General features: G+C 34.1%; 7 protein-coding genes, 1 long non-coding RNA gene and 1 pseudogene across 21 annotated transcripts; 4 read left to right on the forward strand and 5 right to left on the reverse strand.

Annotated features, from left to right (window-relative positions):
- Positions 1 to 2251: 2251 nt before the first annotated feature.
- On the reverse strand, positions 2252 to 5366 carry LOC140834424 (E3 ubiquitin-protein ligase At1g63170-like; annotated as a pseudogene).
- Positions 5367 to 12861: 7495 nt separating this feature from the next.
- On the forward strand, positions 12862 to 16141 carry LOC140834425 (serine/threonine protein phosphatase 2A 57 kDa regulatory subunit B' kappa isoform-like). The gene is made up of 2 exons (XM_073199292.1): positions 12862 to 14790; positions 15563 to 16141. Exon 1 carries the CDS (start codon positions 13651 to 13653, stop codon positions 14434 to 14436), a length of 786 nt encoding a protein of 261 aa, XP_073055393.1. The 5' UTR covers positions 12862 to 13650; the 3' UTR covers positions 14437 to 14790; positions 15563 to 16141.
- Positions 16142 to 17598: 1457 nt separating this feature from the next.
- Positions 17599 to 23471, reverse strand: LOC140834426 (cyclin-A2-2-like). 3 transcript variants are annotated; one of them, XR_012118715.1, is made up of 14 exons: positions 23309 to 23471; positions 22038 to 22127; positions 21502 to 21854; positions 20991 to 21270; positions 20399 to 20532; positions 20012 to 20104; positions 19401 to 19534; positions 18983 to 19058; positions 18802 to 18878; positions 18672 to 18705; positions 18437 to 18586; positions 18173 to 18307; positions 17797 to 17983; positions 17599 to 17683 (listed from the first exon to the last, which is right to left on the reverse strand). XR_012118715.1 is itself a non-coding variant. In XM_073199293.1 (13 exons), the coding sequence occupies exons 3-13, from the start codon at positions 21847 to 21849 to the stop codon at positions 17930 to 17932; spliced, it is 1515 nt and encodes a 504-aa protein (XP_073055394.1). In that variant the 5' UTR covers positions 21850 to 21854; positions 22038 to 22127; positions 23309 to 23471; the 3' UTR covers positions 17599 to 17929. The 3 variants fall into 3 exon arrangements, 2 of the variants coding, with proteins under 2 accessions (XP_073055394.1, XP_073055395.1); XM_073199293.1 differs by having other exon boundaries at positions 17599 to 17983; XM_073199294.1 differs by having other exon boundaries at positions 17599 to 17983; positions 22038 to 22118; positions 23309 to 23446.
- A 4847-nt stretch (positions 23472 to 28318) lies between these two features.
- On the forward strand, positions 28319 to 32562 carry LOC140834428 (protein TIFY 8). Of its 3 annotated transcripts, none has more exons than XM_073199297.1 (6): positions 28319 to 28792; positions 29422 to 29606; positions 29762 to 30210; positions 30320 to 30410; positions 31854 to 32052; positions 32280 to 32562. In XM_073199297.1, the coding sequence occupies exons 1-6, from the start codon at positions 28591 to 28593 to the stop codon at positions 32294 to 32296; spliced, it is 1143 nt and encodes a 380-aa protein (XP_073055398.1). In that variant the 5' UTR covers positions 28319 to 28590; the 3' UTR covers positions 32297 to 32562. The 3 variants fall into 3 exon arrangements, with proteins under 3 accessions (XP_073055398.1, XP_073055396.1, XP_073055397.1); XM_073199295.1 differs by having other exon boundaries at positions 32302 to 32562; XM_073199296.1 differs by having other exon boundaries at positions 28320 to 28792; positions 30323 to 30410; positions 32302 to 32562.
- Positions 32563 to 33063: 501 nt separating this feature from the next.
- LOC140834429 (uncharacterized) lies at positions 33064 to 36320 on the reverse strand. 3 transcript variants are annotated; one of them, XM_073199298.1, is made up of 10 exons: positions 36181 to 36320; positions 35988 to 36041; positions 35282 to 35395; positions 34833 to 35012; positions 34391 to 34470; positions 34248 to 34287; positions 34057 to 34164; positions 33851 to 33931; positions 33305 to 33427; positions 33064 to 33210 (listed from the first exon to the last, which is right to left on the reverse strand). In XM_073199298.1, exons 1-10 carry the CDS (start codon positions 36313 to 36315, stop codon positions 33160 to 33162), a joined length of 966 nt encoding a protein of 321 aa, XP_073055399.1. In that variant the 5' UTR covers positions 36316 to 36320; the 3' UTR covers positions 33064 to 33159. The 3 variants fall into 3 exon arrangements, with proteins under 3 accessions (XP_073055399.1, XP_073055401.1, XP_073055400.1); XM_073199300.1 differs by lacking the exon at positions 35282 to 35395; XM_073199299.1 differs by lacking the exon at positions 35988 to 36041 and having other exon boundaries at positions 36181 to 36297.
- Positions 36321 to 37743: 1423 nt separating this feature from the next.
- On the reverse strand, positions 37744 to 47259 carry LOC140834431 (transcriptional corepressor LEUNIG-like). Of its 4 annotated transcripts, none has more exons than XM_073199302.1 (19): positions 47090 to 47259; positions 46674 to 46784; positions 45992 to 46089; positions 45790 to 45899; positions 44612 to 45025; positions 44447 to 44535; positions 44162 to 44214; positions 43971 to 44066; positions 43675 to 43724; positions 42883 to 43185; positions 42488 to 42751; positions 41635 to 41880; positions 41415 to 41550; positions 40666 to 40775; positions 40389 to 40538; positions 39725 to 39880; positions 39440 to 39556; positions 39098 to 39304; positions 37744 to 38609 (listed from the first exon to the last, which is right to left on the reverse strand). In XM_073199302.1, the coding sequence occupies exons 2-19, from the start codon at positions 46703 to 46705 to the stop codon at positions 38466 to 38468; spliced, it is 2775 nt and encodes a 924-aa protein (XP_073055403.1). In that variant the 5' UTR covers positions 46706 to 46784; positions 47090 to 47259; the 3' UTR covers positions 37744 to 38465. The 4 variants fall into 4 exon arrangements, with proteins under 4 accessions (XP_073055403.1, XP_073055405.1, XP_073055404.1 ...); XM_073199304.1 differs by having other exon boundaries at positions 42883 to 43104; positions 43971 to 44046; positions 44136 to 44214; positions 47090 to 47258; XM_073199303.1 differs by having other exon boundaries at positions 42883 to 43131; positions 43971 to 44046; positions 44136 to 44214; positions 47090 to 47258.
- A 2980-nt stretch (positions 47260 to 50239) lies between these two features.
- Positions 50240 to 96880, reverse strand: LOC140834432 (uncharacterized). Of its 5 annotated transcripts, none has more exons than XM_073199307.1 (3): positions 96415 to 96879; positions 95671 to 96082; positions 50240 to 50466 (listed from the first exon to the last, which is right to left on the reverse strand). In XM_073199307.1, exons 1-2 carry the CDS (start codon positions 96765 to 96767, stop codon positions 95701 to 95703), a joined length of 735 nt encoding a protein of 244 aa, XP_073055408.1. In that variant the 5' UTR covers positions 96768 to 96879; the 3' UTR covers positions 50240 to 50466; positions 95671 to 95700. The 5 variants fall into 5 exon arrangements, with proteins under 5 accessions (XP_073055408.1, XP_073055407.1, XP_073055406.1 ...); XM_073199306.1 differs by lacking the exon at positions 95671 to 96082 and adding an exon at positions 54834 to 55251 and having other exon boundaries at positions 96415 to 96876; XM_073199305.1 differs by lacking the exon at positions 95671 to 96082 and adding an exon at positions 54826 to 55251 and having other exon boundaries at positions 50240 to 50410; positions 96415 to 96876.
- Positions 61171 to 63395, forward strand: LOC140834430 (uncharacterized). The gene is made up of 2 exons (XR_012118717.1): positions 61171 to 62968; positions 63020 to 63395. It is a non-coding gene; the product is annotated as an uncharacterized lncRNA (long non-coding RNA).
- Positions 96881 to 136221: 39341 nt separating the features above from the next.
- On the forward strand, positions 136222 to 141050 carry LOC140835490 (uncharacterized). Its single transcript, XM_073200984.1, has 5 exons — positions 136222 to 136293; positions 136342 to 137094; positions 137227 to 137371; positions 139650 to 140141; positions 140332 to 141050. The coding sequence occupies exons 1-5, from the start codon at positions 136222 to 136224 to the stop codon at positions 141048 to 141050; spliced, it is 2181 nt and encodes a 726-aa protein (XP_073057085.1).
- The last annotated feature ends 3129 nt before the right edge of the window (positions 141051 to 144179 follow it).

Genomic DNA, 144179 nt, shown 5'->3' on the forward strand with positions numbered 1-144179 from the left:
GCTTGCTAAGGCTTGTCCCCCAATTTGATTCTCTCATTTGGCTTCACACAACTTCACAAGTACGAAAACATGCTTTTCCTTTCCTTGAAGATGTAACAACCAAAGATCAAGTCTTATGTTTCACCAGCCTTCTTTAAGTTGGAAACACATTCATTTCACTGAAGATACGTACCAAAATGGTCATGCAGTTCATGCATGCCAAATTGCCATATTTGGTTCCTTCTCTCCCTTTCTGCAATCTGGTGGTACTTGCTTACATTGTTTCATCCATTTCCTGATGATAAAAGAACCAAAAGTTAGATATTAACAATGACATTCCTATGAAGTGTTATGCAAAGATTTCATTAGTGGGATTAGAATCTTTTAATATTTTAAATTGATATACCCAGGGACGTAGCCAGGAAATAAGTCGAGACTGGGCTGAATAGCGACGGATCTTGCAAACACCGTCGCCGATCCAAATCGACGACGGTTTTGATTAAACCGTCGCAAGCTCGGCGACGGTTTGTATTAAAACCGTCGCTATATAGCGACGGTTTAGTTCTAACCGTCGTCATTTTAGCGACGGATTTATTAAAACCGTCGCTAATCATCCGTTTTTTTTAGTGGGCTATGGGTTCAAATTTTTAATAAATTCAAAAAATTTAGCGACGGATTTAGTAAAACCGTCGCTAATCCATACATATTTTTTAATAGACCCAAAAATCTAGCCTGGACTGGAGCCCACCCCAGCCTTTGGGGTGGCTCCGTCCCTAGATATACCCGTACTAATATCATATTATTTCAAAATTATACAAAATTTACACTTTTTTTTAAAAAAAAATGGGTCACCCGAGTTAAAGCCCGGATACAAAGGCATGTAGCTCAGCCCCTGCCTAGCACAACCATGTCTGACAGCTAGGAAGAAAAAAATAAAGCTACTGACAGAGATTAACTGGTTCTTCGTTTAAGCATAGTTTGGTACACATGATAGGATAAACATGTGATATATAATATAAAGATAAGTTGAGGATAAATAAGATGTTGGATATTATATTTAATGTTTGGTATGATTTTAATAAGAGTGATTAAATTTATATATTAGATTGTAATGACAAAATTAACCTTATCATAATAAATTTTATAATTTCAAAGTTGTTGATTGATTTCATATTTTTTATTTGTTCATGTGCCGATAGTACTTGCATGATTTATTTATTTTTACCTAATTTTATATATTATATAATATGATAATTGACCCTTGATTTTGTGAGTCAAGTCAAATATCAATTTTTAAGTATAGTAGAGTGATAATAATAATTTTATTGAGATTTATAAAAATTATTTATATAATTATCTCGAAATCATTTATATAATTATCATATTATATAATATATAAAAATAAATAAAATATTTATTTGATTTTAATTTCTACCTACTATCATAGATTTATAAAAAAAAAATCATTTATAAATTGAGGGTAATTAAGTCATTTATAGTGTATTTTATCATTTGATTAAAATTATCACACCTTCTATTAGGGATATTTTATCCTTCTAAAAAATTATTTATCAAGGGCCCATGATATTATCATGAGCTTTTTAAAAAGGTACCAAACATGGGATAATGAGGATTATTTATCAATCCCTCTCTTATCCCATGTACCAAACTATGCCTTACTATATTATTATTTATTACAATAATAATAATATTAAATAATTTTAATATATACTTAAGTTCAATTGTCTTATTTTATTCAAACGCTTTAACAAAATAAAATATCACATTTTATAAACTCCTAAAACAACTTATAATATATAGAAATTTATAAGTTGTTTTAAATAAATTTAATCAAAATGACATTTATGTATATTCGGGACAAGTTTTATGAGTTGGTCTCTTGTGACTTGTGAGATGGTCTCACGAATTTTTATATGTGAGACAGATCAACTATACCAATATTAATAATAAAAAGTAATACTTTTAACATAAAAAGCGATATTTTTTCATGGATTACTCAAATAAGATATCCGTCTCACAAAATATGACTCGTGATACCGTCTCACACAAGTTTTTGCAACGTTTTCTAGGAGATATCTAAAAAATTCAAGGCCGTTTAGCACCTTGCTCTTACACATTATGTTTAAATTTTTTGAATAAATAGATATGGATATTTCTAATTTGCTAAAGAAAAAAGTTGAGAAAAGAGTTTAAATTATACGTGATAATTAATTGACACCATATATATCTTTGATTTGATTGGTATCCAGCATGAAAAAAAGAAAATCTAACGCTTACATGTTATTCCAGCAATAGAATCAATAAACTAAAGCAACCAAATTGTAACCAAGAAAACATTTTGTTCAACCCATATCACATATCAACATTTTGTTCAACCCATATCACATATCAAGAATGTGGTGATGAACACTTGAACTTTGCTGCAATTTGTCTCATACTGAAAAATATTTGCCATATGCGAAATCATTAAAGGTAACAAAGTATAATCTAAATCAAAAGTGAAGAGGACCAGGGACCAATTTTTAGGTATCAATAAAATGAGGCACACACAAAGTGAGGCTCCCTCCATTGGTAATGAAACCAGGCAGAATATTTCTTCGTAGAAGTCTCATATTTTATATGGCGCTATTTCGCAGATTGATAGTTGCTTCGATAAGGGAACTCGAAATGGTTTGACCAACTTCGGCTTTGCAGAGTGGACATGATGCATTGATTCTCAGCCATTTGTCGACACACTCCTTGTGAAAGAGATGCAAGCAAGGCAGCTCTCTCAGTTCATCATTATTTAGGTACTTGGCTAAGCAGATACAGCATGCCTGTTGATCAGAAAAACCAAAGTTACTTTTCAGGGTTCGACTGAAGGGCCACATGCTGCAGGAACATAATGCAATTTAAATAAATGAGTCAAGAAGATAATGTACTCCAGAATACATGCAGATGTGGTTGACAGAAGTAGAAGCAATGAGGCTTGAATCCATAACGGTTTACGGAGATGAATTAGATTTCAAATTATCTCCAACCTCATATTTTCATTAATAACGAAGAAAATTGGGGGACAAAGCAGTCAATCATTGAAATCAAGCCATTTTCATTGACAAAATTTAATAATTCAATAGAATAAAATGAATCATACTGCATCCTCTCCTGATATTGCACGCTCATTCTCTGTTCCAACAGCCACTATCCCACCTTCACCTGCACCAGAGACGTTGTCCTTGCTCTTATTTTTCTTGACTTTAAATTTATAAGTTGGCAGAGTACTAATAGACTCTGGAGTAGCTCCTCTATTCTGAGACAAATCTTCTCTGAAGCCCAGAACCGAAAATAAACAAGGAAGGCAGCAGCAAATTGTAGCACAGAGAATGAAAGGCATTGCATAGCCAATACAGCTAAATGTGAGAAATACTATGCATAACCTGCGAGTGAAAAAGTTCGAAAAAAGTGTGAATTTAAAAAGAGACTGAACAAATCTCACTGTGAGTATGCTAAGAAAATGTAGCGTATTCTAGAAGTACCTATACACGTTTGGGCATCAGTGGATGAAGAGTGCCCTCCAAAAGTCCAGACATTCCCAACAACAAACCAAACAGCAAAGAAACAATCCAAACCCATCTTTAAGTATTCGACGAACACCTTAAGCCTTCAATAATAAGAATGGAAATTTAGTTCCCCACAATGTAATTATCAACTTCACGGTCCCAAACCATTAAGTTCAACATGAATAATTTGGTGATGCATATGCAGCAGTTACCTAGAATTTGGTAAACCATTACTTTGAGTGCCTCTGGTTGCTGTACTAGTTGACCGGCGATCTTCACCTCCAATGACTCTCCCTGTCAAAGAGCCAGTCATAGTGTTGCCCTGAGAAGAATCCTGACGAAGTTGAAATGAAACCTGTTCAGAACCCTGGTTCCGATATTTAAAACGCCAACATAGAAGAGGGAGAATCGCCAAACAGCCAGATGCATAACCCAATATCCATGTTTTCAAAGGAGCACCTGGTTTTTCGTGCTTTGAAAGAGACAACACAATAATAGCTGCAATAATTTGGCTTAGAGTCAACAGTAGCTCAACTGATATCCATAAACCAGAATTCAGTGGACTCCTTTGGCGGCCACGATTATTTCCTCTTCGCATCTGTGATGAGTTCCTTGTGTTTGATCCATTGGCAGTAAAAATTGGGGGTTGATAAACAGGAACTCTTGAGCTAGCACTCGGTTGATTCTCACTATGTTGCAGCTCCAAGGCCCCAAACGGCCTGTCATGGGAAAAACTAGACGAAGAAGCGTCACTGCTACTAGTAATTTCAATAACATGTTGATTATCATTGTGGTCATCGGCTCGCTCCATTAACATAAAGACTTTCTTGGCTTCGCTTTTATGTTGAATTCCCAATAACGGCAGAGCCATCCAAGTCCATCGAATGGACACGGCAACAAACCGAGGACATGGGACAATAGGCTAGTGAAAATATCTTCAGACCCCTTCCTATCAATGCCAAAAACTGAATGCCTGATAGGATTGAGTCACTTAAATGCCGCGGATTCCGACACTTCACCCAGCATACAAAATCATTTCTCCAGGACCCTGGTCAAGGAACACAAGGCAGGATATTGAAAACCACCTCATTCAGTCAGGATATTTCAATAATGAAACCTTACCTGAATTGAAAAGGAAACAAAAGTTTCACAATATTTTTTCTTATTGTTTTAATACATTTTCAGGAAACTGGGTACTTTCAAATTTCAGAGGCTAGAAAACAAATCCCAGCAGAGTAAAATGAACAATTACCATGATAACAAACAGCTACACCTCTTCAAGAATAATAATCCGTCAAGGCAAAAGGAAAAATCAAAACAACAAAAATCGTATACTACGTGCTTATAAATTCAAATTACAAACAATGCACCCATATGAGCAGCAGCATCAGTCACATGTTCTTATCAAAACCTTAATATTTAAATTAACACATCATTTCGTAATAAATTCTATCATTTCGGAATTCAAACTGAGAACAATTTCCAAATTCCACAACTCAGGAAACCAAAATCCCTAGCAGCAATAAATCGTTAAGCAACCATTTCATACGCGTCCTTCATAATTAACAAAATCTCTGAAATGAAAAGTCCACAAATAAATTCAAACCAAAACAAAATAAAATTATCTACAAAATAGCTAAAAAAGACGTAACTTGAAAATTCTGCAGATAATTATACACATTCAAGCGAACAAAATTCATCATTCTGACCAATGTTTCGATGAAGCGAAGATTTGAGTGACCAAATGAAAAATCTGTCAAAGCTTTTCTCTAAAAGATAGCTCTGAATCGTTCATTTCGAAGACTCTTTAGATGGTTGTCAAAATATTATCACACAAAATGCGAATACTTCACTATCATCTATTTAATTTCATTTTTATTTTTATTTATTTTTAAGTGATTTATTTTTTTTTCTTCCTGAAAAATGTAATATTGGGATAATTTTTTATTTCCAAATTATGGAGAATAGTTATTTTTTAAAAAAAACTTTCATATCATAATTATTATAAATATCTTTAACTATATTTGAAAATTTTATTATATTTTATTTTCTCGTTATTACGAAAATTGAAATGTTTCACAATAAATTCAACATGTGTTTAGAACAAAAAAATTGATATAAAAAAATTGAATCAATTTGATAACAATAATAAGATATATAACTATATTAATCAAATTAACTTTTGACTTTCGAAAGTACGGAAATAAAAACATTTTACTCGAGCTACCCGAATGTCAAATCTATCTACATTACAATCAAAATTAAGTTTCTAAAATTATCGTAATTTAACTATGTATTATGGTAAATAAATTGTTTATTTGGAGGTCGAATTGTTCATATGAGTAGGCATTTTGTGAGACGGTCTCATGAATCTTTATCTATGAAACGAGTCAACCTTAACGATATTCATAATAAAAAGTAATATTCTTAGCATAAAAAGTAATAGTTTTCATGGATGACCCAAATAAGAGATATGTATCACAAAATACGACCCGTGAGACCGTTTCACGCAAGTTTTTGCTTGTTTTTCTATTTAAGTTTATTTATTTTACTTTCAATTAATTATTTGGCATTTTGGCTTTCGAATCATTTTATGTAAACAACATTTTAGTTGTTAGAATTAGATTTTTTTTGTCAATAAAATTTATAAGATGATGAATAAAGAAACTATTTATTCTTTAAAAAAAACAGCAATCTCATTTTATTTGGATAGAAGTCGAAGCCTTTATTCTCAAAATCATAATAAGCGATCGTTCTATTATGTTAAAGATTCTCACTATTATATGATTATATTATTAAGATAAAGAAAGATATATACAATTCGATATAATAATATTTACTTTAGATAAAATATGTGTGATTTAATTAGTTGATATATTTACGAAAATAAAATTAAAGTGAGAAGTCCAAAGAAAAAAATGAAGGTGAATCGAGAGCCGCCACAACCAAATCACGGTTGACATCACAATTAGCTAATCAATTTTGTGAAATGTGAAAATCAAATAGTTCCATTTTGACGTTCTTCTTCACATGCGAAAGTCCATTAATTTTAAATCAGCTCTAAATCTTTTTATATAATAAATTCTAAAATGTTATTTTATCGTATATATATATATATATATATATATATATATATATATATATATATATATATATATATATATATATATATATATATATATATATATAGAAGTGTTACACTGCTCACCCAAAGGGTGAGCAACCATGAGCGACGCGCTATGTGGCCAAATATGTGGATTTTTTAAATACATGTGGACTTTTTCTTTTTTCTTTTTTTTATCATTTCTTTTAATTTGTAGGGGAACTTGTCGCTCAGCTCATTTTTCCCCCAAAAAGCTACTGCACTCATCGTTGTTCCTTCTTCCAACCGCAACCACAGATCTTCCTACCGCACCACCGTACCGCCTGCACAGTAGTACGAGCGCGACCACAGTTAGTCCTCGCCATCACCATACCGCGTAACCACCGCGCCACAACCGTCCGGAGACTAAAATTACCGGAGGATTCACTCACCGACGACATTTTATTTTGGTATTCCCGCATAAACTCGTCTTCGATTGTTGTAGTCTATTCCGGAAATTTTCTATGTTATCAAATGTTACTACTACTTCCGCAGGTTATTATCCATCTTTTCTGGCGTTGCTTAAAACTGAAGAAAATTAATAACTTTCATATCTCCAGAAATTTTTGATAAAATATGAGCAACAGACTGTATTTTTAAAAAATAATTCGTTTATTTTTTTGTAATTTGAGACATGACTTATTTTGGGTTATCAAAAAAACATAGACACGACCCTAAAGTTTTTAATTAGTACCAAAATTGTTGTAGAACGAGACACTTAAAATAGTTCTTTCTGATAGATATTTATTTTGTCAATTTTTTTTTTCAGAAATGGATCATTTTAGTGAAGATGAGCAATCATACATCCCCCAAGTGGGAGATGATCAGAAGCCAAGTATTGGTATGAGATTTGATTCTTTAGAGGATGCATTCTCGTTCTACAATCAATATGCACGAGAATCTGGTTTTAGCGCAAGAATGAGTAATAGCAAGAAAAGTAAGAAAACGAACGAAGTTGTCTGGAAAAAATTTGTATGCTTTAAAGAAGGACATACAGATGATATTCGATGGAACAAACAGGGCAAAAATGTGGAATCAAGAAAAGAAAGAGCGCGTGGCGAGACTAGAACCGGATGTTTGTCAAAGATTTCAGTTGTGAAGGAACAAACAGGTCCAGGTTGGGTTGTTAGTAACTTCATTGAAAGTCATAATCATCCATTATCGACTCCGTCAAAGGTGCATTTGTTACGCTCACATCGTAATATTTCTGCATCAAAAAAAGTGTTGAGTCAACAATTTGCAGAAGCCAATGTGCCTACTTGTCAACAAATGAGATTATTTGAGATAGAGTCGGGAGGGCCTGAGCATGTAGGTTTCCTAGAAAGAGATATAAGAAACTATGAGAAAAGTATCAGGGATGAGCATAAGGGTATTGATGCAGAGACATTGGTTGATTTCTTCGAATCTGATAAAGAGAAGAGTTCATTGTTCTTTTTTGATTATGAAACTGACTCGGATTTGGTTCTTTCTGTATTTCATATGTTGCTTATGAGGATGGGATTTGGTTCTTTCTGTATTTCATATGTTGCTTATGAGGATGGGATTTGGTTCTTTTTGTTTAGCTGTCCATCAAGAAAGACTCTGTTGCTTACAGAAACTTGGCAATCTTTGGGGAGACTCTGTTGCTTACAGAAACATGAAGAGATTATGTTGTCTACGGGGCTTATGAGGACTGGTACATGCTCAAAGTTACAAACTGATACACAAGCATCAACACTAATTGAATAATTCATATTAACTTTTTGAATAACAATACAACCATTCATCACATATTACAAACTGCACCATAAAGTTGTTGAATTACAATACAATCATCCGTCAAATATTATTTTTACCATTACAAACATATTGGTTGCAGCTACTGTCAATAACTTACAATAATACATCTATTAATCTTTACTAATGTTTAGTGCTTTCAAATTTTCTTGTATCACCTCCAAGCTCTTCAGTATTTCATCCAACTTATCGGCCTGCGATACTTTGACTCTAGAACTTGAAGCTGCATTTGAACTTTCGTTTACCGTATTTTGGGAGGACGTCGAGGCAGATTGGTTCACCAATGAGGCATTGTAAGCTTTCTCGGCCTCCTCTCTAGTTCTATAAGATTGGTGGACAGCACCCTTATACCCATTAACGTTAGAACTTGCTTCTGCCCACGTGTCGTAAATACCAGGATTACGCCCAACAAACACAACATATGTTTTTCCCTACGTTGTAACGAAAATTGTTTCAACATCAAGATCTGAATAAAGAATATCAATAAAGATTCAATGCGGCATTGTGCTGAATCTGATGCATGAGAGTTCTTCCACGAAGGCTATCTGTGAATCAATTAAATGATGAGAAGCAAAGGTTAAACCACTCTGATGCATCCGCCTTCTCCAAGTGAGTACTATTCAGTAATTTCCATTTCTTATAATTCATAATATTCTCCAAGTGAGTACTATTCTTATAATTTCCATTGGGAGACGATGCTAGCTTAATTTATGGCCAAACAACCTTCAATACTTAATATTTTTTTAATAATATTAATTTATTTCATTACTGTTTTTCCGATGTTGATGCAATGCAAACCTCATCAAATAGTTAACAGATCCAAAGATTCCAAAAAAAATTGAAAAAGTATGAATACCATTGAATTTTGAGAGACCGAAAGATTTCCCTGGGTTCCCTCTTTTCTGGCGTCGACAGGTGGTGGGAGGGGAGATTTCTTTGGTTGCTGTAAGCTGTAAATCCTCGCCTACAGATTTTCAAAACCAAATAATAAAATAGGCCCACTAAATACACATTTAAATAAAAGAAATGATAAAAAAAGAAAAAGAAAAACGATGAACTTGGAAGATCTATGGTAGCGGTAGGAAGATCTGTGGTGGCGGTTGGAAGAAGGAACAACGATGAGTGCAGTAGCTTTTTGGGGGAAAAATGAGCTGAGCGACAAGTTCCCCTACAAATTAAAAGAAATGATAAAAAAAAGAAAAAAGAAAAAGTCCACATGTATTTAAAAAATCCACATATTTGGCCACATAGCGCGTCGCTCATGGTTGCTCACCCTTTGGGTGAGCAGTGTAACACTTCTCTATATATATATATATAGAGAAGTGTTACACTGCTCACCCAAAGGGTGAGCAACCATGAGCGACGCGCTATGTGGCCAAATATGTGGATTTTTTAAATACATGTGGACTTTTTCTTTTTTCTTTTTTTTATCATTTCTTTTAATTTGTAGGGGAACTTGTCGCTCAGCTCATTTTTCCCCCAAAAAGCTACTGCACTCATCGTTGTTCCTTCTTCCAACCGCCACCACAGATCTTCCTACCGCTACCATAGATCTTCCAAGTTCATCGTTTTTCTTTTTCTTTTTTTATCATTTCTTTTATTTAAATGTGTATTTAGTGGGCCTATTTTATTATTTGGTTTTGAAAATCTGTAGGCGAGGATTTACAGCTTACAGCAACCAAAGAAATCTCCCCTCCCACCACCTGTCGACGCCAGAAAAGAGGGAACCCAGGGAAATCTTTCGGTCTCTCAAAATTCAATGGTATTCATACTTTTTCAATTTTTTTTGGAATCTTTGGATCTGTTAACTATTTGATGAGGTTTGCATTGCATCAACATCGGAAAAACAGTAATGAAATAAATTAATATTATTAAAAAAATATTAAGTATTGAAGGTTGTTTGGCCATAAATTAAGCTAGCATCGTCTCCCAATGGAAATTATAAGAATAGTACTCACTTGGAGAATATTATGAATTATAAGAAATGGAAATTACTGAATAGTACTCACTTGGAGAAGGCGGATGCATCAGAGTGGTTTAACCTTTGCTTCTCATCATTTAATTGATTCACAGATAGCCTTCGTGGAAGAACTCTCATGCATCAGATTCAGCACAATGCCGCATTGAATCTTTATTGATATTCTTTATTCAGATCTTGATGTTGAAACAATTTTCGTTACAACGTAGGGAAAAACATATGTTGTGTTTGTTGGGCGTAATCCTGGTATTTACGACACGTGGGCAGAAGCAAGTTCTAACGTTAATGGGTATAAGGGTGCTGTCCACCAATCTTATAGAACTAGAGAGGAGGCCGAGAAAGCTTACAATGCCTCATTGGTGAACCAATCTGCCTCGAAGTCCTCCCAAAATACGGTAAACGAAAGTTCAAATGCAGCTTCAAGTTCTAGAGTCAAAGTATCGCAGGCCGATAAGTTGGATGAAATACTGAAGAGCTTGGAGGTGATACAAGAAAATTTGAAAGCACTAAACATTAGTAAAGATTAATAGATGTATTATTGTAAGTTATTGACAGTAGCTGCAACCAATATGTTTGTAATGGTAAAAATAATATTTGACGGATGATTGTATTGTAATTCAACAACTTTATGGTGCAGTTTGTAATATGTGATGAATGGTTGTATTGTTATTCAAAAAGTTAATATGAATTATTCAATTAGTGTTGATGCTTGTGTATCAGTTTGTAACTTTGAGCATGTACCAGTCCTCATAAGCCCCGTAGACAACATAATCTCTTCATGTTTCTGTAAGCAACAGAGTCTCCCCAAAGATTGCCAAGTTTCTGTAAGCAACAGAGTCTTTCTTGATGGACAGCTAAACAAAAAGAACCAAATCCCATCCTCATAAGCAACATATGAAATACAGAAAGAACCAAATCCCATCCTCATAAGCAACATATGAAATACAGAAAGAACCAAATCCGAGTCAGTTTCATAATCAAAAAAGAACAATGAACTCTTCTCTTTATCAGATTCGAAGAAATCAACCAATGTCTCTGCATCAATACCCTTATGCTCATCCCTGATACTTTTCTCATAGTTTCTTATATCTCTTTCTAGGAAACCTACATGCTCAGGCCCTCCCGACTCTATCTCAAATAATCTCATTTGTTGACAAGTAGGCACATTGGCTTCTGCAAATTGTTGACTCAACACTTTTTTTGATGCAGAAATATTACGATGTGAGCGTAACAAATGCACCTTTGACGGAGTCGATAATGGATGATTATGACTTTCAATGAAGTTACTAACAACCCAACCTGGACCTGTTTGTTCCTTCACAACTGAAATCTTTGACAAACATCCGGTTCTAGTCTCGCCACGCGCTCTTTCTTTTCTTGATTCCACATTTTTGCCCTGTTTGTTCCATCGAATATCATCTGTATGTCCTTCTTTAAAGCATACAAATTTTTTCCAGACAACTTCGTTCGTTTTCTTACTTTTCTTGCTATTACTCATTCTTGCGCTAAAACCAGATTCTCGTGCATATTGATTGTAGAACGAGAATGCATCCTCTAAAGAATCAAATCTCATACCAATACTTGGCTTCTGATCATCTCCCACTTGGGGGATGTATGATTGCTCATCTTCACTAAAATGATCCATTTCTGAAAAAAAAAATTGACAAAATAAATATCTATCAGAAAGAACTATTTTAAGTGTCTCGTTCTACAACAATTTTGGTACTAATTAAAAACTTTAGGGTCGTGTCTATGTTTTTTTGATAACCCAAAATAAGTCATGTCTCAAATTACAAAAAAATAAACGAATTATTTTTTAAAAATACAGTCTGTTGCTCATATTTTATCAAAAATTTCTGGAGATATGAAAGTTATTAATTTTCTTCAGTTTTAAGCAACGCCAGAAAAGATGGATAATAACCTGCGGAAGTAGTAGTAACATTTGATAACATAGAAAATTTCCGGAATAGACTACAACAATCGAAGACGAGTTTATGCGGGAATACCAAAATAAAATGTCGTCGGTGAGTGAATCCTCCGGTAATTTTAGTCTCCGGACGGTTGTGGCGCGGTGGTTACGCGGTATGGTGATGGCGAGGACTAACTGTGGTCGCGCTCGTACTACTGTGCAGGCGGTACGGTGGTGCGGTAGGAAGATCTGTGGTTGCGGTTGGAAGAAGGAACAACGATGAGTGCAGTAGCTTTTTGGGGAAAAAATGAGCTGAGCGACAAGTTCCCCTACAAATTAAAAGAAATGATAAAAAAAAGAAAAAAGAAAAAGTCCACATGTATTTAAAAAATCCACATATTTGGCCACATAGCGCGTCGCTCATGGTTGCTCACCCAGTGTAACACTTCTCTATATATATATATATATATATATATATGAACTGTTTTGAATTTTAAATTACCAAATATAGTGGTGACATGACAAATCAGGATTCAGCACTTCAGTTTGGTTGGTAATTTTCACGGTTCACCAGTTTTTGGCTTGAAAACACAGATGAAAATCTCTTGAAATGTCAACGAGATCTTCAATCTGAATCCACACACACAACCAAACGGAAAATTCGACCCTGCCTCTGCAGGGACTGATCCAAGGGCCAGAATTTTTCTGGCCCTTGGTAACCAAACCCAAAATCCAAGCAGATTTATTGCTTCAGCCCATCTCTCTTTTCCAACATTTCAACGCCCATTTGTGTCAAGTTTGCAGTATCAATCCTCTGTGCAATCGCCTCAGGCACTATCAAAGATTCTAGTTTTTCCTTTTGTTGTTCTTTTTTTATCCCATTTTCTCTATGTTTATATCGAGGAATCTAAAATTTTTCATTTCATGTGCTCCTCATGCTCTAATAGACATGGTAGATTGGTTTGCTTTCAGATGAATGCGTAAATGTGTAAGGATTATTTTGTTACTTATTGTTCCTAAAATGGTGGGGTGTTGGTAGATTTTGCTTGATCCATCTGAAAAGTGTGGCATGCGTTAATGTGATTTCTAGGGTTTGTTTATACCTCTTTTTTTTTTTTTTTGTTAGGAACTTGTTTGAAGATCTCAGTTTTGTACATTATGTTGTAATTTACGGTTGGGGATTCTCCTAGGGGGTTCTTTTTCCAGATCCCTAAGTTTAAAAAGTATCATGCCTTTAGATTGAAACCGTAAACTTCCTGTTTTTATTGTCCAAAATTTCAATCTTTATCGAATTGAAAACCTCGAAATGTGGAAGCAAATTCTCAATAAACTCCCCCGGAAATCCCAGAAGCCAGATCAAGATTCATCTAGGAACCCTAGCTTGGGCGCTAATGTGCCATCTCAGGCTTCGAGCCAGGCCAATGAAGCGAACACTGCTGCTAAACGGGCTTCAGCTGCTGCAATCTTTCCATCTAATGTGATTGCTGGAATTGAGCCACTGCTAGCCTTCAAGGATGTTTCAGGTTCCGAAAAAATGAATCTTTTCATTAGTAAGGTAAGTCTTTGCTGTGTGGCCTTTGATTTCACGGATCCAGCCAAAAGTGTTCAACAAAAGGAGATTAAGCGAGTGACGCTGCTTGAGCTGGTGGATTTTGTGTCACAGAATCCACCGAAATTTTCGGAGCCTGCTATTTTAGCTTCTTGCAAAATGTGCTCCATAAATTTATTCCGTGCTTTCCCGCCTAATCGTCGGTTGAGTAATAAAAGTTCAAGTGAGAATTATAACGATGATGAGCCCACATTTCAGCCCGCTTGGTCAAACATGCAGATAGTGTATGATTTCTTGCTCAAGTTTGTGACTTCCACTTCGTTGGAAGCTAAGGCCGGAAAGAAGTACATTAATCATTCCTTCATTTTGAAAATTATTGAGTTGTTTGATTCGGAGGATCCTAGGGAACGGGACTGTTTAAAAGCAGTTCTGCATAGGATTTATGGGAAGTTTATGGCCCACAGGCCATTTTTAAGAAAGGGTATAAGCAATGTGTTCTATAGATTTGTGTTCGAGACAGAGAAGCATAATGGGATTGCTTAATTGTTGGAGATTTTTGGGAGTGTTATCACGGGATTTGCATTGCCTTTAAAGGAGGAGCATAAGATATTTCTTTGTAGAGCGTTGATTCCACTGCACAAACCGAAGTCATTGGGGGTTTACTTTCAGCAGCTCTCGTATTGTGTGATTCAGTTTATTGAAAAGGAACCTGTGTTGGCTTGCAGTGTAATTGAGGGACTGTTGAGATATTGGCCGGTTACGAATAGCCAGAAGGAGGTGATGTTTTTAGGTGAGTTGGAGGAGATTCTTGAATTGATCAACATGGCTGAGTTTCAAAAAATCATGGTTCCGTTGTTCTGGCGCATTAGGCACTGCATTAATAGCTATCATTTTCAGGTAACTTTCCCTTTTTTTTCTTTGTATCTTTAATTTGTCATGGCATTAAAATTGACCAGCAAACGTTCAATGCCTTTTAGCTTTTGTGATTATGTTACACGTTCATTAGTGTGTTTCTTATATGAATCTTCACGTCAGTTTATATCAGTACAGAGGTTTAAGAAGATGCTAGTTTAAAGCTGGAATTCTCAATAATTTTCAGGAATTGCTCCATTGAGTCCTTATGTTTGCTAAATTCCTCAGGAGCCCTTAACCACAATTATCACTAATGTCATTGCCCTGTGTTTATATCTGGAATCTGTTATTGAAATAACCTATAGAAGACTAGGATTTTGTGCGTCTCCTTTTGGAGTCTGGCCCAATAAGCTTTATTAAACTCTCAAGGTGGAGAAATGACTACTCATGAGAATGTGCAGAAATATTTGGTAGCTGATACAAGATTACTTTAATATCTAGATGCAAATATATTTAAACAAGAGGATGTTAAATTGCAATTAATCAAACAGCCCCCCGTTGGTTGAGCTATTGATTTTCATTGTCATGTGGTTGAGTCACATCATGTCTGTGCGGATGTAAAAATAGAAGGAATTTTGGGTTTATGTTATTTCTATAGGATTCTAGGAAATTTGGAACTTAACGAGATAAGGAAGTTTGAGATTGTGTTAGTATTCGATAGTTATTAGTGCATGGTCGCATAGAGCTCAAACCAAATTGGGTTCTCTACGAAATAACTCCGAATTTAATATAAATTCATTGTATTATTACATTTCAGGTAGCTGAGAGGGCTCTGTTTCTTTGGAACAACGACGGAATCATCAATCTAATCACTCATAACCGCCACATTATACTGCCAATAATATTCCCAGCTCTGGAATCCAATGCGAAAAACCACTGGAACCATGCCGTCCTGAACTTAACTCTAAACGTGAAAAAGATGCTGGTAGATATGGATGATGCCCTAGTCTTATCTTGCTCATTTAATTGCCAAGAAGCCCAAGATACTTCAAACTTGGCCATTGAAAGGCGGAAGGAAATTTGGGACCGTCTGAAGCACACAGCTAGTCTTCAGCCAATGCCAATGGTTGGAAATATTGCTGTTCTGGTTACTCATTGAACCCGTGAGCTTTGTAGCTGTCTGGCTTGTGTACTGGAATAGGTTTGTGCATTATGTTAAGTTTTTTGGTCTTGCAGGGCCAAATGGTAGATCTGTTGTATAATCTATTCTGTCTGCTGGGGTTTTGTTGTGAAATGGTAGTGTTAGGAATGTATTTTGCGAGATTACTGTCGAACACTCTTGCCTCTGTCAATATCATAGTTGTCAAAGGCGAGAGCCTCTCGCCTTTGGTCGCCACAGATGAGGACTCCCAGACGCAGCGATTCACTAAAGTGAGTCCCCTTTTTATTTCTCATCAAATGAATGGCAATTACTTGTTTAAAACCCAAACCCTAGCAACCCAACACCTTAACACTGGAATTAGAAGAAGAAAGCTCTGCACAGAAGAACGAGGTGAGCGCATCTAAATCTAAAACAACAACAAAAAATCGATTTCAAATTTTTTAGATGAAGATGAAGAAGAAATTAATGTTGATCGAGAAAATGATGAAATCCAAGAAGAACACAAATGAGGTCTCTGATGATTCGATGGGAGAAGAAGATGGAGGACTCAACCAAGAAATTTTGAATTACATTTGTGGGGATGTAAACGAGACAAATCGAATAATATAAAGCTCGAGTTTCGGATCGTTTGAAAATTATTAAATTTGCAAATAGTTCGAGATCGGTTTGTTCATGGCTCGTTTATCGTATTTAACGAGTCTGGTTCAAGCTCGACACGTTCTCGAGTTCGTTAGAAAGCTCATTTTATGAGAATTTAAGAGGTACAATTTAAAGGGTACAATTATCATTTTATAGGATTTCAATAACTTACATTTCAACGTAATAACAATGTGAGACAAAAATTCATGACCCAAAAAACTTGTCGAGCTCCAAGTAACTCGCGAGTAGCTTGATTCGTTTACATCTTTATACACTTGATAAATGTTTATAGTTGCGTTAGAAAACTAAGAAACTTCACAAATTTATTAAGGACAATGAAAAGCACAAAACAATCATATTTCTTTTTTTCAAATGTTTCTCTCGTTTTTTAACAAATGGAAAGGAGAAAAGAAGATGCAGGTTTTAGTATTACAGTCAATTGGTGAAATACATTGATTTTAAACTTTGTAAATTTAATATGTTGATTATTTGAGGAAAAGAAATCAAACTAAATCATCGAATTTTATCGTACATGTGTTTTAACATTATTCAAAGAATTTTAAGATGAATCGACCCGATTGTTTAAACGTACACTTTAAAATATTATTAAATTGAACAATTGATCCGAACAATTGATACACTATCGAGACGAAGGTGTCAAATATCAATTTTTTATGAGATTTCATTCGACAATTATTATAAAAAAGAAAAAAAAATTATGTGAGACAGTCTCACAGATCATATTTTGTGAGACGAATATCTTATTTGGACAATCCATGAAAAAATATTGTTTTTTATGCTAAAAATATTATTTTTTATTGTGATTATCGATATGATTGATCAACTCACAGATAAAAATTCACGAGACTATCCCACAAGAGACCTACTCTTAAAAAATCTATTTATTAATCATTTGAAAATTAAAAAATTTTTAATCTCCTCCTATCGAGTGAGTGTGTTTTTTCATTCTTTTTAAAATTTGAAAACAACACAAGTGGTGTAAGGCTCATTAAAATTCTAAATTGCAGCTTGATGTTAACACAAGAATCGAATGTCATCCAAATTATATTCATTAATCGTAAGAGAAGTTCATTCTTCAGAACAAATACAACTGAATAAAATTCCAGGAAGTTGGACCTATCATCCCAGAAAGTAAATGATTATTAATTCATAATCATAATAAAGAAATAAATCACTTCTTTAAATCTTTCTCGTTACAAAAACAGTCAAAAGAGACAGGAAATACTTACAACAACTGAGAAGTTGCAGTATTCTTGAGTGAAGAATCACAACGCTTTCCCATTCCCATCCAGTTAGTTATCAGTGATTCTCCAGATTAGAAGAAAGTCGATCATAGTCGTAATAAATATGAGTCTGTTATGCTTAGAACAGTGATTGAACAGGCTTTTGTGGGCGAAGAGTTGAAACACTCTTGAACTGTCAATCCAAAAACAATATCAGTGCAAGATTTTGGTTTAAATTTCTAACATAAGCATGTTTTTCGAAATTATGTATCGTGAAGGATTTTGTGGTGCCATTGATCCCATATTAGCATAGTTTGATGCGATAAAAAAATAAGAAATGTGCATTTATAAACACATTGTATAGAGGAATCGGATATCTTACTTTGGATTGCTTATATTTTTCACGAATGGCGTGAAGTGTACATGTCTTGGTGTTGAGCTGTAAATCATGCAACTCAAGAACTGCGTGTTTCAGGTCTGATGTTTTGTACATTGTATAATACTCTAGCGTTGGATTCTGCAAAGAGAAGCGTATAATCAGTTCACTAGTTGGTTTAACAGAATTTAAGTATTGGGTTTGAATAAAGTAAAGTGCACGAGTAATGAGTGAATAAAGGAGAAAAGAAAGAGGCACAAGAAAACCAACCCATGGATGGTCTGATTGATCAAGTGTCCATCTGGCTAGGAATACTGCTGAGGCAGCAATTAGGGAAGGAAGGAACTTCAGGAAACTGTACTCTGTTAGGGTTAGTTCTGCAAAATAATTCGCCAAGAATTCCAGCTCCACGGAAGGAATCTGGAAATGGGATGATTTAATCTAAACGAAAATGCCTTATTTAACAAATATCACTAAACATAAATGGAACAAGAATTTTATCTACCTCGTAAGAAATCTGTGCTGCATGAATGAACCTCCTACAATCAGCATTGAAGGTATGGAAAAATAAGAGGTGGTGGGTGAACTAAGCAAAACAGCATTAAGTAAAAAAGATTGCAAGGTGCATCAGGTACCTGAGGAACTTTTTCGTGGTGGGAATAGACAATTGAAAACCTAAATAGTTCAAAACACGCCCTTCCATTTTCAGTACCTGTCATTTGACAAGAAATGAATGTTTCGGATAAGAGTAAAAGTTGTCCTGACAAATCGGAAACACAAGCTCCGTTGCAAGGTGAATTTCAGACAAGCATGTACCTCTCCTTTAGTGTAGGTGTTGTCTGTAATAAAGCAAAATTCTTCCACACAAGGAGCACAAATTTCTTCGTATTTCCTTCAAACCATTGATAAATGAAGGAAGATTAACTACAGCTATAAATATAGGAACTGCGCTTTTTGATAGATGAGATTATGATTTATGAGAACACAGACTGTGATCAATTTTTTACTTTCCATGTGGTATTTACAGAAAAAATAAAAAAACTTCTCAACCCCACACTAGAATCGACATGCTCAAAATTGACTAGAAACATGGGATAATCATTGGCAGAAATATAATCATGATAAATGTGACAAGTCTTGGAAGGACTATAAAGACAGTTAACAGTTGTATTTAGCTAAATGAACTTGTGAAGCTAATATGTGCTCTACTTATAACTTATTGTATGTAACTTACGAAGCAATTAGCATGCATGTTACTCCAAGTAGTTGCAACTTTTGCTTCTCAATACTGATCGTTGATAGAAATCTATCTATAAGATTTACAGTTAAGTAAAGTGTATCAGGGATCAGCCTATATTCTTCAGAAACCTGGAAAAAAAAAGGACAACGCGTGTGAAATCACAAGCACAGATTAAATTATAGAATTTGAGGAAATAATTTTAGGAGAAAATGTTAAAAGTAAAAACCAGAAGGAAAGTTGCATAGTGGCCCTGGGGCAGCAAACTACCATCCCCTCAAACATGATTTTATATTTCTGTGAGCACTTAAAGCCGCTCTCCTAGCTAAGTTAACATTATTTTACTGAATTTTGTTATTCAATAATGTCAAGATGTAAATGCTAAAGAAAAATGTTAGAATAAAAGGTGAGTGGAGACAAAAAACGCAACGGAAGGTGCTGGTTTCGAATGATGAGGAACCAGGACACCAGTAGAAAGTAGCAACAAATCCAGGTGAAAATCTAAATGTAGGTCAAATAGACTCCCCTAAACCTTGAAAGAGTAATGGCTGGTGCCCCAAAACCAAAAACTTTGATTCATGAAGTAATATTTGATCGAGTAAACTAACCTCCACAAGCCAATCAACCAGAATACTCCTCATTGCCTCAGTTATATCACGCTGCAGCTTTTCCATATAGTCAACCGTAGGCCTTCGGTAAATCTGGAAGGGAAGTATAAAGTGAGAGCACGAAACAGTACTTCATTGGTTAATCAAAAGAAACAGCAGAGGTTTTGGAACGTCTACTTAGCTTCCACGGTTACAACAGAAATTTAAATATTTAAAGAATCCAAGTTGTGAGCTATTATGCTGTAGTCTCTTAATTGAATATGTTATAATTTGGTAGTGATGAGAGAAAACAATATGAACTGTGACAAGCTATCTGGAATTCAAGCCATAACATAAAGAACTGAGCTCGACAAAATGATTTAATAGAGCTATGGCAATCTTACGGACCTGTATTACTCGCAAATTAGAATATATGTCAGCTGCATACATGCTGCACATCAGCGGATGCTTTTCTGAATCTATGTCGGTGATGCCCCTATCACCCAAGTTTTCCTTCTTACCACTTAAAAACTTGCCATTCTCTGCATGATAATGCACAAACTGTTAAAATTCGTGAGCAAAAACTAGAGAGAGAGCACTTATTATATTTTGTAATCAATTTCCAAGAATAATAGCTCTTCAGAGATCTATGATACATAATGTGATGGCAAAGACAAGGATGTGCAGATTTTATTTTGAACCCGATCTTGTATCAATAAACATACTTGAATATTACTGACGTATTGATAACATTTGTCAGAAGAAGACTGATCGAAGAAGAAAGTGTCGTGGCAGGATTAATATCACCCAGACTTCTTTACGAAAATCACCCAATAACAGTCAATCTAAAGGTTTCAGAAACTTTTTTCCATTTTATATTGAGACGTGAATATAACTAGCAAAATTAAATTGTTCTTGTGCAATGTTGAGTTTATATGGTGTGAAACAATATTCAAAGTGCTCAAGTTTATATTTTGAAAATCTTAATACAAAGTCATACCTCTGTTGTATGGAGTTAGCTGTAGAGTGCGCCTACCGGGCATTGTATCCAAAGGTATCAGAACTGCTGCACTCGACATTTTGTCATCGACTACTTCAGTTGGTTCAATTGCCAAGTTCACTATGGGACCAATTTCTTGTGATTCCTCCACCTTTAGAATGTTCATTTTCTCTGTTACGTTTCTCCTTTTACACCCAGGAACCTGAAACTCTTCAGCAAAACAAGCAGTTACCACCTTCCCATTATTTTGTTTCGAGCTTTTACTTTCCTGGTTGCTAGTCTGAGAAAAGAGGCATGTTCAACATTCGTAAGTTTACAGGTTCAAATTTTGAATTCTACAGACAGCACTTCACAAAATGTAGAGTGATATCCCATGGACCAAAAATTTGAGATACGAATTGAATATTTGCTGTCGACTACTTGAGAGGTACGAAGATCATGCAAGAATATTCTTGAAATTGCAATATATTAAATAAATGATACACTTCCCTAGTGATGATGATTATCTTACCTGTCCTGCAGCTGCAGTGATGCAGTTTGTGTACAAATTATCACAAGTGATGTTAGTTATATCCTTGAGAATAGCCCTTTTCTTTTGCTGAGGACAAGCAGCTGAACTTGATTCGTTTTTGTTGTCATATGATGCTGCTCTTTTGGGGTTCGTACGCAAGACCCGTTTCCCATTCTGTTTTGCTGAAGGATGTAAAGGAGGCAATCCTCCTACAGAGCCTAAGGCTTTTGCCCGAGCTCGTGTGATTCGCAGATTTGACCCTGTGATTTTGGAAGATGTATTCTCATTATTCACGCCCTTTTGCCTCATTATATGACAGTTTGTAGAAGCTAACTGATGTGCCTTCATAATTGCTGCAAGTAGAAAATAAATGCAATGGTTATAACAAGCTAAATCTACTGTAGAAGCTGTATTTATGAATAAATTATGACGAAATTTATTATCATAACAGCATTAGCAGTGGAACTCAATGGAAACAATAGTTGCTGCGAAAAGTATTGGCACTCCAACATGTTTAGAGGAAATTGGAAATTCACCTGCATTGTCGTCGGATGAGGTTCTACACCGTTAAGCAAGTAACAAGCTATCCTTTTGACCACATAATGCCAAGCAGGAAACTGCAGCAGCTGTACCATATTTTACTTATATATTATATTTCTAAAAAGTGATATGACAGGAATATCACACTGCCTCCCTTCCAAATATATGCCAGTATCTATACGACATGAACTCAACATTCAGTTTTCCATCTCATTATTTGTTCTTCTCATGTTATAGTTTTATTGTATGCATGACCTATATAAATCATGATCTATATGAATCACACACGGCCAATATGCATAAAAGAAATGAACGGAAGCAAAATACTGTTGCAACAAAATATCTACGCTGAGCTTGAGTAAAATATACGAGAGACGCAATTATGCAAGGGGACAAATTTTGATTCATGAGCCCAAAATGCATTCTTTCTGGCTGTAGAGGAAGGTTAACTCAAAGTTGGAACCTTCCATCAATTGCAGGAAATATGAAAAGATGCCGCAAACAAAAAAAATGGCTGCTTCCAGGTGTTCACGATATGCTCTAGGAGCTACAACTTATTCTGGAAGTAGCAGAAATCAGTGCGTCAAATTAAATTTTTCGGTGACCGTACAATAAATTTAAAACCCCTGTTCAAGCCACCGAACAAGAAGTATTTTACAAGCAATCTGAATCCCTCATTCTTTAGACAATTCTACCAATATCCGCATGTCCCTTAAGTATTTTATCAATTTAGTCTCAAATTCAAAATAAATAAGAAACAATCTGAACCGAAGTCAATTAAAAAATCTTCCATTCAAATTTGAACACACTTTTCCATCGAAAATAACTACTAGAGTTCCGTTTTATGAATCCAAAATCCAGAACGCACTGACAGAATGGATAGTTAACGTCGACGAGTTTTTCTTTATAGCAGCCTTCCTACGAAAATAACGATCCAAGAACCAAAATCGGGGGAAATATGTCATCTGGGCTACTTTACTTTTACTAGGTGAACTTCGAATTCAAATGCCACCATATACACTTGTGAATCAATAATAAACATCCGAAGAACTAAAACCAGGAAATAAAATCAAAATCTCAGCTCAACTTCACAGATCTGCGTAATCTGTCACACTTTCAAAACAGAGCTCAAACGAAAACCGCAAAATACTCCAAAAAAAAACAATAATGCCTCGCCAAATTGGTCAAATCTACACATTACCAGCAGAAAAATATAAAACTAAAATGCAAATGCATTATAACGAGAGGAAAACGGAGCTGAGCTCACTCAGCATTTTCATCGGTAGCTCCGGCAGCTGAGCTACTGTTCCGATTCCGGCAGATCGATCATCCAACAGAATGAATAGATACAGAAGAGTGTATGTATAGCTATGGTGTGCTTTAATTGAGTGAGTGTGTGTGAATGGAGAAATAGGTGTATATTTATGTTGGGGGGTGGGTGAGGGAGCGTGAGAGCGGGGAGAAAGCCAGAGTTCAAAAAAAAGAACAATGTGCTATTTCCCCTCCTATTTTGCTATTTCCAATCACCTAATCAATTTTCTTTCTAAAATTGTTTACGTGTCTTAAGATTGCCGAGTCAAAACTCAAAACTGTCCTGAATTTTCTTAACAATAATAAACGGAAAGGGAAATAAATGAATGCACATTTGAAAATTATAACGGGAAAGTTTATGTTCAAATTAATTATTTGTTGAAAAAATTTAATTAATTATCATGTGATCCTTTTTTATTATTATTATTGGATCCCCATATATTTATTAATTTTTTTTAAAAATTATATCTTGCGTGATTATTTTTTAAAAACTACAAGATTATATCTCTCATTTATATTTATTATATTAGTTATTGAGTTTCTTATTCGTGTCAAAAAAGTATATGATTCAGTATTTTTACTTTTAACTTTTCTTCATTTAAAGCAAATCTGATTGTATTTATTATGAATATTTAGATTTTAAAATTAATCGCAATACTCAATAATAAACCTTTTTTAGTATTATATTACTGTTTACAACTTCGTAAAAATACAAGTTTCGATCATTTCTACAACATTGATTTTGCATATTAAATGTTATTATATAATAATAAGGTGCAAAAATTTGTGTGAGACAGTCTCACGGGTCGTATTTTATGAGACATATATCTTATTTGGATCATACATAAAAAAATACTACTTTTTATTTGTGAATATTAGTAGGGTTAACACGTCTCACAAATAAAGATTCGTGAGACCGTCTTATAAGAGACCTACTCGTAATGAGGATGCCATACTATCTTTAACACAATATATTAAAAAACACAAAAAACTCACATGAGATAATCTCACGAGATTAAGTCAAAAATACTATTTAAAAAATAGTATTTTTTTTATAAAAAAAATATTACTCATTGATTTTACATATTAAATGTATTATATAAAAATGAGGATGACATACTATCTGTAACACAAGATATTAGAAAATATAAAAATTCACGTGAGACGGTCTTATGAGATCAAGTCAAGATACTATTTAAAAAATATTACTGTTCATAATAGTTATAGATTGAATCAATCTGTTTTACAGTCAAAAAATTTATTAAAAAAACTATTGTTTGACCTATGGGACGAAGAAATATACATAACATATAGAAATGAAATATATAAAATAGTTTGCATGCATTTGTATGCATTGACTACTAAGGTCCAATTTGGTAGGTGGTATAAAGGTCGGATTGATTATTAACACTTTGTTTGGTCTAATTTTACGGATATGAGATTGACTAATTGTTTGACAATTATACTGTTTTGGTGGGAAACTAAATCCATGAAAAATGGAATGACAGAAACAATCCGGGTACCCCAAAAACTTTTATCACCAAAATACCACTGCTTGTAATAATTAGACAAATTGCAAGTGGTCTTCTCTATCACCACACACCGAAATCTTTACGAAGACTGGTGCCTTTGACCTCTGTCCACGATGTTCGAAATCGATGGGGAAAAACCAAATCCCCATTTTTAGCACAGATCTGAAGTAATTTGAAGGATTGTCGAAGGTAAAACTTGATAAAATTCGCATGCGAAACTATGTATAATTGCCGATGTCGGAACTCTTCCGTAACGCCTTGCGTCGTAGATGTATTGACAATTTTTTGTTTTCTGTTATCGCTTTCATCTTCAGATGTATTGTAAAAGCTGCTTTTTTTTATGTGGTTGCTTGTTGTGTGTGTTTCTATTTTTGTGCTCCGAATAATTTATTTCTACGAAAACCACAAAATTGGAGATTGTACTACATTGTAGTAGAAATTTCTTGGCTTTCTTTCTTGGGTTGTTGTACCAAAAAAATATTAATTTTTTTTTACATTCTAGTATTTCTTTTGTAACGTTACTGATGTCAATGGTATACAAGAGTTTTTGTTCAACTCGGAAGTACAAGATTACTGTAATAACAATTTCAAAAATTGTTCACAATACCTTCTTCTCACATGTAAATCTTGCTTTATAACAACGGATCGAACGACGTTTGTGCAATTAAGTTCGAATCTCACCTGCAAGAGAGAAAATATGAACTCACACGAAAATGCTCCAGCTTTCTGTTGCGTCTTCGGTTCACATCTTTGACGGATCTGAACTCATCAAATCTTCACGTTCGACGGGAAGGAAGATGGTTTCCAATTCGGCTCTGATTTTTGAGAGAAGAAGCCGTAGGTTGGGGGACTAAAAACGATATAAGAAAATAAAATAAATAGTAAGATGAAGGGTATTTTGGTCCTTACAACACTTATCATGACTTTATCAATCCTATTCATTTCACACCACACACCATATTACATAAATCTGAAATTAATTATCTTATCATATCAAACATTTATCAATCAAATTATTAATCATTCAACTATCACATCCTACGAACCAAGCGGACCCTAATATAATACACACCAACCTGATTCACTATATTATAAAACAAAGAAACATTCTAAATAATCAGATCTGCCAAATGTTTGAAGTCGCAAATTCAAATTCATTCGCTCGAATATTTATTTATAATCATCAATTGCTTGAAATTTTTAGGTTTTGTGTATGTAGGTCTCTCTGGATAGCTTAAAATAATAATAATAATAATAATAATAATAATAATAATAATAATAATAATAATAATACATTAAAATAAACACGTTTACAATTAATTTAATGCGTGCATGTAACTGTATATAAAAGTGGAATGTGGGATGAATCCCAATTAATTATTTCATATAAGATATAAATTTTAAGCGTGTCCATACACGCATTTTGATCTGGAGATGATTATTGTTAGTTTTAAGAATAAATTGTCCAAAATGTAATATATATTAATGGTAGAATAATATGAGAATTTTAATCCTCGAGTCGATTTGAGTAAAAATTGAAAGGGTCTTGTTGCTCATAAACGTACATGAAATTAAAATATTGTGTGTATCAGTAGTTAGTGTTGTGTGCAAATGTTGGCAACACCAACACACAACATGCAGCGGAAATTAAGTTTTAACATGACTCACGTAACTTGTAATGAATAAACACCAAATTTGAATTATGCACAAGTAGTTGGCTCATGGAAAAAATTCACTAGACAAATATGTAAATCGTTTTACACAACAATACTAATGAGAATAATAAAACTGAATTTTTTGACACTCCAATAAATTAAACAACATCAAAAAAATCAAACTAAAATTAAATGAATAAAACAAAAGAGGCATGTTGCTTGAAACCAAACGAAACCACTCTTCACTCAACACTTCACTCACTGTTGTACTTGAGTGTCGTCACCACCAATCAGCAACACGGTGATTACGTGAATCAATCACACAAACTTTTCACACGAATCTTCAATACTGAACTTGTGAAAGTTCAAAAAATCTCCAGCAGCTGTAGCGAATCCCATAAAAAAGCGTCACCATTCTTCTCTCAATATGCCATCTAACAAGTTGGATGAATTTCAAATTGAAATTTTAAAAATAAAATTAACTCTTCAATTGATTTGGAACGAAGTATTACTCGAATTTCATATTTTAGTTATACGTGAAGTTAATCAGGAGTAAAATATGAATTGAATTTGAGTAAATTTAATTTGTTTTCAATCTCTTCAATTTGAACTCCGTGTTGGAAAAATGACTAAATCTTGTAAGTGAACAAAGTGCTATACAGGATTAAAGATGCCTATATATATATATATATATATATATATATATATATATATCGTGCATAAATTAATACTATTAGTGTAACATATCAAAACTATATATATAAATCAAATTGGTTGAAATTATAAAATCTTTATTTCTGGAATATCTATTTCAAAAGCTACATATGTATATGTTACGATGGTGCGTGATATTAAATTCTAATGCCATTGAAGTCAAGGACTAAGACAATGCATGTTAGGTTTGACATATCTAAAAAAATCCAAGAGATTGAAAATGACATATGAGAAAATTTGTTTTTTTTTAAATATAATTATTATTTATACAATATATATATATATATATATATATATATATATAAAAAATTGTTTTTTAAATATAATTATTATTCATACAATATATATATATATATATATATATATATATATATATATATATATATATATGATGAGAAAATTTGCATTATTTAATTTACACACATATTGATGCCTATTACTACCAGATATCCCCTTAGCATATCCGAAAATTTATTTAAATGTAAAAATTTAAAAGAGTATAATTTTAGAATATTGGGAGAAGTTTAATTTTCAAAAAATATTAATTACGAGAATTGATATTTTCTTTTGATAAATTATTAAAGTGACATTAATATAAACGGATGGAGTCATTGTTTCATAGGCCCGTACACTTATTAATAAATACGAATTTTTTTCTTCCAATTTTCATAATAATTCTACATGCCCAAGCGTGTGTGGTATTCGAAAACTTTTTGCCTAAAGCTTTTAAAGAAGTAATCTTTTCTCTACCAAGAAACACAATTTCTTGATAATGTAAATTAAATTGAGTGCGACGAAATATCATACAATACTGAGCATGCTGCTCTCCATTGCCAATGGCATTGGCTGTCTTCATTTCTTTCCGCAAAAACAGACCCAGCAAACGAATCGACCCACATATTCACACTTGCAATTCAGTTGACTATTAATGCATAAAACTACCGATAGCTCACTCTAAAAAAAACCGTATATGTATATGTATATGTATATGTAAGAATAATATTGACAAGAAAGCACGTTTGTTAGCTGTACATGCCTCATAAAAGACGGGCTTTTTTCCTTTTTTAATCGCTTTCTTTCCTACACCTCAAAATAAAATTGTGATCCCCCTCGAGTGTTATTTTCTCCATTTCTTACCAAAGATTCCAACTTTACCTTCTTGAAACCCCTCAAGCTAACGCCCACGAACAACTTTTATCTTCGGAATTTTTTTTTTGGGGGATAGAAAATTGGTTTGAGATGTGAGATTCAAAAGGGGTGATTCTGGTGTTGTAAAAATTTCTCCTTTTTGCTGTTAATGTAATCTTTTGTATTATTATTGTTGTTGTTTGTATTATATGGCTCATGCTCAGAGCAATAGTAAGAATAACGAAGCAAATGGTAATATTAATGCTGGCGGTGATAGTGAAGTGAAATCAGCTACTTTTCATGACTTTCTTGGTAACAAGGGCAAACGGCAAGAGTCTGCTCCGGAGACCGGCGGGGGAAGCCGGCCGCCTCCGGATTTCTCGGCGTCGGCTACTTCCGAGCAGGCCTCTGGTAGGAAGAAACCATTAAAAACCTATTTTTACTTTGTTTTATTTATTATAGTATCTTGTAACTATTGTGTTTGTCGAGTAGCGCTTGTCTTTGATTCCTTTTATTAATTTGTAAAATTGATTTTATTTTTAATTGTGTGACAGTGAGTGCTCTAGATTTTTATCTTCAAATAATGGAGTGACCTCGGATCTTCAGCCAATTGGCAACTAATGCTTTTGATATGTTTACATTTGCATAAAAGTTGATTCTCGAGTTCTTTACTTACAAAACACTATTTTGATGAATTGGGAGGTTGGTACTTTTGGCAACGGAGTAGTTCTGTCTGAGGTACTGAGGTCATTCATTGATGGAGTAGTTTTCTTTGTACTGTTGTCTTGTGTACATTAAAAAATCGAAATGAATGCGATTTCAAAGAAGACTAATAAAGTGAAACGTGTGGACATTAAGTTACATTTCTTTAGAAAAAATTTAGCACACAATAGCAGTTGACATTTACTAAAGATCATTTAACTAGGTGGCTCCGTAGCTAACTACGTGTTGTTGGTACTTTTATGATCTCAAGATTATTGTGATTACTTCATGGATCCTTGATAAGTTAATGGTTAGTTTTTCTACACTAATCATGACAGAAAGACATGTAAATAATCATTTGGAGGGGATACCTTTCTATGGATCAAGAGGCGAACTTAGGCCTGAAACTAGCTACAGATTCGGTGGAAACAAGCGAAGTAACTCTGACTCCTTTATGGTGTCGTCAAGAGATAAACTGCCACAAGGACAACCAGATTCACAAGATAATCCAGTTTTGACAAAGGTGTGCTCTTTCTTATTTCTTCCCTTTATATTTTCCGTTGCCTCTCTTGAAGATTAGCTCTTACGAAAATTAGTGCTTAAGATTCTGATGCCTTTTGCGGGCTGATTTACATTGGCTCAACTTAATCACACATTGAATTTTCTGTTCAAGTTCAGCTCATGCGATATTCTGGGGGAGAACAACCTAGACAACCACATGACGAGGAAACCTTTGGTGCGCACCAATTGAGGACCATTCCATCCTCATTTATATCGCAGTCGTCCCATGGTGGTAGAACTGATGCTAACAATCCCAAGTGGGATCGAGCTATACCGGGGAATCTTGGACCAGGGTCGCAATATCCTCCACGTTCTGGTCAGGTCGCACCATTTGGGTACCAGGCACTTTCTAGTAAGATTAGAGACACAAATGTGGGTACTTCTGTTGTATCACAGACAGCTGCTGATGAAGGATCTAGAACTGGAATAAAAGGTTCAGGAATTTTGAGCTCAATTAATACAGTTGGAGGTATCTCAGGGAGACAGCCTTCAGGGGTGCTGATACGCAAGGGTGAACAAAAGTCTGGAATTTGTGTATCTGAACCAGAGTCTTCTATTTCTCCCAGGTTAATTTGGGTGACATGTTTTATTTGATCGCACTCTTGAGTATGCACTCCTGAATATTAACTTCAAGTCCAAATGAGTTTTGATTGTTCAATCTCTATTACTTTATAGCAGCCAACATGGGACCGAGTCTTCTGGTCGTCAGATGACTATATTTTATGGTGGTCAAGCGCACGTTTTTGACAATATTCATCCAAACAAGGTTTTTTCTACATCTTTTAGAAGTTATTACGAATATTGTCTATGTTTCTAGTGCTCTTTGATTTCTTGCTAATATTTACTTGGATGCACTTGACAACTGACACCTGTAATTAATGTGGACTTATCTGAAGCAACTATAAGCTCGCTCCCCCCCCCTTCCCGAAATAGGGATCTACTTTCTCCCCTATAGCTTGCTAGCGTTGAGCTCTTTTAGTGCTATATCATCAGAAAGATTTTTAAAACCACTTTCTTAAAAGCTCGAGCTTATGGGAGAGGATTTAACCAGAGTTTTTATATTTGACACTCATTCAAATGTAAGGCATAGATCTGAAATTAATATGCGGTATACACGTATGACAGATGGGTTTCGGACAATCATGCCAAATTGAAGACCAATCTATATCTATATACCTATAAAAGTGTAGATGAAAGGCATTGTTTTCCAATTGTGCAATGACAAAATTAACCTTCTATACACACTTCAAGATTAGAATGTAACTCCTATATTAATTTTATCAAATAACTGCAATGACAAAATTAACCTTTTATACACACTTCAAGATTAGAATGTAACTCCTATATTAATTTTATCAAATAACTCATCTTTATACTACATTTAAATCTTTTATCTTTTTAATTCTCTCTACATGTTTTTCCCATGATTTCATTGTAATTTTGTATTTATATTTTTATTGCAATTTCTAATTAATTAATAAATTATAGTATCACAAAAATATATATGAACGTCTACTTCTTTTGTTATATTTCAAATTTTAATGGTTACAAATATATATGAACGTCTACTCCTTTTGTTATATTTCAAATTTTAATGGATAAAATCATATAGTTTCAAATCTATATTTAATAATTATTATATGAGTCTATTTGATATTTACCATATAATCTTATTTGAATGTGTGTTTTTTTACATATATTGCGTTGTGTTTGAATATATAATTTTTTTAAAAAATTTTGTTTCAGTTCATTTTGTTTTACATATTATGTTCATTACAATTTATTATATAACATAAAATCAACTGCTTGAATTTTAATTTGGGAAACAATTTTGAAAGTAAGTTATATAAGTTCTTATAAATCGTCTAATATGATAAGAAATTACGCTCAGATAAATAACAAAATGATTCAAATTATTTTTTAGAAAATCATATTTTCTTTAATTTTTATAATATAATTGAAATTACGTGCGTTGCACGTGCATCATGCTAGTTTAATTTAAAGAAATCTATATAAGGGTTGCCTGTCAAAAATTCTGAACTTGCTACTTCATTCTGATATCATCATGTCAGAAATCATATTTTCTTAAGCTCAAGCTCGTGAAAGGTTGTACAACAATAGTTTTATGTTAACAAATCAATGTTTGATATCATTTATGATAACTGGGCATTATCTCTGAAAATTTATCGCATTCTCTGTGATATATCAGGCAGATGTTATAATGGCTTTGGCTGGATCAAATGGAGGATCTTGGTCTACAGCCTATACTTCTAATTTGGCAGTCAGACCCTCCAGCGGAGAAAACCAAATTCCTGGTGGTGGTGAGAACGACATGGCAGTTTCTATACTGAGGGAGTTGGAAGGGAGATCATCTGATAGAGAGGATGTCTACCGTGGTTTTAGCTCAGGTAATCAACAAATGTTTATCTATCCCATTTGTTTAGCTACTTGCACTATGACGTATGGTCGCTAGTCCTTAATCGAGGAAATGAAATGGTACTTCATTTCTTGTTTGAATGTGCCATCAATCAACCAGTTTTCGCAACTTTCTGAAAATTATTTTTCATTAAGACATCACCAGCTAAAGGTATAATTGTTTATTTTCTTGATATCGAATGTAAATATGTTGATGCAGAAAAACCACATTGTTGATGTAGGAAATTATCAAGCGGGCATCAGAACCAAGGAGAAAACTGCCTCATTCAAAGAAACTAAAATTGGTGCTGGAGAGAAACCCGGGTAGTAATGGTGACATTCCACCTTTTCAATTATAAATGACATTGGATACCAAATATGGTTCAAATGGACTCCATCTTCGATTATATTCTGTTGATTATGCTGCTGTTTCTCTTGAAATTAGGCATTATTAAGCTTTTATGTACTCCTGTTTTTTGAATGAAAACTTGTTTATGGTTCTATTTCTTTGCAATGCTAAGGTTGAACCATCCAAACGCATTAGAAATTCACCTTTAACTCTCTCCACTCATGCGAGTTCAGGGCATAGGGATTAAACTCCCACAAGTTATTTTTCCACCCAGAAATTCCAACATTATTGAAGCCACAATCATCAGATATGGGTATCTCACCTCTGAAAGGCTGTGACTGTCTATTTCCGAAATCCAAACTGGAACCACCCATCAATAAGGGCAATAGCAGAGCCAATACTTTGGTATGAAATAACAAATAAAAAAAATTGGAGTGGGAGATTTTAGGTTTTAGATCAGAAAACTACCATGAAAGCTAATATTTTTCGGTCTTACAGATGCCCCTGTTGGATCCATTCCTGCTGACAGGCTTCAGATACTAAAATTGCTTTAAGTCGAACAAGGGAGAAAATGCAGGGCTAACCTTCCTTGGTTCTATTTACACTTTAACAAAATTACCGCATATCTTATTCATGATGAGATTGGACAATCATATGAATCTTCCGAGGCACATTCACTATATATATTAATGTCATTAGAGATTCCATTCGACACACACCAATCGTTATAGACAAATTTCAGGGAATTGATCTATGTTCGAGTAATCTGAGCCCGGAGCCTCTCGTTTCTTGCACGTTCTTCCTGGATTTACAAGGACGCAATATGAGTATACGCGCACTGTGGTTAGTGGAATGACAGTAACAACAAAAAGAAGATACCAACATCACCACCATACCTGGAGAAGTTTCAAGAGAGAAGAGTTCTGCCTTTGTTCTGAAATTGCTGTTGTGCAATTTTCTTTGATAGAGTCACATATTTTTTCCTCAGATTGCAGTGTCAATTCCACTTTCTCCAGTTTCTGTGACGTCAGAAGAAAGTTGCTTTAGTTTAAGAAAACCAATCTTGAATTCGTAAGTAGCAAAGACACTATACAGGAAAAGATTATTAGCTTCTTATCATATTTCGACCTGCTATAAAACGAGGAAGAAAAGACGATATCTTTATAAATCTATATCCGCAACACATGTTCCTTTCTTTTCCTTCCATTAAAATCTCTCAAACAAGCCTATAAAAAAAAAATCTCCCAAACAATCAATTTTTTTTGAATTTCCTTTCCCTTCTTTTCATCCCAACTCCCAATCTAAGCCCAACGAGTTCAAATTCGGAGATAATTTCATGCGTAGACGCTAAAAGCGTGTGTGTCAAAATATTATTGGCACGGATGCATTAGCTTCAAATTCAAAAAGTCGAACTCGTTGATTTTTCACGAGGAAATCGGTACCTGTTGGGTTCCTTTCAAAATTCCCTCCAGGGAATGGATGAGTTTACCCCGCCCATCAACACTGCTAATAGCATCTTGAAACTGCGGAAATAATACACAATATGTATAAATGACAGCAGTGAGGGACTGCTCGAACATATGTGATAATAATATGACAGTTGAATAAAATTCAGCAAACAATGGAGAAATAGTTGAACAATTTTCACCTGCAAACTAATGGAGTTCAACAAGGATATTTCCTTAAGCATTAAATCCTTAATCTCCATCAAGGCATTATATGTGTCATAGTGCTTACAGGTTTGTCGATGCTTTTTCTGCGCAGCTAGGGCAGCTAATCAGTTAAGTAAAAAAATTGTATTTGTTAACACATAAAATCATTAGATTCTGATGTATTTACCTGAATCTGATTATCGAGTTCAGAAGATCGTATTTCATACCTACATCGTTAGATACAGATTCAAATCGATATACAAATATAAACCACCAACAAATTTGGAGATCTATTCGTAGGGCAAAGATTCTAAACGCTTTGATGTGTACTGTATGAGTTCATCTTGTGTCAGCACTTCATCAAGCTCCCGCTTCAATTTCACAACTGATCTTAGTTTTGCAGCAAGTTCCTGTCGAGAAACAGGAGAGACAACCATTTCATCAAAATATCAACTAGAAAACACGCTGCTCAGAAGACACGGAGCACCATGAAAGTAGGATGTTGTTCAATCTTTAGGAAATGCTGGTTGATGTGGGATTCTCGAGGACTGTTAAGCAAGTGAAGTACTAAACAATATCATTTGTATTCGATCACTACGAAACACCATTCAAATATCTAAGACAAAAGAAGAGAGTGTCAAATAAAACTGGGCCAGATTCATTGTCATGCAAAGAAGGAAATCAAAAGAATCAAATACGTTGACGAGGAAATTACCAAACAAAGCCATGAAGTATTCATTTGAAATAGAAAACTGTGTACTACCGAACTAACCTTCTTTCTCAAACCCAGCTTTTCATTGCAGTCTTGAAATGAACTATCAATGGCATCACCAAATTCATCATCATCTGTAGGACTATGCAAAATTTTATCAAGTTCCTCAACCTCCACCTGCAATCTTGACCACTCTAAATCCCACCGGGATTGAAAATCCGATTCTTGCCTCTCGAGCCCCTAAACAAACTTCAAGAAAGAGTCAGACATGGATAGTAATCTAACGGCAAAAACGCAGATGACCGGTTTAAACAGATGACGACCGGTTTAAACAGATGACAAAATCCTATCAGTTTTTGGTTGGAAAGAAATTAACACATGAGGGTAAACAACAAAAAGTTTGGCACAGAGTTAAACAAGAAGAACTTTCTCACTTAATAAAGCAACACAAATGTAGATAATGACCAGCTCAAAAGAAAAAAAAAACTTAAAAGATGAAGCAAAACAACCTCCAAGGACTCCAAAAGTGATATCAATCTCGAATACATTGAAGCATTCGGACAATATTTGTCATCTCTTTCAGGAATTTGAATGTCGTCCAAAACTGGAGCCTCGTTTCGTTTCTGTCAAGTAGCAAAATATCACCACCAATCAACACAGCTACTTCCAAGATACAACCCCGTCGTGAACAATTCGTTCCTACTTCATTCTTAATAATAAGCAAATATAAAATGTGAAAAGAAATCTTGTTAATTGAACTTTATGAATGAAAACTTAAACGATTGATATGTAAATTTCTTCCTTCGCACAAGGAGTAGATATCTGCGAAAACGGAAACTGATCCCTAGAATATACCACCAATTATATCCAGGCCATGGTCAAATGATTTTAATCCGGAAGGTCGAGATTTAATTAACTAAAAATGGAGTTTGATTTAATTTTCCAAAACTTGGCCTCAAGCTGAAGCACAAGACAGAGACTATGAAACTTGACGATCATTTTTTCTTGGATGCGATAAATTCATCAAATAAGTTGGGTTGGAGTAACACATCCCCAGGGCACCCACTTCACATGGTTACTCCAACAAAATGGTCGAGTAAACAGAAAATGCAATGATAAAATATTCAAGCAGACAGAAATGCAAAGATTACACATTCAAGCAAACAACAAATGCAAAATCAAACCGCAAGGTGAAATCTTTTTCCATTAACTGACCATTATCTCATGATTTTTCAGAGAAATTTCAAGATCAGGTGATCCCTTCTCAATCTGCGAATAATAATCTCGTTCAAGATTCGAAAACCAAATCTTCACATTCGTGTCGTTAACAGACTTTTCTTGAAAATCAACTCGGAATAATATTACTCAAATTCTCGAAATGAAAACGAATATGTAAGGATTGAACTACCTCTTCTTTGTCCATCACTTCGCGTATTCTGTAAATAAATTTGAAGAAATGAACAGTACTTTGTCTCGTTTGGTTACAAGATTTGAAGGGATGATTTATTTGGTGAAAAAAATCATGTAAAAAGGGATTTATCATTTTAAAAAAAATTGCGAATATGCAACCAAAGTTTCGTATAAAAATACTTCTGGATAAATGCGAAGATTTTGATTTTCTAATAATCAACGAATTTAATTACAAAATAGTATTATAAAAATTAATATAATCACTTGACATTTTAATACAAACTTGCATCCACACAATTTATTTTATCAATTATATTTAATTTAATTAAATTATTTAAAAAATCAATTTTGAAATAATTATGATCAAAAAATTTATCCAAGTGCAAATGTTTCTAAACTTGAAATGAATATTTAAAATAAATATATATTTTTTCCAACAAGTTCTCAATTTTATGCAAAAATAAAAATTATATTACATTTATAGAACAAAAATTAACAAGCTTAAATTAGTTTTTTCTATTCTAAGATTAAACAAGAAAGGATAATGCAGGAAAAAATATTTGATAAATATAGGTTATGGACTTATGGTATGAAAATACAGTGAAATGAGTTTTTTTAGGTTTTCTTAAAAAAGAAAGAGAAATGAGATTTTGATTAAATTTTTTTTTCGTAAGTTTTCTTGATATCCAATCAATATAATTAATAGGGAAAACTGCAATTTTTTGTGCTATGATTTTGTAATATTTTGTTTTTGGCTTTCTATGTTTTCAAATCTCGGTTTAACCTTGTATTTTTCATTTTTCGGAAATATTTTCATCCTAGTGTTGATATGACATTACGCACGTCAGTATCATATTAGTTTTGTATTGGTGTCACATCAGAATTTTTCGATTAAAATTGCCAAAAAAAACAAAAATAACGAAGTAAAACTGAAATTTATAAATACATGATTCATTTGATTTATATTTAAATGATGATCAAAATATAATTATAAGAAATAGTGAGAGATTACATTGTAATTTTGACATATGAATTAAAAAAATAAATAGAAAAAATAAAGGTAAAAAAAATAACAAAGTAGGAATTGAATCTACATCTACAATTTGATGTTTAGGAAACAAAGACTTTATTGGTATAGATAACAAGACTTTATTGGGGTCATGCAATAACACTTTGGACACTTTCGTTTTCCAATCTAACCTCGATTATGTAACAAGATATCATTTCTGGTGATCCTTGGGTTAGTTTAATCGTTAGTAAAAAAAAAAAGACGATTAATCGCATAAATGAGATGATCACTAAATTTAGGAATAAGGGTATTAAAAGTTATGAAGGTAGGAGCATAATATCATCGCCCACTTGCTCAAAACTTTTGGTCCACATTTAAAGCCGTGATGAGCAAGGGAGGACCTTTTATTCAAATTTTAAATATGGACTGGACAACGATGGCTCACCCACTTTAAGAATGGCAGCCACTCTGTCTATAAATAAGTCGTCAATTAGGGAAGGCATCATATGCTTCTCCAAATGTTTTGCGTGCGTTTCTCTCTTCTTTCCTAAATTTCTTGTGGTTTTTTTTTTTTTTTGAGCACAAATTTCATCTGGGTTTTTGTTCTTCATGATCAAGAATCCTCAAGGGACGATGATGATACACATAACTTGGTTCGCTCGTCGTGCATAATGGCCAAGCAGCCTTTGATGATATGCAAACAAGTATCTGAGTCCCCTTGTATTCATATCTGTTTGTGAGCAAAATGAAATGGTTGCTTCTTTTCAATGGTGAATGATTCTGACATTTGAAATAGACATTCAATGAATTACACACTATTTTTTATCCTTCGCATTCTGTGACTGTTGAGCATCGAAGATCCTCATGTGTTTAAAGCCAATCATTTCAAGACAAGTGAATCAAATATTTTAGATCATACATCATAAACTCTGTTAAGAGAACCTTGATTTTTGTAAAACATAAGTCGACTGGCTTGCACAATCTCATCCAGATATTAAATCCCTGCACAATCTCCAGTTTCTTTTTCTTTCTTTTTTTTAAAAAACACATCAGTTTCTAAGTTAGAAAAGTAACAAAAGACTTTGGACCTCAGATAGCACAACTTGACAGCCAATTCTTGCTATTTCCGAACTGTTATAATATACCAAAGAACGACACCAAACTAAGAAAAGTACAGAACAGTTGGGGTTCCTAATTCTTCTAGGATTCCATGGAACTTCGACAGGAAAACGAGGCACACCAGAAGTACACGGCTACACACCAAACAGTGAATGTTATTTCCACAACTTAACGGTCTTGTCGTGACTTGCAGAAGCAACTAACCCGGCTACTGGCGACACAGCCAGTGAAGCAATCAATCCTTCGTGTGCTGGAAGGGTCATGGTTTTGTTCTCCGACATGTTCCAAAGCTCGAGTGCCTGCAAATAAATACAATACTATTAACTAAATTTAGACTTTCTCACGTGCAGGGAAAAGTGAATCTTGAATCGAGCTAGCCCAGAACCACCAGCTACTTGGGAATTTCTCGAGCCGAATCGAATATTATATACATCCATATTCTGAATTGTCAAGCTCAAAACGTGCCCGAAAATGTCCGAATATTATTTCTAATCAAAATTATTTTGTTCCATGGTTCACCAGTTTTAATATATATAACAATAAGCTCTAGTCATATTTCTACTCTCTAACAGAGCTCAAAACTAAATTAACTGATCTCTAATTAAACTCTGAATTGAGACAAACTTGACCTCGTATAGTTCAATTTTTTAGTCTCTGGACCATATAAATTTTTTTCAGCTCGAGGTCAAATGAGTAATGTTAGTATTGATTCGATTCATTACAACCCTAATATTGATAACAATCTTCACAATTACTCAAAAGGTAAAAAAATAAGAAATAAACTTACCTGGTAACAACCAATAACAAGCAATGATGAATAGGTAGGATGGAACACACATGAATAGAATTTGTTTCCATTACAACTAAGGTTGTGCAAACAATCCCCTTCACTTCCAGACCTCATCGTCCAAACTCTAACCGAATCCTCGCTCACCGATGCCAAGAGTTCTCCAGATGGATCCCAGCATACAGAAAGAATGGGTTTTGTGTGACCCTGTGGCGATAATAATGACAATACAATAAGGTAAAACCGGTTAAAATAGCAACTCACAATTCAATATGTATGACATATAGCATGACAGAACGAAAAAAGAACCATCCAAACTTCAAGGAGATGAGAGAATAAGACCTTCAATGAGTTTCGACACACTTGAGTCTCTGCATCCAATATTGACACAACATTCTCAGCAGCAGCTGCAAGATATCTTCCCAGACGGGGTTGAAATCTCACTCGGGCCGTGCCACCCTAAACCAACAAGAGATTTTAAACGTAAGTTTACGTCGACAACAAATATATGAGTAACATGCATACACAGCCCGAAAGAGCTAGAGAATGAAAAAGTGAAATTCGACAATGAAAAGACTTGATTATGGAAGTAACTGATTAACTTAATTAATTATTTCGATCTTCCACCTTGAAAACTCTGGGACAGCTACCATTATTGATACTCCAGTATCTTATCTCACCATCTCCATCACAAGAACAGACGAGATCTTCTTTATTTGGATGAAAGTCTAATGACGTCACACCCGCTGAATGTCCAGTAAATGTTCGAAGTGAATAGCTAGGCTGCAGTAATGGCCATTAATAAAGATGACTGACACCAAAATCTCCAAATAAAAGAATATTCAGACAATATTGAGCCTGAAAGAGGTGATAGGAGCAATAGCCCTCCACTCTTAAATTGTCTTATAAACTCACATATTTTGTTTGTGTTACATATGTTTCCATACAAAAATATGATTGTACTCCCTGTAAATTTTTCAAGTTTTAGCTTTGGCTCCACCAATATTTTCAGAAGGGTCGGAAGCTAAAAAAAATTGGGAGAAAAGAAAATAATGTGCAAGAGAAAAAGAAAGTGCACGAAAATCTAAATGTCCGCAGGAAAAATTCTTTGCCGAGGACACAAGAAATACAAATGCTGTGAAATGCAACTGGAACACCAAAGGCATACACAAAAGGATCCTTATAATGAAGAAAACCTACAGAAAGGATCATGGCTATTGAATTAAAGGAAAATGAAATTCCTAAACTGAGCATAAGTCCATGCAAATGTGTGTAAGCATCATCAACTAACATTATCCGCATCCCAAACTCTGACAGTTTTGTCAAAAGAAGATGTGGCAAGGCGGGCCATGCTAGGACTAAAGCGAATATCAGTAATAAGTGACGAGTGTTCTTCAAGAGTGCTTTTTGGCTTCAATGTATCTGTATACCACAACACAGCCTGCATCATTTCAAACATAATTTCATATTATTTCTTCTGGGACATTAAGCTTTAAAGAGTACATACTATAGTTTGTTACATACTTGTTCTACTAGTGTAAATTATAGTTATCAACTGCAACTCTCACCTTCTTGTCATGACCACCACTAGCAAGTAACTTCCCATCAGATGAGAAGTGGCAACATACAACTTTACTAGAACTAGCACGAACTGAAATCACTTCCGTAAATGTAAACCCTGGAAAGTGCAAACGTCGAATCAGAACATACTGGTCTTTTACAAATAAGAATTCGCATTCAAATTTCTTTCAAGCTCATCAGAAAAAGCTTGAAAGAGTTCATGCTTCTGGTTTCATAAAACCAAATCACAATTAGCAGTCACATGACAGACAACACAAATCAACTCAAAGATTCATTTTTTTACAGCATATTACTGAAAAAAATGCACTCATATTGTAACTAATGTACACTCAATGTTGTCAGGTTTTGGACAATCTCCAAAAAATTTTGCTAGTCAAAATAAAATTTCCAAGTCATAGTTTCTTAATTGATACCAATAATCTAAGGTCTGGAAATAAACATCATTGTGCAAACTCATCCGCGTATTTGGCCGATTAGTTGGCGCAGTTGGAAGTTGCTACTCGAATTTTCGATATTCCTTTTTATTCCCACCCACCCCACACAGACACAAAACAAAAAGAAGCCAGTCAATGACACGAGAACATCATTGTTGATTAGAGGAACTTTGAAAATTTATACAATTGTAACAAAATAGAGTTGAAACACAATAAATCATCACCATAAATGCTTACAACTGTAAATTCCAAAAATCTGAATGCAGGCTAGAGAAGATTCCATAAAAAATCCTTTTACTTGCCTTTGCTAACATCCATACAACGGCCAGCTGCATCTCTAGGGTCGGCATCATCATGAGACAAAAAAGACTCAACATTGTCTTCAACATCATCCACAAAACGATCCGTATCAGCTTGAACAAGATCTTTATCATCCCACTGCCAAAGATAGATTCCAAGAAGAAGTTGCAGAAATTGAACTCAAACTTTATTCGCCAAAGATGAGACATGAGACACTCTTACCAATTGATTTGATGGTGATGTAAGACTACCAGTAGTGTCTGCTCCAAACATCATCAGGGGCTTCGAAGAACTGCCACTATGTGGCAAAGCAGAAATTGACATCACATCTCCAGGTGTATGAGTTGAGGGTGTTGAGGGAGCTGAACTTGGAGATGGACCAGCTGTGTTGGCAGTTCCTGAGCTGTTGGCAGGGCCGGAAGATGACACAGGCTGCTTTCTCTTCCTTCCACCATGGTTTTTTGAAACCTTGAATGCATGAAATACCATGTTAGGAAACTACACCATTTTGAAACTTCAGATGCATACCCTGGAAACACTCATCAAGAGCAACACAAGCACTGATGAGGGTTCCTTAAGAGCTTTTAGCAATATATTATCAGATCAAATTAAATTTAACTGGATATAATCTAAACTGTGATGTATTTTCTGTATTCATGAAAACACACAAACTAATTATCGTACAAAAAATTATCAATGAGCTAGTGACATTTTAACTCAACTAACAGGATAAAATACTCGAGCCTAACAACGCATAAGCTAGACTGAACACTAATAAACTGGTCAGTGCAAGGCCAGCAGTTTTCAAACATTGTCAGTATTGACCAGTTGATCGAAAATGGCTAAAGACTGATTCTGTATGTGCAATTTTAATTTCTAATAAAGAATATTTTCAAATCTACAAGGTGCATCAATTGATATGCTTTCACGATGTATAATTTTCCAACAGTCAAACCAGATCATCCTCTACATATCATGGCTTTTGAAATTGCATCACGGAGAAGGGAATAAATATTCCATATTACTCCAGGTATGCAGAATGAGTATATTTTCAAATAAGCGAAAATTGATGAACCTGATCATTTCCACGAAAAGAATTTGACATGCCGCCATCACATGTGACACTGGCGGTACCCATTATTTTCTCTGGCTGGAGATTGTGATTTGAACTCTGAGACTGCTGACCTGAGAAAGCATGCTGTTGAAACTGCTGCTGCAGCAGTTGATTACTGTTCTGTTGTTGTTGCTGCTGCTGCTGCAGTTGATTAATGTTCTGTTGCTGCTGCTGCAGTTGATTACTGTTCTGTTGCTGCTGCTGCTGCTGTTGTGCCATTCTCAACTACACAACATACAAACACAGTGATATATAGAATCCAAGAACCATGAAATAAATTTCATTGCTCTCTCTCCCAAAAAACATGAACAACCAACCATAAATGTAAAACCAATTATCAATCAAGGAAAAGCAACCTTCATTAACATCTCTGGATCTGTACGAGGCAAAGCTTGCAACGAGGCTCCAATGTTAGGAACTATATCGCCAACTGAATTAGCATGGTCATCTTTCCCCATGGACAAACTTCGGTTATTTAGAAGCATTTTCAGCCTTCTGCTCTCTATGTCACTGGCAGATGGGGAAGTTATATTCTGCTGTGCAAGCATAAGCTGCTGTTGGTGCTGGGGTGTCAGCATCTGCAATTGATGAAAAGGCTGAGAACCCTGCATAAATGACTTTGGCTGCTGGATAAGTCCAGAACGGAGCTGATCAAGATCCTATCAATGTAGCCACACAATATTAAATGAAAGATGAGATGATAATCGAGGAAACAGGTTGATCACAACATTAATTTGCAAAGCCTCGCTAATCTCATTCAAAATTCTAACATAAAATAACAAATGATTAAGGAATAGGTTGTTCTGGCAACAAAACCAAGGTGCAAATGCAGCTTGACAAATTAAAAGCCTAAAATAATATGCCAAAATTGACCTTGAACTTAAAAACTAGACGAACTATTAATTTGGGTTAATTACTATAGCATGTCACGGTCTGTTGACTAAGAACCAAACCACCGAAATATAATAACCTCAACGGGTACCTTTAAGGTTAAGAACCCATCTAACCACATAAAAGTTATCACGTAGGAAAATCTACCATGGTTATCAAGATCATGTCCTACGGTGTCACAACTGCTAAGTTCGCATAAAAAGTGGCCTAGTCGATTATATTCACAAAACAACGAGGTAAAGCCATAATATACTCACTGTAAGAGGCCATCCTTTTAGCGTCAAATTATTTCCACCTTGATTTGACCCTACAGCAATAAGAATCATATAATTGCAGCTTATACAAAACAAATCAATAAATTTATCAAACAAATGGCACTAATATGTTCCATCTCTGCCAGAGTTGTTGGCGTTCACACTCTCATCTTGATATAAAATAATACTCACAGTAACGACTTAATATTACTCATAACAAGAAGAAGAAGCGTCATAGTGCATGTGTTTAGAGTACAAACATAAACTACTCGTAGCCAACCAATCTGAAAAGAGTGTACCTGGGATTCCGATCAACGATCCTTCAGGGCCAACAGCTCTGGGGTTCAAGATGGGATTCATTTCACCCTTGATGTCCTGTTTATAGATATCTATGACTAACATCCATGCAAGTACAAACATTACTAGAAAATTTTTAGAAGAGAACAATAGAGGATGATACTGACTGGTGTAGACCCTGGAAATTGCTGACCTCGTGCTTGAACTTGGGGGGATAATCCACCAGCTGTACCGTGCAGCACTTGCCTGAGAAAATGGATTTGGATTGTTGACAAAAGCATACATGACAAAAATTCGCCTAAGGGGATACAGCTCACATTTGGGGTTTAAAATCTTACCAAGCTAAGAGCACCATTTAGGAAGCTTAACAAGTTCGTTCTCATGAAAATTAAGAATTTACACCCTCTTAAACCCCCTTATTCACTTTTACACCAGAGAAAAAAGAAGGCAATCTTATTATCGATCATACTGAGCATACCCAGAAGGTTGGCCAGCTGCTGCAGCTGATTTAAATATTGAAGTATGATTCTGATCCAAAATCTGTCCTACATTATTGCCAAATCTTTGCTGAAATTAAGCATTGCACAGTTAGCAATTGGAACTAAACTTTTATTTCCAGCATGCCCCTATATGTAACTTGTACCTTCATAGCCGCATCATCCAATGAATCTCTCTGAACAGGGAGCTTTAATTTCTCCTCATACATCTTGGTTGCCAATGCATTTGCAGTACCAGGATTCTGCCTCACAAGAGGATCATTTCCAGAGATGCCATTAGCAGTTCCATTCAGGAAGGGGGCATCCTCACGCCGTTGCTGCTGAGGTCCCTGTTGTTGATGTTGCTGCTGTGGCTGTTGTTGATGTTGCTGCTGTTGCTGTTGCTGATGTAGCTGTTGCTGTTGTTGATGTTGATGTTGATGTTGTTGTTGCTGCTGCTGCTGAGCCTGCCGCTGCAGTAAAAGCTGCTGCATCTGCATCTGCATCTGCAACTGCTGCTGCTGTGGGTGTTGCGGCTGTTGTGATTGTTGCTGCTGTTCCCTTGCCTTCATCAACTGAGACTGTTTTTTAAGTTAAGTGGAACAAAAAATAGATTTCAGCACTACAATGGTGCTAGAGACCAGACTGGAAAGTCTTGATTTTCCAATGAATGGTAGACTCTAAAATTTCTCAAGAATTATATCATTCCTACACCTAAACGCTTTGTTTCTGGAACAAATAATAGGTACATGGAGATGAGCAAAAAATATGTTGCACAGGGAGAAATTGTTAAACGAATAACACCATGTCTCTTATCGGTGATTCCTCGTAACTACTGCATATTCAAGTGATGAGAGCGTAAAATTCTGAAAATAGTTGAGGTAAGCAAATAGGGAACTGTTTTCTGTAGAAAAACATCTGTTAGATGTCAATATACCAAATGACATTGTGTTCTGCATCGAAGAAAGAACGAAAATATTCATACTAGTAACACATAAGGCAACGGAAACTAATGTTTGTAAATCAAATGTCAACACCATACATGTCAAACAAATTTGCATAGGTAGGAAAAGAAGAAACGGAAGAATACACTATTGTGGTCTTACTTGGAACTTCCAGGATATCCCCAGTATGGAAGTTAATGAAAATTCATTTCACTCGGAATTCAATTAAACATGTAAGCTTAGCGACATAAAACAATTAGCTAGGAAGTTTTTCAATCAAAATACAACATTATCTAAGCAAATTCATGCTGATTGGATAAAATTATATTTGTGGCATTAAAACAAAATTGAATTAAATGCATGGTGATTGATTGGACTAAAATTTTAGAGTTGCAGCCAACCTCAATGTAAGAAGCAGCAACATCGGAGTGTTTCTCATTTGTCCTGGCAATAAATATGTCCCAGAACACCGACCACCATTCAAAGAGAAAACCACCAGGAGCATCAATAGCTGAAGCGAGCACAAAAAATTAATAAACATTGACAGAGGAAAACTCCTTAAATAAGAACCCTATTATCCACAACTTGGTTTTGAAGACTTACCGACAGGGTCAGACGATACTTTTCCTTCGGCTTGAAATGCCTGAGCAGTGGCTTTTAAATCTCTTTTCACCAGATAATCATGTATATAGACATCCAGCCTATAAGTAAAAAAAATCAAAATGCATCAGTACATAATAATAGAGTACCACGGGTCGAAGAAGCTTAATTATATAGCACAAGAAGAATGTTCAAGGAAAAGGGCGAATGAACCAAAAGAGAACCCCAGTATCAATAAGACACGAAGGGCCGAGGACCCAAAGAATTTCACCGAACTTAGAGGCCGCTCATGTCTGTCTATCATAAAAATAAAAAAAAAATCAAACAAATAAACAACAAAGAGAAAAATGGTTTCGAAGCTTTTATTATAACCCTAGAATACAAATGAAAAATCTCGTGTTCTTCGCACAAACTGAAACCTCGGGGGAAAGATAACAACAGACCGTCCTAGCTGAATGGGTCAAAGAACTAGCAAGCACAGAGACGTACAAGATTCAAGAACCAAAACTTCATACAGAAATCGAACAATTTTTTTAGGGAATCTTACCCAGGAACGAAAATTTAATCCCTTCAACAAAAAAAGGATCGAAAATTTAATAGAAACTCCAAAAAATCTATAATACCGAAATTCTGACAGTAAAAAAATTCAGACGCTTAAAAACAGCACCAACAAAAAAGAACTTACATTTTATCAGCTTCCCAGTTGGTTTGAGACATGTTTTCCAATCCAGTTGCTCAGAATAAAATAATCCGACTAAAAGACGCACCTTTCCTTGGATCTCCACCGCTTAAGCTTCTGAAATTTGTTTATCACATCAAGCCCACAAAATATAAGAAAAATACGAAAGTTTCGATATTCTCAACAGCTGAAATACCGCAGACGAAGTAAGCACATAGAATCTAAGCCAGGCACTTTAAAGTTCAATCGGAAAAAAAACCAAGAAATCTTGAAACCACAACAGAAAAACAAAGATAACTATTACACTAAACATCAACACCATACACATGCACACATAAACATTCCATTAAAAATACAACAAATTTGTATTATTAGTTGGATTAAAAAACTGGAAACGAACAATAAAGACGCGAAGAGATTACCTAAAACCCACCCCAAAACAGCAAATATTCTTATTTTTTTCCTTAACTTGGGCATCATTTTTTTTAAAAAAAAAATATCGCAAAGAGATTCTTATTTTTTTTAAAATTATTTTCTCTGATTAAAGCTTTGTTGGTGGATTTGTGAGAGATGTTGCCGTCTTGCAAGTATCATTATGCATTTATGCCTATCAATGGAAATTTACCCGAAAGTCCTTTTCAGTTAGTCAAATTTCCTGTTTAAGACCATTCCTGCAGGATGGCGAAAATGAAATTGACCAAAATAGGCCTTGAGAGATATCCAGCGAGATTGCTTAAAATTGAGGGTTGAATTGTCAATAGACTTGGTCTCCAGCTTTAAGAACACCTTTTTAACTGTGAGACTTGTTTTGTTATTTCATTTTAGACCTTCAATTTTCGCACATTTTCATCCAACGGATGAACATATTTAATCGATCGGTTCGATTGGTAAAAAAAAAAAATCGATTGTTCGATTTTAATCGATTGCTCACCCCTTCACCCTCGCTATAAAACACATGTACGTGAGATGTAAAAGTCGAGGGAGAAGAAGAACTATTTCAAACTATTTTGCGAAATAAACATCAAAATGTTGAAATGAAAAATCAAAATTTTCACGTCATACTATAATTAAATATCATTTCAGTTAACATTAGACAGTCTGAAAATGTTTTTGAAAGAGAAAATATAAATGTACAGAGTCAAGATAGAGGATAATGTATAAACTAACTCAATTGAACAATCTCCTTGCACACACTCGGGTTCGCGTCAACCTCTTAAAAGTAGTATATACACCTCTTAAAAGTAGTTTTGAAATTCAGAATTTTGGGTCACAACATTCATTAATTTAAATAAATATTATTTATCTATTAGAGTTTGATATATACATATATATATATATATATATATATATATATATATATATTAACTCAAATTTACTCCAAGACCGTAAAAGTTAATCCTAAAATAAAATTACACAAAAATATATCAATTAAACATATCAGAGGTTGGAATAATGGGAAATATGAAAATAAAAATACTAATTATTACGAGCCTATTAAAATCTCCCACACCTAAACGATGCTTGTTCTCAAGCATAAAATAGATCAACTCATTATCTCAATTTTTCGTCCTCCTTCCGCTTCCTCTACTTATCCAAAACATTTTTTTCATGCAACAAGACATTTTAATTTCAGAGCATCTCACAAAATAACATCATGAACAATCACTGCAATCAGAATGTGTGAAATTAAAATGCATGGGATTTAACAACTCCTCACAAGATTCACTCATTAGTGTCTATGATATATATCAACAAACTCTCGTGTCAAATGCATTGAATTTTTTTTATCATAGACTTGCAAATATATCAACATCCTTCCACTAAATGAATGATTTAAAATACACAGAAAAAATGGCTATAAATTGGGTTGTAACTTGACTAGGGGTAAGGTAGGATAAAATGAGACAATGAGCTATGGAATTGAAGATATCATACGCACTTTTCACAAAAACAATTGTATCGAAATAATAACATCTTCAATCTCATTATAACATCCAAGATCATTTTTTTCTTCTTCGTTGCTCTTATTTTCCTTCTCATTCCGTCTTTTCATTTTTTTTAAGACAATGACTTCGAGCTTTAATCGCTCGATCACAACAATTTGCAATTTCTTGGCTCAAAACGATGCTAAATACGAAAAATTTGTATGATTTTCTAATTTAGGGATCAACTTGAGGAATAACCAAAAGAAAGTTATAATTCAGATAAGGATATGGAAACTGATATGATAAAGAGATTAATGAGCCAGATATATTTGCTACGCATATTGGGATCACGGTCTTTGCGTTAGCTAGCGATTTTGGTTGCAGTCGGACCTTCTAATACGAATTCATGATGAGTTTCGTTTTAATCGAGCTTACAAAATTATCTTCTAACACTTCTATTCATATTTCCATTATTACATTAATATTATGCGCGAGGAGAGGCACGTCATATTATAATCTTCTTGCACAGGTGCATGTGTTTTTTTCAAATGGAAATTTGCTTATACAGCTAGAGCATGTTTGAATACTTAATGTTTTGCTTCATTTTGTTTTGATTAGGGGCGATCAAATTTTTTTATTATTATTGTTCTTTTGCATGAGACAATTAGATCAATATAAATACCTATCGATTAGACCAACAAATAATTTTCAATATTTTGTATCGATTTTCATCAGAAAAAAACATGTAGACAATGGAGGGCAGAATTTTTTTTATTTTTTTTTTTAATCAGGGACTACAACCACATTTTTTTGATAAAACTTATCACAAATCTACTTTGAGTTTGGGGATTTAAAAGTAATTTTATTTTAATTGATTTAGATGTTATCATAGTTTATTTACCTTTGGAGTAAATGCATGTGCCATATCCAGCACGATTGCTTACTTTTTAAAATAAATTAGGATCTAAGACCAACATGAATATGTATGAATCATCTAAACAGACGACCATCAAACCCCCACCCCAACCCTTACTCCAAAGCTTCGGTGATGAGCTCTGGTGGGCTCTAACTCCAAGAGCGACATATCATTTTGATAACCAAGAAAACTCCAGAAAAGAAGGAAGCTCCAGCTACAATTGTTTCATCAAACTTGCACATACATTTTCAGAATAGAACGTGAATGTATTTTGGAGGAGACGCGACCACATGTTTCCTTTCTCTGTTGCAACTTGCAAAATTTTCATCTGTTTAATTTCTACTAATAATTGCCAACATCACATGTCTTCCCATTTACTCTTTCGCATACACTAATAATATGCATGTAAAGACCTTATTCGATGATCACCAATACACGTCAAAATTAGAATATTTCAAGATCAATATTGGGGTAAAAACATGCAAATCATTGCTCCAAAAGGTGAAATCGCTCACCTTAGGCGCCCCTCATCCCCGACCTGACAGGAATGTGAGAGGAAGTAAATCATGGTGACTCAGCCAACCAGCCGCAGCTAAAAACATGCAAATCATGATCATATATATGATAGATATTTCGAATAATAAGAAATATTTTTTTATCTGTTATCCAAGTTTTAACTTTAAATAAAGACAATTTTTTTATCACAATCAATCGTTATTTAACTATTACAATCATCACAAATAAGCTATCGATACCACATCAAAACAAACAAATAATACGAATAACAAACAAAAATAAATAAACACAACTCACGCATATCATTAAGTTCTCCACACAGAACATAAAGATACAAAAAGTTCTCCACAAACATGCAGCATCGACCTGGTACTATACATAGTCGCCTTTTTTTGTAGTAGTATTGCTCCATGTACAATAGCTTTCTACATGCAGCATCGGCCTGGTACGATATACATAGTTGCCAAAAGATCATGAGTTTAACTAGTATATATGTAAATGGGGAATGCATGGATTATATATAACTCTCTATTGCTGGCAAATCATGAGTTTCCAATCCATTCAAACCAAGAGTCTCGCAAATCTCTGGAGTCAAATTAACTAAAATAACTTCCCATTTGGCATCAACTCCACAAGACCATGGGTGACCATCTCTCTCATTTTTCCAGTACTCATCATTTTAATTCATTTCTTATATAATAATATTTATAGATATATATGACAGGAAAGAACATGGATGATTTAATAAAATATAGCAATAGACATAGGATTTAAGAGTGTAAGATCAGGCAGCAAATATTTGTGTGGCAAGTCCAGTATTTACAGACAACTTAGCTCCCTTTGATCTAATGGCACCATCCGATCCCTCTCTAAAATATATAGGAGAAATTAAAAGTTTTATTCCTATTGTTGTGACATCCCTTAGCACGTAGAGTAAAAAAAATAAACAAAGAGGAGCAAAATCACAAAGAGCTAAATATATATATAGGACCAAAAAAATTAAATTTTCCCGATTTATTAAAAACCTAATTTCTATATCAAAGTTTCTTTCCATTTTGTTAATCTAAAAAATTGATTAACAAAGTGTAATTAATTCAAAAAATTGAGTCTTGAACCAGGTCAAAACGATTATTAAAATATCTTAAAATTTTAACCAAACATTGTATAAATGTTTGATTATTCATCTATCATTGTTTCATCAACTCAACCAAACACACCCTTATAGTATAGGCATATACAGAGAGGGCATATCGTGACTAATTAACAAACTTAATTTGGATCTAATGTGGCTCTTTTCTAATCTATCTATACTAATATAAATATATGAATTGAATTGTGAATGTATATAAATATCCTTATTTTCATTTAATATTAATCATTAATACACATTTTCATATTAATCATTAATACATATTTTCTTTTTTATTTTCTATTTCATAAAATTAAAATTAATTAATTAAAATTTAAAATTAATTAAAATTAAATTAATCTATCCATCTATACTAATATCTATATATGAATGTGAATTGTGATTACATTGACATCAAATTCACACAAAATCACTTTATTTTATTTTTTTTCAAATTCACAGAAAATCACTTTATTTTTTTATATTACAATTTGTCATATTAATGGTGTTATTTAAGTCATTTTTTATTTTAGTTTAATAAGATCATTAATAGTGTATTTAACTCAATCAAACTAACTATTATTTTAATTTACTTTAAATTTAATTTTAAATACTTAAATTTATACATTGCCGTCAAATAATAATAGGAAGACAAAAGAGATGAGTCGGATTGAATAAAAATAAAGTATTAATAAATATTAAGGTCATACAAAATTTCTTTCTCTCATTTAGAATAAAAATATTTTCAGACTCCTCACGTGTCAATAGAAATATACGATTGAGAGAAATATTTTTCTGTAATAGATTTCAAACACTGTTTTTAAGTTATTTAGTCAATTTTTTTATAAATGCTGCTAAATAAATATTACTAAATAATATGCTCTATTTGATCATTTTTTGTTCTTGCAATGAGAGGAATTTTTTTACCCTAGCGTTAACATGTTTGATTGTTATATGTCATTTGTATTGATCATGTAATTGTGTTTGAATTGTTTTTGTTATTTGTTTGTTTGCACAAAGAAAAGAGAAAACAAAATCAAATATCCAACAAAAATGGTTATTTTTCAATTTTTTATTATTAAGATATTTTGTTATTTTTTAAACACATAATGCATGTTTTCTGTTTGCTTAGATTATTTAGTTTAAAGTGACTTAGAAAATATTAAAAAATTGAAATATTTCTTCGTTTTTACCTTATGTCTCATAATATCAAGAGATAATATTTTTTATTTATTGGGACAAATATATTTCCAAACTTCTGTCTATAAATCAATATTTAATTTTTTTACGACATTATTATATTATATAATCAATTTTTTTACTTAGATTGATAGAAGACATTTTAATTTGTGTTTTTATGTTCTTGTTTATATTATTTTTGTAATATTATTTATTATGAAAATAATAGGTGAACTACAAAAATTGGTAGGTCTAAGAGTCCTCTGGTAAACGACAAATATGGATAAATTATTAAAATATATAATATCCAGTAGATTTTTGCCATGCGATTTTGTTCTAATTCAATGATTATGCATGATTCTAAATTTTAATTATATCACAAGTTAACGCATGTTTTGTTGTTGCTACATATATTTTGTCAATAGTCTAATATTTTTCTATGGTTTAAGAAAAATTGTGTGACTTTGTATTATATTTTTACAGCTTCTTTTCTAAATGGTTATATTATGATTTCAAGGCACCATTTTTCATTTGTGTTTTTTAAAGAAGTGGAATGAATATCTATAAAACGATGACATTAATAAGACAGAAGAAAATTTGTTTTGTTTCAATTAATAATATAATATTATGTTCTAAACACAACAAATGAGATTGAAACTATATCATCCTCATGACATGATGCACGCAATCATTATTGCAAAGCTTCCAAAAAATGACGATCAAAGATGATTTTCTTGAATTGTGTCAAATTAAATGAGGACACAATTCTAAGATATAGTTATTTGAAGAGATTTCAAGTAATTTTTGTCACAGTGATTGAGAAATAGTTGTTGAAAATTTATTAATCTTATAGCTATAGACGATCAGATATTTGCTGAGCATACCAAAATAGTTATATGAATATTATAACAAACTAGGACAAAGACATGGGCGGATCCACTGTAGGGCCGGAGGGGGCCACGGCCCCCCCTGAACTTTTTTAATTTTTTTTTTACTATGTAAGATATATTTTATTATTTAGTATATATATTATTTTACCCATCAAAATTTTAAGTATCTATAATTAGTCTAATGGTTAAAGACTTTCGAGGTTTACACATATGGTCCATGTTTAATTCTTTTTATACGCTGTTTTTTGACATTGTTCTGCAAATTTTTTTTTGAAAACCTAAATAACGGGCTTTTACAAAGTCCCAACTTAAAACCTTTATAGTTGGTTAATACAAACACAATCAAGAAAGCCATTTGAAATAATAACCTTTTGCAAAACATCTGCTATATTGTCGACTGACGAGTGAAATATTGTGGGACGCGAGTTCGGAGACACATCAGAAGGAAAGACAAGGATTCTTGGAATTTTTTCTACGTTCAGGAATTGAGGTAGACCGGCCCCCCAAACATATCATTCTGGATCCGTCCCTGGACAAAGAGTTGTTGAGTTGTCAAAATCAACCAAGAAGCATATTGGAAAGTGTGTCAAGTGGATAAGATAATTTCTCTGATTTATATACCGTCTATGGTCAAATTTTTTATTTTTTATGGCTTAGTTTATTTCATTTGATAAATGTTATTAACCATGTTTTAATTCATTTAAATATTATCAAAATTCCGTACATATATTTTCAACAATTTAGGTTTTTACGTGCAACACACGTGCATTTTTCTAGTTCTTAAAATATCCCTTTTCTACTTTTATTTTATTGGCGTGTATTATTGTCACGCACCGAGCTCGGGCCCGCGGCTGCGTGACTGCACAATGGGCCCCTATAACAACTACTTCGTATTCGTCCTCGCTTTACGAAAATGATTAACCTAAGTTGCTATTTCATTGTAAGTCATTATAAACTCATTTTAAATCTTTCATTTTTAAGATGTGGGACAAGGGTATCACAATCGCCCCTCCTTCAGAACGCGACATCCTCGTCGCGGCCTGACCCCTCGATCAATCAGCACCGAGAATCTAGAGGTGGCTCCTATAAGTTCAAGAGGTGGCTCCTGTCATATAGCACTCTGCCTCGCAGGTTCAAGAGGTGGCTCTCATGCACGTTGCACATTGCCCCGCATAGCACTTATTTCCCGGTATTCCATGCTGGTGACCGGCTCTGATACCATTCTGTCACGTTCCGAGCCCGAGCCTGCGGCTGCGTGACTGCAGAATGGAACTCTATAGCAACTACTTCGTATTCGTCCTCGCTTTACGAAAATGATTAACCCAAGTTGCTATAGAAGTCAATTGTAAGTCATTATAAACTCATTTTAAATCTTTCATTTTTAATATGTTGGACAAGTGTATCACAATTATTTTGATGCCAACTTTTGATATATTTGATTTGATATGCTACTTTTCTTATTTCCTAAAACACTAATATTTATTTCGTAATCTAGAAAATACCTCTTTCTAATATTAGTATTAATTTTCAATTTATGTTACTCCCTTCATTCATATATTTATGCTTAACTATATTTTCACATATATTAAGAAAAGAAATTAACCGAAGTACCATCAGTGTAATCAGATCCAGCTCCGCCGCTCAACGCCTCGACTTCGCTTCGTCTGCCTTCCCAACCACCGTCTCTTTGATCTTCTTCGCCGTCTGCTTCGCCCGGTCTCCTACACTCTGCGGTGCGTCCGCTGCGCCATCCACCACCTTCTCGGTGTTCTCCTTCGCTCCATGAGCAACGCCCTTAGTCGTATCCGCCACATTCCCTGCAGCTTCCTTCGTCTTGTCCACAACCGTTCTCTCAACTCCCTTACCCCTTCCCTCCGCTTCGTGCGCATTATCTTTCGCTCTGTCGGCCGCATCTCCGGCGGAGGTCTGACTCTTGTTCTTTACCTCATCAGCCTTGAATCCGCAGCTCCAAACAGTAACCCTTTCCCTTTCCCTGTGACTGTAGTCTTTGACAGGAAATCCGAATGCCCTATAGCCCACAGCGAAAGCTATTAATTCATCGATCCTTACCGCGGTAAAAAATTCATGTGTGGAACTCAAAATCCTCACACACGCATGCAGAAATTGAGGTGGCTTTTAATGCATTGCTTGGTTTAATTTAATTATACTGCCAAGTATGGAACTCAAAATTCTCATTACCATTCAACAGAATTGTAATGCAAGAATTCTCTATTGAAATATATTGATTAATGAAGAAGCTGGGGCGGATTTTCAACAGGTATAGGGCATATTTATGTGTATAGATATTTCTTTTTTTGTACATAGAATTATAGTCTAATGTACTTTATTAAAATTTAAAGATCATCAACATAATAAAAGTCAGAATATTCCAAAATAAAAATTACTTTTTCTGTATAATCATCGGTGAGATTAGTATTCCAAAACCAAAAGATTTATCTCAGTGCTCCCAAAAAGAAAAAAAGAAGTAGAGAGAGCGACGGATTTGAAGACGTACCCCAAGCGTAAGATATCATCCGCCCCCCGTGCTGGAACTCCGCGCACGGTCAACGTTTTAGTGTCTTCATTCATCTCGAAAATTAGCTCCACATATTGAATAAAGTTCTCCGGTGTGAGGCTTCGAAGGGCTTTGTCTTCGCCAACAAAAATGACGATCTCAGAGCTACGGCGAGAATCTCGATTGCGGTCCTGGTATACTGTAGCTGGGAAGTCGCGCTTCACGCTCTTCGGATCCAGCCGTGTCTCATGGCCGTAACGACCTTCAGCGGCGGCCTCTTGAGCCTCCCTCAAGTAGACGATTTTGTTGATGTTGTTTCTCAGCACTAGTTGACGATACATCGCGGAGCTGAACTTCGAGTGAGAAATCAATCGGTGATCTTAAACAGAGACAGAGTCGAACACTAAGGGCATCTCCAATGAAAAGTCATTTTGGTGCAGAGTTGATTGCTCCAATGGGGTGCTCTCTTTTGCACTAAGCGCCAAATTTGAAGCAATAATTTTCATTTTTTTTAAATAAAATTATTTGTTATATTTAACATAAAAAAAATAATTATAATTATTTATTAGTTTTATAAGTAAATGTTTAATTATTGATTTTTTTTAATATTTATTTATTTATGTTAATTATTAATAATTAAAGAATATTTCGATAATATTTTTTTGTATAAGATTTGAAATAAATGAGTTAGAAATGGATATTATATTTATTGCAAAAATGGCATTATTTCAATATAAATTTTACATCAAAATAGATTTTATTGTTTGTAATTTGCATGTTTTTTAGTCCTATAACATGTGGTCATTTTGTTGAAAATCGATAGACAAAATAGGATCCAAAAAATAAAATTTACAAAATTAAAAATAAAAATTTATCATAACATGATTAAAAATGAAAATGCATATTTCTTATTAACATAACCAAAATTGAAAATCGAAAGACTAAAAATGTAACTTTCCTTATGCATTTCCTAATTTAATTATTCTTAAATTTAATACAGAAATATATAATACGTATTTATATTTAGATAAGTGCAATATTTAAAAAACTAATTTTTCAACCACAAGTTAACATAATCTAAAGAAGCAAATGATCCGCTCTCACAACTTATAATCCAAGTCTTGATTCGCCATATAATTTTCAGAAGTAGGTTTCTTGCGAGACAGTCTCACGAATCTTTATCTGTAAGACGGATCAACCTACCGATATTCACAATAAAAAATAGACCAAAAAACTTGTGTGAGACGGTCTTACGGTCGTATTTTGTGACATGAATATATTATTTGATTAATCCATGAAAAAATATTACTTTTTATGCAAAAAAATGTTACTTTTTATTGTGAATATCGTTAGGTTTGACTCGTCTCACAGATAAAGATTCGTGAGACCGTCTCACAAGGGTCCTACTATAAAAAGTAATACTCTTAACATAAAAAGTAATATTTTTTCATGAATGACCAAAATAAGAGATTCGACCCACAAAATTAATCATTGAGACCGTCTCACAAGAGTTTTTATAAATTTTCAAAAGTACTTTTATAATAGGAAAAAACTTGTGTGAGACGATCTCACGAGTCGTATTTTGTGAGACATATCTCTTATTTAGGTAATCCATAAAAAAATATTACTTTTTATGCTAATAGTATTACTTTTTATTGTGAATATCGGTATGATTAACTCGTTTCACATATAAATATTCATGAGACCGTCTCACAAGAGAACTACTCTTCTGTTAATATTTAACAATGATATGGAGAATAAAGTCGAGCGCAAACAAAAATATAAAAAGCACGCCCTTCACACATATACATTGTAGTTGTATTATTGCTGATATATATTATTGAGATTATGGGCCCGATCTGAACTCCTTTATAACACGGGATTGAAGAAATACTATTGGCCTATTTTATTTTTTTGTAATTGTTTCACAAAATTGATATGACTTTGGTTTGGATGGTCATTTCTAGGATCAAGCCTAGAAATTAGGGAACTTCTCCAAGCTCACATATGACTAACTATCAAGCACAAGAGACGATCGCCTAATAATGCGACACATCGACTAGTTAGACGGGTTCAGTCAACTTAAAGTGGTGAAATCAATGTTACTTTTTTAAAAAAAAAAAAAAAAACAACTGATTCCATCAATACGAGGAACCCTCCCAGATACATCCACCAAACTCATAATTTTAGAGTTTTATCTATAGAGCATGTTTGGTTAAAGAATTTCATTGGATAAAATATTTTTTTTTAAAAAAAATGCATGATTATGAAATCAGTTTTAAAAAACACTTTAAAAGTGTATTTTGTGGAAGCTGGAATTTATAGTTTTTTTACTTTTACTTTTAATTATTTTTTTTAAAAAATAAAATCAATTTTTTATATTTATCTAAACGTCAAAACTACGTCTATTTTTTTATTATTAAAAAACCAAAAAAAAACTGGACTTATTTAATATTTTTTAAGTTACTGATTAAGTATCGAAACTCACTCTTAATCATTTGGTAATATATTAAATTTACTAATTTTAATTTTAGATAAAAGTTAAAGCACATTTATGATTATTGTAACTCTTTGCTGCATGATTAATGAAATTTCTTTTCAAAAAAAAAAAAAGTTTTACAAAACAAAAAATTAAATGAAATATCATTATCTAGCTTAAAAGTTCACAAGATACAATAAAAATAACAGAAACCACCTACTTAGATCACTTACAGAATTTTGGCAGAAAAAAGGAATAGTAAATGAAAATTTGGAAAAATTAATTGTTTTTCTGTATTATTATTATATTTAATATAAAATTTTATAATAAAAATTTGAGAAAGTAGATAAGCCACATCCAATCTCCATCACCCAATTTCATACCAATTTTTTTTTTAAAAATAAAAATTTGAGAGAGACATCTTGCCGTAACCGATTAAAAGAATTGAGTCGGTTTTCGAATTTTTCTAACCGAATTGAAAAATATTTTATTCGTATTCGAGCTTATCGAATTTGAGCCGCTCTCGAATATATTCGAACTTTTTCCGAATCAAACTTGAACCCAAATTATTTGTTCGATACTTCGTGAACCATAATATTTTATTAATACAATTATATATTAAATAAATAAATTTTAAGCATTTGTGGTACTTATTTTGAGCAATAATTTGAATATTTCATGAATATTTTCGAATTTTTTGAACCGAACTCAAGCTTTACTTCGAATTGAACTCGAGTAAAAAATTTGAATTTCGAATCGAATTCCAATAAAACTAATTCAAAATTTTGTCATATTTGACTCGATTCGATTTGTTTACATCTTTAGTGTCCCCCAATACCCACCCAACTCGGTTCGAGGCTCTCTGGAAAAAACTTGAAACAGGATTGATTTGAGGATTTTTTGAATCCCAGGAACAATTTAGGTAGGTATGAATACAATTTTCATATTCGAATCCGTCGCGATAATAATAATAATAATAATTTTATTAATAATAAAAAAAACTCATTGACCAACTCGATGGATATTTGAAAAAAGACGAGGGCGAAGACGGAGATTTAATCCCACGAGGTCGGCGATGAGGATTTCCCGATTAGCTAGAAGCGAGAATGAAAACGAGAACATACTTTGAAAACAGAGATGGGGATGACGCAACGTCAAAACCCACATTCACCTCGCCACATTGTCAACCCTACACCAACAGAAGCACACATCTGCGCCACTCAATATTTTAATTTCATTGATTATTAGTCTAAAATTAATTATATTTTTTGTACCTTTTTCTTTCCTAATATTTGTTTTTTCCATCCTTAATTTTTTTTACCGACTTCTATTTTCTAACTTCGTCCTTGCTTACACCCAACCCGTTATTCCACCTTGTTCATGTGAATTTGTACTGCATACATCTATATATACACCAACCTTTTAAATTGATTAATTATTGAAACTTAACATTTATTCATTTATTCACGGGATGTCGGACTTTATTTGACTACAATAATTAGAGATGTCAAAATCGAACTCGACCCACCAAACAAACACAAATGGACTCGAAAAATTAGGTTTGAATTTTAAGTTTTTGGATTCGGGTCAAGTCAAGTTGGACCCAATATCTTACCCGAAAAAATAATCGGGTTGTTTACTCGAAAATTTATTTTTTAAAATATATATAATTAATAAATATTTCCTATGTTTTTATATATATATATATATATATATATATATATATATATATATATATATATATTGTACATTTTTTTAAAAAATATTTATTTAATTTAATAAATATACTTTAATTTTTACGATTAGACTTTCAAATTTAAATTATATATCATAGAGATTTTCTTATTATGAGTTTAAAATATTATTTTTATAAATTTTTTAAAATAAAAAAATCGGGTGGAGTCGAGTTAATCATGTTGAGTCAAGTTAATTGTGTCAGATAAGTATTTTACACATCTGTTTGACTTGTGATATGAAATGTTGAAAGAAACACAACTTGATTTGTGAGACGAAATAATAAATTGAAAAATAAGAATAACATAATTAATTTTTACCTATTTATATATTCTTCGATTACATCAGACATCATTATGGCTATCGATGGAAATTTACCCGAAAGTCCCTTTCAGTTGATCAAATTTACTGTTTAAGACCATTCCTGCAGGAAGGCGAACACGAAATTGACCAAAATAGGCCTGGGGAGATATCCAGAGAGATTGCTGAAAATTGAGGGTTGAATTGTCAATGGACTTGGTTAGACCATCTCCAACCCACTGCACTACATTCTACACTATATTTTGCACTACAATAGTATAACACTAAATTCATCTTCAACCTATCTACACTACATTTTACACTAAAAAAGAATATTCTCAAAATATTCTTATAATATTAATTTTAATTCAATAATAACTATTTATAATTCCATTACACAATTATACATAATAAATATAATTATATTATTTCATTATATCAGGATCTGGTTTATCAGATTACTAAATATCATTTAATAAATTTTATTGTTTGTATAGTAATTTTGTTGTTTGTTTGTTGTTGTTTTTAAAATTATTTCGTATTATGTTGTAAATTGTATCATTTTAATGTACTAGTAATATAATTTGGTTGTTTATTAAATTAATTTAATATCTATTTAATTTTTTTAAAAAAGTTTTAAAAAAATTTAAATTAATATTTATGTTTCAAGAAAAAATTATTTTAAAAATTAAAAAATAAATATATTAATTATATAATTAATATATAATAAAATATTAAATATTTATAATTATTTAAAAACAAATAAAAAAAATTAAAAAAAAGAGTGCTGCGCCACATCTAGAGTGATTTTTAAGGCAACTCCAGTCCAGCACCAAAAATGGTGCTGGATTGGAGTGAAAAACCTTGCTCCACAATGGAGCAACTCCATTGTGGAGCAAGGGTTGGAGTTGCCCTTAAGAACCCCTTTTTAACTGTGAGACTTGGTTTGTTATTTCATTTCAGACGGATGAACATATTTACTCGATGTGTATGTGTGTGCGCGCACACACGAGTATATGTACATATCATGATAAATCATACACATGATGAATTATAATAAAAGATTTAGTTTTACTGCAAACTTTGATTCTTTTGATTATCGTTTCGAAAACGAATTTTTGATGAAGAGGTAATAAATATTCTGATGTTGCTTCCTAAGATATGATTCAACAGAAAAAAATTAACATTCTCTGATGGACAATGCGTGGTCCAGTTTTAAATTTAAGCCCCTTCACAACATTTTTTCACTTGAATTGTAGGTGGCACAAGCTTCAGAAACAATGCGTAGGCGGACATAATGAGGACATAGTCAAGTAGAAATTCGCTGAGGATGGGAAAAAATAGACGTTTTAGCCAATGTTTCCATAGTTAAAAAGATAATAACTCATTACTCATGCCCAGAATTTCATTGATTGTCCATTTTATCAATTGGCGTGGTCTCAACCGTTCAAACTCAGTATTGATCTATTATCTGTTGTCTTTAGCAGAGGTAGATGATAAAAAACAAAACATAAAAGAAATCTGACATATGGAAAGGGATGTTAGATTGTGAGACCGTCTCACGGATCTTAATATGTGATATAGGTCAACCTTACACATATTCACAATAAAAAATAATACTCTTAGCATAAAAAGTAATATTTTTTTTTATTGATGACGCAAATAATAGATCCGTCTCACAAATGCGACACATAAGACTATCTCACACAAGTTTTTGCAATATGGGAAAGAGGGGTTAATCAAGTTGTTGTTTCCTTCTCATGAAGCCAGCAAGCTAGAGTCTGGTTTAGAATGAGTTGATTGTTCACTATCATGGTGTTTGGCACAACATGATCTAGAAATGTTTTTTCTGGAATACTGATCAGGGAGACTAAAACTTGATTTGTCAGAAAAAAATATACATAAAATTTTAATTTTTTTGTTCAAATATGGGAAGATATATATTCTTGATGATCTGAACTCTAAAATACATGATTTTTTTACATATATTTTATGTGAGAAGGTATCATGAGGATCTTTGGAATACAAGTAATCATTGGCTAATCATGAGATATTATATAGTTAAAATTTAAAATTAGGATATCCAAGAATTTCTAAAATCTATAGTAAACAAAAGAGGATCTTGTGTAGAACAAATTATATGTATGTTTCTAAATTAGTTATTTCTTTGGCTGTGGGCTTCAGGGAATTCGGCTTTCCTGGAAGAGACTGCTGCGGCTGCGGCGACCGGTCAGGGATGCCGATTCAAAGTGGAAGAAACTGAGAATGAGGGATATATGTCACGTACCTCTCAGGCCGGTAACTTACTAATTATGTGAACTAAAATCTACTTGTCTTTTGGCAACTTGGTGCCAGACGTATGCCGCAGGTGGAGAATTAATCATGTGAAGGCCAAAGATGAAGCACGTGGAGAAAATTAATATCAACGAGGTGGATCTGATGTTGATGCGGGAGGCTATGGAAAGGAATCAATTGTGGAGAACTAAATAACATATAACCGATTATTTGAAGCTGCCTTTATTTACGTATTTAGTACAAATTAAATAACAAAATTTACATTTACGATATTCTATTTTTTGTCATATCGTCGAACAATTCGCGGTTATATTCTACTAATTTACTAATTTGCACTTTTTGTCTTTTTTTATCGGAATATTGTCGTGATATCGTGCATGTCAACAGTTTCCAATGCCATCTCATCATATTTTGGTGTTAGGAGTCTCAGGGAGTTCCCACTTTCCCAGTTGGTACTAGAAATGTTAGAAAAAGTGAACGAAAAGAGATGAAAAACGATTAAAAGAAATATGTACAACAGAATACACATAAAAAAACGAAACACACACAAGAATATACATACAAAACGAAACACACACATAAGGATAAGTAAGTTTAGTCCAGGCGAGGTAGTAAGAAAAAGATGGAGCAAAGGTAAGGTAACAGAGATGAGACTTTTACAAGTTAGTCGAAGGTAGAGGATAATTTTGTGAACCTTTGGTTGCTTGTACGTCTCGAGTTCCACATTTTCCAAGCCCGCCCCACTTGTAATAAAAAAGAAAGAGAGAAACTGACCCTGAACTCCGATTAGAGGGTCTGACCACATAGTGTGCAAGTATGCAAAACTAGAACCGTAAATGATGTTAAGGCAAAGACCGTGATTCCAATATGTGCGTACCGTAAATACACAGCAAACATATCTGGTCCATTACTCACCTTGCAGGCCTTTAGCATATCGATTGCTGTTTCCTTACTTGAAGTACCCTTTGCTGCTTCTTCGGCATAATTTTCCAGATTCACCAAAACATAGTTATCACTTTGATCAATATAGTTCCTGTCTTGTTCATACTTTATTCGGAGGTACTTACTAATGGTGGTCGTGAAATTTAGCCCGAAAACAACCGCGAGCGAAACCGAAACGAAGAAGAGTTTCCACCAATTTCTACAGTGGTAGGCCGATGGGTTCGAATTCGAAAGGTAGATAAGCAACTGGGATGCAAAATAAAACATGGAAAGATAAGTTGCTTTTGTTTCAAGAAACCTGAGCTGTTTCTCTTGTTTGTCAATTATCATCGTCAGTTCTCTGTAATTTTGGCTGCATTTTTTCAGAGCTGTATCCAACATGATTGCAAGCTAATTGTGCTTGTTTAGTTCGGACTTGAAAAAATGGTGATATGTGTATATATCTGAGAAAAGAGGTCCCTCATGGAAGGTCAGAGGACATGATTTCAGCATGAATATTGTGGATATTGTCTCTCTCCACTTGCAAGGAACGTGCAAGGAAGACGAGACGAAACGATCTAAATAATTTTGAATCGATCCTACCTGTTATTATGATGTATAGTACTAATTATTAAAAAAAATTATATTATATATGTAAGAAAGTTATTCTCACGTGGTTAATTATCCAATGGTTAATTATCTAAAGTTATTTTTTTTATTTTTTATGCAATAAAAAAGTTGATTTACGGCCTGAGATTCAATAATCTATCTGCCAACAACATATTTAATGAGAGGTAGCTTGATTTACGGTCTGAGATTTAATAATCTATCTGCCAACTAACTTATTTAATGAGAGGTAGTTTGAATTACGGCCTGAGATTCAATAACCTATCGGCCAACTACCTTATTTAATGGACGCGCTTTCATCTTCTTCTTCTTCTGGCGAATGAAAGGACCACGAACCTAACATGGATCAATGTTTGGGGGCAAATATTTGTGTGAGACGGTCTCACGGATCATATTTGTGAGACGGATCTCTTATTTGGGTCATCCATGAAAAAGTATTATTTTTTATACTAAGAGTACTACTTTTTATTGTCAATATGGGTAGGATTGACCTGTCTCACAGATTAAGATCCGTGAGACGGTCTCACATGAGACTCACTCATGTTTGGGATCCCTCCTCTTCGATATGTGATGAAGCATCATCGATAATGAACTCTAATATTACGATCACGTTCAGGTAATTTTTCTGAAAAAAATAATTTACTAAATTTTTTAAAATAAAGGGTTTTCTTAAAAAAGGAAACAACAAAATTATATATTACACTATTATTTTGTTGGTGTTTTTGAATATATATTTTTATTTCAAAGAAAGACAAACAAACGCACCCATTTCATTTACAGTTTTTTTTCCAAAATTATATTTTAATTACCCTTTCAACTTATCTTATATGATCACTGTTTTAATTCAATTGTCATTATACTCATAATTAATTTTGTCATTATTTTGAAATATGCAATTTAACCAAAATTTAAGCAACTCAATAATTTATAAAATGACTTCATAATTATTAAAAATGTCCTCATTTCAAAATTTTAAAAAAAACAAACAAATTTCATTGCCTCTCTTAATTCAATTTTCAAAAATATATTTTTTGAAGAAATGTTTTCTACAAATGAAACTTTATCCGAGGGACAGTGGTGAGTTAAATGTACCTTATAAAATTTTGCTTAAAACCAAATAAGATTGAGTTAGTTTTGATTATTAATGTTTTTATTGACTGTAATATCACGTTTATCCATTCTATTTTCTTTTAAAAAAAGTAATCATTTACCATACTTTATTTATCCAACATCCTTTTTAATGTAGGAGTAAATTTTATACATAGCTGAATGGTGAAGTCGTGTATAAAGTGTTGGTCTCATGTACAGTAATTTCATGAGAGGATAAATATAAGAATAAAGAATAAATTGGACACCAAGATTTACGTGAAAAATTCTTAAAAATTATTAAGGTAAAAACCACGGACAAGAAGAAAATAATTCCACTATAATAATTTATGGTGTACAACCACTCTCTGTGTTTCGAAAGAGAACACACACTCTCTTAATATAGGAAAACAAACACTTCCCAACTATTATAGAACTAAGAACTCAAATGCTATAAGATGAGAGAAAACTCGAAAAAAGAATGATATGAAATGAGAAGTTTTCTAAAAAGCCCACTTAAGCTCCGCTTAAGCATGCTTAAGCTTGAGCTCGACAAAAACGGCATGCTTCGGAGAAAAGCAGAAAAAGCGGTTAAACTGTAGTTTGACCGAATTAAGCATAATTTGGTGTTTAATTAAGTATGTTTAAGCCAAATTAATCATATATATTTATTTTTAATTTTTTATTTTGAAAGTATGTCTTTTTATTTTAAAATAATAAATTAGGTTTAAAATTTAGATGTTTATTTTTTAATTTTATGATTAAACATGTCTGATAATGATTCGACAAGATTGTAATTTTGAGATTTTTATGCTTTTATAAATATGAGAATTAATGCATCAGACTTAAATTTATCATATTTATGTATTATTTTATCTATTTATTGGTTTGAAATAATTACAATTACACTAAAGATAAAAAATGTTTTTTCACGCTTAAGCATGTTCTAATCTCGCTTAAATTTGAAAAGATTGGAGCTCGATATCCGCGCTTCGAGACGCTTCACACTTTTTAGATTAACGTTGGAAATGAGGGGATGGAGCTCGCAATTTTCGTCCGTTTAAAAATGCGTTCTCGTCTGAATTTTCTCGTCAACCCACATTTAATGCACGAGCTTTAATTTCTTCTTCTGCCGACATGAAAGACCACAAGCCTAACATGGATCGATGTTGGGATCCCTCTTCGATATGTGATGAAGCATCATCGATAATGATCTGTAATATTACGATCACGTTCAAGTAGTTTTTCTGAAAAAAATATTTTACTAATTTTTTTTAAAATAAAGTGTTTTTTAAAAAAAGGAAACAAAAAAATTATATTACACTATTATTTGTTGGTGTTTTTGAATATATATTTTTATTTCAAAGAAGTACAAACAAACGTACTCATTTCATTTACAATTTTTTTTCCAAAATTATATTTTAATTACACTTTCAACTTATCTTATATGATCACTGTTTTAATTCAACTGTCATCACTCATAATTAATTTTGTCATTATTTTGAAATATGCATTTTATCCAAAATTTAAGCAACCCAATAATTTATACAATGACTTCATAATTATTAAAAATGTCCTATTTCAAAATTAAAAAAAAACAAACAAATTTCATTACCTCTCTTAATTACAAAAATATATTTTTTCAAGAAATGTTTTCTACAAATGAAACTTTATCCAACGGACATTGGTGAGTTAAATGTAGCTTATATAATTTTGTCTAAAAACAAATAAGATGGAGTTGGTTTTGATTATTAATGTTTTTATTGACTATAATATCACGTTTATCCATTTTATTTTTTTAAAAAAATGATCATTTACCATACTTTATTTATCCAACATCCCTTTTATTGTAGGATTAAAATTTTATACATAACTGAATGCTGAAGTCGTGTATAAAAAGACCACGAGCCTAACATGGATCAATGTGATTTTGAAATTTTAAGATTTATGAAATATATATTTTTAATTAAGGATTTTAAAACAATTTTACATCAATCAATCTCATGGATAAAGAAGTGTAACGAATCATAAACACATTTAATGGAACATTTATAGAATACAAGAAAATGAGTAAATATAAAATAGTTATTAATTTCATAACAATTTACCATCAATCCAACGCAAAACTAACATTCCATTAATAATTGCATGAAACAAGATATTAAACCGCGTAGCAAAACTTCATGCATTTTGAGGCGTTGCAAAGCTTGAAACATTCTAAATCCTCCTTGTATTGCCTCGAAACCTTATCATGCTTGCAGATTATACGCCATGGACCCGAAAGCATCACCGCTGTAAACCCCACAAAGATTGCCAGGCACAACCCTAGAACCACACATCTTTTTACCTGAGAAAATTGGTCTGTCGGGTTACGATGGCGATCTTCGTCGTTACTATTTCCTTCTGTCGGGTTATGATGGCGATCTTCGACGTTATTATTTCGTTTCAAAGCATTGTATTCGGACCAGGTTTCATCATGCAAGTTCATGACCCGGACATACTTTTTTCCGATCAAAAGGAGAGCGAAAAAGTTTAGAACGGCAGCCATAAGAGAGAGTGAGAAAACGAACCAGGCATCGGAGCACACGAGGGTAGTAGTGTTGGATATTGCGGCTAAAATGACGCCCTGGAAAACGAAGTAATAGTTGGCTAGTTGGAAGGAACTGTTCTGTAGGGTTTGGATCCTAACTTCCTGTTCTCCGATGAATTTTCTCAACTCCTTGAGTTTTCGGTCTTTGATTTCATTTGCATAATTGGCTTCCTCATCGGACGCAGCCATGCTTCTTTTCTTTCTTTTTTTTTTTTCTTTTGGAATGATTTTTTTTTCTTTTTTGAACAAATAAATTAGGAAATATATTTTTGGATAGGAACCTAGAGTGTGTCTATATATATATTGGATTAATCCAAGAAGACGAGAATGTGATTATGGTTTAATAAATTCATGTTGGTGGAGTTGAATGAGTACGAGGGCTCGGACATTGCTAACATTAATGATAAGGATATAGTTGAGAGTAATTAATGTTAATTTATTAGCATTAATGTACTCAAGATTTTAGCTTCTATTTTTGTGGAATAATCATAATTTCAAATCTAATTGTCATCGTATGCCGTTTGAGATATATTGCTCCAAAAGGTGAAATCGCTCACCTTATGCGCCCCTCACTCCCCGGCTCGACAGGAATGTGAGAGGAGGTAAATCATGGTGACTCAGCCAACCAGCAGCAGCTAGACCTTATGCTACGCCGCGCACAAGGAGCTCCCCCTCATTGGAGGGAATTTAACTCCCACACTGCCGCTTGTGAGACTCAATCTCTGGTCATTGCTCCAAGATTTACTGCTGCTGACCAACTGAGCTAAGCCCATGCGGGCGCCGTTTGAGATATATTGAGTACACTAATTCTTTTTTTGTAAACATTGTCATAATTATTTTCTCAATCATACTTGAATTTTATGTATAGTATTTGAGTTTGGGAAAATAAATCAAACTTTGAAAATCATAATGTACTAAAACTCAAATAGAAAAATTTAGTGAGCCAAAAAAATTATTTTCTTATTTGAGTCTCATATGTATACGATAAAATTATGATTGTGTTTGCATATAATTAAAATTTGATTAGTTAGTTGGATGAATTTGAAATTCATTGCAAAATGAGACCTTGAGTTTACAGGAGATGAAGTTTAAATATGAAAGGATATGTTGCTCATAAACGTACATGAAATAATTGTAAACTAGTATATCAGAATTTGGTGTTATACTTGGTGTTGTCAACACCAGCACAGAACAGTGCAACAAAAAATAATATTCAGTACTCTCGTGAAATTTAATAAATGAACACTAGTTATTTAAATCGTGCACAAGTACAAATACTTCTGTGATGCCTCATGGCAAAAATTCACTAGAAATGTACGTAAATCGTTTACACAAAACAATACTAGTGAGGCTAACAAACCTAAATTCCTTGACATTCAAGAAACCAAAATACATCAAAATATCATTACTAAAAAACAAGATGCATAAAAACAAAATATATTGCACAAAACCAAACACAATCATTCTTCAATCAACACTCTGCGTCAGTGTTGTTCTTCGAGTGTCGTCAACATTAGACAACAACACGATGATTTTGTGAGTAAATCACTCAAACTTCTTCATACGAATCTTCAATACTGAATTTGACTAGGTTCACCAAAACTCCAGTGCTCGTAAGTCGTTCTTCTCCCTCTATATACAATATTCGATCACCACATATATTTATTCTTCACCTCAATCTCCGTAGATATTCCTCACCTATGAACAAAGGAAACCCATGAGTTTTATTAGAAATCAACCTTTTAAATCTAGTATAATATATCTTATAGATAAGTTCCCAAAGTGTATTGAATAATTCCAAGAATAATATTATCTATATCTAGGGAAACAAATCTTCAAATTACTCTAGAAATGCAAAATAAAAATAAAATCTTAGTTGATTAGGAATAAAATATTCCCTTCAATCTCCCCTTTTTGCATTTCTAGACAAAACTTTCGAAAATGATGACAGACAGCCTTGTAATCAGTTTAGCTCCCCCTAAGTTTCAAAGTGCATCTCCCCTTGAGTTGAACATGTTAGGTTATTGGTTTTGTGGGCAGTGTTGTCAACACTAACACGCAACACCAGGTACTAAGATAAGACAAATAGAGACAACAGAAATCAGAGTTCATTAATTATTATTTGAATAGCAGAACATAACCATAAAAGCAAAGATGGAAAAGCAATCAATCAGAAATAAATAGGAGAACATAGAGAGCATAAGACAGAAGACGGAAGACATAGGGACTCAGTTTTCATTGGCTTATTCTTTATCAGTTCTTGGAATTTTTGGCGCCATGTCTCCCCCTTTTTGAACAGAATGCACGCCAACCTCCAGAAGTAGGCGATAATCAGCAATTTTATTTTCATAATAAGCGATGATTTCCTTGGCTTGTTTGATTTGCTGAAGGCCAAAATCTATTTGTGCTTGGATCTCGAAGGTGGTGAGCAAGATGAAGCCATCAGGGATGGATGATGATGAGGGGCTCGTGTTGCCAACACTCGGGGCAACACCAGCAGCAGGTGAAGGGGCAGTGATATCAACCTCCGGGGCACTTCTTGCAGCAGACCAAGAGAGATCCACGACCCGATTCCGTTTGAAATAAGCAGAGGAAATTTTTAGCGATTTACCGACGTCTATCATTTGGTCCTCAGCTTCTTTAACAAAGCCCTGTGACTCCAGGATTCTAAAAATCAGGGAGGGAAAATGAAGCTTAGTTGATTTCATTCCGCCTTCCGCAAACTGAAGGATAGTGGTGAATACCGACTGCCCAAAATTAAACTTGCGACCCGTGTCAATGGTAAACAGGGTGATAGCTTGTGGTCGGGTCACCACAGTGGTGTTGGACGAGGGAATCCAGTTGCGAAAGGCCGTCTTATGAAGGACATAGTAAAATGATGCCAAATTGGACACAACAAGACGCTTGGGGCGGCTTGGAAATTCAGTGATGAGCCCCCCGATTAGAACAGAAGTAATGGCATCAATGTGTGGGAGTTCATACTCATCATCTTCAACTGGAGTATTGTAGAACTCATTTATGGTGTATGTTGAGAAATCATAGATAGTGTCTCGGACATACACCCGACCAAACTTGGCTGATATTCCATCCCCAACACTTGAGACCAGATTACAGTAGAATGCAAGGATCGGTTTTCGTGCATAGGGCAGAACGGACTTAACAGTTGAACTCAGCCTTCAGGACTGTAGAAAAATGGTCAAGTTGTATTTGTCGTACGCCTCATAATCAATATTGCGTTCCTCGATGAATTCTCTGTGTGCATATAGGTACCATTGACTTACACTAGACACAGAGTAAAATTTTGAGGAGAAGAAAGTAGTGATATCATAGTCCTCATTGTTAGTGTTGCCAGCACTTGGCTCAACACCGTACTCAGATTCTTCAGCATCTTCCCCAGAAGCAGCAGCTCATTCAGAACCAGAATAAGATTTTTCTGCTTCAGGCATGGATTCAGATTCCGATGGGACCTCTTGGGATGACTCAGATATGGCTTCACTCGCTTCTTGTGCCGATTCCTGACACCTTTTTGTGTCTCTCAAGCTGTTCAGAAAATCAGCCAGCGATTGTTCGTCCTCAGACGAGAAACAGACCTCTTGAAAATGATCATGAGATTGCTTAGGTGGAGCGACAGAGGTAGATGAGGAAGCATATGACTTTTTAGAGAGTAAAAAATGCTTTCGAGCAACCAGTTCATAGTTTTCATCGTTGGAGTCATCTACTGATGAAAACTCCGGATCAAGGGAGAAGTAGGTGGAAATGCGTGGTTTCTTCGGAGTGGAAAAATCAGTGCTATACCCTGCTTGTCACTTGGAGCACCTTCGAAAAATTGGCGGTTGTGGGGGAAACGCCCGCAGATAAGCCTCGCGATCAGGAGGATTCTCGAGATCAACGGGATTCCCTGGTTCACTCGGAGCAATTTCCTCCAGTGGAACGAGGTCTGGATCAACAACAATCCATTGTAAGGTATTCTCGATAGGGTTCTCTGCTGATGGTGTAGTTGTAGAGGGAGGAACACCACGACTCGTATCCATTTCACTGCGGATATCTAGGGGATCAAAACGATTGTCAGCCAATTGTATCTGTAGGAGCAAGATTGAATTCAAAATATTAGAATGAAAAATTTGTACAGAGGGTTCGATTTCGTAGACGATAATGTAATTTCAGAAGGAGTGCTTTCAACCTAAATAGATATTGTTACTGTAAAAAAACGATGAAGTCCCGTAACAACCTCTCCTGGCTCCAACGATAAAATTTCAGAAAATTAACAGACCCCCTCACTTAAAATTATACCCCTAATTAAATGGTCATATTGATTAATCTCGTGTTACAACATTTTCAGACCATTATCCATACCACACACATCGATTATATAAAGGTTGTTAATGGCACATCATGGCAGATTATGACCATTAATTGGGAGACTAACAGTCAGAATTTTACATATAAATAACAGCCATCAAATCTCTGAATTAGTGTTACACAAATCTTGAATATCACTTGAAAATTCGAGTTAAGAGAGTGCCCTAAGCAGTAAAATCCAGTAGCGAGAGCAAGCAGATTTCCAGAATTCAACCGAAACTTTCTAGCAAAGTACAATAAGTGGGCTTATGCATAAATGTCTTGAAAACCGTATGATGACTTCTGTTTTGAAGCAAAGTACATGTATTTTTGATTTCTGATATCTGATTTTTGAAGCACTGAAACCTAGTGAACTAATGGTAGGAATATATATTCTGAACATTACTGAATAATGATTACTGATTACTGGCCTCAACCCTTAGAGGAGATAACATACAGGGGACTGATATCAGTTTAGCTAAGAAATTCACAAACGTGCTCAGTGTTTACTTGTTAAATTTCTGATTTCTGTTCTGAATTCTGATTCCTGAATATTGATTCTTGTTCTGAAAATAAGAGTTTCTGTATATTATTTGTATTACTGTTTCTGTTGAAAATGATTTCGAAAACTGAGAGTTATTTTCGCCCCCGCTTATTGAGTGACAACCATATCACTCACCCACCAAACCCATATCAGATAAGAACAAAGAAGAAATGTTAGAAGAAGAAGAGCAGATTCAGTTTTGGGGCTCTGAAGAAGACTGTTATTTCTCAGTTCTGATTCTAGTTTATGTTATTTTCGATGTATCTGTTAAGACACTGTTGTAACGTACCGTACTTTTCATACTTAAAATTTGCGGAAAAATTAAAAATTTTCTTAAATGTAAACATCCATACGGTCGTCACTCAACATTCATAACAATAAATCTCAAAATCATCCGTCACCAATAAAATTTTGCTAAAAGAAACTGTCTCAAAATATTTCGCATCCAGATATTTAAAAATCAGAGTATTTTGAAACTTTGCAAAAAACGTAGACATTGCGGTCCTCGAGTCTAGCCTGCCACTCAGTCCAAGCCTGCCCCTTGGTCGCCACCTCCTGTCTCCTCACCAACATAGTCACCTGCATCGATCAAGTCTAGTGAGTCTAAAGACTCAACACGTATAAACTGGAATAACGAGTACTACGTAATAAAAATTCGCATGCAACTTTAAAATATGACGTACATAACTTGAAACTAGAACTTGCATAATAAATTGAACATACGTACGTACATAACTAGACGTGCCCTCAACATAAACTTTCATAAACATACTGCATACTTGAACATACATAACTTCATCATTTTGCGTAGAGGATGTTTCAAAGCAAGTGACCCATAACATAATAAATGCCTGATCAGACAACCACAGTACTGGGCTGACAGAGACGTATCCACTGCCACATACATGAGATCCTCGTTCATAATTTAACGGGCTGGTTGGTCCCCGTTCATAATTTAACGCTTTCCAACCACGATCTAACCCGTTCATAATTTAACGGGCGGATTGGTCCCCGTTCATAATTTAACGCTTTCCAATCCTAAATATAATTTGGTCACAAGACATTTAGCATACCTCAAAATCTTGAAATATTTTCTTTTGCACGTCAAACATACTTACTTGGCGTTGAGGGATTTATTGGACTTCGATCGGGGCCGTCGCTGCACATACTATCATGAATTCACTTACTTAAATTGCATAACTTAAACGTAGAAATCATACTTACTCTCAAGCTCAATCATTCCTTAGAACATTCTACAATTTGCCATGGCTCGACCTTGCAAATCATTGTACTAAACCATGACATCAAACCTCAAACATGTCATAATATTTTTCCCAAAATATGAAGGACACGGACCCCGTGCCTACCTCCGTGTAGGGGTCCGTGTAGACTCGGGTGAAAGGTTCGGAAAGAAGGGTGGACACGGACCCCGTGTCAGGGTCCGTGTGGGGGTCCGTGTAGACTCTGGAAAAATGCACTCCGAAAGGAACAAAGGCACGGACCCTGTGTCAGGGTCCGGGTAAGGGTCCGTGTAGTCTTGGGTTCTTGGCACTAAGGAGGAAACAAAGGCACGGACCCCGTGTGGGGGTCCGGGTGAGGGTCCGTGTACTCTCGGGACAAATGCCGATATTGATCCTCTGTTGGAAGGCGCGAGTCATGAACAATCCTAAAGCATTCACACTTGGAAGCGACATTGAGGGTATTACGATACCTAAATTCCACACATGGTAATGAAATGTTATTGTGAGCCTAAAGCTCACTTCATTTGACGGTCTGTTGTGATTCGATTGTGGAACTTGTCCCATGAATAGAAGCTCTACTACTGGTTATTGTATTAAACTTGGAATTTCTTTGTTTTCATAGAAAACTAAGAAGCATGCAACTGTTTCAAGATCTTTATAAGCTGAGGCAGAGTGCATTGGATGTTTGAATTTTGAAAGACATGGGGTGAAGTTGACACTTCTTGACATTATTGATGCATTGCACAACGCAGCAAATCCAATGTATCACAAGAGAACAAAACATAGAGAGATAAAAGTGGCATCTAGTGTGAGAAAAAATATGTGACAAGGGCGCTGATCAAAACATCACACATTTCAACTGGAGAGCAGCCAACATATTTGTTCACCAAGGAATTGGGCAAAAGTCAACATCAATATCTTTTATTCAAGCTTGGAATTATAGACTTGTTCCAAGATTGAGGGGAGTGTTAAGTTGTGTTTTTAAATTATAAGAAATGTACTTAGCTAATGCGTTTTTTTTTTGGTTTATAAATAGGGTAGTTGATTACGTTTGTACAGTCGGACAAATTCATTTTCATTTCGGCTTTTCACCGCCAACTCCTTTGCCATGCGAATTCTTTTTCTTTTCATTTTCAATTTCATTCAACATACCACGGACGTTGTCTCTGATCCCGACGTGCAAGTGTGCAGTGATACAAAATTATTCTTCCAAGGAGATCAAAACTGTAATGGCCAATGGGAATGTTCTTTGACCCTATGTACTAGGGTGCCCAGGTTTACAAATTATATTATCATTATTATTTTTATTAAATTATTTAATTGCCAAATGCTGCAAATTCTGTTAGAAATATCAGTCATATTTGTACAAATTAATTCTGACGATATCAAACTTCAGTTGTTAATCATTGCAAAAAAATCGAACACATTTTTTTCCAAAGCTGAGTTTTTTTATTAATTATATATAGCAAGTAACTTCTCACACGATATTTGATCTGCTTAATTATGATTATCTAACTGCAAACATAACTCGAAATCGAGAAAAAAAATCGAAATCTATGATTTTTTGACATTGTGATTTCGTTTCAAACTGAAATTAAAAGCCGTAGTTTGATTTATGGCTTGAGATTTCTCATTTTCAGTCTGAATCAAGACCAAATATATGTATATTCAACGAGTAAAACAAACCATCGACCCAAAAAATAGAAAAAAAAAACACATATAAATATTGTTCCCCGGAAAATATGTGTACTGAGTTCTTGTATATATAGAGAAAATATCGGAAATTTAATTTATCATAGTTTGAGTTTTCTTCCTTCCATTTGTTAAAGTTGAGTTTTAGTCCATCAACTTTTTGTTTTTTAGTAATATTTTGTTAATTTACTCCTTTGATTTGATAATTTGAAATGGTCAAAGTCAAATAAAACATTGAAAGAATAAAAATCACCAGACATAATTTGTTATTCGTTCGCAAGAATTTTTGGCCTATCTGTTTCGTAGTATAGAAAGTTGCTGGAGAATAACTCTAAAGGTTCTCGCAAATCTCATTGTAAAAAATGAATGATATAAATAAACATATCATTTCCTATCAGTAATTCGTATAATAAAGAATGAGAAATTAATAGACAAATAATTAAATTTTCCTTTATTCCAATTTTTTGATTTCTAACCCAAATTAATTAAATTTTCCTTTATTCAAATAACTCGCCTAAATGATGATAATGTTGTCAAAAAAAAAAAAAATTGAAAGATTCCAACTCATTCAATTATTTTATATAAGTCCTAATTTCTTGGTTGTGTTTGGCTTCTTTTTTTTTTTTTTTTTATCGATCCCAACACTCAATCGATAGTAGGAAGTATATATTAAAAAGTATGTATCATTTGATACAGGTCAGTTCTATCTATATTTGCAATAAAAAATAATATTTTAACATAGAAAATTAATTAATTTTCTATTATATTCCTTCATCGGTATGACTAGTGGCTCGAAATCATAATGCTATGTAAATTTAGGATACAAAAAGTATACTTTCAATTTAAATATTTGTGCATATAAATTTAATTAGTATCCGCTTGCACTGTTTCATGCATTGACTTTAATTAAGAATAAAACATGGAATCGCTTTCAAGAGTTCCGTTTCACCACCTATTCGAATAAAGTAGACCTATATTGTTTTGTTGAACTATATAATTCGGAAAAAGATCGAGAATTTCGCACGATGCTCGCCAATTTGCTATTAAAACATAGCTTGTCCAGTTAAGAAAACAAAACATGGAATATTTTATGATTACAGAATAGTACGTACTAGTTTATTCCAAAGTATACTTTAAATATTAATAAATAGACATCGGACTAATTTTTTGCAGAATTTGAGTCGAATGAAATAAAAATGTGTAATTAACTTATATGTTACCAAATGGTGAGGGTTTACTTTGCGATTAATTAAACAATAAATTGTATATATATATTGTTTTGTTGAATTATATGATTGTTGACGTAAATAAAGAAAAAGATCGGAAATTTCACATGACTTGTTTATTCCCACATATACTTTTTTGCGAAGTCCTAAGACGTATTTGAGTAAATATAAAAGTTGATTTAAGCTGATTATACCAAAAATATAATATTTTGAGATAATTACTCTTTGATGTTAAACATAATTTAGATTAAATTAATTTAAATTATATATATATATATATATATATATATATATATATATATATTATATTCATATCAATATTCGCATGTTATGTTAAATAGGCAACGAACGTGGCTCAACCACTAATTTAGAAATATATAGTTGCGTGTGCATTTGTACTACCAAATATAATATATAATTATTGTTACATAGATTAAATACGACCTTGCGCAGGTAATAACACCACCCTGAGAAGACCGACACATTCTTATTCACTTGCACGTAGAGAAATCACACACACGATATTCATACTTTGTTGGTTATCTAATATCGGTAAGATAAAATCTCTGTGAGTTGCATATATAGGTTTGAACATTTTTTTCATGTTGACCTAACTTTTGAAGTTGAGTTAAATCCAAGTTTCAATATTGACATGCGGTCTTGATTGTACAAGCTGAATTCGCCGAAGAACTAAATTTTGCATAACCCACCTGCGGTCTTGATTGTACAAGCCAGAGAAACAACTGATAATCAGGTTTCCAAAAGCAACAGACTTTCCATATTTAATATTGAATTCCAGTTAGCTATATTTACCTGTCAAATTCATAACCATCGGGCCACCCACGCAGACAGTGGTGGACACTCTTTTTTTTCTCAGCACAACAACGTTGGTAAGTAGTACCTTCGAACTAGGTACAAACAAGACATGAACTATATTGATCAAGGCGACAAATGGTGAAGCTCGAAATATTTGAAAAATACGTCACAGAGAGTTATAATTCAGGTAAGGCTATGGAAACTGATATGAGAAAGAGATTAATGAGCCATATATGTTTACTACGCATCTTGGGATCACGGTCTCTGCATTAGCTAGCGATTTTGGTTGCGGTCGGACTTTCTAATACGAATTCATGGTGAGTTTCGTTTTAATCGAGCTTACAAAATTATCTTCTAACACTTCTATTCATATTTCTGTTATTACATTATGCGCACGAAGAGCTAGGCACGTCGTATTATAATCTTCTTGTGCAGGTACATGTGTTTTTTCAAATGTAAATTCGCTTATACAGCTAGCGCATGTTTGAAAATACCTAATGTTAATTTTGTTTCATTTTGTTTTGATTCCTTATTTACATGAGACAATTAGATCAATATAAATATCCATCGATTAGACCTAACAAACAAGTATTTTGGATTAGAATATTTCAAGATCAATATTAGGGTAAAAACATGCAAATCATGATCATATATAGATAGATATATATATTTCGAATATTAGGAAACATGTTTTTATCTGTCATCCAAGTTTTAACTTTAAATAAAGGCAATTTTTTTATCGCAATCAATCAGTATCAATGTAACGTCTCACTCATTTTTAAATTTCTACTTGACATTTTTTTTTAAATAAAAGCTCGCATTTTCGAAATAACATTTAAAATAATCGTAATTATCTTACTGTAAAAATAGTGCAGTTTAATTAACCAAGCTCAGCTATAATCATACGAAAACATAAAATAATAAGAATCTTAAAATCATCAACGTATGAAAATATTCATCTCCTCTCAATCTCATGAATCATAATGCAGAAAACATGTGGTCCTCGGGTCGTGTCACTGATAGGCTCATAATAGTTGTATTTTTTGTTGTCATATCTCTCATTGTTACCACTTTCAACGTGCTTAATTGACACATTTTTGTGTGATTTAATGTAGGATGAAGTTTTCTGTTCATGAGATAAAATTGGGCTAAAAAGGTGATTTTATATCACAATTAAAGTTGTCGATATGATCGTAGTGGAAGACTTGAACAGAAAAATTCAGAATTGGTTTTTGGATAAGGCGTGATCACGCCTTATGAATGCTCCTCGGCTGCTTAATGAGAATTGAAGAATTTTCATATCAAAGAAGAAATAAAAGATAGAGTTTTTTTTCCATAAAAAAACTCTATATTTTTTAGTAGATATTTCATATTATCTTTTAATTTTTTAGTGATTAGGTTTTAATTTGGATTAATGGGCTTTTTAGCTTTAGACCCTTTTTTCTTTCAAAACCTAACCTACGTTCAAATCAAGGAGGCAGCCTTAGATATTCTTCCTCCACCATCCAACGTGAAGAGCAAATAGACGGCAGAAGGATTTTCTCTCAACCTCCTTCCACAACTTTAGGGTAGTTTTATTTCTATTCAAGGGATATTTTTACTATTTCAATTTATCACTGTGAGGCTTTTGTGATTTAATTTAATATTCATGTTTTGTTCAAGTATTTGTTGATTTATGATTTATTTATATGAAAGTTGTATCTCGGTTAATCTGACAATTTAATTCGATATATAATTTTCTACTGCTAACCATGAATTCAGTGATCCGTAATTGTCATGAATGATTGGTACATGAGTAGCGATAGATTATGTGTGTTGTGCTATCATAACATATTTAATTTAAATAAATCAACGAAACTCGATCTATCAATTGCAGCTATCTCGATTGTTAGATTTTAGGATTAACTGTTTTCACAAAACGAAAATGCTATTTTTAATTAATATGGAACACTATCGTGCCGAGTTAATTATTAATAAGTTTTGACTGGATGCTGGGTTCGGTCAATTATTTTAGGAAAACACAAGAATTTTAGCGGCTATCCCTATAATTCTAAAGTTAATTGCTTGTAATTGCATGAATAAATATATGTTAGCCGATGAACAGTGATACAATTGAATAGTAGAAATCCCTTGAATCGAGCTTGGTAATATTAATTTACATTTAATTAGTTTTTCATCTTGATTTGTTATTTCTTCTTGCATGCTAAATTAGTTCTAGTATTTTATTTAATTCATATCCAAAATCCCCCCTTTATTTGCATTTTACTCGAAACGAATTATCTCCCGTTCCCTGTGGATTCGACCCTGCTCACCATTACACTAGTTTTATCTAAAGAGTAGGAATTTAAGTTTGGTGGCACAACGACAGCACACCAAATTTTGGCGCCGTTGCCGGGGAATGGTGCAAGGTTAGATTTTTCGAGTTTTGTTATTATTTTTTTTTACGTCTCATTCTTCTTGTACAGGTGATTTATCAAGAAAAGAAGAATTTGAGAATTTTTTTGTTGTGAAATACTTTGAGATGTTTCATCGACAAGTATTCACAAGTTTTGCCCAACAAAACGGAGAACCATTCTACGCAGCATGGGAGAGATTCAATAATTTAGTAACAAAATTCAGGAATCATGATTTTTCTAACTATGTTCTTATTAGACTTTTTCTTAAAGGTTTGGATGCAATTACACGAAGATGGGTATTTAAAGGAGCACTAAAAACCGGTAGTCCATTACTTAGTCGACGTGAAGACAATGTGATATATTTGCTAAATGATATGGCTGACTTTGACTACCATCAGTATTGGGATCCTTCGCTGCAGAGTTGGAGACACCAATACACTCTAGAAATTAATCAATCTGATTTTACAGACCAACCTTTCGAGCATCAAGAAGATGAGGGATATAGTCTTGAAAAAATCATAAGTCAATTGAATGATATGGTAAACAAGCGTGTGGCATTGAATGGGAAAACTGTTGAGCCTCGATCTGAAAAAGTTTTGGAAGAAATATCAAACGAAGATGAGGCACCAATAAAGTTGAGAGATGAACAAGCTCCTGAGACTATCGATTTGAGCTCGTCGATAATATTATCATACATACATCTAGGAGATTCTTGTCTTTCTCCATTACCGATTTCAACAGATTTTGTTCTTCAAGAGCCAACGATGATACTCTCATCTCATGCCTATTATTCAAAGTCACGTTTTGTTGAGGAGACGAGCTTACATTGCATACATCAAGCCAAACTTGAGGGCACATGGAACCAAGACCCATATATGGTGTCATATGACACGTACTTTGGGCGTCAGCCGCTCTTTGAATGAGAGTTTTTGAGGGTCAAGCCGACGACTAAAAATCGAGCGCTTTTGGGAGGCAACCCAAATTTTTTGTTCTTATTATTTTTAATTTCTTTTATTTTATTTTTATCAAATAGTACAATTTTTGTTACCTTTTGCAGAAGATGTCTTCTAACAAGGCGTGACCACGCCTTATAAGAATAACACTTCTACGCAAAGCAAAAAAAAAAAAAAATCCAGTAGAGGTCTTCGCACAAGGCGTGGCCACGCCTTGTTGAAACACCTCTGCTGAATTTTTTTTTTAAAAAAATAAAAAATAAAAAAATAAAATTTGCCCTAAACACAATAGATGTCTTTTGACAAGGCGTGGTCACGCCCTGTCCGAAGACATCTTCTGAAAAAAAAAAAATTAAAAATTTACTTTTCTTTTATCTAACATTATTTGTTCTCACCCTTTTTCACATCTTCTCTCGCAGGCTTCGTTAACACCGCAACAACAATAGAAAGCTTTGCTCCAAGATGTCCAACAATTTTCAGGGGAGTTTTTTATCTTCTTTTGCGTTTTTACTGTCTACGTTGTGCATCTAATTTTTGTGTCATTGAGGACATTGCCACATTTAGGTGTGGGAGGGTATATAGCCTTATTTCTCGTTTCAATTTCTATTTTTTTTCAAATTTTTTGCATGTTTATTCGGAAAAAAAATAAAGAAGAGAGAGAGGAGAGAGTCCGGAAAAATGAATTTGTTTGATCCATAAAGCATCTAGTGTTTATTCGTTATCTCTCTCATTTGAATCTTGAATGCCTCTGATGCGAGTCTAAAAAAAAAAAACCGATGTCTTCTTTGTGTGCAACTGATTTTGCATCCTTACTGCTACATTTATGGGAAATTGCTCTTGATGATGTGTTGAAATGACAAGTGTATGAGGTCTAACACACATACCATTTTTTTTGTGTGAGCTTTGGGCCTTTGAGCAATCATCATATCATGCTCCAATTTTTCTTGATTGTGTGTTAGTCATACATTGTTGATTTTTCTAGAACTTGCATTGTTATACATGTCTTTGTTGATACCTTGTGATGGATTAGGTCCATAAACAAAGTAAAGGGCATTAGGTTCAAACCTTTTTTTTTTTTTCAAATCATCAGTGCCATTCTTTTTGAGCCTACCCTGATTCATTTACCCCTAGTGAGCCAAGTTCGAGCTTGAGCCTATTTGTTGGAAAATAACCACGTTACAATCCATGATACAATCCTTTTTTTGGTTATTCCTCTATTTGAACCTCGAATTGAAGAATCATACAAACTTTTCTCATTTAGCATCGTTTTGAGCCAAGAAAGCGTAAATTGTTGAGATCGAGTGATTAATGCTCGAAATCGTTGTCTCAAAAAACCCCTTATGAAAAAAAAACAAGAATAAAAAAAAAGATAAAAATGATTTGAAAAAATACATATGTATAATGAAAAGAAGAAAAAAAAGAGTGAGAAGGAAAATAAGAGCAACGAAGAAAAAAATGCTCTTGGATGTTATAATGAGATTCAAGATGTTATTGTTAGCATGATGCAATTTTGTTGAAAGTGTGTATGTGTTCTTCAGTTCCATAAACCGTTGTACTTATTTCCTACCTGACCTCTAGCCACGTTTCAACCCATTTACAGCCCTTGTTTGTGCATTTTAATTCATTCACTTGGTAGAGGATATGATATATTTGCAAGCTTATGGTAAAAATTTTCAGCGTTTTGACATGAGAGCTCCTTGATACACACCTAGACACTTACGAGTGAAATGAGCGAATCTTGTGAGGAGTGTTTGGACTCTATGCAGTTTTATTTCTACACATTCGGATGGAAGCAATTGCTCATGATGTTGGTAGTCAGATGCCCAACAATTAAATTTCTTTGGTGCATGAAAAAAATATTTTGCGGACAAGTAAATGAAGCAGAAAGAGGATAATGAGTTGAGATAATGAATTGAACTCTTTTATGCTTGAGGACAAGCATGGTTTAGGTGTGGGAGATTTGATAGGCTCATAATAGTTGTATTTTTTGTTGTCATATCTCTCATTGTTACCACTTTCAACGTGCTTAATTGACACATTTTTGTGTGATTTAATGTAGGATGAAGTTTTCTGTTCATGAGATAAAATTGGGCTAAAAAGGTGATTTTATATCACAATTAAAGTTGTCGATATGATCGTAGTGGAAGACTTGAACAGAAAAATTCAGAATTGGTTTTTGGATAAGGCGTGATCACGCCTTATGAATGCTCCTCGGCTGCTTAATGAGAATTGAAGAATTTTCATATCAAAGAAGAAATAAAAGATAGAGTTTTTTTTCCATAAAAAAACTCTATATTTTTTAGTAGATATTTCATATTATCTTTTAATTTTTTAGTGATTAGGTTTTAATTTGGATTAATGGGCTTTTTAGCTTTAGACCCCTTTTTCTTTCAAAACCTAACCTACGTTCAAATCAAGGAGGCAGCCTTAGATATTCTTCCTCCACCATCCAACGTGAAGAGCAAATAGACGGCAGAAGGATTTTCTCTCAACCTCCTTCCACAACTTTAGGGTAAGTTTTATTTCTATTCAAGGGATATTTTTACTATTTCAATTTATCACTGTGAAGCTTTTGTGATTTAATTTAATATTCATGTTTTGTTCAAGTATTTGTTGATTTATGATTTATTTATATGAAAGTTGTATCTCGGTTAATCTGACAATTTAATTCGATATATAATTTTCTACTGCTAACCATGAATTCAGTGATCCGTAATTGTCATGAATGATTGGTACATGAGTAGCGATAGATTATGTGTGTTGTGCTATCATAACATATTTAATTTAAATAAATCAACGAAACTCGATCTATCAATTGCAGCTATCTCGATTGTTAGATTTTAGGATTAACTGTTTTCACAAAACGAAAATGCTATTTTTAATTAATATGGAACACTATCGTGCCGAGTTAATTATTAATAAGTTTTGACTGGATGCTGGGTTCGGTCAATTATTTTAGGAAAACACAAGAATTTTAGCGGCTATCCCTATAATTCTAAAGTTAATTGCTTGTAATTGCATGAATAAATATATGTTAGCCGATGAACAGTGATACAATTGAATAGTAGAAATCCCTTGAATCGAGCTTGGTAATATTAATTTACATTTAATTAGTTTTTCATCTTGATTTGTTATTTCTTCTTGCATGCTAAATTAGTTCTAGTATTTTATTTAATTCATATCCAAAATCCCTCCTTTATTTGCATTTTACTCGAAACGAATTATCTCCCGTTCCCTGTGGATTCGACCCTGCTCACCATTACACTAGTTTTATCTAAAGAGTAGGAATTTAAGTTTGGTGGCACAACGACAGCACACCAGTCACCGCACCAGGTCTGCCTACTCAGAGTTCCGCACCTCAGTCCCCTCATCATTAAGCTCACCTGCATCACACACGCCTAGTGAGTCTAAAGACTCAACACACCTGTATCAAGAATAACAAGTACATATACATAGCACACAGCAGTGAAAAATATCATACTCAACATATATTTCATGAACTTAAAAGCATAATGTAAACTTGTTTTGTAAAATCATATCGTGTCAAAACATGTCATCTCATGTCATCATATACGTAAACATGTCGTGTAAAATCGTGAAGTGTCAAAACAACTCATCGTTAATCATCATTCATCGTTTATCATTTATCGTTCATCATTCATGATTCATCATTCATCATTTATCTTTCGTCATTTATCCTTGGTGAATTCCGTTCATTAGAAGTGACTATCATACATCATATCATTTATGATGGATCCATCATACGTAGAACCGCGGTACTCGGCGGCTGTCGGTCATCAGTGACAGGATCACCCATCCACTGTGCCTAGGCCTCATCATCAGCATTTACATATACGTCTTAACCATTTACATATACTTCGATAGCCACAACTAATTCCCATCATTCAAAATATTATCATTTTCATCACTTATAAAATTCTTGAATAAATGCAATTTTTCTTAAGTCCAAGCATGCGATGTATATCTTCATAAAATCTTAAAATCGTGATCACGATGCATGAACATTTAAAATATCATAAATTTGTGCTCAGGGCGCTGCCAGGACCAACATCCAACCCCAGATGCAAAATGACCATTTTGCCCCTGGAAACCCAAAAATTACCATTTTGCCCATAGACGTAAAATTTTACTTCTTTAACATTTTCTTAATTCCATTGATTCTAACACGTCCCAAATAATTATTTAAGCTTACAAGAACTTTCCCATATTTTTATTTGGCTTAAATCTATGACTTTAAAATTTATCTTTAAATATAACCTATTAATGCGTTTTAATCCCGAATTAAACCAAACCTTAGCATAAAATTCCCAAATTAAAAACTTAGACTTCTAATAATTATTAAGCTTAATATAATTTTCCATAATTTTATTAAGCATAAATCTATGTGTTTCAATTAATTCTTTAATTAACGTTTCGTGCGGCGATTAAATCCCGGATACAACCAAAACTCATTATTTTGATCCGAAACTTACCAAACTCCTTAAAACATCCCAAAACATATTTATAATCATTCCTAGATGTAATATCGAGTTCATTTTATAACTTAATCCACTCGTTTTAAAACTTGCACTAGGGTCACGATTTTAACCCGAATCGACACGAAACTTAACCGAATTTTACCAAACTTAAAACATGACTTCACAACACCATACCAGATATGAATCCACCCAATTCGCACCCCTTAGAACCTTAAAAACCTTGCTGGTATGCTGCTGGAAATTTCAGAATATGCACGCCTCTACCTAGTGCACTAACCCTCATTTTATTTAGTTCCTAGCCAAGACCCGATGAACCAGCCATGACTCGGCTTCCCCTAGACCATCCTAGGACTCCTCTGGACCCAAAGGAACCACGGCTACACCCCCAGGCACGAAGAACAGCTCACCCGATTGGTAATCACCTCATGCATCCTACACGACCAACTTCTTTCCCCGAACTCGAACGGCTTTGTGGCTCGTCCCAGCGCTAGCCGAGCCTTTCCAGACCGTGGTTCAGACCCCTCAGGGTCTGGTCCATGGCTTGGTATGGCCTAAGCAACGCTGGTCCTTTCCACTTCACCGATCTACCCACTTTCGATCTAATAATCAAGAACCATGGACCACCCTTACTCGACGCGGTGTGGTCTTACTCGACGCGGTGTGGTCTTGTTTCCAGCCTACACTCCTCTCCTTGTCGGTGATAACATACCTCAAACTCACCCTTTGACAGTCCTTTGCACAAACAGGAGCAGAAAACGTGAGATGCCAAGAAGATGCAAACTTAAATCATGAAAACCAAAGCCATGAGAATTTGTCATGAAAATACCGAGCCGGGCATAAATAATACACACATGACAACATATAACGACGTGAATGATGCAGAAATAATGATACAATGCGTGCCTGTTGATCTTTTATGCGAGAATGTTGAAGAGGAGAGCAATCGGAGAAGCCTCGGATGTAGTTCTTTGCAAGAACAAGTGTAAACTAAAGCCTCACAGTTGGTGTATTAATAAAACCAAGAAGGCAGGTTTCTGAAAGTGAGGGGTGTCGGTTGGTGTGAAGGTGGTAGGGTTAAGGTTTGGTTAAGGAAGTAATGATATAAAATAATTTAGCTAACGGTCTCAATTTCTAATTGAAAAAAAAGAGTTAGAAGAGTTTTAAGTCCAATAAGCTTAAAAATAGGCTCATTAAATCCAAACACACTACCGAAAAATATTTCGTGTTGGAAAGTTTTTGAAAATATTAGCTGAACCCTCAAAAAGTCCCCCGATTCGATAAAATTTACGTACCACTAAAAATTAAAATCATGCGGTAAAAATATCCAATAAATCCCAATTCTTGAAAAATACCTTTAAAATATTTTATATTAAATAATAAAAATTAATCATGTAATAAAAATAATTTTCTAGAAAATTTTCCGGTCCGGTCCCTGTTCCTCGTTCGAGTGCGAAAATGCATCTAAAAACCCTAATGCATGAACTTTAAAATTTCATGAAATAATTACTACTATGTATTAAGTATGCATTAAAAAAATAATTAAACATATAATTTAAAATAAAATTCTAGATTGCATGCATTCAAATTACGAGAATTAAATTTTTGGACCTTACAATCAAACTATTACAATCATCACAAATAAGCTATCAGTACCACACCAAAGCAAGCAAATAATACGAATAACAAACAACAATAAGTAAACACAACTCACACATATCAGTAAGTTCTCCACACAACAAAGATACAAAAAGTTCTCCACAAACATGCAGCATCGGCCTGGTACGATACATAGTCGCTCTTTTTCTTCATGCAGCATAGGCCTGGTACGTACGATATACATAGTTGCCAAAAGATCATGAGTTTATTAGTATATATGTAAATGGGGAATGCATGGATTATATAAAACTCTCTATTGCTGGCAAATCATGAGTTTCCAATCCATTCAAACCAAGAGTCTCGCAAATCTCTGGAGTCAAATTTGTTGCAATTATTTTGTGGGCTCGCATAATTTAATTAATTGTACCTGAACAAGTTATCTAATAAATGACCCAATAAAATGATCTAATTAATTATGGGTTTCCAAATTATTAAATAAATTGGTATGGTCCACTTTATGTGTAGAAACCCAGCCCAATTAGGTCTTCTATGATGCATGGGTTGAAGACTGTTAAGTTTATATAAGGTTATGGTCCCAAAGGCACTAAGAATATAACACATAATACATACGGCACATGTATTCTAGATCTCTCTCCTTCTCCCATCATAGGCAAGAATAAGGTGGTCGATTCTCTGTTGTCTTGGAAGATCCATAATTCTGACGCTATATCAATCAATGGATTCTGGTATGTGTTTACTGTTATTTATATTTTCTGATAATTCGACATGAATTCATGGCGTGTTGTGATATATGGATTTAATTACATGATTTATATATTTATTTTGTAAAATCTCCCAACAAGTGGTATCAGAACCACGTTCATGTTGAATTATTAGAATTTTGTTTATTGGTGGATCGAAACAGAAAATTTTGTGTTAAGAAATGAAATTTCAGGAATTTTGGTGTATGAAAAATTAGAAATCAACCGCGGTTGGAAATTCTCAACCGCTGATTTTCAACCGCTTATTCTTTAGATTTCAGCCGATTCATTTAAGAGACTTATTTATTGCTAAACGACATTCTCTGACCGGTTGTATGCATTCAAAACCTTGAAGTCAACAATCTCACATCGATTCCAAGGAAGATGTGCATTTATCTCTCCTTCCCAGAAAGGAAGTTCAGAGACAGGTTTCATGATCTGATGATATATGCACAGTCGCCTAAAGAAGAAAACCTCAAGTAAAGAGCCTCAAATTTATGATAAGCAAAAGGAAGATTAAATGCGGACATTTATTGCTTATAAATATGAAAGCGACTTATCTGTTTCAGGAGCTCAGGTTTACGTTAACAGTACTTTCTGACCGTTAGATCTTTTAGCTATATCATCTGGGAGGAATGCAAGATATTCATAAGCAAGCTACACAACTCTAACATCGATTGAAAAAGTTTCTCAGCTTGCCTTCATAGAGATCTTTGAGCGCTTTCACAGTCTACATTTTCCATTATCGCTCTTTTGAACGCAGCTCCACAGACACATATTTGATCATTTAAGGATCTTTTCGTGCTACCAAAACAATCTACTGTTCTATCAATAACCTGTGGTTATTTGATTAAAGTTTGGAAGTCTGGTGAACTAAAGGTTCTTAAAAATCCAGAAGTATAAAGTGATCACTAGGAGTTCCAAAACAGGCAATGGAATAAGTCCTGATTGGATTGGGCTGTTACAAACGTTTTGTAAAGTCAAAGTCTTTTAGTGGAATCCTTCCTACCAAAGGAAGAAAGGGTGACGTAGGAGTATTCAATCTCCGAACATCCATAAAAATATTGTGTCTCTTATCTTGTGCAAACTGTTATCTGTTATTCATATCCTTGTTGTTTAGATTGTCAAATATTTAAGAAATATCTGTCAAAAGGAAGTGAACCGTCTTCCGCACACTTTAGTGGTTCACCTCTTTCGACCGTTTGAGAAAGGAGTTTTTCGAACCGCCTAAAAACGGTTGAAAATACATTTTAAATAAGAAAATGTGAAATAGTTCATTCACCCCCCCCCCCCCCCCCCCTCTTAACTCTTTCTCGATCCTAACAATTAGTATCAGAGCAGGATCTTCTCAAACATTGACATCTCTTGAATCATATGGCATCTTTCAATAAAATCCCTATGTTCTCCAAAGAAGACTATGATGATTGGAAAATTCGCATGCAGGCACATCTAGCAGCACAGGATGACGATATGTGGTTTGTAATTACTGATGGACCAATGAAGATAATGAAAGCAAACACAGCTGTTGGTGTAGAATTTTGAATCTAAATAAATTCATGCTCTTTGGATCTAGAATTTTTCGATTTTTTTTTTTCATCCAAAAATCAGATTTATTTTCGAATTTTTTTAAAAAAAATCGAAAATTTCGAATTTCCGATTTCTGGAATAGTGCCGCCGGATTTTGGGCCAATTGAACGTTTTCCGGCCACTTTTCGGCGGCTATTATTTGGGCGTTTTCTTACCCATATCTTGGCGCCCTTATTAGTATCATTTATTGCTCCCAAACCACCGCGACGTGATCGTATTCGTGACCTGAATCTCGGACACTTTGGCAGCGCGAATTCAATCCGTTTTTGGAAGATTCTGATCGATTTATGGTAGATTTTTGGTCGGAGATGGTAGGGTATTGGTCGTCCGTTGTAAGGCGACTTCTGGTAACGGTCGCTGCCGAGTGGTATCGCTGGAGGAGGTGGCGGTGCCGATTTACGCGTTTAAGGTTAGAGTTTGGATTTTGGGATTGATTTTTGGGTTGAATTTAAGGCCTTATTTGGTTGTCCAAATTTTGAAATCCAGAATTTTAATCTTTTATTAAATTTTGACTTCCGCAATTCTGATTTGTGAAAATTAAATTCGACCATTTCAAAATTTAATTGCATGAAATAAAATTAATATGGAATTATTCATTATTTTATTGTCTTTGTTTATTTCGATAAAATATTTGTTGAAGAATAATTATAAGGTGGAAAATTTTTTATTTCTTGAATATTTGGTCTCTATGCTTTATTTGGCCCAATTAAGGTAAACTAAATTTTCTTGTGAAAATTTTAAGTTAAGTTGATATCTTGTATCTCAAATTTAGTTAAATTTGAACTACATGTTAATAAAGTGCTTTTTTGAGATATGTAGATATTGTTCAAGTTCAAAATAAATTGTGTTTCAATTTATGCGAAATATAGTCGGCTCAAAGGAAGACTATTTTTTGGCCAAATTTTAAACAGAATAGATGATTTTAAAGTACATCTAGATCTATGCGGAAATTAATTGGCCCAAAAGAAGATTATTTTCTGGCCAGATTTTAGATTCAATATATCTTTTTCAAGTGCATGTATATCTATGCGAAAAATAGCCGGCCCAAAGGAAGACTATTTTTGTAAGGTCCAGGAATTTAATTCACGTAACCTGACTGCATGCAATCTGGGATTTTATTTTAAATTATGTGTCTAATTATTTTATGCATTTTATGCAAAATTCATGCATTATAGGATTTAATTCTCAAAATTTTAAAAGTTCACTCATTAGGGTTTCTAGGTGCATTTCACGTTCGAACGAGGATCGGAGACCGGAGAAATTTCAGGAAAATTATTTTAATTACACGATTTATTTTTATAAATTAATTTAAAGCGTTTTTAAGTGCATTTTTCAAAAAATGAGAATTTTTGGTATTTTTACCCGCAAGATTTTAATTTTTAACGGTACGCAAATTTTATCGAATCGGGAGACTTTTTAAGGGTTCGACTATTAATTTCAAAACTTTTCAATACGAAATATTTTTCGGGAGTATGATTAGACTAATGGACCTATTTTTAAGCATATTAGGCTTAATTAACTTTTTAAATTCTTAATTTTCAAATTTGAGGTCCATTATCTATTATGCAACCATTAATTAATTGATTAGCTATCTAATTATTATATAATAATTCCTTAACCTTCCATAACCCTCCACAACCGATGAATGCCCCTCACGTTCCCCTCCTTTCGTGCCTATGATAGCAGGGGATGCCGTCCAGAAGCTGAGGCATTTTCTTGATGGACTGAGACCCACTCTCTGCCGGGACATCGTGCTGATGAGGCCGGCGAGTTATGATGAGGCCACTGCCTGCGCCTTTCAGGCAGAGCAGGCATTGCGAGACATTGACTATGAGATGCACAGAAAGAGACAACAGTCTCAGTCCAGTTCTCAGCCACAGAAGAGACAGTTTTCGGGGCAGCCGAGGCAGCAGGGGAAGCAGAGGCCCCAGGGACAGGGTAGGAGACCGCATCAGCAGCAGAGACCTCCTCAGGCGCCACGGGCGCCTAAGCCAGATGGTGGACAGTCGTGCACTCAGTGCAATAGGTTCCATTTCGGCGAGTGTCGGTGGGGAACATTCAAGTGCTTTGTTTGCGGACATGAGGGACATAAGGCGGCGGATTGCCCTAGGAACAAGGGCCCTACTACTGGCCGGGCTTATGTGATGCACGCCGAGGAAACGGAGGCAGCACCAGACTCGACACTGATTACCGGTAACCATTTTGTTTAAGGTTTTAATTTTTACATGATTGCTTGGGTTTAATGCTTGCTTGATGATTTACTTATTGGGATTGATAATGTAGTAGCCCGAATTCCAAATTGGGTAATTAACGGATTAATGGTGATTAAGAAGGTTTAATGTGTAATTTTGACCGTGGTCATGATCGGACGGACCGAAGATGGTTCGGTAGCACCGAAGGGTTCGGACGATCCGAAGTGGGTTCGGTGGATCCGATCATGAGGTGTCAAGAGTTGATCGACACGTCAGTTTACATGCAAGTTCGGATGATCCGAAGTGTAGGTTCGGTGGATCCGATCATGAGGTGTCAAGAGCCGATGGACACGTAGGAGTTCGGACGTTCCGAAGTAGGTTCGGTGGATCCGAACATAGCCTATAAATAGTGCTCGGATTTCCTCATTTTGCATTGCAAATTCTTGAGTTGTGTCTCATATTTGAGAGGTTTGGAAGGTTTCTAGGGTTAGTTGTCGGTCGAGCGATAGCCAAGAGCTGCCAGGATTGGTAGCGTAGCGACGCCTGAGTTACGAGGCAATCGACATCAAAGGGCTGTCGACGGACGAAGGTAAACCCTAAACCTTTGGTATTACTGGTTTTGCTAGTCGAGCATGGTAGTATTGTTCATTGGGTATGCTTTTGATGCGTAGGCTTGTTCTAGACCTGATTAGCGGTGTTGCGTAAGGCTAGGCTTGCTGTGATAGAGGTACGAAAGTACTATCCGAGATATCCTGGTCGAGTATACATCCTTATATGTGTTGCATGATTATGTGGTGCATTGATATATGTCATATGATGCATGCTATTATGTCACGTTTTATGATGCATGTTGCATTTCATGTTGAGCCGTATCTCCTTCGAGATAGCCTTTACTGTTGAGCTGTATCTCTTTCGAGATAAGCTATATCTTGTGGGGCCGCTCAGCCCTGTCTTGTCTTGCGGACGCATGGACACCGAGAGTACACAGTGGCCGACGGGTCGGGAGAGCTTCGGTGATCCGGGACATTTTTGGTCCACGTCTGTTCTTGTAGTGGATGCAGTGACCCAGAGGAGTACCGCGCGGCACTATCCACTTGGCGCCTCTAGACTGAGCATTTTGAGATCCTTTGTTACTCCTGTTTCTTGACTACCCTGGTATCATATCATAGCATGTGCATTTCATATAGGCTTGTATACTCATGCTTTTGTACTGGGCGTTCTTATCGCTCACGTCCTCGGTTTTGTTTATCTTGGACACCCCATTCCCACGGGGCAGGCCTCAGGTTGGACAGCTCAGGAAGAGCAGGAGGAGGACAGTGAGTGGCTGGTTGGTTTAATTTTCAGTACTATTCTTTTCGATATGGTTGTACCGTATATTTCATTTTAGTTCGAGTTGTTCTGGATTTCGATTGGGTTGTATAACTATCGTTTGTTGGCCTTTTCCGCAATTATCTCTGATTGTTATTAATTAAGTTAGTTGCATGCTTAGTTCTTGATTAGTAGGTGATTCTGGAACGGGTCACTACAGATAACCTTGAAGAAATTAGGATGCATGCTCTACCTAATTGGAATTAAGAATTTAATTGTTTGATCTGAGAATTTTAGGGACCCAATTGTAACAAATAGGGGTGTTCAAACTTCAGATAAAACCGAAAAATCGAAAATCCAAACCGAAAAAACCGAACACTAAACCGAACCGAAAACCGAATGTTATAATTCGGATATAAATGTTAGTGGGAGTGAGTAAATTAGAAAGTCAATATTGAGAAATATATATTGATGTTTATGTGTACGTATGTGCTGGTATAAATTTTATCATGTGGTAATCTCATTCGAATTTATAGAGAACATTGTTTAGATATTGTGAACATCATTAGAATGTTGGGCAGATATTTAATAAACCCGACATTGGATTATCAATCAGGTTATGCGGTACATAAAGTGAACTAAAGATTTTATGCTCACACATCGAAAATCTGACATTTGGAAATAGTTGGATATTTGAAATCCGAATAAAGTTGCGGAATTTTATCAACGTTAATGATCATTGGTCTAAGAAACCATTGAGGATCAATTGTGATAATAAAGCCGCTATATTATACTTAAAGAACAACTGAAACTTGTCGAAGTCAAAATATATTGATATGAAGTTTCCAGTTGGAAGGAAATAATTCAGAGTGGTTATGTGTCAATTGAGCATGTTATTGCAAACTCTATAATTGCGAATGTGTTTGTCATGGGTTGGCCACCCAAGATTTTTTGGGCATGTGACACACATTGGTGTTGTCCATATAGTTGATATGCCTGTACAATGAGAGTTTGTATTCGGTTTAAGCATTGGCTCATTTGACATGATTTGAGTTTCTGTACAGACTAAGGTTTATTTGAATTACTCTGAAATAAAGTGATGACTTTCATTGTTGTTTAACATTTGGTTGAAAGTCTGTTATTGGACTCTTTGAGTCATTAAGAGGACCAGTTGGAAATACAGGTTTTATTCTGGGATCACATTTATGTATTTCCATGTTACACATCCATACTTGATCTATGTTATTGATTATGCTAATATTGTGATCATTGATGGGTCTAGTGATTTTAAATGTAGCGATGAATGCTTTGGTTCGATATTGGTATAATCGATAGACCAGATTGTTAAGGAATAATTTGGTTTAGACAGCAAGAGCTCAATACAGTTTTTGCATGTACAATATCCAGATAACTTATGTGGCCCAAGTGAGAGATTGTTAGAATTATTTTGTGGGCTCACATAAATTAATTAATTATACCTGGACAAGTTATCTAATAAAGGACCCAATAAAATGATCTAATTAATTATGAGTTTCCAAAGTATTAAATAAATTGGTATGGTCCACCTTATGTGTAGAAACCCAGCCCAATTAGGTCTTCTATGATGGGTTGAAGACTGCTGAGGTTATATAAGGTTATGGTCCCCAAAGCACATAGAATATAACATAGAATACATACGGCACACGTATTCTAGATCTCTCTCCTTCTCCTATCAAAGGCAAGAATAAGGTGGTCGATTCTCTGTTGACTTGGAAGATCCATAACTCTGACGCTATATGAATCAATGGATTCTGGTATTTCTTTACTGTTATTTATATTTTCTGATAATTCGACATGAATTCTTGGCGTGTTGTGATATATAGATTTAATTACATGATTTATAGATTTATTTTGTTAAATCTCCAACAAAATTATCTAAAATAACGTCCCATTTGGCATCAACTCCACAAGACCATGGGTAACCATCTCTCTCATTTTGTCATCATTTTCATTTCTTATATTATAATATTTATAGATATATATGACAAGAAAGAACATGGATGATTTAATAAAATATAGCAATAGACATAAGATTTAAGAGTGTAAGAGGCAGCAAATATTTGTGTGGCAAGTCCAGTATTTACACACAACCTAGCTCCCTTTGATCTAATAGCACCATCCGATCCCTCCCTCAAATAGGAGAAATTAAAAGTTTTATTCCTATTGTTGTGATATCCCTTAGCCCGAAGAGTAAAAAAAATAAACATAGAAGAGCAAAATCACAAAGAGCTAAACATATATGACCAAAAAAAATTAAATTTTCTCGATATATTAAAAACCTAATTTCTATATCAAAGTTTCTTTCCATTTTGTTAATCTTCATCAAGAGGGCCACGCATGAATTTCTTAGCGTATCTCCTTCAATTTATAGTATAGGCATATACAGAGCTAGAGGGCATATTATGACTAAACAAACTTAATTTGGATCTAATGTGGCTCTTTTCTAATTTCTTGAAATATCCCTTTTCTATTTTTATTTTATTGGCATGTATTATTTTGATGTCAACTTTTGATATATTTGATTTGATATGCTACTTTTCTTATTTCCTAAAACACTAATCTTTCGTAATCTAGAAAAATACTACTCTTTCTAATATCAGTATTAATTTTCAATCTATATTAATTTTCAATCTATGTTACTGATCCCTTCATTCATATATTTATGCTTAACTATATTTTCACATATATTAAGAAAAGAAATTAACCGAAGTACCATCAGTGTACTCAGATCCAGCTCCGCCGCTCAACGCCTCGACTGCGCTTCGTCTGCCTTCCCAACCAGTACCGTCTCTTTGATCTTCTCCGCCGTCTGCTTCGCCCGGTCTCCTACACTCTGTGCTGCGTCCGCCGCGCCATCCACCACCTTCTCGGTGTTCTCCTTCGCTCCATGAGCAACGCCCTTATAAGTCGTATCCGCCACATTCCCGGCAGCTTCCTTCGTCTTGTCCACAACCGTTGTCGCAACTCCCTTACCCCTTCCCTCCGCTTCGTGCGCTTTATCTTTCGCTCTGTCGGCCGCATCTCCGGCGGAGGTCTGACTCTTATTCTTTACCTCATTAGCCTTGAATCCGCAGCTCAAAACAATAACCCTTTTCCTGTGACTGTAGTCTCTGCGAGGAAGTCCACTAAAGCCCACAGCGAAAGCTATTAATTCATGGATCCTTACCGCGGTAAAAATTCATGTGTGGAACTCAAAATCCTCACACACGCATGCAGAAATTGAGGTGGCTTTTAATGCATTGCTTGGTTTAATTTAATTATACTGCCAAGTATGGAACTCAAAATTCTCATTACCATTCAACAGAATTGTAATGCAAGAATTCTCTATTGAAATATATTGTATGAAGAAGGGGCGGATCTTCCACAGGTATAGGGCATATTTATGTGTATAGATATTTCTTTATTTGTACATAGAATTATAGTCTAATGTACTTTATTTAAATTTGACGTAACGTACCCCAAGCGTAAGATATCATCCGCGAGCCCCTCTGCTGGAACTCCGCGCACGGTCAACGTTTTAGTGTTATCATTCATCTCGAAAATTAGCTCCACATATTGAATAAAGTTCTCCGGTGTGAGGCTTCGAAGGGCTTTGTCTTCGCCAACAAAAATGACAATCTCAGAGCTACGGCGAGAATCTCGATTGCGGTCCTGGTATACTGTAGCTGGGAAGTCGCGCTTCACGCTATTCGGATCGAGCCGTGTCTCATGGCCGTAATGACCTTCAGCGGCGGCCTCTTGAGCCTCCCTCAAGTAGACGATTCTGTTGATGTTGTTTGTCAGCACTAGTTGACGATATATCAACGACATCGCGGAGCTGAACTTCGAGTGAGAAATCAATCCGTGATTTTAAACAGAGACAGAGTCGAACACTAAGGGCATCTCCAATGAAAAGTCATTTTGGTGCAGAGTTGAATGCTCCAATGAGGTGCTCTCTTTTGCACTAGGCGCCAAATCTGATGCAATAATTTTCATTTTTTTAATAAAATTATTTGTTTTTAATAATAATATATTTAACATAAAAAAAGTAATTATAATTATTTATTAATTTTTTTTTTTGAAGAATAATTATTTATTAATTTTATAAGTAAATATTTAATTATTGATTTTTTAATATTTATTTATTTATGTTAATTATTAATAATTAAGGAATATTTCGACAATATTTTTTTGTGTAAGATTTGAAATAAATGAGTTGGAAATGGATGTTGTATTTGGTGCAAAAATCACACTATTTTAATGTAAACTTTGTATCAAAATAGATATTGTGTTTGGAGATGGTCTAAGGACATCTGAAATGTCACCATATATATACACATATATATTTTGTGTTAGATGATAATATATATATATATAAATATATATATATATATATATATATATATATATATATATATTGTAATGCTCGAAAATTAATTATTGTTAATTAACGATTATTGAGTTATAATTCAAGGTGATTATAAAAAGATTAACCGAGACACGATTTGAGATAACGTGTGAAAAGATGTATGTTCGAGGATGAAATCTTGTGCGCGACCCAGCCGGGCGCATATGCGCGAGATGTCCAGAGAGTCTCGCGCATATTCGCGACGTGTATCCGCGCATATGCGCGAGGGTACCCGAGAGTTGGGTAAAATGAGCAATGGCCTCGAGCTTATGCGCCGAGTAGGGGCGCGCATATGCGCGAGGTGCTCTGCATGTCCGCGCCGAGGATTAAGTCTTGCGCATATGCGCGAGAAAGGTACGCGCATATGCACGAGAAGCTCAGGATGAATTTTGAGGGAGACACGTAGCAATAACATGCAATATATATATATATATATATATATATATATATATATATATATATATGTATATATTTATATATGTTGAACCATTATTTTCCTTCAGAATTATACGCAAGAAATCGAGAAAAGGTTTTTGGAAAAAATCCTTACGTTTTTTGTGAGAAATCCGTCCGTCCGATTTTGAATCCGACTTCAGTACTGGGTTCCTATCGACGTAGGCTACAAAACTGGACGTAAGTTTTGCTACGTTTTGATATGTTTTGAAATTATGATGTTGTCAGAATTGAATGGAATTCATATATGATGTTCTTGGAATGCTAGATATCGTAGAATCGAAGTCAGATTAAGAAACGGACTGATTATGGAATTGTTATGATTTTCTGAAGTTAATTGACTGAGATATGATATCAAATTGTATCGGTAGTGATTATGAGTTGAGGGCATTAGTATCTGGTGATGTGTATTGACCGGGATATCGGGATTGTGCGGTTATACCGTTAATTTTGAATTATTGATCAGATTGGTATCGATTTAGGCAGTATATTGAAATGATATTATTGATATTGCCAGTGCCAATTGACAGAGTTTGAATTCCAGACCGAAACTACGAACGAAAGGTATAAGTCAATGTGGTATTGGGACATCGACTCAAGTAGGATGTACTTGAGTTTCCCTAAAACACATACTTATTATTATGTTTTATGATTGTGATTATTGATTTGATTAAATGTCTGTTCTATGGATTTATAGGAGCATGCATTAGACGAGTAATCTTGTGACAGAAGTACCTGATAGTGGTGGGTAGCTATGGGTACATTGCACGATGTCACAAGATAGTGTATTGACGATAGGACCACAGTCTATGATAGATAGATTAGGACACTGGATGTTTGGTTATATCGACTTGGATAGAACTGAAGTCTTTTCTATTACTGTTGGTCGATATAGGAATACCAACGTCTCAACATCCGGGTGTTTTGGTTATATCGACGTGGATAGAACTGGAGTCTTTTCTATTACTGTTGGTCGATATAGGAATACCACATCTGGAAACCAGGATCCCTAGACTAGGATTGAGTCTAGTCTGAGTCGTGGAGTCACGAGCATTGTCGACAGTTTGATATTGATTATTTTTCATCTTTTGATATATATTGCTGTTATCTGTCCATGCTTTTATGTTTAGCATATGATTGCATGTTTCGTTGATTTATACTGGGATTAATTCTCACCGGAATTATCCGGCTGTTGTCTTGTTTGTATGTGTACTTGACAACGGGTGGGACAAGATCAGGGTCCAGGAGATGACGAGAGATCGTGATAGAGTGGAGACTTTGGACTCTGATGTATATAGGGTTTGGCACTTGATAATTAGATGTGGAACCTTAGTTTTTACTGATTTGTAGACGGTACAGGACTTATACTTTATGTTATACTTAGTTGTATATTAATTTGATTTAACTACATTTCGCATTAAAAAGAAAAAAAAATTATGACTCTAATTACTTGATTAATATATTGATCCTGATGACGATTAAGAATTGATTAGCGTCCGGGTCCCCAAAACAGGTGGTATCAGAGCGATAGATCCTTGAGATTGAGATAGGAGCTAGTGAGCGGGGTAGATTGAGGTTTTCTTTCCTGTTTTTGATTGCTAGCATGATTTATTGTTTTAATATATATTTACCTGAAATATCTGATTTTGATATGGTATTATGTATTATCTAGAATGGATCAGCTGTAAGATGATCCGAGGAGGATTGAAACTGATCTGCTGCAATTGGATTACTAATCCATTTAATTATCAGATATGCCTTCGAGAAGAGTACCAGAACAGGGTAACACGTCCAATCCTCCAATGGACATTACAGCTACTCCAATGGAGACATTGTTAAAAAGGTTTCAGTCTTTCCATCCACCGACTTTGAAGGGAACGGAGAATTCCGTGGAGTGTGAGAGTTGGTTGGGCGATATCGAGATGATGTTCGAATATTTGGAGTATACTGACGAGCGGAGGGTGAAATTGATAGGACACCAGTTACACGACGTTGCTAAAAACTGGTGGATCACAACAAAACGGGCATTGGAACACCGAGGTACGATAATTACCTGGAATGTGTTTAAAACTGAATTATATTAGAGGTTCTTTCCAGTGTCTTACAGAAAGGACAAGGGAGCCGAATTTGTCAACTTGAGACAGGTCCAGCTTAACATTGAGGAATATGTGGCCAAATTCTCTTCACTGCTGCGATTTGCTCCCCACGTAGCCGAGCATGATGAGGCCGTTGCGGACCAGTTCATAAATGGCCTAAATCCGGAAATATTTACGTTGGTAAACACAGGGCGACTGAATAATTTTATTGATTCCCTGAATCGAGCCAAGGGAGCTGAAGCCGGTCTGATGAGACAGAGAGGAGCTTCGTTTATGCTTCCAGCACCGGGACCACAACAACCACCTCCTCGATTCGAAGGTGGTAGCAGCAGTGGCGGAAAGAAGGATTTCTTGAAAGCTAGAGGGAAGCAATTCAAGAAGTCCGGAAGCAGTTCTTCTAGCTCTGGGAGTCCTCGACAGAGCCAGAGCTATACTGGACCTATTTACAATACTTGTGGAGGGAAGCATCCCACTGAGCAGTGCCGAGGAGTATTTGGCAGCTGCCGTATCTGCAAACAACAAGGACACTTTGCCCGAGTGTGTCCACATAGAGGTGCCCAGGGATCCCAGGCAGCTGAGTCATCTGGATCAGTGGCTCAGACCGGCAGACGACCATCTGTTGTGCATTTTTTTCAGCCAGCACCGTCTACTCAGTCACAGCAGAGGCCAGGAGGAAGCCAGACAGTGAGCTAGCCTCCTAGATAGCAGGCCCGAGTTTTTGCTTTGACCCAGAAGCAGGCACAGGATGCACCTGATGATGGTGTGGCATGTAACTATTTTATTTCCGGTTATCTTGCATACGTATTGATTGATACTAGTGCATCGCATACTTTTATTTCTGAGAGGTTTGCATTGAGTCATGCATTACCTATTGAGTCATTGTCTGCAGTAGTGTCTGTTTCTTCCCCGTTAGGGACATGTTTGATATCGGTGAAGTCTGTGAAATCTTGTATACTGCAGTACGATGGGCATACAATTGAGTTAGACTGTATTGTGCTTGGTTTATCTGAATTTGATTGCATTATCGGTATCGATATGTTGACCAAGTACCGAGCTACAGTTGATTGTTTCCACAAGATAGTGAGATTCAGACCTGAGATGGCTGAGGAGTGGAAATTTTACTGTAAAAGTTCTCGAGCTTGGATGCCTTTGATATCTACGATGAATATGACTCGATTATTGCAGAAAGGAGCGGATGGATTCCTGGTATATTCAGTTGATTTACTGAAGTCGAGCCCATCATTGGCGGACTTGCCAGTGGTGTGTGAGTTTGCTGATGTCTTTCCAGATGAGATTCCTGGATTGCCTCCGATTCGAGAGATAGACTTCAGCATTGAGTTAATGCCAGGAACAGTTCCGATTTCTAGGGCTTCGTACAGGATGGCACCGATCAAGTTGAAAGAGTTGAAAGGACAGTTGGAGGATTTACTGGCCAAGGGGTATATCAGACCGAGTGTATCTCCTTGGGGTGCTCCAGTACTGTTCGTGAGGAAGAAAGACGGTTCCATGAGACTTTGTATTGATTACCGGCAACTGAATAAGTCAACGGTAAAGAATAAATTTTCATTGCCTCGTATTGATGATTTATTTGATCAGTTGCAGGGTTCTTCGGTGTATTCCAAGATCGATCTAAGATCTGGATACCATCAATTGAGAGTCAGGGATTCTGATATCTCAAAGACAACATTCAGAACCAGGTATGGACACTATGAATTTATTGTCATGCCATTTGGTTTGACGAATGCACCAGCGGTATTTATGGGATTAATGAACCGTGTGTTTCAAAAATATCTCGATGATTTTGTGATTATTTTCATCGATGATATTTTGATCTATTCAAAGAATGTGATGGAGAATGCTGAACACTTAAGAACTGTGTTGAGAATTTTGAGGGCGGAGAAACTGTTGGAACTTTTCAAGTTCGCAATCTTTGCTTAATTTTGATGCTAACAAAACTTGTTATTTTGTTTCTAATAATCTACCTTAGTGTGCAGTAAGCTGGAACTGAAATAATCAGTTACGAGCCAAAACTAAAGCTGTCGAGGAATGCTAACTGAAGACGTCCAACTGATCGCGTAAACTGAAAACAGTAGAACTGAAGTGCCAATTGAAAACTAGTTCAACTGAATGTCCAGCTGATGAGCAGTTCAGCAGAAGACCTTCAGAAGCCCGGCCAGCTGATGAAGTGTTCAACTGATGAAGAGCCCAGCTGACCAGTTCAACTGAAAGAGTGAAATCAGTTCAACTGATTTCACCAGCCCAACAGAAGACCAGTTCAACTGACCAGTTGAAAGCATCAGTCAGAGTCAATCAGTTGCAGATCAAGACAAGCTTAATAATGGAATCCAGCTAAGCACGAAGGTACAAAAGCTATTGTACTACCACAGTACAATAAGAGACGTTGCATCAGAGCTTAAAGCCAAAAGTTCCGGAAAGATGTCGAGGAACAAATTCAAAATGCAACGGACACATTATTGAGTCTTACTGTACGGTCAGCCAAACGCCTATAAATAGAAGCTGAAGTTCAGTGAAGACTAACACTGAGAAAAACGAGAACAGAGAACAAGGGCACGCTTATTACATATCAGCTTGTTAGAAGCAATCAGCCCAGAGGGAACACTTCATTGTATTATCAGCTTAGATTAGAAGCCTTTTTCCCTCAGTGTGTGAGAACACTTTCGGGTAGTGTTCATTGATCAGTTCTCACACACACACACACACACTCACTCATCATCTCAGATTCCGTCTTGCACACAGACGTAAAACATGTGTATGTAGTCTTTCTCACGTAGACGTTAAAGAAGTGTTGACTGGAAGGTGATGCCTTCAGTTTAGAACTAGGAGTTCAGTTAGGCAGTGGGTAAGTCCTAAGCTGGGTGGGTTTGTACAAAGGTTTGTATAAATCAAAGTTTTCTAGTGTATCCTACCCGAGGAGGTAGAAGGGGTGACGTAGGAGCAGTTGAAGTCTCCGAACATCCATAAACATATCTTGTGTTTTGTTTTCAGTCTAACTGTTTAACTGTGTTGTTTTTAATTGTTTCATCAGTCCAGCTGATATCAGTTCAGTTCTGTCCATAACCGAACTGATATAAGCTCTAACTGACTTCTTTTCTTCAGTTAACCAGTTGCACAAGATATATAAAATTGATCAGTTTGTTTTCTTAACGAAGGATTATTTCGAGTATTTTCCGCTTGGTTTGAACACCAAACTCGATCTAATTCATCGGTGTATTTATTCTTAGAACACGAGCTATTGCAGCTCATTGGTAGATTAGTCAGAAGGGTCAACGACTGATGCACAGCTTCGTAACTGATGTTCAGTCGGGGCCCCCATAACCGATCCTGACAACTGGTATCAGAGCTTGATGTTCTAAGAAAGACATTTGAAAAACTGATCTAAAATGTTTTTAAAATATTTGTAAAATGTTTTAAAGTATTTTAAATTTGTTTTAAAATGGTATTTAAAATGGTTTTCAAAACCCTTTTAAAAATTTTATATCTCACGTGTTTTTCTGAGAAGAGAGGATTGGTTCTGCAATTAATATTGTAGCCACTTCGCTCTAATCCGATTTTCTTATTTTAGCAGCTTGCAGGTTTTGAGGTCAACTGACAGGAGAACAGCAAAACTGATATGCGAACAAGATTTCAGTTGCAAGCCTACCAGTTAAACTGATCAACAGACGAAACCCAACTACCAGCTGAAACTGATGAGTTAACTGGAGCTTAATCATCAGAAGTGCCGCCGCTTAACTGCCATATCAGATCAGGAGAAATGATCAATGCGGTTCAGCAATCAGTTGAGTCCAGTTTGCATCAGCTAAACCAGTTGGCTAGCACAGGACCTCAAGTTCAAAGCAGTTAGCTGTTCATCTATCAAAAGGAAATTAAGACTTTGCAGTCTTTCAAGGATTCAAGGCAACCGATAGTTGGTACATTTAGTTCTATTATGTGTAAACTGATTGATAACTGATGTTGTTTAAAATCCAGCTAAATGTAGTAGCAGTTTTCCCTTACATAACTGGTGTGCTTAATTGTAATACAAGGGAAGTTTATTTGTTTAAATGAACATCATGTTATTCAGTTTGTTTAAATGTATCTGAACTGATAATCCCAGTTTCGTGTAGCCTTAAACTGCTTGCATGATTATTGCTGCTTTAAAATAATTTTAAAATCGTGTGACTATTTATATTTTTAAGGGGGAGTTTTCCTTTAAATTCATATTTTAAAATGATTTTTCAATTCAGTTGTTGAGGGGGAGTTTTTTTTTAAAAAAATATTTTTCAAATTTGTTATCCCTCAAACTGAAATTATCTTAGTTTCTTTTTAAATTGTTTTTCTTATTAATTCAGTTAGTAAGGGGGAGCATTCACTCCTGGAACTGAATTTTTGTTTTGATTGCTTAAATGTTTTTGATTCTCACAAAGGGGGAGAATCATATCACTTTAACTGTTCAAGTTTTGTGATCATCAAAAAGGGGGAGATTGTTGGAACTTTTCAAGTTCGCAATCTTTGCTTAATTTTGATGCTAACAAAACTTGTTATTTTGTTTCTAATAATCTACCTTAGTGTGCAGTAAGCTGGAACTGAAATAATCAGTTACGAGCCAAAACTAAAGCTGTCGAGGAATGCTAACTGAAGACGTCCAACTGATCGCGTAAACTGAAAACAGTAGAACTGAAGTGCCAATTGAAAGACTAGTTCAACTGAATGTCCAGCTGATGAGCAGTTCAGCAGAAGACCTTCAGAAGCCCGGCCAGCTGATGAAGTGTTCAACTGATGAAGAGCCCAGCTGACCAGTTCAACTGAAAGAGTGAAATCAGTTCAACTGATTTCACCAGCCCAACAGAAGACCAGTTCAACTGACCAGTTGAAAGCATCAGTCAGAGTCAATCAGTTGCAGATCAAGACAAGCTTAATAATGGAATCCAGCTAAGCACGAAGGTACAAAAGCTATTGTACTACCACAGTACAATAAGAGATGTTGCATCAGAGCTTAAAGCCAAAAGTTCCGGAAAGATGTCGAGGAACAAATTCAAAATGCAACGGACACATTATTGAGTCTTACTGTACGGTCAGCCAAACGCCTATAAATAGAAGCTGAAGTTCAGTGAAGACTAACACTGAGAAAAACGAGAACAGAGAACAAGGGCACGCTTATTACATATCAGCTTGTTAGAAGCAATCATCCCAGAGGGAACACTTCATTGTATTATCAGCTTAGATTAGAAGCTTTTTTCCCTCAGTGTGTGAGAACACTTTCGGGTAGTGTTCATTGATCAGTTCTCACACACACACACACACACTCACTCATCATCTCAGATTCCGTCTTGCACACAGACGTAAAACATGTGTATGTAGTCTTTCTCACATAGACGTTAAAGAAGTGTTGACTGGAAGGTGATGCCTTCAGTTTAGAACTAGGAGTTCAGTTAGGCAGTGGGTAAGTCCTAAGCTGGGTGGGTTTGTACAAAGGTTTGTATAAATCAAAGTCTTCTAGTGTATCCTACCCGAGGAGGTAGAAGGGGTGACGTAGGAGCAGTTGAAGTCTCCGAACATCCATAAACATATCTTGTGTTTTGTTTTCAGTCTAACTGTTTAACTGTGTTGTTTTTAATTGTTTCATCAGTCCAGCTGATATCAGTTCAGTTCTGTCCATAACCGAACTGATATAAGCTCTAACTGACTTCTTTTCTTCAGTTAACCAGTTGCACAAGATATATAAAATTGATCAGTTTGTTTTCTTAACGAAGGATTATTTCGAGTATTTTCCGCTTGGTTTGAACACCAAACTCGATCTAATTCATCGGTGTATTTATTCTTAGAACACGAGCTATTGCAGCTCATTGGTAGATTAGTCAGAAGAGTCAACGACTGATGCACAGCTTCGTAACTGATGTTCAGTCGGGGCCCCCATAACCGATCCTGACAGAAACTATATTCTAAACTGTCGAAATGCGAGTTCTGGTTGAAACAGGTGGTATTTCATGGGCATATTATATCCGGAGATGGGATATCCGTTGATCCCAGTAAGGTTGAGGCAGTGATTTCTTGGCCGAGACCGACATCTGTACCAGAGATACGCAGCTTTATGGGTTTGGCATGATATTATCGCCGATTCATTAAAGATTTTTCGAGTATTGCCAAACCAATTACACAGTTAACTCAAAAGAATGCTCCATTTGTTTGGTCTGAGGAATGTGAGACCAGTTTTCTCGAATTAAAGAAGAGATTGACCAGTGCTCTAGTGTTGACTATCCCGTCAGGTACTGGTGATTTTGTTGTTTATTGTGATGCATCTCACCGCAGATTGGGTGGTGTTTTGATGCAGCGGGGGCATGTGATTGCTTATGCCTCGAGACAGCTGAAATCCCATGAATCTCGTTATCCAATTCATGATCTTGAATTGGCAGCCATCGTCTTTGTATTAAAGATATGTCGACATTATCTGTACGGTGAGAAGTTTGAGATCTATTCTGATCACAAAATCTTGAAATATTTGTTTTCAAAATTTGAATTGAATATGAGGCAGCGAAGATGGCTTGATTTGCTTAAAGATTTCGATTGTGAAATCAAATACTACCCAGGAAAATCCAATGTAGCAGCTGATACACTGAGTCGAAAGGTATGTTCTTTATCCTTATCGACTATGGGTGTTTCGAATTTGATTGAAGACTGCTGTTTGTCTGGATTAGTATTTGAGACAGATCGGAGACCTATGAGATTATATACTATTCAAGCTGAACCAGAATTGATTTTGAGAATTAAAGCAGCTCAGAAAGTTGATCAGAATATACAGAAATCGATTGCGATGGTCAGAACTGGACATCGATCGGAATATCAGGTTCAAAATGGTATTTTGTATGTGAATAATCGTCTTGTTGTGCCGAATGTTTCGGATTTAAGACAGCGAATACTGACAGAAGCACACAACAGTCGTTTTAGCATTCATCCTTGTGGCAGGAAAATGTATAATGATTTGAAGACACAGTATTGGTGGAAACAAATGAAGACTGATGTTGCAGAATTTGTTTCCAAGTGTCTGAATTGCCAACAGGTAAAGGCAGAAAGGAAGAAACCTGGAGGACTGTTACAAAGTTTGTCCATTCCTGAATGGAAATGAGATCACATTTCCATGGATTTTGTGACACAGTTACCAAGATCCTCTCGAGATTGTGATGCGATTTGTGTCGTGATTGATCGGTTGACCAAATCTGCATGTTTCATTCCATACAAAATGACGTACAGATACGATCAGATGGCCGATATCTATGTCAAGGAAGTGGTTAGATTGTACGGAGTGCCGAAGTCGATTGTCTCAGACCGTGATCCTCGGTTTACTTCGCACTTCTGGCAGAGCCTGCAGCAAGCTCTCGGTACGAAGTTACATCTGAGTATCGCATATCATCCTCAGACTGACGGACAGTCAGAGCGGACAATTCAGACATTGGAAGATATGTTGAGGGCTGTAGTGCTTGATTTTAGCACTAACTGGCAAGATGCATTGCCTCTTTGCGAGTTTTCGTACAACAACAGCTATCAAACGAGTATCGAGATGGCTCCATTCGAAACTTTGTACAGAAAGAAATGCCGATCCCCGTTATATTAGGATGATATCTCTGAAGTTCCTGAGACTGGACCTGATATGATCAAAGATATGACGGAAAAAGTGAAATTGATTCAAAAGAAAATGAAGGCAGCTCAGAACCGACAAGCCAAATATGCCAACCTTCGACGACGACCGTTGGTATTTGAGGTAGGAGACCGAGTATTCCTGAAGATTTCTCCTTTTAAAGGTGTGGTTAGATTTGGAAAGAAAGGGAAATTGTCTCCACGATATGTTGGTCCTTATAAGATTCTGGAAAAGATAGGAGATCGTGCCTATCGACTCGCCTTGCCGCCTTCATTATCTGGAATACATGATGTTTTTCATGTATCTATGCTGCGGAAATATCTCCCTGATGATTCTCACGTTATACAGCCAGACGAGACCGAGCTGGATGAGACATGGAGTTATGTCGAGAAACCGATTCGGACTATCGATCGTAAAGAAAAACAGCTCCGAACGAAGACGATTCCTCTTGTGAAGGTTCAGTGGACTCGTCATGGTGTCGAAGAAGCCACTTGGGAGACTGAATCAGATATGAGACAAGAATTCTCAGCATTATTTCACTGATGTAAATTTTTATTCGGTTGTAATTACATTCCTTTTTAATGATATGATTTGACTATCTATGATTTCGAGGACGAAATCATATCTTAGGGGGGGAGAAATGTAATGCCCGAAAATTAATAATTGTTAATTAACGATTATTGAGTTGTAATTCAAAGTGATTATAAAAGGATTAACCGAGACACGATTTGAGATAACGTGTGAAAAAATGTATGTGCGAGGATGAACTCTCGCGCATATGCGCGACCCAGCTGGACATCTCGTGCATATGCGCGACGTGTATCCGCGCATATGCGCGAGGGTACCCGAGAGTTGGGTAAAATGAGCAATGGCCTCGCGCATATGCGCCAAGTAGGGGCACGCATGTGCGCGAGGTGCTGTGCATGTACGCGCCGATGATTAAGTCTCGCACATATGCGCGAGAAAGGTACGCGCATATGCGCGAGAAGCTCAGGATGATTTTTGAGGGAGACACGTATCAATTACATGCAATATATATATATATATATATATATATATATATATGTGTTGAAACGAGCCATTCGTTTCCTTCAGAATTATACGCAAGAAATCGAGAAAAGATTTTTGGAAAAGAGTGAAAAATCCTTACGCCTTTTGTGAGAATTCCGTCCGTCCGATTTTGAATCCGACTTCAGTACTGGATTCCTATCGACGTAGGCTACAAAACTGGACGTAAGTTTTGCTACGTTTTGATATGTTTTGAAATTATGATGTTGTCAGAATTGAATGGAATTCATATATGATGTTCTTGGAATACTAGACATCGTAGAATCGAAGTCAGATTAAGAAACAGACTGATTATGGAATTGTTATGATTTTCTGAAGTTAATTGACTGAGATATGATATCAAATTGTATCGGTAGTGATTATGAGTTGAGGGCATTAGTATCTGGTGATGTGTATTGACCGGGATATCGGGATTGTGCGGTTATACCGTTAATTTTGAATTATTGATAAGATTGGTATCGATTTAAGCAGTATATTGATATGATATTATTGATATTGCCAGTGCCAATTGACAGAGTTTGAATTCCAGACCGAAACTACGAACGAAAGGTATAAGTCAATGTGGTATTGGGACATCGACTCAAGTAAGATGTACTTGAGTTTCCCTAAAACACATACTTATTATTATGTTTTATGATTGTGATTATTGATTTGATTAAATGTCTGTTCTATGGATTTATAGGAGCATGCATTAGACGAGTAATCTTGTGACAGAAGTACCTGATAGTGGCGGGAAGCTACTGGTACATTGCACGATGTCACAAGATAGTGTATTGACGATAGGACCACGGTCTATGATAGATAGATTAGGACACTGGATGTTTGGTTATATCGACTTGGATAGAACTGGAGTCTTTTCTATTACTGTTGGTCGATATAAGAATACCAACATCTCAACATCTGGGTGTTTTGGTTATATCGACGTGGATAGAACTAAAGTCTTTTTTATTACTGTTGGTCGATATAGGAATACCACATCTGGAAACCGGGATCCCTAGACTAGGATTGAGTCTAGTCTGAGTCGTGGAGTCACGAGCATTGTCGACAGTTTGATATTGATTATGTTTCAGCTTTTCATATATATTGTTGTTATCTGTCCATGCTTTTATGTTTAGCATATGATTGCATGTTTCGTTGATTTATACTGGGATTATATTCTCACCGAAATTATCCGGCTGTTGTCTTGTTTGTATGTGTACTTGACAACATGTGGGACAGGATCAGGGTCCAGGAGATGAGGAGAGATCGTGATAGAGTGGAGACTTCGGACTTTGATGTATATAGGGTTTTGGCACTTGATAATTAGATTTTAAACCTTAGTTTTTACTGATTTGTAGACGGTACAGGACTTGTACTTTATGTTATACTGAGTTGTATATTAATTTGATTTCACTACGTTCCGCATTAAAAAGAAAAAAAAAATTATAACCCTAATTACTTGATTAGTATATTGATCCTGATGACGATTAAAAATTGATTAGCGTCCGGGTCCACACACACACACACACACACATATTCTAATAGACGCGCGTCGGGTATATGGATTATATTGAAATAAGAAGATATATGGATTATTTGCATTTCGTGGAAATCAATTTTTTTTTCATTAAATTTTTAATTTTTCCATTTCTAGTTCAGTTATACAGTGAACTTTCAATTTTAATTTTGTAATTTGCACGTTTTTTAGTCCTATAACATGTGGTCATTTTGTTGACCGAGAAACACGATAGACTTCAATCAAAATAGGACCCGAAAAATAAAATTTACAAAACTAAAAATAAAAATTTACCATAACAAAACTAAAAATGAAAAAAAAAGAAGCATATTTCTTATTAACATAACCAAAATTGAAAATCGAAAGACTAAAAATGTAACTTTCCTTATGCATTTCCTAATTTAATTATTCTTAAATTTAATACAGAAAAATATAATACATATTTATATTTAGATATGTGCAATATTTAAATAACTAATTTTCCAAACATAAGTTGACATAATCTAAAGAAGCAAATGATCCGCTCTAACAACTTATAATCCAAGTCTTGATTCGCCATATAATTTTAAGGTGTAGGTCTCTTTTGAAAAGATCTCACGAATCTTTATATGTGAGACAGGTCAATCTTAATGATATTCACAATAAAAAATAATACTCTTAGCATAAAAAATAATATTTTTTAATGAATGACTCAAATAAGAGATTCGACTCACGAAATTGATCCGTGAAACCGTCTCAAAAAAGTTTTTGTGAATTTTCAGAAGTACTCTTATAATATAATTACTTGAAATAAATTTTATGAGTGTATACACACACACACACACACACACATATATATATATATACACACACACACACATAAAATTTATTTCAAGTATTTATATTATATATATATGTGTGCGTGTGTAAATTTTATGAGGAGTGAGTCTAATGTGAGACCGTCTTACGGATTATAATCGGTGAGACGGGTCAACCCTACCCATATTTACAATAAAAAGTTATACTCTTTGCATAAAAAGTGATATTTTTTCATGGGTGACCCAAATAAGAGATCCGTCTCACAAATAATATCCGTGAGACCGTCTCAATGAATTAAATAAACGGTAAATTTCAAAAAAATACATCTGTCAATCTTTCAATTAAGATTCAGTACCTAATCATAATTTTTTAGATTCAGTACCTGACAGATCTATGATTTTAGTTTTAACTCCTCACAACACAAAAGTTACATTTTTACCTTTTACTATTTAAATAAATATATTATTTTAGTCACAAAAATTACATATATCTTCTCCATTTAAAATATAATTTAAAAAAAATTGTTTCTCAATTATCATGGAATAAAAGTAAATACTTATTTTAATATATAAAGTATCTATTATGGGGTTTCAGATACTTGATTTTGCTATTTGAATACTCAAAATATATAAGAAAATACTATATTTTTTAGTATTTTCGAGCATTCATCATAAATTCTGTCATTGTTAGTCTTTTAATGAAAATGCATTAGGATGACTTATTCATGTCATTTTATTAAAAAAAAAACATATGCCATCACTCATTTTGAAATAAAATTAAGTATTTATTTTGACCTACAAAATACCTATTTTGGAGTTTCAAATGGTTTATTTGACTATTTGAATATTCCAAATGTTAAGAAAATACTGGATCTTCGAACTATCACAATAAATTGAATAATTGTTGGTCTTTTCATTGAAAATGCATTAAGATTACTTATTCATGTCATCTAATTTTTAAAAAAAACATAGTTTCTCACTCATTGTTGAATTAGAAAAAGTATTTATTTTGATCGATAAAATACTTATTTTGGGGTTCCAAATATTTGATTTGGCTATTTGAATACTTCAAATGTGTAAGAAAATACTTAAGTTTCAAGTAATATTAAGTGACTTTTGATGGTGTCATTTGTGAAGCTAAAATGTGATACTTAAATTGGTACAAATGGTACATAATTAAAGTCTATAAATACATGATTTTACCCCGTAAATACTCATATACAATTATTTGAGGATGCCAAAATATAATTTGAAGTTAATATTAATGGGCACCGATGATGATATTCGTGAAGTGAAAATGTGATAATTAAATTAAGACAAATAATACATAATTCGAGTCCACAAATACTTCATTTTACCATTTAAATACTCAAATTCGATTGAATAGGTAAAAATATATAGTTTGAAGATAATATTGAATGTTCTTTGATGATAATATTTGTGATAAAAAAACGTGCTACATAAATTGGTACAAATAGTAGCTAATTTGATTTCACATATACTTGATTTTATCTTTTTAATACTCAAATTTGATTATTTTGTGATATAAAAGAATATAGTTTCAATTAATATTGAGTAAATTTTGATGTGTCATTTTTTAAATTAAAATGTGATACCTAAATTAAGACAAAAAGTTTCTAATTCGAGTCTACCAATACTTAATTTTACTCTCTAAATGAGAAATACTTAATTTGAGTTTGCAAATACTTGATTTCGTAAATGAGATACTCACAATATTTATTAAAATACTGGATATTCGAACAAGCAACATAAGTTCACCAAGTGTTGGTATTTTTATAGAATATATATTTGAATGACATATTCATCTCATTTAATATTTAAAAAAAAACAAATTATCAACTAAGCGTGAAATTTTTAAAACATTTATTTTTACTTGAGAAGTACCTAATTTGAGTTTGCAAATACTTGATTTCGTAAATGAGATACTCACAATATGTATTAAAATACTGGATATTCGAATAGGCAACGTAAGTTCATCAAGTATTGATATTTACATGGAATAAGTATTTGGATGACATATTCATCTCATTTAAAAAAAAATTGTAAAAGAAAAAACAAATTCTCAAATAAGCATGGAAATTCTAAAGTGCTTATTTTTATTTGAAAAGTGCATAATTTGAGATTAAAAATATTTGATTTAGTACATGAGATACTCATAATATGTAATAGAATTCTGGATATTCGAATATGAAACGTAAGCTCATCAAGTGTTTATCGTTCCTTGGAAGATGCATTTGGATGATATATTCATCTCATTAAATTTTTTTTTTTTTTGGTAAAAACAAAAACAAATTCTCAACTAAGTATTGAACTTTTAAAATACTTAGTTTTATTTGAGAAGTATCTAATTTGAGTTTGCAAATACTTGATATCTTGAATAAGATACTCACAATATGTATTAAAAATACTGGATATTCGAATAGGCAACGTAAGATCACCAAGTGTTGATCTTTCCATGGAAGATGCATTGATACGAAGTGCATCTAAATTGGTGAAGTTAAAATATGGTAGCTAAATTGGTAGAAAGAGTATCTAATGCGAGTTCGCAAATACTTGATTTTATTCCCTAAATACTTATATCCAACTACTTGAGGATGTCAAATTATATAGTTTGAAGTTAATATTTAGTGGTCTTTGATGATGACATTCGTGAAATAAAAATGTGATACCTAAATTAATACAAATAATACATAATATGAATCCACAAATACTTGATTTTACTATTTAAATACTCAAATTCGATTATTTGATGATGTCAAAATGTATAATTTGAAGTCAATATTGAGTGATCTTTGACGATGAGATCCGTGAAATAAAAATGTGATACCTAAATTGTTAAGAGTATTACCTAATTAGATTCCACTGATAATTGATTTTACCCTTTTAAAACTCAAATTTGATAATAAGTATAATGAAAGAATATTGATACATTTAATGAATGATTACCAATAAATATTATGAATGAATACTAATGAAGATGATATCAAACGAAGTATTGTCTTGTCATTTAATGAATCCCAACAAGTATTGTGAATGAATATTAATGGTATTATAAATTAATACTCATAAGTATAAAGAAAAAAATACTAAAAAGTATAATGAATAATTACCAATAAGTATTATGTCAAATAAGTCATTCAATGAATATCAATAAGGATTGTAAATTAATAATTTTAAATATTTTATAAATAATTAATCTTAGAATCGATATCTATGCTTAAAGTGCAAACTTCAAGTTCATTTACAAACTATATTCATAATGTATCTCCCAATTAGTCGATGATGAATAATGAACAATATTTATTTATTTAAATGACATGAATAAGTATCTTAATGAATTTTTCATGGAAAGTTGCATATTCGAATATCCAATATTTTAATGCATATTGTGAGTATCTCATTTACGAAATCAAGTATTTTCAAACTCAAATTAGATGCTTCAAAGTAAAACTAAGTACTTTAAAATTTTCATGCTTATTTGAGAATATTTTTTACCAAAAAAATATTAAATAAGATGAATATGTAATCCAAATGCATCTTCCATGGAAAGACCAATACTTGGTGAACTTACGTTGCATATTCGAATATTCAGTAGTCTATTGCATATTATGAGTATCTCGTGTACAAATCTAGTATTTGCAATATGAAATTAGGTAATTCTCAAGTAAAATAAGGTATTTTTAAATATTCATGCTTATTTGAGAATTTGGGTTTTTTTTTACAAAAAAAATATTAAATGAGATGAATATATCATTCAAATGCATTTTCCACAGAAATACCAACACTTGTTGAACGTTGCATATTCGAATATCCAATATTCTGTTACATATTATGAGTATATCATATACCAAATCAAGTATTTGAAATATGAAATTATGTACTTCTCAAGTGAAACTAAGTATTTTAAAATTTTCATGCTTATTTGAGAATTTGTTTTTTGTTTTTACAGAAAATATATTAAATGAGATAAATATGTCATCCAATCGAATCTTCCATGGGAAGCCAACACTTGGTGAATTTACGTTGTATATTTGAATATCCAGTACTCTATTAAATATTATGAGTATCTCTTGTACCAAATCGAGTATTTGCAAACTCAAATTAGGTACTTCTCATCAAAATACATGCATATTCCATGAAAATACCAACACTTGAAGAACTTACGTTGCTTATTCAAATATCCAATATTTTAATACATATCGTGAGAATCTCATTTAGGAAATCAAGTATTTACGAACTCAAATTAAGTACTTCTCAAGTAAAACTAAGTACTTTAAAATTTTCATACTTATTTGAGAATTTGGTTTTTTAACAAAAAATATTAAATTAGATTAATATGTCATCCAAATACATTTTCCATTGAAATACCAATACTTGATGAATTTACGTTGTCTATTCGAATATCCAGTATTTTAATACATATTGTGAGTATCTCATTTACGAAATCTAGTATTTGCAAGCTCAAACTAGGCATTTCTCAAGTAAAACTAAGTAATTTTAAATTTACATTCTCAATTGAGAATTATGGTGATAGTTCAAGATCCAATATTTTCTTACAAATACATATTTCATGAAAAGATAAACAATGACTGAATTTATGGCGATCGTTCAAGATCCAGTATTTTCTTACATATTTGGAGTATTTAAAGAGCAAAATCAAGTATCTGAAACTTCAAAATAGATACTTTTTATGTCAAAATAAATATTTAATTTTATTTCATGATGAGTGATGAACTATATTTTTTTTTAAAATAAAATGACATGAATAAGTCATCATAATGCATTTTTAATGAAAAACCAACAATGACTGAATTTATGGTGATTGTTCGAAAATATAGTATTTTTTTTTACACATTTGGAGTATTCAAATAACAAAATCAAGTATCTGAAACTCCATAGTATATACTAATATTTTGGTAGATGGAATACACACAATTAATTTGGTGGATAAAATTATATATTTATTTAAATAATAAAACGGCAAAAATGTAAAATTATCTTTGTAGATAGTTAAAACTAATTTTGTAGTGTTGTCAAATATTGATTTGTAAAAAAAAATCTTCTAGATAGTAAATCTTAAATGAAAAATGTGCAATGTATTTTTTTCAAATTTGCCCTTACATAAAGGAATATTCGTACGAATGAAAGTTGTGAAGCTTTCTTTATTTGTCAATGAATTAATTATTAAATAAACAATTATTCGAACGAATGAAAGTTGTGAAGCTTTCTTTATTTATAGAGAACATCAATGCGGATGCCGCTGTCCCAACACATGCTTGCATATATATACATATATATATATAATATATATGTCATATGTGTGTGTATATATGAATTAAATAAACGGTACGAATGAAAGTTGTGAAGCTTTCTTATATATATAATATATATATGTCATATGTGTAATATATATATATATATATATATATATATATATATATGAATTAAATAAACGATTATTCGTACGAATGAAAGTTGGGGAGCTTTCTTTATTTATAGAAATAGAGATAACATCAATGCGCATGACGCTGTCCCACCACGTGCTTGCAGGCAGCTGTCACATAAATATAAAAAATATGTAGGTGTGATCCATATTATAAAGTTAAAAATAATATTTTTAATATAATAAAACAATATTTTTTGATCGGATATAATATCCGTCACATGATTCGTTAGACAATTTCATTAAAGTGTTTGTATATAAAAAACAATGTGAATTATTAAATCCTTTTAAATACTCAGAAAGGTAACGTCTGTATATTATAATCTAAATTAGATTGCCTATCTATTTCATAGTTATTTAAGAGTGAGTCTCATGTGAGACTCTTTTATGGGTGACCCAAATAAGATATCCGTCTCACAAATAATACCCGTGAGACCGTCTCACATAAGTTTTTGCCGTTATTTAAACATCACTTCTTTTGTCGTTTTATTTAATGGCGTGCATGAGATTACCTAATTATTTTTTTAAGTTATTATATACACGCCAAAGTGACTTTTTTAAGTATACATCATTTGTTGGATCCAGAAATTTTATATTTTGATGTTAACAAATAATTAATCAGAACTGATTTTAGTTAAACTGATCTACATTCGGAACCAAAACTGAAATATCTCTTTTAAGGTAAAGTGGCCTAGTTGAACAAAATTGATTGGAACCCAAACTGAAATAGCTCTTATTAGTTTATTAGTTTTCCTATTTCAGTTTCAAGAAAATCAGTTTACACCATTTAAGGAGGGGGCATCCTCACGAGTCACGCCGTTGCTGCTGAGGCCCCTGTTGTTGTTGTTGTTGTTGTTGATGTTGATGTTGATGTTGATGTTGCTGTTGTTGAGTACCACGGGTCGAAGAAACTTAATTATATAGCACAAGAAGAATGTTCAAGGAAAAGGGAGAATGAACCAAAAGAGAACCCCAGTATCAATTAACACACAAATGACCAAGGACCCAAAGAATTTCACCAAACTTAGAGGCCGCTCATGTCTGTCTATCATAAAAATAAAAAAAAATCAAACAAATAAACAACAAAGAGAAAAATGGCTTCGAAGCTTTTATTATAACCCTAGAATACAAACAAAAAACCACGTGTTCATCGCACAGACTGAAACCTCGGGGGAAATATAACAACAGACTGTCCTAGTTGAATGGGTCAAAGAAATAGGAAGCACAGAGACGTACAAGATTCAAGAACCAAAACTTCATACAGAAATCGAACAATTTTTTTAGGGAATCACTTACCCAGGAACGAAAATTTAATCCCTTTTTCAAAAAAAGGATCGAAAATTTAATAGAAACTCTGGAAAATCTATAATACCGAAATTCTGACAGTAAAAAAATTCACACGCTTAAAAACAGCACCAACAAAAAAGAACTTACATTTTATCAGCTTCCCAGTTGGTTTGAGACATGTTTTCCAAGCCAGCGGCTCAGAATAAAATAATCCGACTAAAAGACACACCTTTCCTTGACTCTCCACCGCTTAAGCTTCTGAAATTTGTTTATCACATCAAGCCCACAAAATATAAGAAAAATACGAAAGTTTTGATATTCTCAACAGCTGAAATACCGCAGACAAAGTAGCACATAGAATCTAAGCCAGACACTTTAAAGTTCAATCGGAAAGAAAACCAAGAAATCTTGAAACCACAACAGAAAAACAAAGATAACTATTACACTAAACATCAACATCATACACATGCACACATAAAAATTCCATTAAAAATACAACAAATTTGTATTATTCGTGGGATTAAAAAACTGGAAACGAACAATAAAGACGCGAAGAGATTACGTAAAACCCACCCCAAAACAGCAAATATTCTTTTTTTTTTCTTTACTTGGGCATCAATTTTTTTTAAAAAAAAAACATCGCAAAGAATTTTTTTTATTATTATCTCTGATTAAAGCTTTGTTGGTGGATTTGTGAGAGCTGTTGCAGTCTTGCAGATATCATTATGGGTATCAATGGAAATTTACCCGAAAGTCCTTTTCAGTTGGTCAAATTTCCTGTTTAAGATCATTCCTGCAGGAAAGCGAAAACGAAATTGACCAAAATAGGCCTTGAGAGATATCCAGAGAGATTGCTGAAAATTGAGGGTTGAATTGTTAATAGACTTGGTCTCCAGCTTTAAGAACACCTTTTTAACTGTGAGACTTGTTTTGTTATTTCATTTCAGACCTTCCATTTTCGCACATTTTCATCGGACGGATGAACATATTTAATCGATCGGTTCGGTTGGTAAAAAAAATTCGATTGGTTCGATTTTGCTCGATTGCTCACCCCTTCACCTTCGCTATAAAACATATATACGTGAGATGTAAAAGTCGATGGAGAAGAAGAACTATTTCAAACTATTTATGCGAAATAAGCATCAAAATGTTGAAATGAAAAGTCTCAATTTTCATGTCACACTATAAATAAATATCATTTCAGTTAACCGAAGACAACTTGAAAATGTTTTTGGAAGAGGAAATATAAATGATATTAGAGTCAAGAGAGGGGATAAAGTAAAAACTATTCAATTGAACAATCCCCTTGCACCCACTAGTCGGGTTCACGTCAACCTCTTAAAAATAGTTTTGAAATTCAGAAATAAAATAGGTAAAGATAAGTGCTACGCACGTGAAAATACATTTTTATTATAAATAATTGTTGTTAAAGAAATGAGATTAGAAGAGATTAATTTACAAAAAATTATATATTAATGATTTCATGCTATATTAGTCGATAAAAATGAGTAATGCTACATGTGCAACTAAATTTGTACAATAATTCTTACAATTCAAAAAAATCAATACAGAAATTTCATTTATCAAAATCTCATGATAAATTAAATATAAAATCACATTAGATAATAACAAAATCTCACGATATAATTGTTGTAAATATCGCAATACGATATATTGATTGTACCTTTAGCATTTATCCGTAGGAAATTCAATGTAATATAATTTGTACTACATTTATTATAAAATGGGTGGAAAAGATATTTGTCTAAAAATTTTATGTTATAAATCTAAGGTTATTCTTGAATGAAAGGATTTCAAATCCATGGATTTCAATACATTCAAATGTATTTTTGTTATTTAGAGAAGTAATATCATAAACCTCAAATCCACTCATTTCATGTTTATATAGTAGTATTTCATGTTAATTATGATATTTTTCAAGTCCACCCAATAATAATGTTATTTGAAATTTATTCTACTTTATATAAATAATAATATGTAAATAAGTAATGTTTAGATTCAAGATTTGATATATTGTTTCATTGTTAACAAGAAAATTATAATTCTAATCCATAAATTTGAAATCAATTTATCCAAGTGCAATCTAAATAAATTAATAATGAGTGAGTCTCATGTGAGACCGTCTCACGGGTCATAATCCGTGAGACGGGTCAACCCTACCCATATTCACAATAAAAAGCAATACTCTTAGCATAAAAAATAATACTTTTTCATGGGTGATCCAAATAAGAGACCCGTCTCACCAATACGACCCGTGAGACCGTCTCACACAAATTTTTGCCATTAATAATTGTTGAAAAACATAGTAGTAATAAATATTATAATTTTGTATAAATTAGACATTGGAGAAAATATAATATAAAATTGATATCACAATAGTTATTAAAATGAGAGAAGCAAAAAGTATAATACATAACGTTGACCACTTATTTTAGGCAAAAACTTGTGTGAGACGGTCTCACGGGTCATATTTGTGAGACGGATCTTTTATTTGGGTCATCCATGAAAAAGTATTACTTTTTATGCTAAGAGTATTACTTTTTATTGTGAATATGGGTAGGGTTGACCCGTCTCACGGATTAAGATCCGTGAGACGGTCTCACATGAGACTAACTCCTTATTTTACCACGTGTGATTGATTTATGAAAAATAAAAATATAATATAGATAATATATTCTAAACCTTAAATTAAATTATTGCGTCAAATGTTTTCTTCTTTTATAGTTTCAATTTATATTGCTTTCACGATTTTTTGTTGTCATCAGTTTTTTCTTCTCTGTGAAAAACAATATTCTCGTCATCTTCATTAGCAAAACTTATGAGAAGAAATGTATATTCTTCTCTATTTGATGCCTCTACAAATCTCCACACAAATTAAGTGTTTTGTAGAAAAAAAAAAAAGTTTGTTTCATCAAGCAAATAAAACCAAAGAATTTTGTTATTTCAGTATTCTACAAATTATATTTATTTTTTGTAATATTTTAACTTAATCTACAAGCAAATAAAATCAATGAATTTTGGTTATTCTAGATAACTGACAAAATATGATTTAATTAATATTTTATTATATTTATCAAAAAGTGTTCAACTCTTAATGATATAACATATTTACGCAATATTTTATTTAAATACAAAAATTCAAAATTACGATAACATATTTTTTTTGGTATTTCATACTATATTATTGGAAGTATTAAATTTGTATATATTAATTTTTTTCTGAGAAACTTCTTGCATATATAACTCATTCAAAAGATTATAGATTTACAAAATAAAACAAAGCATATTCAATTTAATATTTTGTGAAAAATATATGTTCACTCATCTACAAGCAAATAAAAACAAATAAATTTTACCTTTCCTATTATCAATCATAACTCATATGAAGAAAAATTGAGCAATAATGAATATTTTTTGTAAAGATTTATTCATAATAATTTTAAAAATTTACCTTAAAAGATATGTCATTTCACATCACATAAATCTATAATTGATTTACTTATATCCATCCTTTATAAAAATACATTTTCGTCAATTGCAAGATCATTACAAAGACGAAAAATAGTTAAAATTAGTAAAACCGTATGTATTCAATCATATATTGTTAAATTTTAATAATAAACTAAGGCTTTGAAAAATATTAGTTGGATTTTTTAATAAAGAAAAATAGATAGAATAAATACTCACGAAATATTTATAAGGTCATCTTTCTTCTATATCCAATAATGCTTTGTATCATTTTTGTAAAATGTAATTAACCGTCGAACCTTCTTCATAACACCAACCCACATGATTTATTTATTTGGCTTCATTATTTTAATTCGTCGTTTTAAATTAATTATTCTCAATTAATTCAAATTAGAGGATATTTAATATCATGTTCTTACACAAATTATGTTTTTTGTGGAAAAAATTCATTATATTTACAACCAAATAAAACAAAAGAATTTTGGTATTTCAATATTGTACAAACTAATTTTTTTGGGAAAAAATTATTTTCGCTTCATCTATAAACAAATAAAACCCATGAATTTTTGTATTTCAATATTCTCAAATTAATATTTTGCGGAAAAAAATATGTTCAATTCATCTATAAGAAAATAAAAACCAAAGAATTTTGGAGTTTCAATCTTCTTGGCAACTTGATCCTTGCCTAGCATACATAGATTGATAATCTTGACATCATCATAATAATTGATTTTACATAAACTTCAACACCAAATTAAAGATAAACTTCTTGTATATATAAAATCATTCAAAAGATTATAAATCTGCAAAATAAAGTAAATCACATTCAAACGAATATTTTTGTGAAAAACATTTGTTCACTTCATCTACAAGTAAATAAAAACCAAACAACTTTGACTTTGTCTATGGAGAAGTAGTGAGTATTGCTACATCAATAAATTTTATAAAAATTTATTGATCATAATTTTAAAAATTTACATTCAAAGATATATCTTTTAATGTTACAAAAACTATAACTGATTTATCAATATATATTTCTGATAAAAATAATTATTCGTTAATTGCAAGAATCTCTCATAAAATAATTGTTATAGTTTATAGCCTTTAAAAAGAGGAAAACATAGTTAAAATTAATAAAAATATATTATTCAATTTTATATCGTTAAATTTCCATAATAAACCAAAGCTTTTGAACAATATTAGTTGACTTTCTTTTTGATAAAGAAATATAGATAAAATAAATATCAATGAAATATTTATTAGGATTATATCTGATAATTAATGTATAATTTTGTAGATGTAATTAAATATCAAACCTTCTTCATGACACCAACCTTGTTAAAACAAAAACAAAATTAGTTCAATTATTTGGCTTCAGTAGTTTAATTCTTCATTTTAAAAAATTAATCTTAATGAGCGTAAAATAAAAGATATTTAACATCATATCATTATACAAATTAAGTTTTTGTGGAAAAAATATTTTCACTTTTTTACAAGAAAATAAAACAAAAGAATTTTGTTATTTTAATCTTCTACAAATTAATTTTTTTGTGAAAAAATCTACAAATTAAGTTTTATGTGAAAAAAATCTTTTTCACTTCATCTATAAGTAAATAAAACCAATATATTTTGGTATTTCAATCTTTTCAAATTAATATTTTTTGTGAAAAACATTTGTTCTCAATTCATCTATAAGAAAATAAAAATCAAAGAATTTTAAAATTTCATCTTTTTTGGCAACTTGATCATTATCTAACATAAATGTAGTTTGACAATTTTGTCATTGTCATAATAACTAATTTGACAAAAACATCCTCACTAAATTTTTCATGTATGTACAAACTAAGGACAAATTTGACATTACACAATAGAAAAACTTTGACCTTGATTCACACTTTTATAATATGTATAGATATTATTTATCTATTAGAGTTTGATACGTGTGTGTATATATATATATATATATAAACCACGGATGGAAAACACCAAAACATCAAACGCCAAAATCCTCCTATCTCCATATCTCTTAAGGATCTCGTGTTAATGAATAATGATATTGTAAGGATAGATGTTTCACATTGACTAGATTAAGTTCTTGATAATTAAATATATAGATTTGGAAAATCTTATCTTTTAGCTAGCTTTTGAGTTGTAATGAGATTCAAGTTCATGATCTTGACATGTCTAGAAATTAAAATAAAATTTTACAATTATGCAAAATTTGTTATCTAAATACTAGCTATTTTTTACTTCATAAACCATGCATAACCGTATTTAGTTTTTGTTCTGATCTAAGATATATTTTAGCTCTTAGAAAATGCGTATCTGCAAACCAATTCGGACTAAAAAGATAAGATGCATTTATATGTAAATAAAACTATTAATGCTTTGCACACAAATATTTTTTTTGTTAGGGATACACAAATATGTTGTCTTACCTCGCTCCTTCGACTTCAATTGCGAAACAAAACCCTCTACTTGAAGGAGCTGATCAGTCATGGTACTTGCATCCATGAGACACGGCTGGATCCAAACAGCATGATAGACAACTTCCCAGCTACTAAATACGAAAATTTGTTGGTCCCACGTGCGGTAATTTGAAATAATAAACTCGAAAATAAAGAATAAACTGGACACCGAGATTTACGTGGAAAACCCCTAAAAATTATTAGGGTAAAAACCACAAGCAAGATGAAAAGAATTCCACTATAATATTTTGTGGTGTACAACTCACTCACTGTGTTTTCAAAGAGAACACACACTCTCTTAATACAGGAGAACAAACACCTCACAAATATTATAGAACTAAGCACTTAAATTCTATAAGATGAGAGAAAACTCGAAGAATGGATGATTTCAGAATGAAGAGGGGAGCTCTATTTATAGAATCTCTTGTCCGTGTGAAGACGCGTTCCGTATTTTCGAAAATTTCAGATAAACGCATAGCCAACACGTCTTCTCATTTAATGAAATGTTGACTTTGCCGACATTTCTCCCACTTGGAAATTTGATTGAGAATCAAACACATCTCCACACATCTTTTCAATCTTACCATTCCCTGCTGCTTACATTTCCGCTAGACCACTTGAGGATCTACACCACTCAAACTTATTACTGTTCACTGGCTTGGTACGAAAATCAGCTATGTATAACCTTTGTATGGATCTTCTGCGTATCCACGCTTCCTTCATCCACGACTTCTCGCACAAAGTGAAATTGGACTCCAATGTGTTTAGTCCTGAAATTAAAGGCTGGATTCCATGCGATGTGCAAGGCACTCTGTATAACGGCCCGAAAATCCGTGTTTGAAAATTTGCGGAAAAATTAAAAATTTTCTTTTTGAAATAATTAAGATGCCTCATTCACGAAATAAACTGATAAATCCAGTCTAATGTTCAAAAATTGCAGCGGAAGAAAATATTTGTTTGCCAAATAATAATTTAAAATAATCCAACAGCCGATAAAAAGTTTGAGCATAAAAATATAGCAAGTGCTGAAACTGAGGTCCTCGGGTGCCACTACTGACGACCCAAGCTAACTCACTGGTCCCCGCCCTCGATCCCGACATCATCAGTACCTACAACAATCAAGTCTAGTGAGTCTAAAGACTCAACATGCATATATCGTAAATAACAAGTAAATATAGTAGAATTTCATGGGAGTAAAAATATCATGTCATGAGGCATAATGTAAAGTATCGTGTCAAGATTAATTATAATACGTGCATAGCTGAACTGAAAATCATAGTGAAACTGTTTGCTCCTTAGAGCCCTGTACTGAAATAGCTTATAATAATTTTCTGGTGAGATTATGGTCTATGCAAGTGGTCCCTGAACTGAACTGAACTGAACTGAACTGACCGATACTGGGGACCGGACCGATACTGGGGTTCGGATTTACGTCTGATGAGACTACTGCCACAGTACTGGGTGAAACAACTGAACTAACCGGTAACTGGTGACCGGACCGGTACTGGGGACCGGATTTAATACTGATAGTAAAGTGACCACAAGCAATATCGCATAAATCTCAAAAATGAATATTTTTGCACGTAATAAAATTAACCAACATAATTAAATATGAACAATTCCGATCTTCTTGCATTAAAATCATGTACTTGCGATATTTAAAAATATCTATATGGCTTATTGAAGAGTGAAAGAAGATATAAACATGCCTTGGTTTATTTTGACAGAAAACAAAAAAAATAACGACGCGGCGCGGCGGAGACGGAGTGCTCTTCTCTTCCTCACTTAATTCCTTTAAATTAAGCATGCACCATAATTATTATATAGCGTAAAAAAAATCGTAAACGTGATGCATGAACATTAAAAATATTATGATTCGTGCTCAGGGCGCTGCTAGGACTAAAATCTCAGCCTGGGTGCAAAATGACCATTTTGCCCCTGGAAACCCAAAAATTATCGTTTCAACCATGGACCTCTAAAATTGACCCGAAGCTTATCAAACTCCTTAAAATATTCCAAAACATTTTTAAAATATTCTTAGACGTAAATTCGAGCCCAAACATCAACTTAATCTATTCGTTTTAAAAACTTAGACCGGGTCTCGGTTTTAACCCGAATCGGCTCGAAACTCACCCGAAATTTTCCCAATTATTTATCATTCCTAACAAACACTAAAATGATTCTGAAACCATGTCATCAGCGCCATAACACACGGCTTAAACCTACAGCCTTAAAAAAATTTCTCGGTCACTTACCTAACTCACCTTACAACACATGGCTCCACCCCTTACAACACATCCACCCCTTACAACACATGGCTCCACTCTCCTACCACCACATATCAGCCTTTATGACTCATTAAGCCCTTAATGAACCTCCTAAATAAAACTCAACCGAAGCATAAAGCTGCCGTTCAAATTAACCACAGAAACATCGCTTACACCATGGCAACCGAAGACCCTCTTCCCTTGGCTTGCAAATGTCGATCCTAGCACACGACCAGGAAGACTAGCACCTAACCGGCTAAGTTGAGACCCTCCTCGAACCATCCTAGGGTGTCCTTGTTCCCACTGAACCTACGCAACTAGTCCTCTGCACGCTGGAGATTCCAGCTTCTCGCTAAACCTCCCAAGACCCCTAAACACGCTCAACTCCTCGGTTTTGCATCCTACCACAAGCTGCTGTAATCTCTAACCCCAGAACAACATCTCATCACCTTGCTCATCCCCTAGACAACCAGCACTCGCAGCCCTTGCGCCACAATTTAGAAAACGTGAGTAGTAATTGTGGAAATGCATGAAACAAAGCATAACCGATACATCCTCATGTATAGTTGCTGGATCGAAAGTTTTAATGCATAAATACATGTACATCAGTAGTATAACGTGAATGATGCAGAAAAAGAGTAAAAGCGTGCGTTGGTGATTGAAGAACAAGAACGTTGCAATGGAATCCGGGAGAAGTTTTCTTTGCACGTTTAAATGAAATAAAACGAAACCTTCAGCTTGCTGTTTTCTGAAACCGAGGACAAGGGGTGCTGAAAGAGGGTGTCGGCTGGTGTGTGGGTGCAAAAATTTAGGTTTAGGGTCAATGGTGCTTAAGGGCTTAATTATATAGATAACAAATTAGTTTATGGGCCTAAATTGTTTAATTAAAAGATTAAAAGAGAATTAGGCCCAATAGACTTAAAATTAGGTCTATTAAATCCAAACACACTCCCGTAAAATATATCGAGTTGAAAAGATTTTTAAAATATTAGCCGAACCATTAAAAAGTCTCCCAATTCGATAAAATTTGCGTACCGATAAAAATAAAGTTCTGTGGGTAAGAATACCCAGTAAAATCCCATTATTGGAAAAATCCACTTAAAACACCATATATTAATTTATAAAAATTAATCATGTATTAAAATAATTTTCCTGAAAATTATCCGGTCTCCGATCCTCGTTCGAACGTGAAATGCACCTAGAAATCCTAATGCATGAACTTTTAAAATTTTAAGAACTAAATTCTATCATGCATGAATTATGCATAAAATAATTAAACCCTATTTAATAAAATAAACTTACATTTTATGCTTTAAAAGAGTTTAATAAAATATCAAAGAAATTTAATAATTTGCATGCATGTCAACATTTTAAATTATATTTACCAACATGCTAAAATACCACTTCTTAAATAAAATAAGTCTTTATTAACTTATCTCAATACTCCATCTCCAGTCCGGCCTCACTTATTTAACTGAAAATGTAACAATTAAACTGCTGCATAAAATAATTAAATTTAAAGAAAAGAATTTAAGTACTCATGCAAAAAAAAATCATTTTGATTTAAATGCTAGGAATTATGCATGGCGTATACGCAGTCCAATTTACGGGTTCTACACTCTGACTGTTACAAAACAAAGGAAAATTATCTTCTTTGTGTCCGATCTCCTCCAATAACATTTTAATCCATATTGCATCCTTGCAAGCTTGAGTAGCTGCCATGTATTCTGTCTCTGTTGTAGATAACGCCACAACTGTCTGCAGTTTTGAAACTCAGCTTACTGCTCCCCCTGCAAGTGTAAACACATAACCAGTAGTAGATTTTCTCTTATTAGGATCACCTGCATAATCTGAATCGACATATCCCCTAAGTGTAAAATCTGATCCTCCATAACATAATGCAGCATTCGAGGTACCCTTAATGTATCTAAGGATCTTCATAACAGTGCTTCAATGCTCTCGTCAAAGATTCGCCATATACCGACTAACTGCTCCCACTGCTTGAGCAATGTCCGGTCTTGTACATATAATGGCGAACATCAAACTTCCCACTGCTGATGCATATGGTACTCGAGACATCTCCATCCTCTCTGCTTCACTGCTAGGACACATCTCGTAGGATAACTTGAAGTTAAAAGGAAGAAGGATCGATATTGGCTTACTCTCTCGCATGTTGAAGCGTTGCAAGACTTTTTTTAAATAATTTTTCTCGGAAAGCCAAATATTTCTGTTACTTCTGTCTCGATGAACTTGCATCCCTAGAATCTTGTTTGCTGGTCCCAAGTCCTTCATATCAAATTTTCTAGCCAACTGTGCCTTCAATCCTTAGACCTGATCTTTGTTGGGGCCTGCTACCAACATGTCGTCCACATACAACAACAAAATAATATAATCATCATCAGACCTCTTGAAATACGTACAAGGGTCTGCATTCAATCTGTTGTATCCAAGGCTCATGATATAGGTATCAAATCTCTTGTACCAACACCTCGGCGCCTGTTTGAGACCATACAGAGATTTGTTCGACCTACAAACTAAGTTCTCTTTGTATTTTTCCGCAAAACCTTCTGGCTGGAGCATATAGATTTCTTCTTCAAGATCTCCATGAAGAAACACCGCTTTCACATCTAGCTGTTCTAGATGTAGGTCAAACACCGCACACAATGCCAACACCACTCTGACTGTTGTAAGCCGAACACATGAGAAAATATCTCATTAAAGTCAATGCCTTCTTTCTAAGCATACGTTTTAACTACCAATCTAGCACGATACCGCTCCACTTGGTTATTTCCATCACGCTTGATCTTATAGACCTATCTGTTTCCGATGGCTTTCCTCCCTCGTGGTAGTGTAACAAGATCCCAAATTTTATTTCTGTCTAATGCCTCCAACTCTTCTTGCATTACTGTCATCTACAAGTATACATCCGAGCTTTGAGTAGTCTCGTGAAAACTCGATGTCTCACCATCCTCTTATAATAGACAATATGCAATGTTGCTTTCAGTGACATAATCTGAAAGCCAACCTGGTGGTCTTTTGTCTCCATTTGACTGCCTCAAATTGAAAACTTCAGACTCAACATATTCTTGTTCTTCGTGCTCTGGTACTCCTTCACAAAAAACTTGACTTTCGTACATCTTATTTTCCACCTGAAATATAGTAGTTTCTGAATTCGGTGTGCCTTTGTCTCCTTTTACTCTATCTTCCTCGAAGATAACATCCCTGCTGATGACAAGCTTGTGAACAGTAGGATACCACAAGCGAAACCCCTTTACTCCATCAGCATAACCCAAGAAGATATAATTTTCTGGATTTCGAATCCAACTTCGATCTTTTTTGTTCATTGTACAAAACGTACACATAACTTCTAAATGTATGCAAATGAGAATAATCTGTCGGCTTCCCGGTCCACATCTCCATCAGAGTCTTCAGATAAATCGCCACTGAAGGAGAACGAATGATAATATAACAAGCGGTTTTGACTGTTTCCATCCAAAATGACTTTTCTAGACCTGCAGTCCTCAACATAGCTCTTGTTCTGCCCTACAAGGTTCTGTTCATCCGCTCCGCCACTCCATTCTGTTGAGGTGTGTAAGCCATCGTAAACTGTCTTTTGATGCCCTCATGTTGAAAATATGCATCAAATTCATCACTGATATATTCTTCTCCATTGTCAGTCCTGAGACACTTGATTTTCTTTTCAGAATCAAGTTCAACCCGTGCTTTGAAATCTTTGAAGACTTGGAAATCATCTGATTTCTTCTTTATCGGATACACCCAACATCTCCTAGAGAAATCATCAATGAACGAGACAAAGTATCTCGCTCTTATTAGGGATACAACCGGTGCTTGCCAAACATCCGAATGAATCAGCTCCAGTATGCTTTTGCTTCTGGCAGTAGAAGTGACAAACTTTAATCTGTGTTGTTTACTGGTAACACAATGCTAACTAAAGGGTAGTGATACTTTTGTAAGTCCAGGCAGCAGCTTCCATTCTGAGAGAATTTTCAACCCTCGTTCTAATATATGCCCGAGCTTTCTATGCCATAACACCGTTAATTCTTCTCATGAACTAATTGATACAACACCTAGTTCCGCCTCTTTTTGTGTTTCTCCCAAAAGTACATATATATTTGCAGCAAATTTTTTCGCTTTCATAACCACAAGCGCACCCTTCACAATTTTCATGATCCCGTTCTCGATACGGGTTTTGCACCCGATGTCATCCAATTGCCCCAAGGACAAAAGATTCTTCGTCAATTCTTTCACATGTCGTACCTCCTGTATAATACGAATGATGCCATCAAACATTTTAATTTTGATAGTACCGACCCCAGCGATTTTCAAGGCACGATCATTTCTCATGAATACAGATCTTCCTGAGACTGGTTCATTGATAAAGATAAAAAATTGTATATTAATTAAATGTTTTATAATATAAATATATAGCTTTTGTTTTATTAAATGTTTAAATATTATATGTTTTATAATAAATTGTATAAAATATAAGTTGTTGTATAATTATAATTTTTTACTATTTTTTACAGGTTCGATAAAACAAAAATAAACTTGGCGTTGCAAATGAGATTAAGATGATTCTTGGACCTATAGAAAGTTGATGTTAATATCTACAATATTGGTGGCAAGCATGAGATAAAAATCTTCTCACAAATGAGATCAAATTAATCAATAATTAAAGTTACCAAAGAAGTGGCAGTTTTACCATGCTCTAGTATTTTGACCATATCTCTCAAATTACTTGGTCAAATGGTTAAAAAAATATCACAATTCAAACAACTCAGATATCTACATGTTTGTTTTTATGTGGAGAAGAAAATTCGGATGGGAAGATTTTCAAAAGTGATGTGTATTAAAATATTAATTTCTTGGAACACCAATGAAGACTTATGTGTAAAAAATAATATTTTAATTGTGGTTGTCTCCCCAAATTTGACTATAAATAGGGGTGCATTGTAATGTATTGAGATATCCCTCATTTTATGAACAAACCATTGAGTTCATAATATTTCTCTCTTTGTTTTTCTTTTATTTCTTCATTTAAATATAATTAACATGTTAAATTCATATTCAAAGTTTTATACTTTGAATAATGAGTAGCTAACTTCCCAAAGTTGATATGAAAAAGTGAAACTCTAGGCATGATAATAAGGTTATTAAAAGGTAAGGATCTATATTTTATATTATTTAATCATTATTTATTTTTTATGTTATATTTATTTCTTTAAGTATTATTATACCCTACTTATAAGTGGGAGTTTTGATTTATTGTTGCTATATGTTATACTAATTTCTTGGAACCATTTAAATGTTAGTTAGGTATTACCAACCATTTAAAGTGGATGCCTTGATTTATTTTATGATTATATCATAATATTAATTTCTTGGAACCATTTAAATGTTAGTTTGGTATTACCAACCATTTAAAGTGGATGCCTTGATTTATTATATATGAATATATCATAATATTAATTTCTTGGTACCATTCATAATGATCAAACAATTCTCTCCGAGACGTCATGTGCCACATCGCTCCTGAATCCATAATCAATGTACCACAAAATTTGTGCCTGCCTTCTGCAACTGTTGCTGCTTCACTGAATAATATTTCACCATTGCCTGAAGTACTTGCCATATTTCCTTGAGAACTCTTGTCAATACTGGTACACTCTTTTTTGAAGTGTCCTTTACCACCACATTTAAAGCAGTAAATATTTTTCGTCTTACTTCTCGACTTTGATCTACCTCGTCTTTGGCTCTCACTAGAGTCACGGTCTATAAATCTTCCTCTTATCATCGGTAACACTTCTGTCTGCTTCGAAATTACCAATCTATCTTCCTTATTCTTGCGCCGGCTTTCTTCTCCGAGAACCGCAGTTAAGATATCGTCGAGTTTTCGAAAGTCCATAAGAATATTGTTGGTAATGTTGATGATAAGTTAATCATATGAATCTGGTATACTTTGAAGTAGAAGCACCACACGTTCATTTTCCTCTATTTTATGTCACATAGAAGTGAGTTGGACAAATAGAGTATTTAGTGTGTTGATATGGTTGGTCATCGATGAAGATTCCGCCATCCGAAGAGTATAAAGGCTTCTCTTAGGAAAATCATGTTGTGTAGCGACTTGACCTCGTACATCTTTGTCAGAGTATTCCAGATAAATTTTGTTGTTTTTACCTCAGAGATACTTGACAGTACTTCGTCTGCTATAGCCAATTGTAGATTGGCAACAATATTATCATTCATCTCAGTCCATTTTCCATCGTCCGTAATTTCCACCGGTCTATCTCCAATAACCACCAAGAAATTCTCCTTTCTTAAAACTGCTTGTATCTTTATTTTCCACAACATAAAATTGCTTCCGTTGAACTTTGTTATCTCGTACCTGCCAGCTATTATGTCTACAACAATTTTGTAGTTTGGACAAAATAATCTGCCTTAATAAAAAAATTTTAAAAAATCTTTTCTGATGTGGAAGATCAGTCTAGGCTGCAACCATAGAGCATACTCAAAATTTTAAGAAATTTTAAATCAAGGCTCTAATACTACTTGTTCGTCCCACGTGCGACAATTTGAGATAATAAACTCGAAAATAAAAAATTAGCTGGACACCGAGATTTATGTGGAAAACCCCTAAAAATTATTAGGGTAAAAACCACGGGCAAGATGAAAATAATTTCACTATAATATTTTGTGGTGTACAACTCACTCACTGTGTTTCCAAAGAGAACACACACTCTCTTAATACAAGAGAACAAACACCTCAAAAATATTATAAAACTAAGCACTTAAATGATATAAGATGAGAGAAAATTCGAAAAATGGATGATTTCAGAATGAAGGGGAGAACTCTATTTATAGAGTTTTTTGTCCGTGTGATGACACGTAAAACGCATCTTCCATCTTTTATCTGAAATTTCCGCCGAATGCATAGCCAACGTGTCTTCTCATTTAATGAAATGTTGACTTTGAGCCCGTTTGGTATCAAAAGTTTTTTGATTAAAAAAGTGCTTTTTTAAGTTGGCTTTTAAAAGTGATTTTTTAAGTAAAAGTTATGTTAATATTGTGTTTGGATGAATAGATAAAAAGCACTTTTTAAATTAATAAATGTGTTTGGATACATATCATTAAAGTGCTTTTTTAATGTTATTAAAAAAGCTAGCGAAAAAAGCTCTAAAATAGGACTTTTAAAAAAGCTCTAATTTCAACTTAAATAAGTGCTTTTTTAAGCACTAGAAGCCCATCCAAACAAGTTAAAAATTAAAAAAGCACTTTTTTTTTTAAAAAAAGCACTTTTTTAATTGTAACTTCTTATACCAAACAGGCTCTTTGCCAACAAAATTAACTACGGGACAAGGCATTTGGTGGCCTCATACCACATGATTTTATCAAAAAACTTTGAGCTAATTTTTAATCAAAATTTCTTATGACACGAGGACTAGATTTTAAAATTTTTCCTTCAACTTGATCACACACAAAGACGATGTGTGTGTGTGCGCGCATACATACATATAATGATAAATCATACACATGATGAATTATAATAAAAGATTTAGTTTTAATAATTAAAATTAAAATTTTCTTATAGATATTTATAAAAATAACCCGTTCTATCAAAATAATAATTTCAAAGCTTATAATTTTACGATTTAATAATCATTAAAAATAAATAATTTATCAATGACTTTATGTCTCAATTCATTTGGAACTCAATCGTGACGAATCTCGAAATTATATACTACTGCTAATTAATACGTAGCGACGTGTTCCTCTCATTCATGCAAAACCTCATATTGTTCAAAAATTATTGTTAATTTTATATTAAACAAATATTCTTACTTTTCACAGTGTCATTGATATCAAACATAAAATTGTTATTTAACTAAAACCTGATTGTACGTTTATTATAATTTCTATTCTACAACACGAGACTGGGTACCATTATAGCGTTGTCCCAAAATTGGATAACCCTATTCTTTCGGATGACATCAGTTGGAACCTTCTCTATACCCGATACTCCCTCCTTAGTTTAGGAGTTTTGGATATGGTGTTTGGCTGTGTATGATATTTGGAACTTTTCTGCAAACTTTGATTCTTTTGATTATCGTGTGGAAAACGAATTGGGATGAAGAAGTAATAAATATTCTGATGTTGCTTCCTAAGATATGATTAAATTGAAAAAAATTCACATTCTCTGATGGACAATGCGTGGTCTGGTTTTACATTTAAGCCCCTTCACAACATTTTTTCACTTGAATTGTAGGTGGCACAAGCTTCAGAAAGAATGCGTAGGTGGACATAATGAGGACATAGTCAAGTAGAAATTCGCTGAGGATGGGAAAAAATAGACTTTTTAGCCAATGTTTCCATAGTTAAAAAGATAATAACTCATTACTCATGCCCAGAATTTCATTGATTGTCCATTTTATCCATTGGCGTGGTCTCAACCGTTCCAACTCAGTATTGATCTATTATCTGTTGTCTTTAGCAGAGGTAGATGATAAAAAACAAAACATAAAAGAAATCTGACATATATGGAAAGAGATGTCAGATTGTGAAACCGTCTCACGGATCTTAATACGTGATATGGGTCAACCTTACCCATATTCACAATAAAAAGTAATACTCTTAGCATAAAAAGTAATATTTTTTTTATTGATGACGCAAATAATAGATCTGTCTCACAAATGCGACACGTGAGACAATCTCACACAAGTTTTTGCAATATGGAAAAGAGGGGTTAATCAAGTTGTTGTTTCCTTCTCATGAAGCCATCAAGCTAGAGTCTGGTTTAGAATGAGTTGATTGTTCACTATCATGGTGTTTGGCACAACATGATCTAGAAATGTTTTTTCTGGAATACTGATCAGGGAGACTAAAACTTGAATTGTCAGAAAAACTATACATAAAATTTTAATTTTTTTGTTCAAATCTGGGAAGATATATATTCTTGATAAATCATACACATGATGAATTATAATAAAAGATTTAGTTTTACTGCAAACTTTGATTCTTTTGATTATCGTTTGGAAAACGAATTTTTGATGAAGAAGTAATAAATATTCTGATGTTGCTTCCTAAGATATGATTCAACAGAAAAAAATTAACATTCTCTGATGGACAAAGCGTGGTCTAGTTTTACATTTAAGCCCCTTCACAACATTTTTTCACTTGAATTGTAGGTGGCACAAGCTTCAAAAAGAATGCGTAGGTGGACATAATGAGGACATAGTCAAGTAGAAATTCGCTGAGGATGGAAAAAAATAAAGACTTTTTAGCAATTGTTTCCGTAGTTAAAAAGATAATTGAAGGGAAATATATTTCTTAATTTAAATGATATAATTTCTTATCTTATATGATTTCGGTACAATTATATTTTCCTGGTTGATTTGATTTTATATAATATCTTATGAGATTTTGCCCTTCTAGATAATGACATAATCATGCAAATATATTCTAGATATGATATTTATTATTGTCAAGATATGGTATTATCAATTTAAAAAAAGTTTATTTCTAATTAAAATTTTACTTTCCTTGTGAAAATAAACTCTAAGTCTATAAATAAGAGAAAAAGGACATTGTTGAAACGCTCTCTCTTCTCGATCAATATACACACATTTTGCACGTCATGGTTCTCATAGAAAAACATCCTACAAAGGCGTTGCTGTTTTGAAGAGGAGTCGACTGTTTCATTTTTCACTCTTCACTTGGAAGTTTTCGTGGTTGCATATCGTTTGCACTTTTGCACGTCGTGATTTTAAGAGAAATATTTCTTCAAGGGACGTGCTGTTTTGAAGAGTGCTGTTGATAGTGTTGCCGTGATTGTTGGAGACATTTCAGAGAACACGCGTGCAAGTGTTGGCTGAAGAGTGTTTCGTTGCTCCAAGTTTTAGGCTCACGTTTTTGCTTTCTTGAGTACGTTTTATTTTGAGTATTTGTTTTTAGAAAGCATTTATTTTCTCAAAAATATTGAGGAAATTGATTTTAGTCATAATCACTAGTGATTGGTTTTTGTAAACGATTTGGTTTTCTAGTGATTAAATTTTGCCCTGAGGCATCGCACAAGTATAAATACTTGTGCAAATTTAATCTGAACCATTCCTCTTATTTAAAGTCAATTTGTGTTAAAACTTTAATATTCCGCTGCATGTTGTCTTAAATGTTGTAACATTTGACACAACACTTAATTTTGATAAAACACATATTTACAGTATTGCACTACTACTGATATATTTACTCACATCTGTCGAACAATATTCTTTACAAGTGGTATTAGAGCTTCCTCTTGATATACTAAGTGCTGATTCTGGTTTTTGCTTTGTTTTAACAGAAATATTTAATGGATACATCTCTTGCAAACACGGCACTTCGACCACCAATCCTAGATGGAACCAACTATAGCCTATGGAAGGTTAAAATCAGGTATTACATAAAATCCATAGATGAACGAACATGACAGCGTATCATCAATGGATGGACTCCACCGAAGAGGGTAGACGAAGATGGTGACAACCCGATAAAGTCAGAAAGTGATTGGACTGCCGATGAAGTACATATCTCTAATTACAACTCAAAGTCATTGAATGCGATTTTTTCTTCGGTTGATATGAACATGTTCAGTTTGATCACAAACTATACTTCTCCTAAGAGTGCTTGGGATACACTTCAAAAACACTGTGAAGGTTCTGAGAGTGTGCGACGAACTAGACTAAGGATGCTCACTTCCAAGTTCGAGATGATGAGGATGGAAGAATCAGAAAATATACTGGACTATGATTTTCGCCTATGGGAAATTGCTAATGAGGCGTTCAACCTTGGAGACCCCATCTCCAATGAACGATTAGTTAACAAGGTTTTCCGTTATTTGCCCGAGAGATTTAATATAAAAATCCGTGCACTTGATGAAGCAAATGATACAACTTTAGTGGCACTGGAAGACTTGATAAGTTCACTTCGCACCTTCGAATTAAACATGGACACGCAGAAAAAGGACAAGGGAAAGGCTATTGCATTCCAGGTCTCGAATGACTCCTACAATAATCTCCTTCAAATATCCCAAGAAGTTAATGATTCAGACCAGTTTGAGGACTCCATAGCCTATATCACAAAGAAATTTGGGGATTACTTGAAGAGAATCAGAGATAAGAAGAAAGATGCACAACCGTCTAAATTTCCTAGTCTACCAGAACCTGAAAGACCACAAAAGTTTCCTGTTCAAAGCCAGTTTTGACCTAGGAACGAAGGCAAGGGTCAATTTAATTCGAAACGGTATGACTCTGTGCAGTGTATAGAGTGCAATGGCTTTGGTCACTATGCCAGTGAAAGTGCTAACAGATTATGAAAGAACAAAGGCTATAATGTTTCACTAAGCAATGAAGAATCTGATGAGGAGGAGAAATACACTGATGAAGATAATCATACCTCCTTGAATGCACTGTTGACAGAAAAACGTTTGCCGCAAGTGAATCCTTTAGGTGTTGCCACTCCTGGTCGCAACACGTGTGTGGGGACCCGGACGCTAATCATATTCTTAATCATCGTTGGGATTTAGTTATCAGTTCTGATAAACAGGGTCTCAAAAAAATTTTCTTTTTTAAAAATATAACAGCGGAAGGTAATGGCATTTAATAATATACATATCTGTATAAAACTACATTTCAGTATAAAGGTACAACACTGCACAATCTAAATCTAAGGTTCAAATACTAATTTCCAGTATTAAAATCAAATCTATCCAAGTCCAGAATCACCACGCTAAACTCGTCTTCTCTCGTCGTCTTCTCGACCCTGATCCTGTCCCACCTGTTGTCATGCACACATACAAAACAAGACAACAGCCGGATAACTCCGGTGAGAATGAATCCCAGTATAAAACATGGTAAACATGTATATACACATAATAATTCATGAAACATGCTGTCATGAATAAAAGCACTAACAATAGTCATAGACTTCATCATCTATGAAATTTAATCCAACTGAACATGCAACTCGAATCAGATAAGCAGGTATATAACAATCTAAATCATGAAACATGCTGTCATGACTGAAAGCAATAACAATAGGATCCATAATCTATGAACCCAATTCATATACGCATACAGTTCTAATCAAATCATATCTAGACTTGACTCAACTATAACTCTAGGGATCCCGGTGTGAATAAGACGTCAATGGCTGTCACCTACTCTCCCAATCGGGGTGACTGTACGTCTTATTCCTAGACTTCGGTCTGAGCTGTATCAACGGCTGGCAATAGGAGTAATGGCTACTCCTACGCTGAGATACACCGAACATCTAGAGAATTGACAATGACTGTCAAAGACTCTCCTATCTTAGCTGCAATGAATATCAATCTGTAAACAAAGCATAATCATATTCATATCTGAATATGGCAATAATCTCATACTTTTGAATAAAATGCTAAAATCAAAGCATAAACATATCAAAGTATAAAGAACAGTCTAGTATGTGATTTTGTTGGGAAACTCAAATGAGATCTGATTTGAGTTATAACTTTCCAATTATCACATGAATTATACCTTTGTCGCCCCTGTCTGACGAAGACGAGGATCTGTATTCAACTCTGTCCATCTCAATCTGAAAAAGACAATATCGAATACATAGTATCAATGACTAACTCAATATACAATCTGTTCTGATCAATACTCAATTCACTATACAATCTGATCAATGTCTGAACAAGATACAATCTGAGTCATATCATCAACATAACCATACAATCTGGATAGTTACAGAGTCTGATCAATCTCAATCAATACTGAATTTGATCAATATAAATCAACTGATGTTTCGACGGCATAACAATACAATCTGAATAACCTCGTCAATCTGAACATCACATAAATAATAACAGAACTCATAATCTGAATATCGGTATATTCAAAATCAGTAATACACAATTCTGATATCAAAATCTCAGTCAATATCTTTCACAATTCATAACCATCACAGAAATAGTCTATTCTGAAATCTGACTTCAATTCTATAATGTCTACGGTAGCAGAAACATCATATCTGAATCACATGCAATTCTAACAACATCATATTTCCACAACATCTCAAAACGTAATAAAACTTACGTCCTTGTGTAGCTCGTGTCGAGAGGAACACGTTACTGCGTTCGGATTCGAATTCTGATGCACGGATTCTTCGAAATCTCGAATCTAAAAGGCGTAAGGATTTTCTCTCCAAAAGCTTCGACCCTTTGATGAATTCTGAGAGAAAACACGTGTAACTCTCATATATATACTGCATGCAACCATATAAAACGTGGCATAGCTTTTCTTGTTGCACGTAAGACCGCAGGTGCGGTAACTCAATGAGCGCGGGTGCGCCATGCTCTCGGCAGCACTATCCAAAATCAAGAGCATCGACCGCGGGTGCGGTCTTGGTTGCACCGCAGGTGCGGTGTTCTTAGCGCGGGTGCGCTGCGTCTAACACCACGGGGGCGGTGTGGCTACGGAAATTGCACTTCATTTTCTGCACATGCACCGCGGGTGCGGTCGTGCTGGCACTGCGGGTGCGGTCTTGCAAACTTCTAAATTTCTAATTTTTTGATCTTTGCAACACCTTATAATCTTGTATTTTCTTCCCTCAATGCATGTCATGCATTCTCATATCTTCCGAGTCTCACGTTAACGAAGATTAATAATCTTGGTTTATCAATTCGATAATTCTCGGGCATTACAACGTGTGTAAAATCAGTTTGTTTAAAATCTACATCTTCTGGAAATTTGAGTGTAGATGATGAATTGGAAGCTGATGATGAAGAAATCACTCTTGAGTGTGTACAAAAGCTTTATGAGGAGTTGTATGCCGATTGGACTAAAAGAAACAAGATTAACACAACTCCCATGATGGAGAACACTGAACTGAAAACTTTGGTTGCCAAACTTGAAGTACTTCTTAGCAAAAGGGATTTGGAACTTTCGAAGATCAAGGATGAGCTCAATAAGGCAACTGAGACACTCACTAAGTTCAATTTGAGAACATCTAAGCTCGAATCCATACTTTTGATGGGGAAAGATGACAAGAATGATTTAGGTTTCAAAGATAGTGTGTTTGAAATTGGTGAATCATCTAAATCAACTGTCTTTGTACAAGGAAAAGCTAATTCATCCACACAGCCTCGACCCAAGCCCTCAATTAAAAGTGCTCCACCAAAAAGACAACCTACTGCACTCATTCCTAAGAAAAGAATACACACTTATGTATGTCATTATTGTTTTAAGCCTGGTCATATCAGACCCTACTGTTTTAAACTCAATGAAGGCTTCTTGAATCGAAAGTCGAGCTGGATGTTGCCCTGGGTCAAAAAATACCCGCAACACCCCCAACCGTCGACCTGCTATAAGAAAAATTTGGGTACCGAAGGTAACAACTCACTGTAATATTGTCTATACTTCGTTGAAAACTAGCACTGCAGGTCATTGGTACTTTGACAGTGGAAGCTCACGTCATATGACAGGATCACGAGAACATCTCATTGATTATATTGAACAAAAATGTGGTAGAATAACCTATAGAATGGGAGCTAAAGGAAGAATTGTTGGAAAGGGAACACTAAATGTCGAAGGACTACCAAAGCTCCACAATGTGCTTCATGTTGAAGGATTAAATTCGAATTTAATAAGCATAAGCCAATTGCGTGATGATAATTTGCTTGTCAATTTTTATAAACATACTTGTGAAGTTTTTGATGAAGCTAACATGTGCATTATGACAGATACAATGTCTTCAGACAATTGCTACCAAATAGGTGAAGAACTTTCATGCAAACATACACAAATCACTGAACTTGACCTTTGGCATCAAAAACTCGGTCATGTAAATTTCAAAACCTTGAAGAACTTGTGTAAATACGATGCAGTACGAGATCTCAAAAATAAAATAGCTGAAGATGATTTGGAAGATCTTCTGGAAATTCCTGCATCACTGGAAAATGTAAGTGTTTCCCCAGATGTTGCAACATCTAGCACAACATGTGACACTGAAGTCACTGAATCTGAAGAAGAAACGAACATTGATTATAATGCAGTAGATTATGGACAGAAAATTCCAAGTAAAATTCAAAAAGATCATTCATCATCTCAAATAATCAGAAATATGCGCGAAGATGTCCAACTCGAAAGAAAGAAAAAGTGAATTACAGAAAATGGCTGGACTTATATGCATAAGCTCTACATATTCACATGTTAGATTTTCATGTTTCATATGCAATTTCGAACCCAAAAATGTTGAAGAGGCTTTGAAAGATGAATTCTGGATTAATGCAATGCACGATGAGCTTGAGAAATTTGTTCGAAATGATGTGTGGACCTTGGTTCCACCTCCTGACCATGGTAAGATAATTGGTACAAAATGGATTTTTAAAAATAAGACTGATGAGTCGGGAAACATCATTCGAAACAAAGCAAGGTTGGTTGCTCAAGGGTACACACAGGTTGAGGGGGTCGATTTTGATGAGACCTTTGCTCATGTTGCCCATATTGAGTCAGTCAGACTATTGCTAGTTATAGCATGCTATATGAAAATCAAACTTTTTCAAATGGATATCAAAAATACTTTTTTAAATGGAATTTTGAGTGAGGAAGTGTGTCAGACAACCTAAGGGTTTTGAGGATCCACACCATTGGAATCATGTTTAAAAATTGAAGAAGGCCCTTTATGGTTTGAAGCAAGCACCACGTGCATGGTATGGGAGATTGACAGAATATCTACTTGAAATCGGCTTCAAACGAGGTGAGGTAGACAAAACTCTTTTTATTCAGAAATCCAAAGGTGAGATCCTTATTTGTCAATTTTATGTTGATGCTATAATATTTGGTTTTTCATCTCAAAAGCATGCCGATAACTTTTTTGAGTGTATGTCTTCCACTTTTGAAATGAGCAAGATTGGTGAGTTGAGATTTTTCCTTGGCTTGCAAATTAAACAAATGCATGATGGCATCTTTCAGTGTCAAAGTAAGTATGCTAAAAATTTGGTTAAGAAATTTGCAAATGTAAACACCAAACACTTGAAAACTCCTATAGGCTCGAGTAAAAAATTGTGCAAAGATGATGTTGCCGAAAATGTTGACAACACTTTATACCGCATAATCATAGGTAGCCTCCTATATTTGACAGCCAGTCGCCCTGACATCTTGTTTAGTGTATGCCTTTGTGCTAGATATCAAGCCAATCCTAAAATCTCCCATTTAAAAGCTGTGAAATGTATCATACATTACATAGCATGAACCATTGGTCTAGGACTATGGTACACTCAAGAAACCAATTCGAACTTGGTAGGATTTTCTGATGCAGATTGGGCTGGTGATTTAGATGATAGGAAGAGTACTTCTGGAGGTTGCTTTTATCTTGACAATAATTTAATCTCATGACATAGTAGGAAACAAAATTGTGTCTCACTTTCAACTGCTGAATCTGAATATGGGGTAGCTGGAAGTTGTTGTTCTCAACTCCTATGGATGAACCAAATGGTAGAATATTATGGACTTAAATGTGAAACCTTAGTTGTGTACTGTGATAATTTTAGTGCAATTGATATTTCGAAAAATCTAGTACAACACTCTCGAACAAAACACATTGACATTAGACATCACTTTATTCGAGATTTAATATAAAAAAAGATTGATTCGAATTGAATTTTTTGGTACAAATAACCAACTGGCCGACATATTTACAAAAGCATTAGATTTTGAGAGATTCTCCAACCTTAAGAAATCTCTCAGCATGTGTTCTGCCTAAACATTCATAGATGTTGTCTCAGATGTCACAACATCTCGGACAATACCTAACATGCATGTGCATTTTTAGAACTCAGGCATTCTGCATTACATGCATACTGTGATATGTTGTGTTAAACTGTTTTGCATATTTTTTCTGATACATTTACAATTCCTTGTTATATTTTAAAACTTCACACCTAAACATGTGAACTTAGTCACAAAGGTTTTGAACAATGGTAACTTGACACTAACCAATGGGACAAGTAACCCAAGAAAAACTGAAAAAGAATAAGAAAAATTCGGATCTGTGTTAGAAGGAAAGATGAAAAAAGCTACCTAAAAGAGCCCAATGAAGGCTGTGCTTTTAGTGTGGGAGCTACCCTTCTAAAATTAACACAGAAATAGAACAGAATAGAAAAAGCTACCTAGAGGAGTCCAATGAAGACTGTTCTTCTAGTGTGAGAGCTACCACTTCTATGTTCAGAAAGCTGTTAAATCATTGAGTGTGAAGAAAAATTAAAATTATTTTTCTGGAATTGTGTGTGTTGTTGGAAGATGTTGCCAACATTTGTGACAATACTTCATCTGTAAACATATCTCATATTTGTTTTTCATGTTCCTATTCCTGTTACATTCTGTTATTAGGCATAAATAGGTAATGTGTAAACATAACATTGTGAATATTGTTGTGTCATGAGGTCATGAGTATTTCAACAAAGAAAAATTCGATGAAAATCTAGATTTTACGAAAAATTGAATATAGTTGATCTTTGATGTTTAGTGGAGTTAATTTCGATGTGGGTTACCAATTCTGGTAATTATTTTGAAATAAAATTGTGCTAAATTAACACCACCTTTCATGACTATATTTCCAGGAGTTTAAAGTGTTTTTATCCGTTATTTTTTTTACCGTTAGAAGCAAATCAATTGATTGTAAACCCTGAGTTTGTTACCATTGTGGTGATTGCGCATGCTTAACTCTTAATCCGCACTCTTTTATTTCAAAATTCTCGGTATCTGCATTCTTATCTTTTTGATAGGTCTACTAACGAGTTTGTTTAATAAGGTGACATTTCTGAAGAAAGTGAATCTGCTGAGCAGGATGTTGCTGCAGATGTTGCCCACATTGCGGACAACACAGACCTTAGTGACTATGACTTGGGCACAACGTTCAGTGATAAGTTCTATACTGAAGCGGCCGGTGCTCAGTGGTCTTTGTATGCAAATACGGAATTTCTGGAAGAAGAGAACGTGGATTCGAATGCATTTAATAGGCAAAATATGGTGTTCTTTCTCAAGCACTGCCAGCTTTACTCGACTGTTTCTGCTGCCACTCCATATTGTCGCATGCCTGTACTTGAATTTTATGCAAATTTATCCTTGGAGTTGGTGATGAACGATCTGCCAATTATGGAAGAGTGTTTGTGCGTGAGAAGATTTTCAATTTCAATGCTGCTATCATAAATCAATTTTATCATACACCAAGCTTTAATTTTGTACTCCATTGGGACTAATGGAGTGTTTGTTTTTGAAAAGATTGTTTTGG

The sequence above is a fragment of the Primulina eburnea genome, chromosome 6, assembly GCF_022965805.1.
Source record: "Primulina eburnea isolate SZY01 chromosome 6, ASM2296580v1, whole genome shotgun sequence".
NCBI lineage: Eukaryota > Viridiplantae > Streptophyta > Magnoliopsida > Lamiales > Gesneriaceae > Primulina > Primulina eburnea.

What these genes read in the sequence shown, in the direction of transcription:
- LOC140834425 (XM_073199292.1), top strand. Translation starts at nt 13,651, where the DNA reads ATGTGGAAGCAAATTCTCAATAAACTCCCCCGGAAATCCCAGAAGCCA.
- LOC140834426 (XM_073199293.1), bottom strand. Translation starts at nt 21,849, where the DNA reads ATGAAGGCACATCAGTTAGCTTCTACAAACTGTCATATAATGAGGCAA. An exon ending in TCACTGCAGCTGCAGGACAG is followed by an intron (nt 21,271 to 21,501) that starts GTAAGATAATCA and finishes CTCTTTTCTCAG; the next exon opens with ACTAGCAACCAGGAAAGTAA. An exon ending in AAAAATATAAGCAATCCAAA is followed by an intron (nt 17,984 to 18,172) that starts GTAAGATATCCG and finishes TTGGATTGACAG; the next exon opens with TTCAAGAGTGTTTCAACTCT.
- LOC140834428 (XM_073199295.1), top strand. Translation starts at nt 28,591, where the DNA reads ATGGCTCATGCTCAGAGCAATAGTAAGAATAACGAAGCAAATGGTAAT. An exon ending in TACTTCCGAGCAGGCCTCTG is followed by an intron (nt 28,793 to 29,421) that starts GTAGGAAGAAAC and finishes TAATCATGACAG; the next exon opens with AAAGACATGTAAATAATCAT. An exon ending in CTACCGTGGTTTTAGCTCAG is followed by an intron (nt 32,053 to 32,301) that starts GTAATCAACAAA and finishes TTGTTGATGTAG; the next exon opens with GAAATTATCAAGCGGGCATC.
- LOC140834429 (XM_073199298.1), bottom strand. Translation starts at nt 36,315, where the DNA reads ATGATAAATCCCTTTTTACATGATTTTTTTCACCAAATAAATCATCCC. An exon ending in TGAACTCCATTAGTTTGCAG is followed by an intron (nt 33,932 to 34,056) that starts GTGAAAATTGTT and finishes TTATTTCCGCAG; the next exon opens with TTTCAAGATGCTATTAGCAG. An exon ending in CTCTCTTGAAACTTCTCCAG is followed by an intron (nt 33,211 to 33,304) that starts GTATGGTGGTGA and finishes TTGTAAATCCAG; the next exon opens with GAAGAACGTGCAAGAAACGA.
- LOC140834431 (XM_073199301.1), bottom strand. Translation starts at nt 46,705, where the DNA reads ATGTCTCAAACCAACTGGGAAGCTGATAAAAT. An exon ending in AACTGGGAAGCTGATAAAAT is followed by an intron (nt 46,090 to 46,673) that starts GTAAGTTCTTTT and finishes TTTTACTTATAG; the next exon opens with GCTGGATGTCTATATACATG. An exon ending in TGTGTCGAAACTCATTGAAG is followed by an intron (nt 39,305 to 39,439) that starts GTCTTATTCTCT and finishes TTATCGCCACAG; the next exon opens with GGTCACACAAAACCCATTCT.
- LOC140834432 (XM_073199306.1), bottom strand. Translation starts at nt 96,767, where the DNA reads ATGTCGTTGATATATCGTCAACTAGTGCTGACAAACAACATCAACAGA. An exon ending in GATGATATCTTACGCTTGGG is followed by an intron (nt 55,252 to 96,414) that starts GTACGTTACGTC and finishes TGTGGGCTATAG; the next exon opens with GGCATTCGGATTTCCTGTCA.
- LOC140835490 (XM_073200984.1), top strand. Translation starts at nt 136,222, where the DNA reads ATGGATACATCTCTTGCAAACACGGCACTTCGACCACCAATCCTAGAT. An exon ending in CCAACTATAGCCTATGGAAG is followed by an intron (nt 136,294 to 136,341) that starts GTTAAAATCAGG and finishes CGAACATGACAG; the next exon opens with CGTATCATCAATGGATGGAC. An exon ending in AAAGACCACAAAAGTTTCCT is followed by an intron (nt 137,095 to 137,226) that starts GTTCAAAGCCAG and finishes AGATTATGAAAG; the next exon opens with AACAAAGGCTATAATGTTTC.